Raw genomic sequence first — 144,179 nt, 5'->3', positions numbered from 1 at the left:
CTTGATAAGGATGACGAGACAAAATTCGCGATTGTGCTACACAGCGCATGTTAACAGCGACAGACTATAATTGTCTGTGGTGGCATCCACCCTAGTGTTCCAGCTACCACAACAAGCAACGGATAATTTTCTGGGAGAAGAATTATACTTTCCGTTTAAGAACAGTGTGACTGGACAAGCTTTGTTTGGAAGCTCTTGTAAACCCGTAAAGTTGTTTCCTTGTCGAAGGTTTATAAATTAATAATCGCCGCGAGTTCAGTGATCCACGCTGGGGCCGACGACCCATGAAATCACAACGGCTAGCCTGGCGCCTTCTCATAAAGAAAAGAACTAAATAATCCCCACCAGCAATCACTGGGCTCATCTCGGGTCCCGAACCCGAGACCTCGGGTGATGACAGTACAGTGGTGTGGATTTATTTTATAATAGTCACTCGTACATGGTACTAATGCAGCACCCAGCCCATTGCATTATGGTGCCTGAGTACGGCCCTGTGCACTTGTAGAATCTGCATGTTACGGTTATGACCCAAGATGCTGAATTAACAGTTCGTAGATGCTGTGGAGTGAACGTCTGCTGGGCGGTACGTGGATACAGAATGTTATAATGTTAAGTCTGTGACTTGATATATGGTGAACCCGGGATACAAGGCAGAAAACTTTAGGATTTAAAACACTGAATAATCAACATCACAAAACGCTAAAATAAATTAACATCGGTTTAGAGTACATGCGCGGGTATTAGGCATCTGAGACATCTCGCGAACAATGTAGTCCAGATTCTTACATTAATATTCGCCACCAAGACGATGTTACATAAGACACGGCATGTATCTGTGTTTAAGCACGGGCGAAGGCTCTCATGATCATGTTTATCACGTGTAAGGACGTGGCCTACAGCAAAGTCCCATAGAAATTAACTAAGAATATAGTAAGTTATATTAAGCATCTATACGTTTCGTCCGAAGACGGCTCAGTGCAGGCGAACGATGAAAAGTTTGCAAGTGCAGCTTCCTGCCTGAGAATGGGTGCGCACGCAGCCTGTTAACTACGTACCCAGGTAAAAAAGCTAAAAAAAAAAAAATCCTCGTGAACACACAGTTGTGAATGAAAGATTTAAGTTAAGCAGTGAGCTTTTTAAAACTGCGCTGAGGTTGGGGTCAGTCATGGGGCCGATTCAAAAGGATTCGAAAGACTTACATTATGGCGGTTACTAAGGAAAACACAATAAAGTTTGGTGACTACATTTTAAAAATTGATATTCACCTGGCACGGTGGCGGAACACATGGACACTTGATAGCCGCGCGGGCTGCTATCGACACATCGACCTTGCGATCGTTTTCCTCGCTGCACAAGGCTGCCCCAGGGTGTGTTCATGGCACACACACACACTACCAGGGCGGGTGTCGATGTAGCATAACGACATATGCAACATAGGAGCACCGACGCTCGGCATCAATACATATGGTATAGAAACAACTTTCAAAAGTATTGTCGTCAGCCGGGGTCTCGCGCTCGATTCCCGCAGTGAGTCTAAGGGGCTGGTTGTGGATTATGGTTTGATTTCCGGGAGGGCACCAGGTTAGCTGGTGCGTCTAACCATTTGTGTGGGTCGATCGGCCCCAGAGTGTTTCCCTAGACTCTGTGGCTTGGATTTAATAGTGTAATCTAGCTGCTAATGAAACATGATGACACTCCCTATTCAGCATAGATGGCTGGTGCCTAACTACGCAACAGAAACACTCATTTGCACTCGTGAACGTGGGTTACACGTTGACGTCGACCCAAGTGTCGAACCAGCTCGCACAGCCCGTTATGCCACGCCAACGCCTTCTCCTGCCTTGTGTTGCGTGTGCGCCGATGTGCAGTGCGGCTAGGGCAGGGGGGAAGATTCGCACGCTAGGGGAAGTTTACTGTAAAATACATAAGAAACATTCTTATTTGTAAATTGTTTATATTATTATTTGAAGGGTCGTGTTTTCTTTATTATAAATGGTAATGTATTTATTGACGAACATGGATTGTACACGACACTAGACTTGATTATTTCTTTGGACAGAAATGGATACAAGAGAATTACACGACACTATACTCTTGATTGTGTTATAAATATCTCTCCCTAGGGCAGTTCGTCGTAGGGGAGGTTTAGTAGTCACTTGGAGTCGGCCACATCTGTATATTAAAGATAACAGGCAGTAAACCTAATTCGCGTGTGCGAATTATTCACATTAAGGGGAGGTGGTTGAGGCCGGCAGAAGTTTGCTCGGCTGTGTTAACTAAAGCTCTGTCTCCTGGAGCCGGCCAGGTCCGGATAATGGCTGTCCTTAAGGCGGACCTTTTTTTTAATTGCTGCCAACTGGACAAGAAGTAAAACTTGGCTTTTCTTGTATTGAATTATATGCATTTTTTTTTAAAATGTAGATTTCATAAGTTTTTACGATAAGCCTGAATGAAATGTAATGTTGTAACAGGTTTTCTAAGTTTTCTTAAAGCAACACACACCAATTCTAATCTGGTTCCTTTATACTATAAGCCAAAATCAAATCCATTAATGCTCAATATGTGTCCCAGTGCATTCCAGTTAATCTAAGTATTTTGGAATCGACTTCTGGCAGTCTTTATTTTCAAATGTACAAAATTCAAAATAAACATAGCAAATATATTACATCAGAACCAATGAACAACGTATCAGGACCATTAGTTTTATATTTCAATGCTTTCTTGATACAGGAAAAAATATTTTCCAAGAATTCAAAAGTGTTTAGATTAGCTGGAAACAATAATTATTATAGCCATGCCTGTTGTTGGGAACGATCCATCTTCCTTCACGTGATTTTTGCATTTTAGTAGACTATTCAGGTGATAAATTAAAGTTAATATAATATTTAAATTAGCAATATATTTTCTTCAGTTGTTTGATTCTTCAGAGTAAACGTGGCAACAATTGATTGCATTATAATTTAAGTGCTTGCATGCATTCTTTCAAGAAAGTTACATTTGTGGCGGTTGAGAATCCACCTTTACAGAATGCTTTAAACCTTTGCATGCCAATTTGATGCTCATGATTGGACTAGTGTGCATGTACAACGGCCCATAAAACTAAAAACAGGAGCCAAGAATAGCTTATTGAAGCAGTATAGGTGGAAGAGGAAGAACTTGCTGTGGAATGGAGACGATAACCACTTATAGGGCCAAGAAAGTACAGATGATTCAGAACAACCGAATTTTATACAATTGTATGTTCCCCAACTTTAAGTAGGCATACAAATTACAGATTATAGCATTTAGAACTTTGTAAAATTTGAAGTGAATTAAATACAGCATATCAGCTGAAATCATTTGTTACAAGAACATCGCAAGTATCTTATGTAATTCACACATTAAAAAAATTTATGGGTACAGTTCTGTCAAACTTATTTTCTTTTAGAGATTTTAGAAATGGCAATCGAGGCAATATAACAGTATATTTTGACAGCAGTGCAATTTGTTCCGAAAACTTGTACTATTTGAGCCGGTTAAAGCCAAAGTGGTGTAAGTCACATTTTACCTGTTTTGAGATACATAAGGTTTTATAAGATTGGTTATTGTAAATTTTATGACCTAATGTACCATTTAAATATTATATATTTATGTCTATAATATATGGATGTAACTTTTCAGCCATTTTTAACTACAATGACGATTTTAATATCTGTTAAATAATGCATGGAAGTGACTTACACCACTTTGGTTTTTAATGATTACAGGAATACTTTTAAAGGTTATCAATGTGCATGACCTATCTGTTACTAAAACATCATAATAATTAGTGTATTATTGATGATTTAATAAGAAGCTATTTAGTAGGAATTATAATTTTTATAAATATAATTATCATATGCATTACCTAAGTTCTAAAGCCACTATTATTACACTAACGTAAAACTAACTTCGTCTTACAATCTTTGTTTACCAGATTGTCTTGCACCATTAGTCTTAAGATTTTATAATACACCTAAGAGAATTTCAAAGACAAGAATATTATTACAAAAAGACATAAAAACCTTCTAGCTGTTTAAACTATTTTTAAATCAATATTAACTATGACTATATTCAAGAACATAGCGATGATAAAAATATTAAAATGTTCCACTATGATGTTTACACTCTTAGTTTTCCATACTATAATTCCTCAATGATTTCCATTGGACCACTATCTTGGGAAATACCACATGTTTTCAAGTTCTTGAAGTAGTCGTGATAAATTGGTGGAATGTATGGAAGAAGATCCACCATGTCTTTCTTCTTCTCTGCGGTCACAGGTCGAGGACCTTTGTACAACTTATCCAATTGAATGTGTCCAATTGAAATAGGCCTTCCAACTTTTGCAGGTTTTAGGTTTATGGATTCAAAAGGGTAATCTTCATTTAGGGTTTCTTTGTAAAACAGAGTAAATGGCTCGTGTCGTGTGGAACGAATCCATTGCATTTTCAGCCAAGACAGAGGCTGCTTCCTTTCATTGATTTTCCTGTTTGTAACAGCTTGCTCAAGATTTTTTGTTGACATAAAATCTTCACTGGTCATGACTGTAACATGAAAGGGTTTATTTCTTCTTGCTTTTGCAATTGCTGTGTACCAGTCTTCTCGACTAAACATTGTACGAGTCTTAGCATAGACCTCTACAGAACCAAAATCTGAATCGTTTGGCAAGAATGAATGGCCACTCACCATAAATTTATGGTCGATGATATTGACATCATTATTGTCACTCTGGACGGCTTTCATGCACATTAATGCAAGTTTTATATTTCGGTTCTGACCGGTGCATGCATCACTGTACATAACCACATGGGTACTTTTTGCAGCCCTTGTATCAATGTGTTTTGTAACACAAGAGCCAATTTCCTGTGCACCTCGTGAAGCTGTTGTTTCATCCCATACATACATGAAACCCAAACCACTAGATAGCTCGTGACAGCCAAGAATGTAAACATACATATTCCTTTTGTAATAGGCAACTGAACATGTCAATGTTGGAAAAGGAAGGGCTTCTCCAAGTCAAAAGTAAACATATAGTAAAGAGAATCACGGTCACTTTTTTCTTTTTCACGCTTCATAGACTGCCGTGCTGCCTCTGCCTTCCGCAAATGAAGTTCATGTTCAGTGGTACTCGAGTACCACTTCCCCGTTTGTCTGCTCCAGGTTGTTCTCCAGTCTGCACTTTTTTCATAGCTCTGGTCATTCTGCCATCAGATATTTGGAAGGTGTCAAGAAAATACTTTTTAAAAATCTTGACACTGTTTCCACCAATTGGAATACTGGTTAATCGCTATCTTTGCCTGTCTTGAATTATCTCTAGGACGTCTTACCTTTGGCTTTTCTTGTTTGATTAACCCACACGGAAAAGCATTTTGGCAACTAAATACACCAATATTCCAGAAGTTTTCAAATGTTTTCTTACGATCTTCTTCATCTACCTTGTCAAAACACTTCATTCTACAGTGGGAATTTACATTACTGAAAATTTTCTCACTTACTTTTTTACCTTTTAAAGTTCTGTAAGCCTTACCAGAGTTTCTTTTCTTTCTCCGATACTCTTTCTTGCTTAGATAACATTTCCTCTTTCGTGTTCGTGGTGTCCTTCCTTTTTCACTTTCATCGTCTGTAATGTCCATGGCATCACCAAGAGCCTCTACGAGTGGTGTTGTTTCCTTACGTACATCTATAAAAAAATACACTTTATAAAATACACATTAACTTATTCCTCTCAACAAGATGCTTGAACAACGTTTTGTTTGTGTGCACGGCCGTAAGAGCGCTAGCGTGCTCACTGCTCAATGTTTGTTTACGATTCGTTGCCAAGGCTCATTTGTAATGGCGGCAATTTTTCTTTAGTGTTTTTGTTTAGGACTTTAGGTTATTTGCGTGCTACTTGCTTATCGCTTCATAGGTGGAAACTGGAAAATTCTGGCGTTTATTTATTCAATTATTTAGTGGCCATATTTTCATTGAGGTGCATTGTTAAATTGAGTATAAAATTATGTATTAAGTAAAATACAATGCCGCCATGTGTACGAAAATGCTAGCTTGTGACATGGGTAACCGAAGATTCACAGACATGGGACGACATTCTGTTCGGGTGGAGTCGTGCATCTTCGATTTTTTTTTGAAGTTCATCACGTATAGATAATAAATAAACAGACAACAGTTGGGTAAGCAAAAGATTTGTATTCTATCCATTGTTGTAGAATATTCATAAATTGTGTGAAGACTTAGTTATTATTACTTGAAGCAACTTCCAGGTAAGGAAATATGGTATTTCTGGTCAAGTTTGTGCCATTTATAGTTCCCGCAATAATTTAATTAAATTTTTTTGCGGCAATTAAAAGTTTTAAAAATAACATTTATAGTTTCTTTTTAAAGAGATAAAATTTAAATTAAGTTTCGGCACAGATAGCTGAATTATTCAGGTAAGTGAACCTGTGTTAAGTCACCGAACACATCATTATTAGCATTTTACTATTACAACGTATTTTATATAAAAGTTTAACTTAAGTAATTCAGTAAAAGTTCCATATCACATATGCCAGTTTATCCCGTGATCCTAATTGCATGATCCTGTAAATATTTATTCTATGGTATACAATGTGTGCTGTTTTAATTTAATAAGTATGTCGAAAGATCCTGGACATAACACAAACTTGTTATAAAAATTAATTATGATTGTAAGTTGAACACAATTTAAATTATCTTGTTTATTCAACTTAAGAGCATTATTTACTGATATATCAAAAGGTTGTATATGCAGATCTTTCCATGTACTAAAATAAAACAGCAAGCATCATGTACCATAGGATCAATATTTATAGGATTATGCCATCAGAATCAATGGATAAACTTGGATATGTGATACAGAACAATTACTAGTAATTAAATCTGACTAGCTACAATCATACTGCGATAAATATTTATGTTGAATCCATCATGTACCACCAAGTCCAAAATATGGGTAGCCTCTGATTCTGGTATCAGTGAATGAGCTCATTAAAGTGGGTAAATGTTAAGTTGTTGCTCAGTTAAACAATGTGATAATATTCTTTCATTAAAGTATTTTTAAAAATAGACCATAACAAGCAAAACTGCTTTGAAAATCACTATAACCACTTTCCCAGAACTAAGAGAGAGAAAATATAATTTTTTTTTTTGGAAAAATAATTATTTGACTATTGCAATAAGCAGTGACTTTTGACGTTATCCAAAAGATACTAACCTGGAGTGACAAAAATTTTGCAAATATAATCATGGCTGTATTGATAAATTAAATGCTACAGGTGGATGGCTGTACCTTCTGCTCCATTAATGCTGTGTAAAGCAGAGTGAATCAGAATTTTTAATTAAAAAGAAATTACATGTAATAGGCCCACCTTTGCAGGATAATAAACCAAATTACAATAATTATAAACTCTTCAATTAGCCTGTTAGGAATTATGCATTAGATGCTGATGGTTTGTCACAAGGGCCGGCACGTCCGTACAGGCGATCTAGGCAACCGCCTAGGGCGCCAAGTAGCTGGGGGCGGCACAGCACGACACATAACAGCTGATATAATATGTTTAATTATTATTGAAACTAGATGAAAATGGAATTTTGTAACAGTTTTGAATGTTTATATTGATATAAGTAATCATTTAAAGTCCACGGTGACCTGTTTATAATTTATAATTAGTAAAAAAGTAAAAAAAAAGCCTTTTTTACATTTGACTGTTGAAAAAATCTTAGGCTTACGTGATGTATTTTGAGGCAAGGAAAATTTTTTTTTTGGGATTTCTGCCAGGGGGGGGGAAGGGGTTTAAGGTTTTTTTCCTAGGGCGCCAATTTACCTTGTACCGGCCCTGCTTGTCACCATCAGCTCGCAATAAATAACATGCTGCCATCTATTTTCGTGTGAAAAAATATCATTGTAAGTCTTTGTTTTTGGCAAGAAGTAAAACTGCCTATTTGACACCTACTTGCAATGTTCGATAAACGCAGTGCCTGAAGTTCGTGCTTTGTGCAGGATACAATATTGCTTGCATCACACCTGAGATTGGCTGAAGTTAATTGCTGAAAAGTGTTAATGCTGGAATAATGTTGTTACTGCTTTTAAAATTAAATAAGTTTTCAGTTGTTAGTGTGAGAACCATAATTCACCACAAATGAATGTCATATTTTTTGTCGTAAATGAATTTTAAAGAATTATTTCGCAGAAATTGTTATGTTTGTGAAAGAATTAAATTATAATCATCCTAATATGTAGTGTTTGTAAATATTGTCATTCTTATTTCATAAAGTTGTCAATCACTTCGCTCTCTAATTTCACGTGAAACAATCAACCTTGGTCAATATACTGTAATCAAGTTTTCTTGTTGCAGGCATATGAAGAAATGAACATTAGCTTTCCCTAAACTCCAGTGGATGGCACATGTATATTGGCAAGGATTTTATCAATCTTATTTGTAACTGATTGCATTGAGTGTTGTTTAAGAACAATTAATGTACATTATAATGTAAAAAGATACCTCCTTAAAATAAAAATTGTTTCTCGAAATATTTTAATGTGTGATCTCCCAGTACTCCCTACTGTGATAATACTAATTATCTCAGAACACTGAAACTTTAGTTTAACTATTTTTCAGTGTTTATTTATATGTCTTTCAAGTGTAATTATCTTTAGGGTTTATTTATTTCTCTATGTTTAATGTTGTGCAAAGATATGTGACTAAGAGAAGGTGATTTTGTCTATGGATCGGCGGATCTTTTAAAAAATGGAAAGGAGTGTGGATTGTTAACGATATAAGTTTGAGAGAATAAAATGAAGAAGGAAGTTTTAGTGGCTGGTATCAGCTATATTCTCAGCTGATAGTTCACTGAATAAGTGAACTGTTGTGCCCCTGAGCCAGGGCGAATGCTATGGTAATATTTAATTACCGGGGCTACTTTTATCCGCTGAAATATAAGGTACCAAAAGTCTAATGTATTCAGTACTGAAGTTTTGTGTTCGGTGATCCCCTCCTATTAACTGTTTCGGCATAGTATTTTATTTCTCTGGTTTTCATTATGGCACAACATAATTATTTTGAATTTCGCCTAGTGGTCCCGATTTAAAGACTCTTGTGTACTCCGAAGTAACTGAGTTAGTTAATTTTTTTATTCACTTTAAATACTATTATTTATCACAAATGAACTTTTGATTTTGGTTGTGCCCAACGTAACTTTATAGATAAATTATATTTTATTTGATTTCTAATGAGTCATGGATAAGCAACCTAGTTTCTCAGTGTCGAAATAGGTAACCTTGGGCATAAGCCGCAATGGAAAATTACTTATAGTATAGTAAACATTTATGATTAATATAGTAATGTTAAAGTGTGGCGCCCATATAAACTTAATATAGTAACTATAATTCCTATCATTTAAGTAAATACAATTATAGAGTGACAACTCAAGGGGTTTCATTTTGCTTCGAAACACATAAGAGTTTACCCTATAATATTAGTATAAATTACAGACTGTCGACCGTACGTGGGGCCCGATATTTTGTCAAGTAATTTTTGCTGAGTATAATCATGAATACCAGAGGGAGGTGTCATAACCGAGGCAATACCGGATCTAGGGACAGCAGCATGTCCGAGGACAGAGACGAATCTGATCAGCCCAAGGAACACTTGGAAACTATCTCAGTTTTAGTTCCTACTCCTAGTGGCAATATTGACTTAAATAACTTGCTCCAGGGACTCATGGACAGGTTAGATGCCAACGCTGCTGAAATAAATGCCAGGTTAGATGCCAACGCTGCTGAAATGAATGCCAAATTAGACTCTAACACTACCAGGTTAGATGTCAACGCTGCTGAAACCAGTGCCAGGCTAGAGTCTTATACTGCACAACTGACTGGCATACAGCAAAGTATCCTCAGCTTTGAGAGTAATCTCAAGTTAGAGCTGCAGGAAGTTAGGGAGTCAGTATCAGTTGTAACCAACCGGATAACGATACTAGAGTTGAACACTGATCAGAAATTAGCCCAACTTCAGAGTCAATGCCAAGACACCACACAGAAGATACAGGAGGAGTTAGGCAGTGTGTCAGAACGCTTAGAACAAGTGGCCCAACAGGTTGCACAAAACCTCTGCAGTTTGGACAACACTAGTCAACAGGTGCACGAACAAATGGCACAAATTTCACACAAAACGGACGAACTAGGACACCAACTAGAACAGCGAGTAGGTAATCTGGAAAATCGCATGCTTACCCTCAGGTTGGACAACTTGATGGATAGACCCATCACTACCGCAGTTACGCCCATAGCTATCCCTAGTAACGTGCCAGAGACTGCTTCACCAGTTACTACACCACATGCAGCACATTCTAGCCTTTCTCCTGCACTTGACCAAGTGGCCATTATGCACCACCCGGCCAGACAGTGGTCAGAGGCCATGCCTCGTTTCGCAGGTGGGGAAAATGAAAACCCCATGCGGTTTTTAAAAAAATTTGAGGAGTATTCAGCCATGTTTAAGCTGAATGATGAGGAGAAATTAAAATGCCTGAATACTGCCCTCCGCGAACATGCGTATTACTGGTGGGAAGTAATACAAACTTCGACCCACACATACGCAGATTTCCAAACTCAATTCAAGCAGAAGTTCTGGAGTGTGCGAATACAGGGCCACTTAAGAGCCAGGCTGCATGGGGAAAAATTTGACTATAAAAAACATAAGTCTCTGGAAGCCTATCTCTCGAGCATGTTCGAACGTACCAGATATTTAGACCTACCTATGAATGACGAGGAATTTATTTCCATGTTTCTTGGACAACTACCCTACAAGTACCAGTTACAGCTAACTGGTAGGAATTTTTCGAATATTACCGAGTTTAGAGAACAGTTACTGGCATTCGCCAGGCTAGAGCAGCAGGGGCGGATTAATACCACTGAACCAGAAAAGGCACAAGCTCAGAAATCACCTCCGCTTTACCAACAGTGGCAGCGCGGCGGGGAACAGCCCAAAATACGAGTCAACACCGCCAAATGGAAGTTTCACCACACCGGTAAATGGAACAACCGGCAGAATCGAATACATAACTCGAACTTCTGGAGCGGGAAATGGAGTCATCCCGGTGGTGACGAGTACGAGCCGAGCCACCATGAACAACCCCGTAACAAGAGTTCGCAACATGAAGAACAGCGGCTTCCCAGGTACGAGTATCCAGAGCGACCAAGATCACCACGTCAAGGCTACCACGACCGATTGCCAAGATCACCGGAGCAGCAGCAACAGCTAGTGTTCCCTCCCAGTGGAGCTGAAACCGTCCAGTCAGCGAACACCACGACGAGTTTCCCCACTCACAACTTCCCCTCGTCCACGTCAAAGTACCAACACGGATACTTTGCGCGGCAATCACCAATCCCTCCCAACAGCAGCCAGATGCAGCAGCAGGCCAGCTCAGCATCAAACGCCGCCTTGGCTAGCACAGCCAATGTGACGGCGTTAAACTAGCAAGGATTAGTGGTGATACGCCCCGATCATTAGTCCAGGGACCAGACATGGGGGTAAATGATTACCAACAGTTAATCCTGTGGAGCGGCAGACCAGCGTACACCCCTCATGAAGCCATATGCCTGGTTCGGTCGGAGGCGATACCAAACCAATATTTACCCATCTGCGACGAGAATCCGGATCAGGATAAACTTCCTAGCAGGGAAGAAATTGAGGATTTAGTTAGAGCAAAGCTACACCTAGAAGCCAGGAATAGACAGAAGCGGAAAACCAGGCGCAAGCTACACCGTTTTAAGGTCGGTGACCTTGTGCTGTTAAGGACTGCGCCAACAAGCAACAAGTGGGCGAATGTAACGAAGAAGTTATTCCTACTCTACAGTGGACCCTACGAGATTCTCCAGGTACATCGGGAGAACTGTTACACCTTAAAGGAAGTGTCAACAGGTATCAATGTGGGAAACTACAACATTAATCATTTAAGGGCCTACCACGCACCAGCTGTGCAAGATATGTAAGATCAGAGTATACAAAATAGTTAGCTATATGTATACTGTACTGTTATTGTGCCTCGAATTATTAATAGGATTTGTGTGTAACTGTGAATTTATACCGGAAGGTTATGGTGTTAGTCAGCTGAGTTATTTTTTTTTTGTGTGAACTCAGTTGATTTCGGCTAGGTGAAGCGTAGTCTTCCTAGCATTTATGTGGTTCAGTACGAGAGTAAATGCTCTTGTCCTTAGGCAGAGACCTAGAGGATGTACTGTGCACCTGGTGTACTGTATGTACATGTTTATTGGCAGCACCTAATAGTTCGGTTCACACACACGAATTAAGTAATTTTAATGTACACTGTCAGTACAGGCTGTATATTGGTGCTAATGTATACCTAGGCAATGTTCTGTTGTAAACACAGACACCCTGACACACTGTGTGTAAACAAACAAGAAAGCACTGTAGAAATAGAAAATAATGGCTTACCTTGTTATGATCCAGGCTACAGCTTTTTTTTACCTACCTATTTCCTAGGCATTCCTCATTTCTAACACTTTTCAATCAGTAGTAAATCATGCTGACTAGGATTGTAATCCCACAGGATTACCCTATCTAAGTGGATATTTACTTCATCCACAACTTCCTAGATATCACACCTGAAGAAAGAATTAGCTATATAGCTGGCTAGAGAGATCACCTTCACTTCTCTTTAGATTAATTTTGACAAGAAAGAAAAATGCACATTAATCATTGAATTTCACTTGTTTACATCATACAGATAGCACTCAGTTTGGTAATTCACTGTCTATTTCTTGATGTGAAAAGATTCTTCAGTGATGAGTGTAGAATGTTATTATTTGTTAATTGACAAAATATTATTAAATATCTGTGAGGTAATTAATAACAATGCTAAAAAGCTAGTGATGTGAAAATGTGATTTAATGTTGTTTTATGGGAGACCAAATGAAACAATTATGATTACTAAATATAATCAGAAATAACTGTAAAATATTAGAATATGTGCATATCAATGTTAATGGCCAGGAATGTGCTATTCCTATATACCAGCAAGTCATTTATGAAGTTCTAGTAATCACTGTAAATATTTATTTAATATGTGCATATCAATGTTATTGTGTTTGAAGTTTAATTATGTGTTCCTGCACTGAAGTTTAGTTAATGTTTCTAAGAACAAGTTGATTGTAAATATAATATATATATATCATAATGAAACAAATGTTTATTGTTATAGGCAGAATTCCAGGAAATGTTATTATTTCTGCCATAAAATTAATGTACTAACATAATAATGTTTAATAATGAAGTTTAACAAACAACTATTTCAATTGATGGTATGATACCAATTGTAATAAAACAAAGCTTTCTTTGGCTGGGTTAAAAATAATTATTTTCAGCCAAAATAACTAAATGGCATTTGTGTAAATAGTTATCTATTGTTGTAGACAAGTAAAAATTATCACATTTATGTACACAGCATTTTATCATGAACATGGGAAAAAATACCCAGTCTCAACAATAGTCCACATCTGATTTCCACTATATTATGTAGTTGTATGCTTATTTTATTTAATATTTTTGGTTAATATGAGTTGTGTCAAATTATGTGTGTTTAATTTAAGATTTTAAATTTTTAATAAGTAGGCCTATTTTAAACCAAGGTTGCTTACCCATTATTTAAGGTTAGTTAGGGTAGCAAGTAAAGAAGAATTTTTACGTTCCGGTGTCTGCAGCGAATGGAGAATAAACTGTACGAGGTAGTTCACTTGGACGCTTAAAGTTAAAAAGCGCGGGTGTATTTAGAGGCTAATATATAACAGTTTAATGAGTGTTTATAGTGTACACGAGTGCGCGGACGAACTACGGACCGAGATGAATTCTTCTTGATCCTCGTCTACTGCATGAGGTAGTAGCATCAGCAGTGACAGCGTCCACCACATCTGTCAGGCTTTGGGCATGACGTCCCACCGCAGGCCTGGGGTGGAGCGGCCGAGAGGTATATCCAGGCATGGGTTGTCTGGAATGGCTGCCTCAGTCCTCGCTAGCCTGGATCACGATGTCAATGTGGTGACATCAGTGGTTGTCATTGGCTTGGACGGCGTCCCTGTCAACAGCGTCCAGCGACGGCGTGTATCTGCACATTGAGCGGTATTGCTTAGTACCCGCCACACAACACTTGTTGATAGCAGCCACGTAATTCCCTGCAGAATCAACTCCTACCTTGTAACCAGCGGCAGAACGAGTTTTCTTCTTTGTTCCCGAGACCTTCAGCGAGGTAATAGACACCTCGATTCACGACGCCGGGTGTTTGTTTACCAGACACTTGTTGATAGCAGCTGCCTGCTCCCAGGATGAAGAAATATGGTGTGAGCCGTTACGATTCTCAACTGTCACGAAACTCAGTGTTACCAACTTTTGGCAAATGTCAAGTTTCAGTGTTTGAATTTGAAATTATGGTACGACCTAAATTAAACCAAATTTAAGGTAAATTTGGTGTGAATTAGGGCCGAGAGCGGCATCTGTGATAATACTAATTATCTCAGAACACTGAAACTTTAGTTTAACTATTTTTCAGTGTTTATTTATATGTCTTTCAAGTGTAATTATCTTTAGGGTTTATTTATTTCTCTATGTTTAATGTTGTGCAAAGATATGTGACTAAGAGAAGGTGATTTTGTCTATGGATCGGCGGATCTTTTAAAAAATGGAAAGGAGTGTGGATTGTTAACGATATAAGTTTGAGAGAATAAAATGAAGAAGGAAGTTTTAGTGGCTGGTATCAGCTATATTCTCAGCTGATAGTTCACTGAATAAGTGAACTGTTGTGCCCCTGAGCCAGGGCGAATGCTATGGTAATATTTAATTACCGGGGCTACTTTTATCCGCTGAAATATAAGGTACCAAAAGTCTAATGTATTCAGTACTGAAGTTTTGTGTTCGGTGATCCCCTCCTATTAACTGTTTCGGCATAGTATTTTATTTCTCTGGTTTTCATTATGGCACAACATAATTATTTTGAATTTCGCCTAGTGGTCCCGATTTAAAGACTCTTGTGTACTCCGAAGTAACTGAGTTAGTTAATTTTTTTATTCACTTTAAATACTATTATTTATCACAAATGAACTTTTGATTTTGGTTGTGCCCAACGTAACTTTATAGATAAATTATATTTTATTTGATTTCTAATGAGTCATGGATAAGCAACCTAGTTTCTCAGTGTCGAAATAGGTAACCTTGGGCATAAGCCGCAATGGAAAATTACTTATAGTATAGTAAACATTTATGATTAATATAGTAATGTTAAAGTGTGGCGCCCATATAAACTTAATATAGTAACTATAATTCCTATCATTTAAGTAAATACAATTATAGAGTGACAACTCAAGGGGTTTCATTTTGCTTCGAAACACATAAGAGTTTACCCTATAATATTAGTATAAATTACAGACTGTCGACCGTACGTGGGGCCCGATATTTTGTCAAGTAATTTTTGCTGAGTATAATCATGAATACCAGAGGGAGGTGTCATAACCGAGGCAATACCGGATCTAGGGACAGCAGCATGTCCGAGGACAGAGACGAATCTGATCAGCCCAAGGAACACTTGGAAACTATCTCAGTTTTAGTTCCTACTCCTAGTGGCAATATTGACTTAAATAACTTGCTCCAGGGACTCATGGACAGGTTAGATGCCAACGCTGCTGAAATAAATGCCAGGTTAGATGCCAACGCTGCTGAAATGAATGCCAAATTAGACTCTAACACTACCAGGTTAGATGTCAACGCTGCTGAAACCAGTGCCAGGCTAGAGTCTTATACTGCACAACTGACTGGCATACAGCAAAGTATCCTCAGCTTTGAGAGTAATCTCAAGTTAGAGCTGCAGGAAGTTAGGGAGTCAGTATCAGTTGTAACCAACCGGATAACGATACTAGAGTTGAACACTGATCAGAAATTAGCCCAACTTCAGAGTCAATGCCAAGACACCACACAGAAGATACAGGAGGAGTTAGGCAGTGTGTCAGAACGCTTAGAACAAGTGGCCCAACAGGTTGCACAAAACCTCTGCAGTTTGGACAACACTAGTCAACAGGTGCACGAACAAATGGCACAAATTTCACACAAAACGGACGAACTAGGACACCAACTAGAACAGCGAGTAGGTAATCTGGAAAATCGCATGCTTACCCTCAGGTTGGACAACTTGATGGATAGACCCATCACTACCGCAGTTACGCCCATAGCTATCCCTAGTAACGTGCCAGAGACTGCTTCACCAGTTACTACACCACATGCAGCACATTCTAGCCTTTCTCCTGCACTTGACCAAGTGGCCATTATGCACCACCCGGCCAGACAGTGGTCAGAGGCCATGCCTCGTTTCGCAGGTGGGGAAAATGAAAACCCCATGCGGTTTTTAAAAAAATTTGAGGAGTATTCAGCCATGTTTAAGCTGAATGATGAGGAGAAATTAAAATGCCTGAATACTGCCCTCCGCGAACATGCGTATTACTGGTGGGAAGTAATACAAACTTCGACCCACACATACGCAGATTTCCAAACTCAATTCAAGCAGAAGTTCTGGAGTGTGCGAATACAGGGCCACTTAAGAGCCAGGCTGCATGGGGAAAAATTTGACTATAAAAAACATAAGTCTCTGGAAGCCTATCTCTCGAGCATGTTCGAACGTACCAGATATTTAGACCTACCTATGAATGACGAGGAATTTATTTCCATGTTTCTTGGACAACTACCCTACAAGTACCAGTTACAGCTAACTGGTAGGAATTTTTCGAATATTACCGAGTTTAGAGAACAGTTACTGGCATTCGCCAGGCTAGAGCAGCAGGGGCGGATTAATACCACTGAACCAGAAAAGGCACAAGCTCAGAAATCACCTCCGCTTTACCAACAGTGGCAGCGCGGCGGGGAACAGCCCAAAATACGAGTCAACACCGCCAAATGGAAGTTTCACCACACCGGTAAATGGAACAACCGGCAGAATCGAATACATAACTCGAACTTCTGGAGCGGGAAATGGAGTTATCCCGGTGGTGACGAGTACGAGCCGAGCCACCATGAACAACCCCGTAACAAGAGTTCGCAACATGAAGAACAGCGGCTTCCCAGGTACGAGTATCCAGAGCGACCAAGATCACCACGTCAAGGCTACCACGACCGATTGCCAAGATCACCGGAGCAGCAGCAACAGCTAGTGTTCCCTCCCAGTGGAGCTGAAACCGTCCAGTCAGCGAACACCACGACGAGTTTCCCCACTCACAACTTCCCCTCGTCCACGTCAAAGTACCAACACGGATACTTTGCGCGGCAATCACCAATCCCTCCCAACAGCAGCCAGATGCAGCAGCAGGCCAGCTCAGCATCAAACGCCGCCTTGGCTAGCACAGCCAATGTGACGGCGTTAAACTAGCAAGGATTAGTGGTGATACGCCCCGATCATTAGTCCAGGGACCAGACATGGGGGTAAATGATTACCAACAGTTAATCCTGTGGAGCGGCAGACCAGCGTACACCCCTCATGAAGCCATATGCCTGGTTCGGTCGGAGGCGATACCAAACCAATATTTACCCATCTGCGACGAGAATCCGGATCAGGATAAACTTCCTAGCAGGGAAGAAATTGAGGATTTAGTTAGAGCAAAGCTACACCTAGAAGCCAGGAATAGACAGAAGCGGAAAACCAGGCGCAAGCTACACCGTTTTAAGGTCGGTGACCTTGTGCTGTTAAGGACTGCGCCAACAAGCAACAAGTGGGCGAATGTAACGAAGAAGTTATTCCTACTCTACAGTGGACCCTACGAGATTCTCCAGGTACATCGGGAGAACTGTTACACCTTAAAGGAAGTGTCAACAGGTATCAATGTGGGAAACTACAACATTAATCATTTAAGGGCCTACCACGCACCAGCTGTGCAAGATATGTAAGATCAGAGTATACAAAATAGTTAGCTATATGTATACTGTACTGTTATTGTGCCTCGAATTATTAATAGGATTTGTGTGTAACTGTGAATTTATACCGGAAGGTTATGGTGTTAGTCAGCTGAGTTATTTTTTTTTTGTGTGAACTCAGTTGATTTCGGCTAGGTGAAGCGTAGTCTTCCTAGCATTTATGTGGTTCAGTACGAGAGTAAATGCTCTTGTCCTTAGGCAGAGACCTAGAGGATGTACTGTGAACCTGGTGTACTGTATGTACATGTTTATTGGCAGCACCTAATAGTTCGGTTCACACACACGAATTAAGTAATTTTAATGTACACTGTCAGTACAGGCTGTATATTGGTGCTAATGTATACCTAGGCAATGTTCTGTTGTAAACACAGACACCCTGACACACTGTGTGTAAACAAACAAGAAAGCACTGTAGAAATAGAAAATAATGGCTTACCTTGTTATGATCCAGGCTACAGCTTTTTTTTACCTACCTATTTCCTAGGCATTCCTCATTTCTAACACTTTTCAATCAGTAGTAAATCATGCTGACTAGGATTGTAATCCCACAGGATTACCCTATCTAAGTGGATATTTACTTCATCCACAACTTCCTAGATATCACACCTGAAGAAAGAATTAGCTATATAGCTGGCTAGAGAGATCACCTTCACTTCTCTTTAGATTAATTTTGACAAGAAAGAAAAATGCACATTAATCATTGAATTTCACTTGTTTACATCATACAGATAGCACTCAGTTTGGTAATTCACTGTCTATTTCTTGATGTGAAAAGATTCTTCAGTGATGAGTGTAGAATGTTATTATTTGTTAATTGACAAAATATTATTAAATATCTGTGAGGTAATTAATAACAATGCTAAAAAGCTAGTGATGTGAAAATGTGATTTAATGTTGTTTTATGGGAGACCAAATGAAACAATTATGATTACTAAATATAATCAGAAATAACTGTAAAATATTAGAATATGTGCATATCAATGTTAATGGCCAGGAATGTGCTATTCCTATATACCAGCAAGTCATTTATGAAGTTCTAGTAATCACTGTAAATATTTATTTAATATGTGCATATCAATGTTATTGTGTTTGAAGTTTAATTATGTGTTCCTGCACTGAAGTTTAGTTAATGTTTCTAAGAACAAGTTGATTGTAAATATAATATATATATCATAATGAAACAAATGTTTATTGTTATAGGCAGAATTCCAGGAAATGTTATTATTTCTGCCATAAAATTAATGTACTAACATAATAATGTTTAATAATGAAGTTTAACAAACAACTATTTCAATTGATGGTATGATACCAATTGTAATAAAACAAAGCTTTCTTTGGCTGGGTTAAAAATAATTATTTTCAGCCAAAATAACTAAATGGCATTTGTGTAAATAGTTATCTATTGTTGTAGACAAGTAAAAATTATCACATTTATGTACACAGCATTTTATCATGAACATGGGAAAAAATACCCAGTCTCAACAATAGTCCACATCTGATTTCCACTATATTATGTAGTTGTATGCTTATTTTATTTAATATTTTTGGTTAATATGAGTTGTGTCAAATTATGTGTGTTTAATTTAAGATTTTAAATTTTTAATAAGTAGGCCTATTTTAAACCAAGGTTGCTTACCCATTATTTAAGGTTAGTTAGGGTAGCAAGTAAAGAAGAATTTTTACGTTCCGGTGTCTGCAGCGAATGGAGAATAAACTGTACGAGGTAGTTCACTTGGACGCTTAAAGTTAAAAAGCGCGGGTGTATTTAGAGGCTAATATATAACAGTTTAATGAGTGTTTATAGTGTACACGAGTGCGCGGACGAACTACGGACCGAGATGAATTCTTCTTGATCCTCGTCTACTGCATGAGGTAGTAGCATCAGCAGTGACAGCGTCCACCACATCTGTCAGGCTTTGGGCATGACGTCCCACCGCAGGCCTGGGGTGGAGCGGCCGAGAGGTATATCCAGGCATGGGTTGTCTGGAATGGCTGCCTCAGTCCTCGCTAGCCTGGATCACGATGTCAATGTGGTGACATCAGTGGTTGTCATTGGCTTGGACGGCGTCCCTGTCAACAGCGTCCAGCGACGGCGTGTATCTGCACATTGAGCGGTATTGCTTAGTACCCGCCACACAACACTTGTTGATAGCAGCCACGTAATTCCCTGCAGAATCAACTCCTACCTTGTAACCAGCGGCAGAACGAGTTTTCTTCTTTGTTCCCGAGACCTTCAGCGAGGTAATAGACACCTCGATTCACGACGCCGGGTGTTTGTTTACCAGACACTTGTTGATAGCAGCTGCCTGCTCCCAGGATGAAGAAATATGGTGTGAGCCGTTACGATTCTCAACTGTCACGAAACTCAGTGTTACCAACTTTTGGCAAATGTCAAGTTTCAGTGTTTGAATTTGAAATTATGGTACGACCTAAATTAAACCAAATTTAAGGTAAATTTGGTGTGAATTAGGGCCGAGAGCGGCATCTGTGATAATACTAATTATCTCAGAACACTGAAACTTTAGTTTAACTATTTTTCAGTGTTTATTTATATGTCTTTCAAGTGTAATTATCTTTAGGGTTTATTTATTTCTCTATGTTTAATGTTGTGCAAAGATATGTGACTAAGAGAAGGTGATTTTGTCTATGGATCGGCGGATCTTTTAAAAAATGGAAAGGAGTGTGGATTGTTAACGATATAAGTTTGAGAGAATAAAATGAAGAAGGAAGTTTTAGTGGCTGGTATCAGCTATATTCTCAGCTGATAGTTCACTGAATAAGTGAACTGTTGTGCCCCTGAGCCAGGGCGAATGCTATGGTAATATTTAATTACCGGGGCTACTTTTATCCGCTGAAATATAAGGTACCAAAAGTCTAATGTATTCAGTACTGAAGTTTTGTGTTCGGTGATCCCCTCCTATTAACTGTTTCGGCATAGTATTTTATTTCTCTGGTTTTCATTATGGCACAACATAATTATTTTGAATTTCGCCTAGTGGTCCCGATTTAAAGACTCTTGTGTACTCCGAAGTAACTGAGTTAGTTAATTTTTTTATTCACTTTAAATACTATTATTTATCACAAATGAACTTTTGATTTTGGTTGTGCCCAACGTAACTTTATAGATAAATTATATTTTATTTGATTTCTAATGAGTCATGGATAAGCAACCTAGTTTCTCAGTGTCGAAATAGGTAACCTTGGGCATAAGCCGCAATGGAAAATTACTTATAGTATAGTAAACATTTATGATTAATATAGTAATGTTAAAGTGTGGCGCCCATATAAACTTAATATAGTAACTATAATTCCTATCATTTAAGTAAATACAATTATAGAGTGACAACTCAAGGGGTTTCATTTTGCTTCGAAACACATAAGAGTTTACCCTATAATATTAGTATAAATTACAGACTGTCGACCGTACGTGGGGCCCGATATTTTGTCAAGTAATTTTTGCTGAGTATAATCATGAATACCAGAGGGAGGTGTCATAACCGAGGCAATACCGGATCTAGGGACAGCAGCATGTCCGAGGACAGAGACGAATCTGATCAGCCCAAGGAACACTTGGAAACTATCTCAGTTTTAGTTCCTACTCCTAGTGGCAATATTGACTTAAATAACTTGCTCCAGGGACTCATGGACAGGTTAGATGCCAACGCTGCTGAAATAAATGCCAGGTTAGATGCCAACGCTGCTGAAATGAATGCCAAATTAGACTCTAACACTACCAGGTTAGATGTCAACGCTGCTGAAACCAGTGCCAGGCTAGAGTCTTATACTGCACAACTGACTGGCATACAGCAAAGTATCCTCAGCTTTGAGAGTAATCTCAAGTTAGAGCTGCAGGAAGTTAGGGAGTCAGTATCAGTTGTAACCAACCGGATAACGATACTAGAGTTGAACACTGATCAGAAATTAGCCCAACTTCAGAGTCAATGCCAAGACACCACACAGAAGATACAGGAGGAGTTAGGCAGTGTGTCAGAACGCTTAGAACAAGTGGCCCAACAGGTTGCACAAAACCTCTGCAGTTTGGACAACACTAGTCAACAGGTGCACGAACAAATGGCACAAATTTCACACAAAACGGACGAACTAGGACACCAACTAGAACAGCGAGTAGGTAATCTGGAAAATCGCATGCTTACCCTCAGGTTGGACAACTTGATGGATAGACCCATCACTACCGCAGTTACGCCCATAGCTATCCCTAGTAACGTGCCAGAGACTGCTTCACCAGTTACTACACCACATGCAGCACATTCTAGCCTTTCTCCTGCACTTGACCAAGTGGCCATTATGCACCACCCGGCCAGACAGTGGTCAGAGGCCATGCCTCGTTTCGCAGGTGGGGAAAATGAAAACCCCATGCGGTTTTTAAAAAAATTTGAGGAGTATTCAGCCATGTTTAAGCTGAATGATGAGGAGAAATTAAAATGCCTGAATACTGCCCTCCGCGAACATGCGTATTACTGGTGGGAAGTAATACAAACTTCGACCCACACATACGCAGATTTCCAAACTCAATTCAAGCAGAAGTTCTGGAGTGTGCGAATACAGGGCCACTTAAGAGCCAGGCTGCATGGGGAAAAATTTGACTATAAAAAACATAAGTCTCTGGAAGCCTATCTCTCGAGCATGTTCGAACGTACCAGATATTTAGACCTACCTATGAATGACGAGGAATTTATTTCCATGTTTCTTGGACAACTACCCTACAAGTACCAGTTACAGCTAACTGGTAGGAATTTTTCGAATATTACCGAGTTTAGAGAACAGTTACTGGCATTCGCCAGGCTAGAGCAGCAGGGGCGGATTAATACCACTGAACCAGAAAAGGCACAAGCTCAGAAATCACCTCCGCTTTACCAACAGTGGCAGCGCGGCGGGGAACAGCCCAAAATACGAGTCAACACCGCCAAATGGAAGTTTCACCACACCGGTAAATGGAACAACCGGCAGAATCGAATACATAACTCGAACTTCTGGAGCGGGAAATGGAGTCATCCCGGTGGTGACGAGTACGAGCCGAGCCACCATGAACAACCCCGTAACAAGAGTTCGCAACATGAAGAACAGCGGCTTCCCAGGTACGAGTATCCAGAGCGACCAAGATCACCACGTCAAGGCTACCACGACCGATTGCCAAGATCACCGGAGCAGCAGCAACAGCTAGTGTTCCCTCCCAGTGGAGCTGAAACCGTCCAGTCAGCGAACACCACGACGAGTTTCCCCACTCACAACTTCCCCTCGTCCACGTCAAAGTACCAACACGGATACTTTGCGCGGCAATCACCAATCCCTCCCAACAGCAGCCAGATGCAGCAGCAGGCCAGCTCAGCATCAAACGCCGCCTTGGCTAGCACAGCCAATGTGACGGCGTTAAACTAGCAAGGATTAGTGGTGATACGCCCCGATCATTAGTCCAGGGACCAGACATGGGGGTAAATGATTACCAACAGTTAATCCTGTGGAGCGGCAGACCAGCGTACACCCCTCATGAAGCCATATGCCTGGTTCGGTCGGAGGCGATACCAAACCAATATTTACCCATCTGCGACGAGAATCCGGATCAGGATAAACTTCCTAGCAGGGAAGAAATTGAGGATTTAGTTAGAGCAAAGCTACACCTAGAAGCCAGGAATAGACAGAAGCGGAAAACCAGGCGCAAGCTACACCGTTTTAAGGTCGGTGACCTTGTGCTGTTAAGGACTGCGCCAACAAGCAACAAGTGGGCGAATGTAACGAAGAAGTTATTCCTACTCTACAGTGGACCCTACGAGATTCTCCAGGTACATCGGGAGAACTGTTACACCTTAAAGGAAGTGTCAACAGGTATCAATGTGGGAAACTACAACATTAATCATTTAAGGGCCTACCACGCACCAGCTGTGCAAGATATGTAAGATCAGAGTATACAAAATAGTTAGCTATATGTATACTGTACTGTTATTGTGCCTCGAATTATTAATAGGATTTGTGTGTAACTGTGAATTTATACCGGAAGGTTATGGTGTTAGTCAGCTGAGTTATTTTTTTTTTGTGTGAACTCAGTTGATTTCGGCTAGGTGAAGCGTAGTCTTCCTAGCATTTATGTGGTTCAGTACGAGAGTAAATGCTCTTGTCCTTAGGCAGAGACCTAGAGGATGTACTGTGCACCTGGTGTACTGTATGTACATGTTTATTGGCAGCACCTAATAGTTCGGTTCACACACACGAATTAAGTAATTTTAATGTACACTGTCAGTACAGGCTGTATATTGGTGCTAATGTATACCTAGGCAATGTTCTGTTGTAAACACAGACACCCTGACACACTGTGTGTAAACAAACAAGAAAGCACTGTAGAAATAGAAAATAATGGCTTACCTTGTTATGATCCAGGCTACAGCTTTTTTTTACCTACCTATTTCCTAGGCATTCCTCATTTCTAACACTTTTCAATCAGTAGTAAATCATGCTGACTAGGATTGTAATCCCACAGGATTACCCTATCTAAGTGGATATTTACTTCATCCACAACTTCCTAGATATCACACCTGAAGAAAGAATTAGCTATATAGCTGGCTAGAGAGATCACCTTCACTTCTCTTTAGATTAATTTTGACAAGAAAGAAAAATGCACATTAATCATTGAATTTCACTTGTTTACATCATACAGATAGCACTCAGTTTGGTAATTCACTGTCTATTTCTTGATGTGAAAAGATTCTTCAGTGATGAGTGTAGAATGTTATTATTTGTTAATTGACAAAATATTATTAAATATCTGTGAGGTAATTAATAACAATGCTAAAAAGCTAGTGATGTGAAAATGTGATTTAATGTTGTTTTATGGGAGACCAAATGAAACAATTATGATTACTAAATATAATCAGAAATAACTGTAAAATATTAGAATATGTGCATATCAATGTTAATGGCCAGGAATGTGCTATTCCTATATACCAGCAAGTCATTTATGAAGTTCTAGTAATCACTGTAAATATTTATTTAATATGTGCATATCAATGTTATTGTGTTTGAAGTTTAATTATGTGTTCCTGCACTGAAGTTTAGTTAATGTTTCTAAGAACAAGTTGATTGTAAATATAATATATATATATCATAATGAAACAAATGTTTATTGTTATAGGCAGAATTCCAGGAAATGTTATTATTTCTGCCATAAAATTAATGTACTAACATAATAATGTTTAATAATGAAGTTTAACAAACAACTATTTCAATTGATGGTATGATACCAATTGTAATAAAACAAAGCTTTCTTTGGCTGGGTTAAAAATAATTATTTTCAGCCAAAATAACTAAATGGCATTTGTGTAAATAGTTATCTATTGTTGTAGACAAGTAAAAATTATCACATTTATGTACACAGCATTTTATCATGAACATGGGAAAAAATACCCAGTCTCAACAATAGTCCACATCTGATTTCCACTATATTATGTAGTTGTATGCTTATTTTATTTAATATTTTTGGTTAATATGAGTTGTGTCAAATTATGTGTGTTTAATTTAAGATTTTAAATTTTTAATAAGTAGGCCTATTTTAAACCAAGGTTGCTTACCCATTATTTAAGGTTAGTTAGGGTAGCAAGTAAAGAAGAATTTTTACGTTCCGGTGTCTGCAGCGAATGGAGAATAAACTGTACGAGGTAGTTCACTTGGACGCTTAAAGTTAAAAAGCGCGGGTGTATTTAGAGGCTAATATATAACAGTTTAATGAGTGTTTATAGTGTACACGAGTGCGCGGACGAACTACGGACCGAGATGAATTCTTCTTGATCCTCGTCTACTGCATGAGGTAGTAGCATCAGCAGTGACAGCGTCCACCACATCTGTCAGGCTTTGGGCATGACGTCCCACCGCAGGCCTGGGGTGGAGCGGCCGAGAGGTATATCCAGGCATGGGTTGTCTGGAATGGCTGCCTCAGTCCTCGCTAGCCTGGATCACGATGTCAATGTGGTGACATCAGTGGTTGTCATTGGCTTGGACGGCGTCCCTGTCAACAGCGTCCAGCGACGGCGTGTATCTGCACATTGAGCGGTATTGCTTAGTACCCGCCACACAACACTTGTTGATAGCAGCCACGTAATTCCCTGCAGAATCAACTCCTACCTTGTAACCAGCGGCAGAACGAGTTTTCTTCTTTGTTCCCGAGACCTTCAGCGAGGTAATAGACACCTCGATTCACGACGCCGGGTGTTTGTTTACCAGACACTTGTTGATAGCAGCTGCCTGCTCCCAGGATGAAGAAATATGGTGTGAGCCGTTACGATTCTCAACTGTCACGAAACTCAGTGTTACCAACTTTTGGCAAATGTCAAGTTTCAGTGTTTGAATTTGAAATTATGGTACGACCTAAATTAAACCAAATTTAAGGTAAATTTGGTGTGAATTAGGGCCGAGAGCGGCATCTGTGATAATACTAATTATCTCAGAACACTGAAACTTTAGTTTAACTATTTTTCAGTGTTTATTTATATGTCTTTCAAGTGTAATTATCTTTAGGGTTTATTTATTTCTCTATGTTTAATGTTGTGCAAAGATATGTGACTAAGAGAAGGTGATTTTGTCTATGGATCGGCGGATCTTTTAAAAAATGGAAAGGAGTGTGGATTGTTAACGATATAAGTTTGAGAGAATAAAATGAAGAAGGAAGTTTTAGTGGCTGGTATCAGCTATATTCTCAGCTGATAGTTCACTGAATAAGTGAACTGTTGTGCCCCTGAGCCAGGGCGAATGCTATGGTAATATTTAATTACCGGGGCTACTTTTATCCGCTGAAATATAAGGTACCAAAAGTCTAATGTATTCAGTACTGAAGTTTTGTGTTCGGTGATCCCCTCCTATTAACTGTTTCGGCATAGTATTTTATTTCTCTGGTTTTCATTATGGCACAACATAATTATTTTGAATTTCGCCTAGTGGTCCCGATTTAAAGACTCTTGTGTACTCCGAAGTAACTGAGTTAGTTAATTTTTTTATTCACTTTAAATACTATTATTTATCACAAATGAACTTTTGATTTTGGTTGTGCCCAACGTAACTTTATAGATAAATTATATTTTATTTGATTTCTAATGAGTCATGGATAAGCAACCTAGTTTCTCAGTGTCGAAATAGGTAACCTTGGGCATAAGCCGCAATGGAAAATTACTTATAGTATAGTAAACATTTATGATTAATATAGTAATGTTAAAGTGTGGCGCCCATATAAACTTAATATAGTAACTATAATTCCTATCATTTAAGTAAATACAATTATAGAGTGACAACTCAAGGGGTTTCATTTTGCTTCGAAACACATAAGAGTTTACCCTATAATATTAGTATAAATTACAGACTGTCGACCGTACGTGGGGCCCGATATTTTGTCAAGTAATTTTTGCTGAGTATAATCATGAATACCAGAGGGAGGTGTCATAACCGAGGCAATACCGGATCTAGGGACAGCAGCATGTCCGAGGACAGAGACGAATCTGATCAGCCCAAGGAACACTTGGAAACTATCTCAGTTTTAGTTCCTACTCCTAGTGGCAATATTGACTTAAATAACTTGCTCCAGGGACTCATGGACAGGTTAGATGCCAACGCTGCTGAAATAAATGCCAGGTTAGATGCCAACGCTGCTGAAATGAATGCCAAATTAGACTCTAACACTACCAGGTTAGATGTCAACGCTGCTGAAACCAGTGCCAGGCTAGAGTCTTATACTGCACAACTGACTGGCATACAGCAAAGTATCCTCAGCTTTGAGAGTAATCTCAAGTTAGAGCTGCAGGAAGTTAGGGAGTCAGTATCAGTTGTAACCAACCGGATAACGATACTAGAGTTGAACACTGATCAGAAATTAGCCCAACTTCAGAGTCAATGCCAAGACACCACACAGAAGATACAGGAGGAGTTAGGCAGTGTGTCAGAACGCTTAGAACAAGTGGCCCAACAGGTTGCACAAAACCTCTGCAGTTTGGACAACACTAGTCAACAGGTGCACGAACAAATGGCACAAATTTCACACAAAACGGACGAACTAGGACACCAACTAGAACAGCGAGTAGGTAATCTGGAAAATCGCATGCTTACCCTCAGGTTGGACAACTTGATGGATAGACCCATCACTACCGCAGTTACGCCCATAGCTATCCCTAGTAACGTGCCAGAGACTGCTTCACCAGTTACTACACCACATGCAGCACATTCTAGCCTTTCTCCTGCACTTGACCAAGTGGCCATTATGCACCACCCGGCCAGACAGTGGTCAGAGGCCATGCCTCGTTTCGCAGGTGGGGAAAATGAAAACCCCATGCGGTTTTTAAAAAAATTTGAGGAGTATTCAGCCATGTTTAAGCTGAATGATGAGGAGAAATTAAAATGCCTGAATACTGCCCTCCGCGAACATGCGTATTACTGGTGGGAAGTAATACAAACTTCGACCCACACATACGCAGATTTCCAAACTCAATTCAAGCAGAAGTTCTGGAGTGTGCGAATACAGGGCCACTTAAGAGCCAGGCTGCATGGGGAAAAATTTGACTATAAAAAACATAAGTCTCTGGAAGCCTATCTCTCGAGCATGTTCGAACGTACCAGATATTTAGACCTACCTATGAATGACGAGGAATTTATTTCCATGTTTCTTGGACAACTACCCTACAAGTACCAGTTACAGCTAACTGGTAGGAATTTTTCGAATATTACCGAGTTTAGAGAACAGTTACTGGCATTCGCCAGGCTAGAGCAGCAGGGGCGGATTAATACCACTGAACCAGAAAAGGCACAAGCTCAGAAATCACCTCCGCTTTACCAACAGTGGCAGCGCGGCGGGGAACAGCCCAAAATACGAGTCAACACCGCCAAATGGAAGTTTCACCACACCGGTAAATGGAACAACCGGCAGAATCGAATACATAACTCGAACTTCTGGAGCGGGAAATGGAGTCATCCCGGTGGTGACGAGTACGAGCCGAGCCACCATGAACAACCCCGTAACAAGAGTTCGCAACATGAAGAACAGCGGCTTCCCAGGTACGAGTATCCAGAGCGACCAAGATCACCACGTCAAGGCTACCACGACCGATTGCCAAGATCACCGGAGCAGCAGCAACAGCTAGTGTTCCCTCCCAGTGGAGCTGAAACCGTCCAGTCAGCGAACACCACGACGAGTTTCCCCACTCACAACTTCCCCTCGTCCACGTCAAAGTACCAACACGGATACTTTGCGCGGCAATCACCAATCCCTCCCAACAGCAGCCAGATGCAGCAGCAGGCCAGCTCAGCATCAAACGCCGCCTTGGCTAGCACAGCCAATGTGACGGCGTTAAACTAGCAAGGATTAGTGGTGATACGCCCCGATCATTAGTCCAGGGACCAGACATGGGGGTAAATGATTACCAACAGTTAATCCTGTGGAGCGGCAGACCAGCGTACACCCCTCATGAAGCCATATGCCTGGTTCGGTCGGAGGCGATACCAAACCAATATTTACCCATCTGCGACGAGAATCCGGATCAGGATAAACTTCCTAGCAGGGAAGAAATTGAGGATTTAGTTAGAGCAAAGCTACACCTAGAAGCCAGGAATAGACAGAAGCGGAAAACCAGGCGCAAGCTACACCGTTTTAAGGTCGGTGACCTTGTGCTGTTAAGGACTGCGCCAACAAGCAACAAGTGGGCGAATGTAACGAAGAAGTTATTCCTACTCTACAGTGGACCCTACGAGATTCTCCAGGTACATCGGGAGAACTGTTACACCTTAAAGGAAGTGTCAACAGGTATCAATGTGGGAAACTACAACATTAATCATTTAAGGGCCTACCACGCACCAGCTGTGCAAGATATGTAAGATCAGAGTATACAAAATAGTTAGCTATATGTATACTGTACTGTTATTGTGCCTCGAATTATTAATAGGATTTGTGTGTAACTGTGAATTTATACCGGAAGGTTATGGTGTTAGTCAGCTGAGTTATTTTTTTTTTGTGTGAACTCAGTTGATTTCGGCTAGGTGAAGCGTAGTCTTCCTAGCATTTATGTGGTTCAGTACGAGAGTAAATGCTCTTGTCCTTAGGCAGAGACCTAGAGGATGTACTGTGCACCTGGTGTACTGTATGTACATGTTTATTGGCAGCACCTAATAGTTCGGTTCACACACACGAATTAAGTAATTTTAATGTACACTGTCAGTACAGGCTGTATATTGGTGCTAATGTATACCTAGGCAATGTTCTGTTGTAAACACAGACACCCTGACACACTGTGTGTAAACAAACAAGAAAGCACTGTAGAAATAGAAAATAATGGCTTACCTTGTTATGATCCAGGCTACAGCTTTTTTTTACCTACCTATTTCCTAGGCATTCCTCATTTCTAACACTTTTCAATCAGTAGTAAATCATGCTGACTAGGATTGTAATCCCACAGGATTACCCTATCTAAGTGGATATTTACTTCATCCACAACTTCCTAGATATCACACCTGAAGAAAGAATTAGCTATATAGCTGGCTAGAGAGATCACCTTCACTTCTCTTTAGATTAATTTTGACAAGAAAGAAAAATGCACATTAATCATTGAATTTCACTTGTTTACATCATACAGATAGCACTCAGTTTGGTAATTCACTGTCTATTTCTTGATGTGAAAAGATTCTTCAGTGATGAGTGTAGAATGTTATTATTTGTTAATTGACAAAATATTATTAAATATCTGTGAGGTAATTAATAACAATGCTAAAAAGCTAGTGATGTGAAAATGTGATTTAATGTTGTTTTATGGGAGACCAAATGAAACAATTATGATTACTAAATATAATCAGAAATAACTGTAAAATATTAGAATATGTGCATATCAATGTTAATGGCCAGGAATGTGCTATTCCTATATACCAGCAAGTCATTTATGAAGTTCTAGTAATCACTGTAAATATTTATTTAATATGTGCATATCAATGTTATTGTGTTTGAAGTTTAATTATGTGTTCCTGCACTGAAGTTTAGTTAATGTTTCTAAGAACAAGTTGATTGTAAATATAATATATATATCATAATGAAACAAATGTTTATTGTTATAGGCAGAATTCCAGGAAATGTTATTATTTCTGCCATAAAATTAATGTACTAACATAATAATGTTTAATAATGAAGTTTAACAAACAACTATTTCAATTGATGGTATGATACCAATTGTAATAAAACAAAGCTTTCTTTGGCTGGGTTAAAAATAATTATTTTCAGCCAAAATAACTAAATGGCATTTGTGTAAATAGTTATCTATTGTTGTAGACAAGTAAAAATTATCACATTTATGTACACAGCATTTTATCATGAACATGGGAAAAAATACCCAGTCTCAACAATAGTCCACATCTGATTTCCACTATATTATGTAGTTGTATGCTTATTTTATTTAATATTTTTGGTTAATATGAGTTGTGTCAAATTATGTGTGTTTAATTTAAGATTTTAAATTTTTAATAAGTAGGCCTATTTTAAACCAAGGTTGCTTACCCATTATTTAAGGTTAGTTAGGGTAGCAAGTAAAGAAGAATTTTTACGTTCCGGTGTCTGCAGCGAATGGAGAATAAACTGTACGAGGTAGTTCACTTGGACGCTTAAAGTTAAAAAGCGCGGGTGTATTTAGAGGCTAATATATAACAGTTTAATGAGTGTTTATAGTGTACACGAGTGCGCGGACGAACTACGGACCGAGATGAATTCTTCTTGATCCTCGTCTACTGCATGAGGTAGTAGCATCAGCAGTGACAGCGTCCACCACATCTGTCAGGCTTTGGGCATGACGTCCCACCGCAGGCCTGGGGTGGAGCGGCCGAGAGGTATATCCAGGCATGGGTTGTCTGGAATGGCTGCCTCAGTCCTCGCTAGCCTGGATCACGATGTCAATGTGGTGACATCAGTGGTTGTCATTGGCTTGGACGGCGTCCCTGTCAACAGCGTCCAGCGACGGCGTGTATCTGCACATTGAGCGGTATTGCTTAGTACCCGCCACACAACACTTGTTGATAGCAGCCACGTAATTCCCTGCAGAATCAACTCCTACCTTGTAACCAGCGGCAGAACGAGTTTTCTTCTTTGTTCCCGAGACCTTCAGCGAGGTAATAGACACCTCGATTCACGACGCCGGGTGTTTGTTTACCAGACACTTGTTGATAGCAGCTGCCTGCTCCCAGGATGAAGAAATATGGTGTGAGCCGTTACGATTCTCAACTGTCACGAAACTCAGTGTTACCAACTTTTGGCAAATGTCAAGTTTCAGTGTTTGAATTTGAAATTATGGTACGACCTAAATTAAACCAAATTTAAGGTAAATTTGGTGTGAATTAGGGCCGAGAGCGGCATCTGTGATAATACTAATTATCTCAGAACACTGAAACTTTAGTTTATCTATTTTTCAGTGTTTATTTATATGTCTTTCAAGTGTAATTATCTTTAGGGTTTATTTATTTCTCTATGTTTAATGTTGTGCAAAGATATGTGACTAAGAGAAGGTGATTTTGTCTATGGATCGGCGGATCTTTTAAAAAATGGAAAGGAGTGTGGATTGTTAACGATATAAGTTTGAGAGAATAAAATGAAGAAGGAAGTTTTAGTGGCTGGTATCAGCTATATTCTCAGCTGATAGTTCACTGAATAAGTGAACTGTTGTGCCCCTGAGCCAGGGCGAATGCTATGGTAATATTTAATTACCGGGGCTACTTTTATCCGCTGAAATATAAGGTACCAAAAGTCTAATGTATTCAGTACTGAAGTTTTGTGTTCGGTGATCCCCTCCTATTAACTGTTTCGGCATAGTATTTTATTTCTCTGGTTTTCATTATGGCACAACATAATTATTTTGAATTTCGCCTAGTGGTCCCGATTTAAAGACTCTTGTGTACTCCGAAGTAACTGAGTTAGTTAATTTTTTAATTCACTTTAAATACTATTATTTATCACAAATGAACTTTTGATTTTGGTTGTGCCCAACATAACTTTATAGATAAATTATATTTTATTTGATTTCTAATGAGTCATGGATAAGCAACCTAGTTTCTCAGTGTCGAAATAGGTAACCTTGGGCATAAGCCTCAATGGAAAATTACTTATAGTATAGTAAACATTTATGATTTGACGCCGACCGCCAATGCTCCTCTGTTGCTATGCCTCATCAACGTCTCGCAAAAGCGTGTGCACCGAACGCGCCCGTGCGCGCAACAAAGTGCAGTTCGTGCGACGAGGCGAACGCCATACAACGAGTGCTACACCGGCGCAAGGATCCGGCCGGGTGTGGCATATCCTTCCGCCGCACTACAACAAATTGTTATAATTATGTTTTTCCACAGGATTTTATTAAACATTATTTTTTATTAATTAATAATTCAGTCTTTGCAAAACCATGTTTCACTGTGCGATTTGTCCAGAACCTGGCCGGTTCAGTTTCCCGCGAAATTCACACGTTTCCGCGGGATGGCTGGCGGGGGAGGGGGGTCACGCGCGGCGACACAGGCAGTGTCCTTCGAGAGCTCAACCAGGCCGGCAGCCTGCGCGCAACGCGGAACCTTCAACCTTTGCATTCACCGACATGTAGTTTTCCATAGTGTAATTTCTTTTCAACCTTTTGTACAGTTCCGCGGTCGGCCTAAATTTACCATGAGGTACTTAACTTAATTCAATCAGTGCTCCGAGATGAGTGTTTTACGTCATACGTAAGTACTGTGGGGAGAGTATGTGTTTTTACGTCGGCGCTTCACGCCCAACCTAGCCTACAGGCTACTTAGTTTTGGCCCGCACGGGGCAGCCAGCAGGCGACACGTGCCATCCAACTTAATAACGATTCAGTCCCTGGGACACACCTAGACACCACGTAGAGTCGCCGGAGACACGGGCCTACGTGTTGCTAGCCCAGTTTATCAAGTGTAATGTGTTAGTGGAATAGTTGTTCGCCTAAGTGTAATTCGTCATGTCAGGGCTTATGTATCACCGTCGTACGGCAGTGCGCCACCAAACTTAATAACGATTCAGTCCCTGGGACACACCTAGTCACCACGTAGAGTCGCCGGAGACACGGGCCTACGTGTTGCTAGCCCAGTTTAACCAGAGCTAGGTATTAGTGTAGTGTATTGTGCTTCAAAATATCGTGTGCCATGTCAGTGTCTTTTGTAACTTTCGCGTCACGTATACGAGTCTGCCCCTCACGCGCATAAGAATCGTGAGCCGCCACTGAGGAAGTGAGCTGCGCGTGTGACTAGTCGCGTCGGGCAAACCGTTACGGCCAGAACGGGCAGCACCATGTATTGGGCTGTGCTGTATTAAATTCACCAACTATCTGAAGAGGTTTTGTGTTATTATTCAGGCATCCCGAGTGGCCTCAACAGCTCGGGGGGCCCTACTGCGTTGACCCCTACCTCTAGCCACAAGGCCGAACCTTCCCTGAGAACACGAACCTAACAAAATCACGTCTATATAATCGGAGGTAGCGGGGACGGCGTCAAATTGGCGCCCGACTAGTGTGGCTTTCATTTTCTAAAAATTAATTTCCAAATTTTGTTTCAAATTTTTTCTCAAATTTTTCAAATTTTATACTTCAAATTAGTGTACCAGTAAAGGCTCGCGTAGGAAGTCGGGAATCGCGCGGAAACGGACGCGATGCGCAGACAGCCAAAGGAGCGGGCACCTGGCGATAGGCGTGCGTCAAGTTACACGCCAGACGCGCATCAAGTTACGCGCCAGGCGAGATAACGGCTGTGGGAGCGGAAGTCCGCGCGCCTCGCACATTGATCAGGTGGCGCAGCTGCGCAGCTGCTACGCGCCGAACATGAGCACGAACATGAGCCGTGACGGAGCGATAAGCATAGACATGGAAGGGGTATGCCACGCATGCCTCCTGCCAGGGTTGCCAATAAATCATGCGGCGGCAGGGATTTTCGCCACCTGTACCTGCCACACGGAGTTCGGAGGGCAGGAGCACAAAGACCCCGTAAAATTCCTACAGCGATACCGGGACAGGCTGGCTCGATATGCGGTACCCACGTACGCACCAGCGCGCCCCGTCTGGACGGACGGGCGCGGCACACACAGCCCGTCAGCGGCCCGCACCGGGTCGTCGGCGAGCCATACCGTACACCAGGTGGCCCCGGCGACACCGGCAGCACCTGTGGTACCCACGTACGCACCAGCACGCCCCGTCAGGACGGACGGGCGCGGCTCACCCGACTCGTCAGCGGCCTGCACCGGGTCGTCGGCGAGCTGTACCGTACACCAGGTGGCCCCGGCGACACCGGCAGCACCTGCGGTACCCACGTACGCACCAGCACGCCCCGTCAGGACGGACAGGCGCGGCTCACCCGACTCGTCAGCGGCCCGCACCGGGTCGTCGGCGAGCCGTACCGTACACCAGGTGGCCCCGGCGACACTGGCAGCACCTGCGGTACCCACGTACGCACCAGCACGCCCCGTCAGGACGGACGGGCGCGGCTCACCCGACTCGTCAGCGGCCCGCACCGGGTCGTCGGCGAGCCACACCGTACACCAGGTGGCCCCGGCTACACCGGCAGCACCTGCGGTACCCACGAACGCACCAGCATGCCCCGTCAGGACGGACGGGCGCCGCTCACCCGACTCGTCAGCGGCCTGCACCGGGTCGTCGGCGAGCCGCACCGGACACCAGGTGGCCCCGGCGACACCGGCAGCACCTGCGGTGTCCGCTGACACACCGGCACGCCCCGTCAGGACGGACGGGCGCCGCTCACCCGACTCGTTAGCGGCCCGCACCGGGTCGTCGGCGAGCCACACCATACACCAGGTGGCCCCGGCTACACCGGCAGCACCTGCGGTACCCACGTACGCACCAGCACGCCCCGTCAGGACGGACGGGCGCCGCTCACCCGACTCGTCAGCGGCCTGCACCGGGTCGTCGGCGAGCCGCACTGGACACCAGGTGGCCCCGGCGACACCGGCAGCACCTGCGGTGTCCGCTGACACACCGGCACACCCCGTCAGGACGGACGGGCGCCGCTCACCCGACTCGTCAGCGGCCCGCACCGGGTCGTCGGCGAGCAGCACCGGACACCAGGTGGCCCTGGCGACACCGGCAGCACCTGCGGACCGCCTGACGGCAGCGGCAGCGCCCCGGGAGCAGTGCGGTGAGTCGTTCCAATTAGGGCAGTTGGGACCTGGGGCGGGGCATTTACTCCGGATTCCCGTCCGGATGGATGGACAGCCAGTGCATGCCCTTGTCGACACGGCCGCCAGCCACACGTATGTGTAGGCTCAGTGCTCGAGCGTATGGGACATTGACTCAGGTGCGGAGGAGGTACAGTTAGCGACGCAGGGGGCGACAGCGCGTATTGTCGGTCGCGCGAACATCACCATCTCTATGAGGGACCATGTTAGTCACACAACAGCACTAGTAGTAGAGGGACTACGGGAGACGCTGATCCTAGGACTGCCTTGGCTGGCGCAGGAGGACGCCACTGTGGAGGTCAGGGAGGGGAGATTGCACGTTGGCCACCATGAGCGGCGCACAGTCTACAGCCTGGGCTATCGGCCACCCGCCGAGCAGGGGACACCTATCACGCTTGCAGACTTGAGGAATGGTGTGCCCGCTGCCCATGTAGAGCTCATAAACAATGTCTTGTCTCAACAGCCACAGGTGTTTGCGGCCACAGATATGCTCCGCCGTACCACAACCACGGAACACACCATCCCCACCCGACCTCACCAACCCCAGTTCGTAAAACCATACGGGTTCGGCCCCACTGAAAGGCATGTCATCCAGACCCAGATCACGGAAATGTTACGCGATGGAGTCATCGAACCCAGTGAGTCGCCATACAACTGCCAGATTGTCATGGCGAACAAGAAAGATGGCTTTATGCGTTTTTGTGTGAATTTCAAACCAGTCAATTCAGTAACCATACCCGCCCCACCACCGCTCATCAACATAACAGACGCTTTGGCAGGGCTGGGCGACGCCCGCATCTTCACGTCCCTGGACCTCAAGTCCGGGTACTGGCAGGTGCCCGTACGTCCAGAGGACCACCCGAAGACCGCGTTCACTGCCCCTGACGGCCGGCGTTTCCAGTTCTGTGCCATGCCGTTCGGGCTGATAGACGCCCCCGCGACCTTCCAGGCCATGATGGTGCGTGTGTTAGACGGGTACGCGGGCGAGTTCGCCGCCGCGTACTTGGATGACGTCATCATCTGGTCACGGTCGTGGGAGGACCACGCCCGGCACCTCGGCCTGGTTCTTGAGCGGCTGGCCAGACACGGCCTCACGTGCGCCCCCCAGAAATGCCACGTGGGGGCGGCTGAACTGGAGTACCTAGGGCACATGGTGGACGCGGAGGGTTGCCGCCCTCTGCCAAAGCATCTGAACCTTATTGAGTCCAAACCCGCCCCACGAACCCGCAAGCAGCTGCAGAAGTTGATGGGCCTTCTCAACTGGCTGCGCTCGTTCATTCCGCATTTTGCCAGCGTCACAGCCCCAATGACGGACTTGCTGTCACCCAAGCTCCGGTTTCAGTGGACCAGCGAAGCGGACGCCGCCCTGGATGCGGTGAAACGGCAGTTCCGCGAGTGCCACCAGCTCGCCCGTCTGCAGCCTGACCTTCCCCTGTTCCCTCAGACAGACGCCAGTCAGGAGGGGATGGGGGCCGTCCTATACCAGGTGGGGGACAAAGGCGTGCGCCGGGTGGTGGAGTACGCCAGCGCCAAGTTCGGCCAGCCCGAACCGCGGTACCATGTGAACGAGCAGGAGTACATGGCCGTCATTTGGGCTATGCGCCGCTACCGCCACCACCTGAAGGGCCGCCGGTTCACGCTGCGGACGGACAGCCAGTGTCTCCGCTGGCTGGACTCCGCCCAGGGCCGCAAGTCGAAGTTCACGAGGTGGGCGCTGATGCTCCAGAACTTCGACTTCGCGGTCGAGCACGTCCCTGGACGGGACAACCAGTTCGCCGACGAGTTGTCGCGCCATCCCGACCCACACAACACGTTTCAGGATGACCAGGACTGGGAGGGGCTGTTGCCGCCAGAGGGAGCCGCGCCACCGGTCACTCCGGGGAAGGCGCCCGCAACTTTATTTCACATCCCAAGGGCCCCCGATCATCCCGCCGTCATGCCTGTGGAGACCCTGAGTGAATTAGTGGAATTCGTGAAACAGGCTCAGCGGACAGACGACCCCACACAGGCCGAGGTGCGGTCATGTGGGGAGCAGGCTCACCCCTACCACAGGTGCATGGACAGGGTGTTGGAGACCCGGGTACCAGGGGACATGGACGCCTGGCGCCTTCATGTGCCGCTCGGTGCCCGCGAGCAGGTCATGGGCTTCCACCACACGCACGAGCTGGCGGGACACCCGGGTGCTCACCAAACACAGTTAGACATCCGTAAGACCTTCCATTGGCCGGGGGTGACGCGGGATGTACGGGACCTGGTGCGGCGCTGCCAGCAGTGCCAGCAGAGGAAGACGAGGCGGTCTGACGGGGTGGAGCAGCAGCGTCCCCGCCGGCCTCGCGACCCGTTTCACACCCTGGCCCTGGACATAATGGGGCCCTACCCGCGGACCACCCGGGGAAGGAGGTTCTTGGTCGTCATCACAGACATTTTCACCCGGTGGGTCGAGGCCTTCCCGGTGTCCAACGTGCGCGCCGGAACCATAGCCGCCCTGCTGGACCACGAGATATTCCCGCGGTATGGTTTCGCGCGCGTGCTGTTGACGGACAACGGCTGTCAGTTCAGCGGGAGGCACTGGAGAGCTGACTGTCGCCGTTGGGGTCTCGACCACCACACCACCCCCATTTACCATCCCCAGGCCAACCCCACTGAGAGGCGGAACCAGGAGGTCAAGGCGCAGCTGCGGCTGAGGTTGGGGGACGACCACTCCAAATGGGACGTCCACCTGCCGAAGCTGTTGTATTGCCTCCGGCGCCGCACCAACGCTGTCACCGGTCATTCCCCTGCCGAGCTCCTGTACGGGAAGAACTTGGCGTTGCCCGGGGAAAGCAGGGTGGCCGATGTCGCCATGGGCACGGTGGCGCGCCCCAATCATGAGAAGGGGAGGGAGCACGCCAGACAACGGCAGGCCCAATTCCTGGCGGCCCACACGCCCATGAGTAGTCACCCCCCAACCCCCATCCAGCCAGGTCAGCTGGTATATGTCAGGCAGCACCACTTGTCTTCCGGGGCGCGTAACTTTTGTGCGGGGTTGGCGCCCCGATGGTCGGAGCCGCGGGAGGTCCTGTGGAGGACGGGCCCCTCATCCTATCCGGTCCGGACGCCAAGGGGGCGGCCCGCTAAAGTGCACCGGGATGACCTGCGCGTAGTCGCGCACGGGGTCAGAGTTGGCCCAACGACCCCCTCTTCACCATCCCCCACACTCCAGGAAGCTACAGATACGCCGCGGGAAGGAGCAGCACCTGAACCCACCACCCGGGGGGACATGCACACGGGCGACACAGACGTGGGTAGCCCCGATCAGGCACATGAGTGCACCCAACCCGATCTCCGGGACACCCCGAGCAGGTCCCCGGTGCTGCTGGCCACAGTTCCGCACGTCCCCGAGGAGGTGGGGAATCCATTGGTCTGGTTTCCTGACGAGGAGGGGGAGGAGGTCTGTGAGGAGGAGGACGACGAGCCACTGTGGCCGCTGGACCTGAGCCTGGCGGACGCCACGTTCCGGGTGTCCGTGGACGAGCCCGAGGATGGGGAGGAGCCGGACAGTCGGGATAGGCGCCCAAACCCGCAGACGTCGGGCCCCGGTCAGGACGTGCTGCGTGGACGACAGCGAGCCGGTAGAGTTCGCACCTGTCCCCGCCGTGGAGGCGAGCTGCCCGACCACCCGACCGGACACGAGGGAACCTACCACACACTGCCCAGTGGAGATCCCTACCAGCACAGTCCCCACCACACGACCACAGAGGGCCCGCCGACCCCCGGCCTACCTGGCGGATTATGAGTGGTCCAGGTCCCCGTCGAGCTACTCCACCCGGGCGCGGCCCGTAAGGGGCGATCCAGGGGTGCCAACACTCGTGGCCGGACCCCTATCATTCCCCCCGCCCACGTCATCCATTCCACCACCCTGCCACACCCTGACCACGCTGACCCCCCCACCCACTTGTCACCATATTGAGCTAGAAGAGGCGCACGTCGCTGCCCAGTCCCAGGGGGGGATAGGACACGGGTCAGGGCATAACCCCTTAGCATTCATTGAGTGGGAGAGGTATTCAGGGCAGAATTTTTACATCACAACACACCATCCACTCCGCCGCGTAGTGTAGGGCTCGCAGTGCGGCGAACGTCAGTGAAGTGCTCAGCGTGTGAAGCGAGGCGTTGATGCACATAGCGGTCTCAGAGAAGGGGGGGCATTTGACGCCGACCGCCAATGCTCCTCTGTCGCTATGCCTCATCAACGTCTCGCAAAAGCGTGTGCACCGAACGCGCCCGTGCGCGCAGCAAAGTGCAGTTCGTGTGACGAGGCGAACGCCATACAACGAGTGCTACACCGGCGCAAGGATCCGGCCGGGTGTGGCATATCCTTCCGCCGCACTACAACAAATTGTTATAATTATGTTTTTCCACAGGATTTTATTAAACATTATTTTTTATTAATTAATAATTCAGTCTTTGCAAAACCATGTTTCACTGTGCGATTTGTCCCGAACCTGGCCGGTTCAGTTTCCCGCGAAATTCACACGTTTCCGCGGGAGGGCTGGCGGGGGAGGGGGGTCGCGCGCGGCGACACAGGCAGTGTCCTTCGAGAGCTCAACCAGGCTGGCAGCCTGCGCGCAACGCGGAACCTTCAACCTTTGCATTCACCGACATGTAGTTTTCCATAGTGTAATTTCTTTTCAACCTTTTGTACAGTTCCGCGGTCGGCCTAAATTTACCATGAGGTACTTAACTTAATTCAATCAGTGCTCCGAGATGAGTGTTTTACGTCATACGTAAGTACTGTGGGGAGAGTATGTGTTTTTACGTCGGCGCTTCACGCCCAACCTAGCCTACAGGCTACTTAGTTTTGGCCCGCACGGGGCAGCCAGCAGGCGACACGTGCCATCCAACTTAATAACAATTCAGTCCCTGGGACACACCTAGACACCACGTAGAGTCGCCGGAGACACGGGCCTACGTGTTGCTAGCCCAGTTTATCAAGTGTAATGTGTTAGTGGAATAGTTGTTCGCCTAAGTGTAATTCGTCATGTCAGGGCTTATGTATCACCGTCGTACGGCAGTGCGCCACCAAACTTAATAACGATTCAGTCCATGGGACACACCTAGTCACCACGTAGAGTCGCCGGAGACACGGGCCTACGTGTTGCTAGCCCAGTTTATCCAGAGCTAGGTATTAGTGTAGTGTATTGTGCTTCAAAATATCGTGTGCCATGTCAGTGTCTTTTGTAACTTTCGCGTCACGTATACGAGTCTGCCCCTCACGCTCATAAGAATCGTGAGCCGCCACTGAGGAAGTGAGCTGCGCGTGTGACTAGTCGCGTCGGGCAAACCGTTACGGCCAGAACGGGCAGCACCATGTATTGGGCTGTGCTGTATTAAATTCACCAACTATCTGAAGAGGTTTTGTGTTATTATTCAGGCATCCCGAGTGGCCTCAACAGCTTGGGGGGGCCCTACTGCGTTGACCCCTACCTCTAGCCACAAGGCCGAACCTTCCCTGAGAACACGAACCTAACAAAATCACGTCTATATAATCGGAGGTAGCGGGGACGGCGTCAGATTAATATAGTAATGTTAAAGTGTGGCGCCCATATAAACTTAATATAGTAACTATAATTCCTATCATATAAGTAAATACAATTATAGAGTGACAACTCAAGGGGTTTCATTTTGCTTCGAAACACATAAGAGTTTACCCTATAATATTAGTATAAATTACACTACTTTCAGTAGCATGAATGTCAAAATAACTCTGATGCTCTCAGTGAAAGAACCTTGTCACATATACGTAGGCTTAAGTTACAGAATTGTTTAAGGTGACTGATGCTATAAAGCAGATGAAGAAATGTGACAGTGAATAAATTTCTCTTAGGCAGAATCACTTTATTTTCATTTCATTGTGATAATTATATTCTGAACACATTTTCAATTTAGTTTACATAGAAACTAAACTGACATTTGTATAAATTTTTTCGCAGAGATTACTGCATATATTGAGATAATTTCTTCCAGAGAGGAATACACAAATATTACCATTCAAGCAGTTTATTCCTTTGTATGTAATACATATCACACTATATTATTCCACAAATACTGTCTATCAGGGGATGTATGTATAACTTCTCAGGGAAATGGATAGAGGTATGGTAAAAATTAGTGAAAATATATATTTTTTTCTGTATTGATCATTACTTAATTTATTGAATGTATCTCATTATGGTGTACAATATGTTTTGAAGTATAGTGCACTATACACAAAGAAATTATTGGAATTAATATAATTTATAAAAGTCGTAAACAATTCCGATTCTTTTACAAAACTGGGTCTACAGTGGAAATCCACAACTTTAGATGGTTTGAAAGAAAGCACCATAACAGCATTTAACATAATTTAATAATGGTCCTCTACCCTATTTTTTTATCATTTATCATAAAAATTAATAACTAAAAAATAAACAGATCTCACTTGATTAAGGTCATAAGTAAAATTATTTAAATATAATGAGTGGTTTATTTTCCATACATAAGTAAACAACTTTCTTACCTACCTTTCTTTGGCTTTGTTTTTTAAAGTTCTAGTAGCTCTTTAAATGTTTCAAATAAATTTAGTACAGTCTTATAATTTCCTTAAAGAGTATTGAATTAGTACTGATATTACTTTTAAATGATCAATCAACAACTGTAGTGACAATTACCACCTCCTCTTTTTTTCCTGCCAGGCAGATGGCTGGAGATTCTAGGTAGACTTAAAATAGCAGGTAAACATACATACATGGCCTTAAATATTTTTTGGCAGACCATATGATAGTTCGTAAGGGGAGGGGGCAGACCTTCAAAAATATCCAAAAAGTGCCAAAAATTACTCAAAATTTACAAAAATCCTCAAAAACATCTAATGTTATTCCTTTTCCTGAAAGATGGGGGGGGGGGGGGGACACAGCCCTCCCCTGCTCATAGGTATGGGCGCCCTTGCAGTGGCGAATCGAGGGGGAGGCCCAGAGCCCCCCCCCCCCAAAAAAAAAGGGGGAAAATAAATCGGTGAATTCACTACCTAGAAACACTGGCCACTGCAACGTGTAAAACTATTGAAGTAGATGTCTGGATGGTCGGTCAAGCTAAGCTACAATACACCCAAACAAAGAGCTGACACTTCCCTCCCCGCTCCCCTTACAATGACAGAGGGCTCAAGGTCGGGTATTCAGGCTGTAACCACCATTACTCTTGGCCATAAAACGCCTTCCTCGGCCGACCAGGGCGACACCCGTTTGGTCCTTACAACAATGCAGTTTGAAGCAGTCAAGTTCTAGCATTCTGTTTTTGACGGTAAACTAAATTCCAAGATACTGCATTTCAATTTGATTCTTCCAATTGGCAAGCAGTTTGCATGAGAGATTCGAAGGCCATTTAAATAATTATTAAATTGTTCACACAAACCAATTTTCTTACAAAAATATAGTATTTTCTACCAGTTATATATTCTGAATTGTGGCATGAAAAAGGCTTAAATAGCACATTTGGACCTTGAAATCTCTTTCTTTTTTTCCGGGGGAGGCCCCCCGGACCACCCGCTTAATAGGAAGGGTTGGGTGAATAACTAAATGTGCCCACCCCTCACTAAATAGAAATCCTAGCTACGCTACTGCGCCCTTGTATCACATTCTAGAAATGAGCCTCATAAATATTTTTAAATATATTTTAAAAATTATTATATTTTGTTTCAGAATTCACGTATCCGGATATGGTCTATTCACTTTCATTAAAAACGCAATTTTCAAATTGATCTGTTATCGCCGACATTGTTGAACTAAAAATCCGCGCTTTTCGCGCACGTCTGTTCGTATGTGTTCGTGCATCTTCGGAACTTTTTTTGGATTTTTTTTATATGTCGTCCCATGTCTGTGAATCTTAGGTTACCCTTGTGACATAGGTAGTTTTAGCATAAATAGCTACTTAGGTCATTCTTCCACCAATGTTTATACGGTTAGTACTGTGCACGGCCACAACAGCGCTGCAAATAGCGTTCTAGCTGTTATTCAGAGAGTGGCCTTTCTATCCCTCCCTCTCTTTTCTATGCCTTACACTCATTCAACATATAACTTCATGTCTGTAACACAACTAACAAAAAATAAATGTCTAAACATATTGTTGTAAAGCATAGTGGTGTAAGTCAGACATACACCACTTTGGCTGAAAACAATAATACTAATCCATGTCATGTAATATGTGTGCTGCCATCTGTGAGTTATTTTACAAAGCTATGACTTACACCATTTTTCCACAAACCATTTTTAGGTTGTAGGGTGCCTTCCTACATATAACTCAGAATAACAGAAAAAGTGACTTACTCCACTTTGGCTTTAACCGGCTCATTTATGTAGAAAATATTAAACTTTAAAACAAGAAAATAATCTTGTACATATTCGGGATATTAACACACATTAAAACTGTATGTTCAAATTTAAAATTAACTTTGAAAGTGGTTGTTTAAAGAGATATTTCGAAGCATAGTTGAAATACTAACTATATTACTTAATTACACAGTTTATTATTTTTTGGTACTAGACATTGCAGTAAAATTAGGCACATATCACGCAGATTTATATTCGAATCATCTCAGCGCACTTTTCCATATTCAGAACATCTCAGTTAAGCAGTCATGCCATGGGTGTTTAGGCAATCCTCTGAAAATTTCCATAAATGTTTTGGTCTTTGGTTGAGAGTAATTTTCTGAGGAAGGTTTTCTGTAAGTTGGGAATTTTAGTTAATCATGCCAATATTTTGTTGCTTTTGGTGTTGAACAATGTTATGATAAAAAAAGTGATATCTGTTTCAAACGCGAAAACATCCATACAAAAGTTGTTGTAAACATAATTTTTTATGCATGACTGAAATTAAAATCACAAAAATAACATTATTCAGTAACTCATGTTAGCGAATATTGCAGGAGCTTTACGTACAGCATCCCACACAACAAAGATTCAGACAAATGACAGAACTATATCATTATCTAACTGAGAGTTTGCCAAGTTTCTGAATTGTCACAGGAATGCGTCTGAAACCTGCATTGTCGTGTGATAGGTTGTCCACAACTGCTTATGTGCACGCTCCGAGTTGAAGTTCTGTTGGAATACATCAGCGGAGACTTCGCAGTGTACAAGCTTACTTCAACTATGGGGTCGACCTCAACGTTTTCCTCGCAGGGATGCAGATGGGAGCCTCGGGGCAAGAGGAGGCCTGGGCCTCAGTTTGCAGGGCAGGAGGACTGTAGCATGTCCCCGAGCAGGCGCTCGATGGGCATGTCCCCGACGGTCTTGCAGAAAAAGAGCTAATCCAATGTACACGGTGGACAGCAGCAGCAGCAGCAGCAGCTTGCTTCGGCCAAGGGGTCGACCCCAACGTGTTCTTCGCAGGGATGGAGACAGGAGCTTCGGGGCAAGAGGAGGCCTGGGCCTCAGTTTGCGGGGCAGGAGGACTGTAGCATGTCCCCGAGCAGGCACTCGATGGGCACGTCCCCGACGGTCTTGCAGAAGAAGAGCTAATCCAATGTACACGGCGGACAGCAGCAGCAGCTTGCTTCAGCCACGGGGTCGACCTCAACGTGTTCCTCGCAGGGATGCAGACGGGAGTCTCGGGGCAAGAGGAGGCCTGGGCCTCAGTTTGCGGGGCAGGAGGACTGCAGCATGTCCCCGAGCAGGCGCTCGATGGGCACGTCCCCGACGGTCTTGCGGAAGAAGAGCTCCTCCAGCGACTGGCGCCCCACGCCGTGCACGGCGGGCAGCAGAAGCAGCAGCTTGCCGAAGCGCGCCTTGTGGCGCGGCGCGCAGTACTCGTGCAGCATGACGTGTGTCTGGTCCTGCAGCAGCTCGACTCGAGCGGTGTCCCGCAGGCCGCGGCTCTCTGGAACCAGGCGAGGGTTTAAGCTTAGTAGGAGCAAATATTGTAATAGGGACAACTTGGGAGACAAGTGATGTTAACGAACTTGGCGGTGTGGAGTGTACATTAGTTTTAAGTGTGTAAAAACTAGTTACAGTAATGGAAACTAGTGGCATGGATTGTAAAATAGCTTGAAAGTAGTACAGTAAAGTGAATCGCACTTTGCCAATGCTAATTGGCCAGAGTTTCCCAAACTGTCCGATTACGATATTTGATAGCAGGCATGTTATTCTTAGCCCAAACGCACACAGTGAATTCAGGCTTATTGAGTTCTACTTTATATGACGGAGCGATAATAAAAATATTAATTTTTAATTTTCAATAGATTAGCATGATTCTTATTCGTAAACAGATTCTGTTGTTTTTGTTGTTTTTAAACGATCATGCCTAAGATCTGAAAGTGAGCAGATCGCATTTGTATGTTCGTGATATATATTAAACAGTCACATATCTAAAAAAAATATTAGGACTGAATATGGCTTAGTCTGTGACCTCTGAATATAATTTTGGGGTGATACGACACATATAATAGATCCGGTATGGTGTCAAAAAATTGAGAATTTTTCACATCTTAATGCCTTTTTAAAACCTATCTTTGTTAATTAATGGAAATATCTACTGTAATAAATTGTTTGGGGTAAAATGTCTGTACACACGACAATATTACGAAGAAGAAAATATTGGAAATGGCTATTTACATAATTTGATTTACGTTTTAAAAAATCTGGTCTCTTGAACAAATTTTGCTGAAACTGTGACGTCGTCCGACTGAAGGCCACCCTAAAGCCCGACCTGCAACCGCCAGTATTCACCCCGCTAACGGAACGCGCCCCTAGCCATGGCCCACCCGAGTCAGGCGAGCCACCAACAACTAAGGTAGAACCCGGCCTCCCCCAAATAAACAGACTTCAATCAACCACATTATAAAAACAAACACTAATTATTAAACTATGTTACGTAGTAATTTAAAGTCGGTTGACGGAAGTGCGACGTAGGAGTGCCCGGGCACTCACGTGTGTAACTACAGCAATACGCGTGTAAGTGTTCCCCTGGCGGCCTTCTGCCTGAATCAATCAACCAGACCTTATGACATAATTATTCAAACCTTGTGTTGCGTCATTAACCCCACCAGAGCAATCTGACAAGAGACGAACAGTCGCTGGTGTGACGTAAAACATTCAAACATAATAATTCTTAAATATAATAACTTTCAATTCATAGAAGGGACAAATGACCTTAATTCACCCTTTATAATTAATATAAGAATTTAGCATCATTAAATTCTCTTATTAACTTATCAGATCAGAAATTAACGTAATGAGGTCAACCCTGGCGCGAGGGCCACCGAGCCTCGGCCGGACGCCATGACATGACGCCAGTTCAACGCGACTCGTGGACCGGGTCGGACGCACGTCCCACGGAGAGACATCATCCTTTGTCCACACCGAGTTCACTTCTGGTAAATATAGTCATTCTCCAAACCCTTTTAATAATCTCTCCGTGTGTACCCGGTCCAGCTTTTCGGTCCAGGACCTAATCCGGCCGCATAAATATCACACCCCCCCCCTGCACCACACTTGGTCCGCGGGGTAGGTGCATTATCCGGTACGGGCCGACTCCCGAGGACAGAACTTTTGTTAATTCTCAGTCGCTCCGGCGCTGACACTCCCCGTAAGGGAACTCTTGAGCGAATTTAGCTGCGGTCCGCGCTCCACTGCCGTGGATGCGAGCACCGCCTCAATAAACAGATTTATGGGATTGGCCGCCTCCAATCACCCTCACCCCTCGTAGAGTAACCAGGCTCAGAAACGCCTAGGGACACGATAATACGGAATAATTAGTGACTTTGTAACATTTCTTTGTAACTTTGTGCAACGCACCCTCGTGTAACATTTTCTTTGTAACCTTGTGCAACGCACCCTCGTGTAACATTTTCTTTTGTAAACTTGTGCAATGCAACCTCGTGTAACAATTCTTTTGTAAACTTGTGCAACGCAACCTCGTGTAACAATTCTTTTGTAAACTTGTTCGACGCATCTCTCCACGTAACATTCGTAAACTTGTCTAATGCCACCTCGTGTAACATTCCTTTTGTAAACTTGTGCTACAGTAATTCAGTAACTCTCAGACTCAGTTGCGTGTAATTGTGTAATTTGTATCTTGTAACGTCAACCCTTGTACGACGTGGCGTGTAACCAGCAACGTTACACCAGAGCCACTGTCGACCGAATAAATGACGCACGTCATTTATTACCTCACTTCAGCGTACGCTTCTTTCAACCTGCTTTTCCCAACCCCCGCCGAGTAGGGAAGTCCTCAAACCCACGCAACACCGCCGACGGTCCTAGTGGGCCACGCAGGGCAATCGACCCCACGACCCAACTACAGACTAGCACCAGAACTAGTCTGGCGCCCACCCGGAATCATTACATTTGCAACAGCCACTCCCGCTAGGAACCGCACCGGGACTCGAGCCCGAGACCCCGGACGACGGCATTTGGCGCCCGCTGCGTGGGGCGAAGATAGAAAAATCAAGATTTTCCCCATGAAAAATCACAAGAACTTTCACGAAAAAACAGAAAATTTGAGCCATTATTAAATCATATTTTTTTTTTCCGGCCACACCAAGCCACAGCACGGACACGGGACGGCCATTTTGCACAGGCAAAAGTAATTAGGGTCAAGACAGGCCGGCGCGACGAAGCAAGCGGACAAAGGGGCTTCAACCACCCCCCACCCCACTCGGCATTCCAGCGCCAGCCGCGACGCAGAAGCCTACGTCACAGCCCGACCCCCCTCTCCACAGCGGCCATCATCGGCCTCCGCTTTGTGCGAGTGTCCGGGCGCCCTCGCCCGTTGCCTCGCACGCTCATCCGTACCCCCTCCCCAACACGGACAGTTCTCGACCTCCGCTTTGTGCGGCTGTCCGGGCGCTCTCGGCCGTCGCTGCGCACAACGATCTGCGCACCACCCCCGCCGCGGCCATTCTCGGCCTCTGCTTTGTGCGGCTGTCCGGGCACCTGCCCAGCCGGCGAGCGCGACCTCGCGCGCAGGCCCGCCCCGCGCACACAGAGCCACGAGCGAGAAGCACAGACCAACACCGCTAAACACGCACCATAACTAGCGCAACATGCAAACCCGGAACTCCGACGTTGTATGCGCCCAGTGCTTACTGCCCAGGGGGACAGACCTACTGACGGGGTCGAGACCATGGTACATGACCTGCCAATGCACCCCCCACAGTCAGGACCCACACGACCACTCATGGGTACAGCCATGGGACGGACAGTTCCCGGGGAAGAACCAAGCACCAACCGTAAAGACGGAAACAGTAACTAACACCACCGTGGTGAGCACTCGCCCGACCACCTGCACGACATGCACACACGCCACGAAAGAGGAACACCATGCGCAACAGCCACCGCCACCCGTCGACCCAAACCTCGTTACGTACAACCGCCCCCAAGGTTATCAGGGCAAGTTCACACTACCTGAATTCGGTGGCCTCACCCATGAGGACCCACGAACTTTCGTAGAAAACTGTGAAGTGCGATTGACCCGAGCAGGTATACCAGTAGACGAGTGGTCGGGACAGGCCAGCGGACAACTGCGAGGCACAGCCCACGAATGGTGGGACATATGGGGACGGTTCGGCATGCCGTGGACGGAGTTCGCCGGCGCACTAACCCGCCGATTCGACACTGAACAGGCATTAGTCGACTGCACCTCACAGTTCTATGGCGAGCGGCAGAAGGAATTCGTAGCACGGAAACTACGCCTCTTCGCACGCGTCAACCCGCACGCTCGACCCACGACAGCGCTACCCACTGTCACAGCGTTACTCCACACCGGCCTCCAGCCTTTCATGCGTTGTTGTCGCCCAGAGTCGGTTGAGGAATACGTGCAACAAGCAGCGGCCATCGAACAGAACCTGCGCGACCTCTGGCAACGGGGCACACCGAACACGAGCCGGGGACGCCTCAGCCAGGCATCACAACAGGGGGGAGCTGACAACCAGCCACCGATCCGGCGACGAGCCATCGAAAACACGCCCCAAACCAACGCCACACCCACCAGGTCGGCAACACAGGACGCCCAGGGACTACCACTGTGCCAGCGAGGTTGCCCAGACGGTACACGCCACTGGCGCAAGGATTGCCCATTACCACCTCCTCGCGCGAACAAACCGCCGGGAAACGCCAACCCGGGGGCGGAGCATTAGGAACACCGCTCCCGGTTGTCACGAGAAGGGAAAGACCCCCCCAACTGTACCAGCTGACCCACCCGCGGGACAGCCTCCTGCGCATCCCCGTAGAGGTTGACGGGCGAGCCGCGGCTGCTCTAGTCGACACAGGGGCGAGTCACGTATTTGTAGCCCCCCACCTGGTACTGCCCGGGAAACTCCAACATCAACAGACGGAATTGCAATTAGCCACGAACACCCGACCAGGCCTGACCGTAGGGCGAGCGACACTCCAGGTTAGGATAAGGGGCTACACCACCACCGTGACCGCTCTCGTCGTCGAGGACCTCCGCGAGGAGATAGTCCTGGGGCAGCCCTGGCTAGCAGAGCAGGACGCCGTAATTGAGACCAAGGCCACTCGGGTACACATCGGCACGCAAGAGCGGCTGGTAGTCTATGCCGTCGGGTCCCTACCCGCACGGGCTCACGAAACTGTCACACTTCACCAGGTACGTCACGACGTCCCACCCGAGTACCGCGCCGCCGTAGACCGGGTACTAGCAGAGTGACAGGAAATATTTACGGTGTCTGACCCCCTCAGACGAACTACGGTCACCGAGCACCACATCCCGACCACCCACAACAACCCGGTGTACGAGCCCCCCAGAGGATACGGTTTCCGGGAGCAACGTGCCATACGGGAACAGGTCGCGGAGATGCTCCGGGATGGTGTTATTGAACCGTCGAATAGTCGCTACAACGCCTGCATAGTACTCGCGCCGAAGAAGGACGGATCACTGCGTTTCTGCGTAGACTTCCGGCCACTGAACACTATCACAGTTAGCGCCCTGCCACCCCAGATCAGCGTGGAGAACGCGGTAGCAGGACTGGGACGAGCAACGGTGTTCAGTACCCTCGACCTTAAGTCAGGGTACTGGCAGGTTCCCATCCGGACCGAAGACCGCGAGAAGACCGCGTTCACCATCCCCAACGGCCGCAAATTCCAATTTAGAGCGATGCCATTCGGACTGAAATGCGCCCCCGCGACGTTCCAGGGGATGATGACGCGCGTACTTGAGGGTTACGTCGATCGCTTCGCACTAGCGTATCTCGACGACGTAATCGTATTCTCGGAGACCTGGGAGGAACACATCCGACACCTTACACTGGTCTTAGAACGCCTCGCTACCCACCACTTGACCGTCGCACACCACAAGTGCCACATCGGGACGCAGGAAGTTGAGTTTCTGGGGCACGTCGTGAGCGCCGCGGGTAACCGGCCGCAAGCGAGCCATCTCACGAAGATCGCTGAAGCCGAGGTACCGCGAACGCGGAAACAGTTACAGCGCTTCATCGGCCTGATCAACTGGCTCCGGTGCTACGTCCCTAACTTCTCAAGGACAATAGCCCCCCTGACGGACCTCCTGTCACCCCAGTCACGTTACCGGTGGAACGACCATGCCCAGCGCGCATTCGAAGAGGTCAAACTCGCCTTCACACAGTGTCACACGCTCACGCGTGTAAACCCAGAACGTCACCTCTACCTACAGACGGACACGAGTAACCTCGGGGTGGGCGCGGTACTATACCACGTAGGCCCGGACGGCGAGCGTGAGGTCACAGACTACGCTAGCGCAAAGCTCGGCTCGGCAGAGCGCCAATATCACAGCAACGAGCAGGAGTGCCTATCCGTAGTCTGGGCCATGAAAAAGTACCGGCCACACCTCGAGGGAAAGACCTTTACACTGCGGACAGATAACCGATGCCTGACGTGGCTACACACAATGCAGGGTAGGAAGGGCAAACTGATTCGGTGGGCCTTGTTTCTACAATCGTTTGATTTTGAGGTAGAGCATGTCCCCGGCACCGAAAATCAGCTGCCCGACCTGTTATCACGTGAACCCGACCAGAACACCGAACTGCGGGACGACGACGACTGGGACGCCATGCTACCCCCAGTCACGCCAAACCCACCCGAACACGGTGACACTACATGTAGCCGCCTCACGGCCGAAGCCCAGGCCGAGGAAGGACCGCCCAACACCGCCGCCGACCTGTATCGGCGCGTATGCCAGGCCCAGGAGACGTCAGCCGACGCTGACCGCCGACGTCGACAGATCCCAGCGGCCGAGCACGGTACCTGGCGTGTGCAGGACGGCGTAGTCACGACGCGGACCCCAGGCAACCACGGCGACTGGCGAACCTACGTCCCCACGGAGGCGCGAGAGGCCAAATTGCGGTTCCACCACGACCACGACCTCGCGGGGCACCCCGGGACGGACCAGACCCGCCGCGAAGTGGGCCGACACTACCACTGGCCAGGTCTGACCCACGACGTCCGTGAGTACGTACGCGAGTGCGAGGTCTGCCAGAGATGAAAGGCACGCCGACGGGACGGGGAAGAGCAACAACGGCCTAGGGAGCCCACCACAGCCTTCCAGACCATTGCACTGGACGTGATGGGCCCCTACCCCCGCACGCCCCGCGGGAACCGCTTCCTACTTGTCGTGACGGACTTGTTCACGCGGTGGACCGAAGCGTACCCGTGCAGCAACATCAGGACCACCACTCTACTTCACATCCTGACCAACGAGTTTATGTCACGTTGGGGCTACCCCCAGTCCATATTAACAGACAACGCCAGCCAGTTCCTGGGCCGTCAGTGGAAGGCCTGGTGCACCGACCACGAGGTCGAACACCACTCGACGCCAGCCTACCACCCGAGGGCAAACCCCACCGAACGACGGAACCAGGAGTTGAAGGCACAACTGCGCATACGACTGGGGGCGGACCACACTCAGTGGGATACCCACGTGCCAGACGCATTGTTCTGCGTCCGGAGACGCACCAACGCCGCCACCGGCCGCACACCGGCAGAGATGGTGCAGGGGCACAACCTGCCACTGCCAGGGGAATGGACCACACACGGACCACCCCACCCGGCGGAAGACACAGCCGACCGCGATCGGCGGCGCACCGCCGAACACGAAGAGGCTCGACGACGTCAGAGGCGATACGCCCAGGAAATAACACCCACGACCGAACACCCCCCGCCTGCGGTGCGGGTAGGCGACAAGGTGTTTGTCCGCGTGCACCCCCTCTCCAACGCGCCCCGCAACTATTGCGCTGGACTCGCCCCTAGGTGGAGCGGCTCCCACCCCGTACGCCGACGGCTCGGGAGGACCACTTTCCTAGTACGCACCGGCGGGAGACGGGACAGGAAGGTACACCGCGACGATCTGCGGCTGGCCCACCTACCCGGGGAGAACCCCCCCGACGAGGAGGTAGCACCCACACCGGACACCGAGGGAGCGCCTGAGGGGGACACGCCCGCCGAGACCACCCCGGCACGAAGCCCAACTGGTCAGAGCCGACCACGGACACTCGTGTACGAGGACACGACGGCCACACCGGCACCAGAGGTAGCCGACTAGCCCAGCGGGACACCTACCCGCGAAGACGAGCCCCAAGGACCCCTCATCGAGTGGCCTCCGGACACTGACGATCCCACGACTACACTGAGACCGCCAGAGGACGGCGTCGAGACACTCTCGATCACCGAGCTCCCGGACCCCCTCAGCACCCCGACAGAGGACGGCGAGGCTGAGACCATTCCCGTGGTGACGGAACCAGACGACGAGACCACTGACCTGGGGCCACCTGGCATCCCAGAGCGGGAGAGACGTCCGTACCACACTATGCCGCATTCAGCCCCGGATGACCTACAGCCAGACGCCGCCACATCGCCCCAGGAGCCCCCGGGCCCAGGAGACGCCCCAGGGAACCTCCCCCCGAGGAACCGCCGGCCACCCAGGTACCTGGACGACTACGTACGGGGGAAGGCGCCACAAGCCCCCGCCCACGTCCCACCACCTGGACTCTCGACGCGGGACGAACCAGGTCCAGAGCGCGGGCCCTACCAGCTGCCGGACCACCTCGGGCACTCGACGCGGGACGCACCAGGTCCAGAGCGCGGGCCCTACCAGCTGCCGGACCACGCCGACGAGCCAACACCCGGCTGTTCGACGTGGGACGACCTGGATCGAGTACGCAGGCCCTACCAGCTGCGGCCGCCGCGAGCACCACCTGGCTGGAGCTGCTGCCGTAGCTAGGGGCGCCCCCACGTAGCGGGGTCACTAGCGGCGCAAGGTCGGGCTTCTCGAGGGGGGGGGGGGGGCGTTTGACGTCGTCCGACCGAAGGCCACCCTAAAGCCCGACCTGCAACCGCCAGTATTCACCCCGCTAACGGAATGCGCCCCTAGCCATGGCCCACCCGAGTCAGGCGAGCCACCAACAACTAAGGTAGAACCCGGCCTCCCCCAAATAAACAGACTTCAATCAACCACGTTATAAAAACAAACACTAATTATTAAACTATGTTACGTAGTAATTTAAAGTCGGTTGACGGAAGTGCGACGTAGGAGTGCCCGGGCACTCACGTGTGTAACTACAGCAATACGCGTGTGAGTGTTCCCCTGGCGGCCTTCTGCCTGAATCAATCAACCAGACCTTATGACATAATTATTCAAACCTTGTGTTGCATCATTAACCCCACCAGAGCAATCTGACAAGAGACGAACAGTCGCTGGTGTGACGTAAAACATTCAAACATAATAATTCTTAAATATAATAACTTTCAATTCATAGAAGGGACAAATGACCTTAATTCACCCTTTATAATTAATATAAGAATTTAGCATCATTAAATTCTCTTATTAACTTATCAGATCAGAAATTAACGTAATGAGGTCAACCCTGGCGCGAGGGCCACCGAGCCTCGGCCGGACGCCATGACATGACGCCAGTTCAACGCGACTCGTGGACCGGGTCGGACGCACGTCCCACGGAGAGACATCATCCTTTGTCCACACCGAGTTCACTTCTGGTAAATATAGTCATTCTCCAAACCCTTTTAATAATCTCTCCGTGTGTACCCGGTCCAGCTTTTCGGTCCAGGACCTAATCCGGCCGCATAAATATCACACCCCCCTCCCCCTGCACCACACTTGGTCCGCGGGGTAGGTGCATTATCCGGTACGGGCCGACTCCCGAGGACAGAACTTTTGTTAATTCTCAGTCGCTCCGGCGCTGACACTCCCCGTAAGGGAACTCTTGAGCGAATTTAGCTGCGGTCCGCGCTCCACTGCCGTGGACGCGAGCACCGCCTCAATACGCAGATTTACGGGATTGGCCGCCTCCAATCACCCTCACCCCTCGTTGAGTAACCAGGCTCAGAAACGCCTAGGGACGCGATAATACGGAATAATTAGTGACTTTGTAACATTTCTTTGTAACTTTGTGCAACGCACCCTCGTGTAACATTTTCTTTGTAACCTTGTGCAACGCACCCTCGTGTAACATTTTCTTTTGTAAACTTGTGCAATGCAACCTCGTGTAACAATTCTTTTGTAAACTTGTGCAACGCAACCTCGTGTAACAATTCTTTTGTAAACTTGTTCGACGCATCTCTCCACGTAACATTCGTAAACTTGTCTAACGCCACCTCGTGTAACATTCCTTTTGTAAACTTGTGCTACAGTAATTCAGTAACTCTCAGACTCAGTTGCGTGTAATTGTGTAATTTGTATCTTGTAACGTCAACCCTTGTACGATGTGGCGTGTAACCAGCAACGTTACACCAGAGCCACTGTCGACCGAATAAATGACGCACGTCATTTATTACCTCATTTCAGCGTACGCTTCTTTCAACCTGTTATTCCCAACCCCCGCCGAGTAGGGAAGTCCTCAAACCCACGCAACACCGCCGACGGTCCTAGTGGGCCACGCAGGGCAATCGACCCCACGACCCAACTACCGACTAGCACCAGAACTAGTCTGGCGCCCACCCGGAATCATTACATTTGCAATAGCCACTCCCGCTAGGAACCGCACCGGGACTCGAGCCCGAGACCCCGGTCGACGGCAACTGTTTTGTGATTTCTGTGGCTATCTCAAAACATAATTGAAACGCGAAATCGATTTGACTTCATGTTGATTATTAGTCTAGTGTGAACACTTTAGTGTTAAAGTCTCATATATTTATTCATCATGAGTTCGTATCCTTCCTCTTTTGTTAAGAACATCTGTATAAAATTTTATACTGATATTTTACTTCAACTTTGATCCATAGTACTTGCACAGACATATGAGTCGCCTAGAATCAAAACTAAGTCCAATTTTGGTCAAAATGGAGTTGACACCTGACTCATATAGGTACTATCAGTATAAATGAACACAATAACGAAGTGTTTGAGTCTCTAAACCGTCCATAATGCATTTAAAGTGACGCGAAAAAAAATGACCTTAGGAACAAAACTTGCCTTGTCCATAGTGCAGTTGGAATCATAACCGGCTTTGTCCATGTAGTAACAAAACTTGCCATGTACACTACATAATAATGGCAAATACATGAAGAGAGAATCAAAAGAGGTCATGTCCATAGCTTTTTTTTGTAGCATAATGTTCTACAGTATAAAGTGTACAATATTACTGGTCTTACATGTTTTTACCAGAGGCTATATAGGTAACAAAACAGCAGTGTTTTATTGTATACTAGCTGCAATTTTGGAGGGAAAACAGCAAAAAAGTGAGGTTACATAAATGTAACATTGTCTCGTGCTGAACTGTTTTTGGATGTGATTAATTTCAAAGTAATAATTACGTAAAATGGATGCTGTTAACGTGAAAGCGACACCAGTACGTGGATGCAAAAGAAGTAGAAACGAAGAAAATTGGAAGGCAAATATAAATAAACGACAAAGGTAAGGAAAATATTACAACACACTCTCGAAAGATTTTATTGCTACTGAATTATGATTTTGATAGAGTATAATTCTTTTGCAAGACTGACTATGTCTGTACCTTTGGGTTTTACAACAAAAAAACATTTGTTTTTATAATTTTTTCATTTTGATTATTGTTGTAAACCAGTTATGTTTTGAGTACACAGTTGCATTCCTGATGATTATTACCTATTTATTGTTTATGTTACTGAACATTTATTAAATAGTATAGTAATAACAATTTTATAGCCATAATATGACATCTCAAACAAAGCTAAACGCAGTAGGTTTGTGTTTGTTACAGGAACACAAGCATAGTCCAGCCAAGGCCGATAGTGTGTGGACACAGGGGCGTAGGAACCGGGGGGGACAGGGGGGACGTGTCCCCCTGAACTTTTTGGATGGAGGAGACTGTCCCCCCCAACTTTCTAGACCGTGATATTTTTATTTTATAATATTATTCTGCCCAACTTTATTTGTAATTTCTTCACTCATCAAATTTTATTTTAAGGAAAAAATAATAATTTTAACATCGATGTATCCAATGGTTAGATACAAAAACTGCTTAAAAAGCGCTATTTTGCACTTTTAAAATCAAAATTTTCCTGTGGAGGACCCCCGGTAAGAGGGGAATGGGTTTACATGACATCAAAATCATTATTTGTCTCCCCTAACTTTATGAACACAGCTACGCCAATGCGTGGACATAATACTAAGGCATTTAAGTGCAGTACCTTAAGTAATCGTGATATCAAACACGTTCATGCAAAATTCTATTCTTGTGCCCAAAAGACTGTGCACGACAGTTTAATATTGAAGTACACAAATGCGACGATTCCTTCAAGACCAAGTTCAAGAAAAGACAAAAACAATCAACTGACAAGAGATTGTTCTATCAAATATTTTGTTAAAAGAGGTGTGAGTGCCCCAGGTACAAACGTGAAGGCTCTTATTCCCGTTTGTAGGATGACATTTTTGGGTATATAGAACTTGTCCAAATATCGAGTGCAACATGTTTGCAAAATACACCTAATAACTGGCTGTGCTCCGAAAGAAAACCGAGGAGGAGATCGCCAAGCAAAAAAGTTTGAAGCCAAAAAGTTTTAAATTAAACACTTTATGGAAAATTTGAAGGCGACCGAAACACACTATTGCCGAGGTAAAGATGCATCTCGAGTTTATTTACCATCTGATCTAAACGTTTATAAATTATGGAGAATGTATAACAGTTCAGTTCTCGTGAATCTAAGAGTGAAACAGTCATATTTCAGAGACTTTTGCAATAAAAATTTCAATATTGGGTTTGGTTCTCCGGCAACCGATGTTTGTTCGACGTGTATTCAGCTGCGCGAACAATTAAAGAGAGTGACAATAGTCCAGTCGTTATGTACTTTTAACCTTCGATTAAATGCCGAGTTAATGAAACTTGGGGTGGTGGTTCGGTATGGTACAGTAGTGCCCCACCCAATTTAACCAACAAAAAATCCTTGTGGAAACTTTTGGGGGGCTGAAAACCCCCAATTTTTTGGAACTTTTTTCAGTTTTTTGCCTATTTCGTTTTTCTTTTGCCTCATACAACTTAGACTATTCTATTCGATTTTGTAGAGCGTTAAATTTCCTACAATTTTCACTATTCAAACATCTTTTTGGACTTCATACTTCCCGAGATACAGGATTTCAAAAATGTGCGAAATATCCCAAATTGGAAAAATATGGCAAAAAACTGGTTTTTGCTGTATATGTTTCATATTACAACATATCCAATGGTATCATGGTACTTGAATCCAATTTCCTACGTTAAGCAACCTCCCTCACCCTTTATTACCCCCTCCCCCACACCGTGATGATAATGTTGTACAGATAATAAACGTGCCAAATTCACTCGATTTGTCTTTCACTGAGTAACCCCTCCCCCCATCAATGTTTTTTTTTTAAATTACATTTCTCTTACCTGAATTCATGCCTCAACATTTTTATGTTGTGTGAATAATACTCAACTAATAATATTTACATACGAACAGGTACCTATTTATTGGGAAATAATATGTAGTAAGAGTACTGCAATAGTACCTATCAATATTTTAATGTTACAAGGTGTTAAACCGCCCATGTTTGGCTCCGAAGGGATTTTGATCTTCTATGTAAATCTCTTCATGATCCTCTTGATCTTCTTCTTCTGGTGTGGGGGTGTCTTCAATTTCATCTTGAAGGTCCGCTTCAGGGGAGTTCTCACATGCGTGGCTGCAACAGTTTTTGCAAATGGTGGAACACAGCAGTCCTACTTTTTTGCAGCTGCAGGCTGCTGTGGTACACCCTTATTTGCATTTGCATGAAACGATGTGGAGGATGTTGTCTGGGGCGACATTTCGAGTAGTGGTGGTGGGGACGATACCTCTTCTTGTCAGTGTCCACCCCCAAACTGATGGAAGCAACTCGTTCCCCAGCCATGTCTGTACCTGCAGATAAGTCCGGAAAGCGTGGTGGGTGGCCGCGTCAGTGGTAGGGGGCAGCCTTGCCAACTGATATTTAGGTTTGGCCATAGATTTCGTAAAACTTTGGTACTTTAAAGTGTCCAGGGTTTCTGTGGTCAAGTCCCCCCTGAACAACTCTATGAGAAACCTCTCACCTGCCTCAGTAATTTGAGAGGCAGAGGCATCTGGCTCTTTAAATACTGCTGCTAGGGAATGTAGCGAAGTGTTTTTTTTTCATACAATTTGCAGATTTTTTTCTTTCCCTGTCCGAAAGGGGCCGATGTGGTGTCGCACCCACTTATTGCGTGGAGAAACAGAAGGTTTTTTGGATCGAATTTGCAGTAGGCGGGCGAATATAACAACGATGGGGCATTACCTCTGCCACTTTTTTGAAAGAAGACATTTTTATGGTAAGTGGAGGCAAGTGTTGTGAGCAATACGAGGAGATCCACATCCTCACCAATTATGGTGACACTGTCATATTCAGTCGCCTTCGACAGCGCCATGTGAACAATCATAACGTCAGCATCTTCAGTAGCCTGTTTGTCTTCAATGGCTTCTGTTGCCATTTTTGTCATTAGCATTTCGATTAGGTTTGTTTTGTTCACGTCGTTGGATAAAAATGCCTCCTGAGCCACAGTGACAGGGGTTGTGGCTGAAAAAACAAACTTAGTGGAGGTGTGCAGCAAAGCCCGGCGAACTCTTTCGGCTCCCGAAGGGAGACGCGTACCTATTCTAATTTTGTCGAGGTTCTGAGAATAGGAAGAGGGGTATTAGAAGGGGAAGGGCATAATCCCGTTATGTTAATGTTTCCTCCTTGACAACTACAATCCAGCGTGACCCATCAGAACTTAGTTCTTTAACAAGAAATAAAAAAGGATTGTTTCAAAAATAACTATTTGTATTTGGAGGAAGACAAGATATAAAACCTTTATTGGATTATTATTGATTAAAAAAAAGGTTAAAAGAGACGGTTATTATTAACTAGCTGAAGTACCAGCATTGCCCGGGCTAAACACATCGTAAGGAAGATTTTTTTAGTAAAATAGAGAATTACAAATACCACAATGCAATAACAGTTGCCATGGCGACGAAGAAAATTGAGTTGAATATATTTTTTTAAAAAGGTTTTTTTATATACTTACAGTTCCAATGATCTCCCCCCTTCCCCCTCAATTCACAATATCATCCAAAACATTCTCCTTATCACTATTAAATTTTGTATAACGTATATTTGACATAAACGGGAAGTTAAATGCTTAAGGCCCCCACGACTTCACCTACACCCCTCCTCCCCCCATTGTAACGTCAAAGGGACAATGCAAAAACTTAAATTCATTTAACAGGGTGGGTACTGGGGTACTGATAGCTAAGAACAGGGGGGGGGGGGGAGGTACTCAGCCAACGACAAATCGAGTCAATTTGGCACATTTTTTATCTGTACAACATTACCATCCTGAAGGGGTAAGGCCTAAAGGTATATGTACTTCACGAGGAAGGGGGGGGGGTTACAAAAGGTGGGGGAGGTTGCTTAACGTAGGAAATTGGATTCAAGTACCATGATACCATTGGATATGTTGTAATATGAAACATATACAGCAAAAACCAGTTTTTTTGCCATATTTTTCCAATTTGGGATATTTCGCACATTTTTGAAATCTTGTATCTTGAGAAGTATGAAGTCAAAAAAGATGTTTGAATAGTGAAAATTGTAGGAAATTTAACGCTCTACAAAATCGAATAGAATAGTCTAAGTCGTATGAGGCAAAATAAAAAAGTTATAGGCAAAAAACTGAAAAAAGTGCCAAAAAATTGGAGGTTTTCGGCCCCCCAAAAGTTTCCACAAGGATTTTTTGTTGGATAAATTGGGTGGGGCACTACTGTACCATACCAAACCACCACCCCAAGTTTCATTAACTCGGCATTTAATCTAAGGACCCACCCTTTTTGAACCTATAACTACTGAACTACAATCGCCACCAAGAAAACAAACATCATGGCAGAATTGAGAATACATAAACTTAAGGCCAAACCATTTTACGGCATTGTATGGAAGCCAGATGTTAAAGTTTTAATGTACTCATATGACTGCCAAAAAAAATTGGTTTTACCAAAAGTTCCAGACCAGGCAGCATATTATTCATTCCAGTTGTACTACTACAATTATACAATGTGTAAGGGTTTTTCAAAAGATAGCCAACCAAAGGAAGATGTTTTCATTTATGTTTGGAAAGAAAATGAAGCAGCTAAAGGGTCGAAAGAAATGGCCTCTGCAGTTTATGGTCGCCTTTTTCATACAGTGCACAGCCAGGAACAGGAAGAGCTAAGACTTGTTTCAGATGGCTGTGGCGGCCAGAATAAGAATACACCAGTTGTTGAAATGTTATACTGGCTGACACATGACGCTGCAAAACACATAAAAAAGATTCATGTGATATTTCCGATAGTCGGCCATTAGTATATCCCTCCAGATCGCGTGTTTGGATGTATGGAGAAAGTTTTGAGGAAACAAGACACCATCATACGCCCGGAAGACTATCGTGATATATTTAAATAATTCGGTTCCATCATTGAACATGGGAAAGACACAACTCTATTTGACTGGAAATCAAGCAAGAATGAAATATTTAAACTTACGATGTATTGGCATTTTCAATTTAACAAAGCTAAAAGGATGTTCATTATGAGATCTAAATCTGGGAGAGCTATTATCAGAGGCGAGGAACATTACCGAACCGATTTTGGCATGTATAAAGGCGTATGCAAGAAGGGTAAAACATGCAAAGGAATGACTAAAGTGCCTTTAGGATTTCCAAACGCAAGATTAAGCAAAGCTTAACTTACTGATGTCGATAATTTACTCAAGAAACATTTTGGTGGAGACTGGCAGGACAATGGTATGTTATTGTATTACAAAGACGTATTGAACACTCCTATTGAAGATGGTGTTGAGGAAGTTTGGAAGAATGGTGTGACCCTTATGGATTTATTACACAAGGCAGTGCTTAAGACATAGGTATTGCAGTGATTACTTATGTGAATCAGTGTAATCAGACACACATTATTAGTAAATTAATTTTACTATCAAGTGGCCAATTTTTTGTTTGTTTTTTAAGTGGTTTATTTTAACAGTACTCATTAAGAAATACCATTGTTCATTATGACTCATATAAAAGTGGTTTGCTTAATATAATATTTTTTTTACTTCTTCAGTAAACAGCGATTAAGCTACTTTGCTGTCATAAAGTTATAATCAAATATCGCTATGTCCATTTATTTTAGAAACATAACCAGCCATATCCAAGGTTCAATATCAAAACCAGATATGACCAAACAATTTTTTTTTATAATAGACGAATGATCGCTAATTTATGTATAAAATAGGTGTCTTTGTAATTTTTATTGATGCTTGAATCAATTTAATACCATTCCATACTTTATAACTATGTGATAATGTTCACAAACATTTTTTTGCGATTACTCAAAATCACTTAGAGTGGACATAGCCAGTTTTCATACTAGGTGACTCATATATTCACATTGTTAGCTTTGGAAGCATTATGTTTACGAACATTCTTACCACATCTGCAAATACTTCTAAGTTGCACAAGGTTACTGCGGTAATTATACTCCCCTTAAACTTAAACATTTCCACTTTAAGTTTTCTATAATAATCTCACTGGTGTGTATTGGGGGTTTGCACTGTAACTGTATAGATATCACAAATCATCTGTATAGATATCACAAATCATCCATTGTATTTTATCCTGCCCATAGAAAATATACTACCCACTTAAAACGATTTTTTTTTGTTTTCCTAACCTAACTAAACAAAGTGTATTTGGGAGGGGTCCGGGTTAGGGAGGGACCTAAGTGCGTCTCAGGCCGAAGCCTATACGCCTTGGTCATGCTGGGATTAGCCATGCAGGGAGAGGGTCGCATGCATCGTGTGCTAGGAGGGGATAGGCCAGCCATGGCAGCGATTGGCGCCATGACTAACTCCCCTCACTCTTAACTCTAGACTAAACTACTAGATAAGTTGGGCCCAGGTAAAACCTGCATAGCCACAGGGAAAAACCTGGGCACTTTCATGCGGGATGCCAAATTTCATGCATTAATTTCAAGCAGGTTAAATACGGGAAAAAGAAGGATGGTTCAGGAAGAAGAGGTGGTCAGAGCAGAAAGAGTCTACCATGCGGGGTTTGGGCGCTTGGACTTAATGTCCGCATTGTTTGTTGTTCTGCAGTTCTGGATCTTCTGACCAGGGACGCAAGCGCCCCTACTTATTACATTCCACTTAGTAGGTTGGAGCAGAAATAATAAAATAAAAAAAGGAGGGGGGAGTTTTGTTTACTGGGATAATTTTTCGGTACACTTAATAAATATGGTACACCATACGTGCCAGTATGGAATGCCTACCGTAACTATATGAGAAAAAAATCGTATGAATTATGGCGCACCTATTTGTTATGGCACACCATACTAGAACTATGTTTATTGGCTGCAGTAGGAGCCCGTTATTTCGTCTGCAGTGGGTTGCCGGAGATTAGGAAAGGATTCAGAGGAGCATAAGATCTGTTTCTGGAAGAGGGGAATGAAGCCTAAAGGGGAGGGGGAAATCACTGGAGTACACATACAAAATTCCTGGCCATTTGTTTACAATTTTTATCAGATGTACTTGTATTTGAGGTTAAAATACTAAAGGTTTATGCGATTTTGATGGAATTTAAGAAAACTTAATGTTGTTTAAATACGAATTACTTCAGAAAGTGTATTTTAAGATCAAAAATTGTGCGAGAGTCTATATGTCTACATATGGCAACAAAAAAAAAGTACTTAAATATATATTTTGATATTGTCCAGCCGTATAATATGAATGCATTTGATGCCAGCCGATAGTGCGCCTCTTAGTCGCACAGGCCGCGATGCCTCTCCGACGCCTCTCAAAGCCGTGTGCCACGAACACGCCCGCGCGTGCAACATGGTGCAACGAGTGTGACTGCACCGAACGACCCGCAGCTAGCACCACTACCGGCCACCTCGGCGGAAGCACTCCGCCGGGTGTGGCAATGTGCTTCCGCCGGACTATAATAGCATCAAGGGCACATGTTTTCTCTCACAGACATAAACTATGTAATGTATATTTCATCAAATGTTTTTATTTGTTAATTCCATTGTTCAACGTGCGAATAGGTCCTAAACTTGGCCGCGTCTGTTTCCCGCGCGCTGCGCTTCTGGCGCGCAATTGGCAGGCCTGCTGTAGCGCTGTGCTACACGAGTGAGTCAGTACCCACCGGGAGCTCGAAGAGGCTGGTCGTCTTCGCGCAACGTTGAGAGGCCACCTTCGCGCCAATTCAGCAACCGCATCTAGATCGTGAGTACAACACCACTGGCCGTGCATCACCGCGCATCACCGCGCATCACCGCGCATCACCGCGCAGGTCTTAGCAGCAACGTCCGCCACGTACTGTTCGCTCAAAACTCCCACCTCTCCATTGTAAGCGGGGTCATCGCCGAACAGCCGTACACGCGCAGAGCTCTCTAACCCCGAACAGTCGCGGCCAGGGGATGGATAGCACCATGTAGAGGTTGATGTGTAATAAAAACCACACTTCACGTAGCAGAGTGCATCATTTGTAGTATAAGGCGTCTTGGGTGGCCTAAACAGCCCAAGGATCACCTCTACGGACACGTCCCTGCCTCCCGCCACTTGGCCGAACCCAAACCCCGAGACCCATCCCGCAAGACTTGATAGCTTTGACGGGGAGGCAGCCGGAACGGTGTCAAAATGGCGCCCACCTAGTGTGGCAACATAACAACGCCGCAAACGCCATCCGAATCGCTGAAAATCCGGCAGAGTTACGCGTAGGGACAGCACAAAGGGGAGAGAAAGCGCGCGCAGACGTGCAGGCGCCGCGGAACGGGACGCGCCGGGGTAATCAGGCCACGCCACCCCCCTCCAGCACTAAGATCGTTCGCTCACTCCCTCCCGCATTCCACGGTTCCACCCCCCCCCTGCACGCGTACAGATCGTTCGCTCACCCCCTCCCGCCTAACCCCTCGAGTTAGAGTGGACTGCCACGACCGATCGCGCGCCGAGGACAAACGAGCGCGCCCGAAGATCACCGAGCCGTCACCAGCCGCGGCCGCGTAAACAACCGCGTGGCGCGTGCGTGCGGGCAAGACCGCTCGGTCGTAAGCGCAAGGGGGCGCACCCCCGGATCTGCCCGCGCCCGCCACCGACGCTTCATCCCGACGCTCGGGTCGGACAGCCGCGGATCGCGCATGGACAAGAGGCCGGACGTAGCCATTACCATGGAGAGCTATTGCGCCGGGTGCGGCAAGCCGCACACCACCAGCCACAGCACCGGTGAGTACCCCCACCTGTACTGCACATGCGAAACGGTACGCGTCAAGACGGAGGGGCAGCCCAGAACCCAAGCGGGTCCCCAGTGCGCCGCTGTCCACTGTCCCGGTTACCGAGGCGAGATAGCGAGATGCCAGCAGTGCGGAACAATTAAACACCGCGCATGCGCAGACGCGCTGGAATTCGTAAATTTCCGGGACGGACTTTTTCTGTGTGGGGGGTGCGAGCGACGCGCACGAGGGCACCCAGGGGGTCAGCTAGCTACCACGTCCCGCCCCCTCACCGGGCCTATTACCCTCCCGGAGTTCGCGGGCCTCAACCACGAGGATCCGCGCGTGTTTTTGCGAGCCTGCGAGGCGAGGCTCGTGCGGCACCAGATACCGCGGGAAGAGCGGGCGGAACGCGTGAGTGCGCAGCTGCGCAGCGAGGCGCGCGAGTGGTGGGCCCAGGCGGGCAGCTACGACGCAGACTGGGAAGACTTCGCCCGCCAGCTGGAGGCGCGCTTCAATGACACCCGAGCCCTGAACACATGTCGGAGTGAAATGTTCAGCCGTTGCCAAGGGGACGGGGAGGCGGTGGAGACGTTTGTTTATAACAAGCTCAGACTATACCGCCGCCTAACACCCGGGGGTCAAACTAGCGACATACTGCCCTTCATAGTGAAGCTAGTGTCCCCCGAACTTCGCCCATTCTTGCGCGAAGCAGTGACTCGTGGGCTGGATGTTTTTCTCGCACGAGCACGAGCCGTAGAGCATGACCTTCAATCAGCTCGCAGCGCCAAGGGCGTCGCGATGCCCCGGTCAGCCTCGTCCACCAAGGGGGCGGCGCGTGCAGAGGTCGAACGTGTCGTAGTGCCGTACACGGGCCCGCCGCCGCCGAGGGGCAACTACCGGCCCACCGACCCATCCCCGATGGGGGAGGGGATGCCCCTACCGGGCGCTCCTCACCGTGGCGCTGTACAGACGCGTCGCGACGACCACCGCGGGGGAACACAGGGCGCCCAGGACAGCCGGCCACCCCGCTGCCGCTACTGCGCGACAGAGCAGTACCACTGGCACACGGCGTGCCCGACCCGCGAGGCAGTCTGGCGAACGCGAGGGGGCGAGGTGAAGCTCCCGGGAAACTCCGTCTAGGGGGCGGTGACGCAGCTGGCCACCACCCCCCAATTAACAGCCCAGCTCCGCGGAAAAACTCACCCCGGCACCGCGGAACCACCCAGCTGCCACCCCGCCCACCTATCACAGCTGGAGAGGGTCCGCCTCACCTGGTCGCGGTGTCCGCGTCCCGCTCCAGGTCGCCGGCGAGCGACGCCGTCCACCTGGCATCGGCGCCGCCCCCGCACGCTGCTGCGGGGGCCACTCAGCTGCCGTCCCATCCACCTGGCGCGGGTGGGGGCGGCCCGCCTCACCTGGTCGCGATGTTCGCATCCCGCCCCAGGTCGCCTGCGAGCGACGCCGTCCACCTGACGTCGGCGCCGCCCTTACACACGCTGCTGCGGGGGCCACCCAGCTGCCGTCCCATCCACCTGGCGCGGGTGGGGGCGGCCCGCCTCACATGTTCGCGGCCTGCCCCAGGTCGCCGGCGAGCGACGCCGTCCACCTGGCGTCGGCGCCGCCCCCGCACGCTGCTGCGGGGGCCACCCAGCTGCCGTCCCATCCACCTAGCGCGGGTGGGGGCGGCCCGCCTCACCCGTTCGGGGCCTGCCCCAGGTCGCCGGCGAGCGACGCCGTCCACCTGGCGTCGGTGCCGCCCCCGCACGCTGCTGCGGGGGCCACCCAGCTGCCGTCCCATCCACCTAGCGCGGGTGGGGGCGGCCCGCCTCACATGTTCGCGGCCTGCCCCAGGTCACCGGCGAGCGACGCCGTCCACCTGGCGTCGGCGCCGCCCCCGCACACTGCTGCGGGGGCCACCCAGCTGCCGTCCCATCCACCTGGCGCGGTTGGGGGCGGCCCGCCTCACCTGGTCGCGATGTTCGCGTCCCGCCCCAGGTCGCCTGCGAGCGACGCCGTCCACCTGACGTCGGCGCCGCCCACACACGCTGCTGCGGGGGCCACCCAGCTGCCGTCCCATCCACCTAGCGCGGGTGGGGGCGGCCCGCCTCACCCGTTCGCGGCCAGCCCAAGGTCGCCGGCGAGCGACGCCGTCCACCTGGCGTCGGCGCCGCCCCCGCACGCTGCTGCGGGGGCCACCCAGCTGCCGTCCCATCCACCTGGCGCGGGTGGGGGCGGCCCGCCTCACATGTTCGCGGCCTGCCCCAGGTCGCCGGCGAGCGACGCCGTCCACCTGGCGTCGGCGCCGCCCCTGCACGCTGCTGCGGGGGCCACCCAGCTGCCGTCCCATCCACCTGGTGCGGGTGGGGTCGGCCCGCCTCACCCGTTCGCGGCCTGCCCCAGGTCGCCGGCGAGCGACTCCGTCCACCTGGCGTCGGCGCCGCCCCCGCACGCTGCTGCAGGGGCCACTCAGCTGCCGTCCCATCCACCTAGCGTGGGTGGGGGCGGCCCGCCTCACCTGGTCGCGATGTCAGCGGCCCGCACCAGGTCGCCGGCGAGCTACACCAGCCACCGGGTGCCCCCGTCGACCCCGACAGCACCTGCGGTGCCTCCTTATGCACCGGCGTACCCCGTCAGGACGGACGGGGATGACCAGCGCTACCCGTCAGTGGCCCGCACCAGGTCGCCGGCGAGCTACAACAGCCACCGGGTGCCCCCGGCGACCCCGACAGCACCTGCGGTGCCTCCTTATGCACCGGCGTACCACGTCAGGACGGACGGGGATGACCAGCGCCATCCGTCAGCGGCCCGCACCAGGTCGCCGGCGAGCTACACCAGCTACCGGGTGCCCCCGGCGACCACGGCAGCACCTGCGGTGCCTCCTAATGCACCGGCGTACCCTGTCACGACGGACGGGGATGACCAGCGCCACCCGTCAGCGGCCCGCACCAGGTCGTCGGCGAGCTACACCAGCCACCACGTGCCTCTGACGATGTCGGCAGCGCCCTTGGAGCAGTCGGGTGAGTCGCCCCACCTGGGACAGTTGGGACCTGAGGCTGGGTACCTACTTAGGATACCGGTGGCCATGAATGGGCAACCTGTGCATGCATTAGTGGACACGGCTGCCAGTCATTCCTACGTGTCAGCTCAACTCATACCTGAGGGGGACCTGATCCCGGAGCGTGAGAATGTACAATTAGTCACCGAGGGGTAGAAGGCACTTACGGTCGGCCGCACCCAAATCACCCTTGCCATTAGAGATCACACCAGTCAAACCACCGCCCTCGTGATGGATGGGCTCAGGGACCAGTTGATTTTAGGGTTGCCATGGTTAGCCCAGGAGGATGCTACAGTAGAAGTGCGGGCGGGGAGGGTGCACGTCGGCAAGCAGGAGAGGCGTACCGTATACGGCCTGGGTCGGCGGCTACCACCTCGGCGAGAGAACCCCATCACCCTAGATGAATTGCAAAATGGTGTACCACCCGAGCAGATAGACCTAATTAACCGGGTATTGGCACAACAACCGCAAGTGTTTGCTGCTACTGATATGCTACGACGCACCACGGTCGCTGAGCACGCCATTCCGACCAGGCCACATGAACCCCGGTTCGTCAAACCGTTCGGGTTCGGGCCCAAGGAGAACGAGGTCATCCAGACGCAGATCGCTGAGATGTTGCGCGATGGCGTCATTGAGCCAAGTGAGTCCCGTTACAATTGTTTGATTGTGATGGCCAGTAAGAAGGATGGCTCAATGCGCTTTTGTGTCAACTTCAAGCCAATTAACGCAGTCACCATACCTGCCCCCCCTCCCCTCATCAACATCACGGATGCCTTGGCGGGGCTGGGCGATGCATGCATCTTTACCTCGCTAGACCTAAAATCAGGATATTGGCAGGTGCCGGTACGCCCGGAGGACCGGCACAAAACAGCTTTCACCGCGCCTGATGGGAGGCGTTTCCAGTTCTGCGCCATGCCGTTCGGGCTGATGGACGCCCCTGCGACCTTCCAGGCCATGATGGTCCGCGTCTTGGATGGCTACGCCGGCGAGTTTGCTGCAGCGTACCTAGACGACGTGATCATCTGGTCGCGGTCGTGGGAGGACCACGCACGCCACCTAGGCCTGGTCCTTGAGCGGCTGGCCAGACATGGACTCACATGCGCCCCCCACAAATGCCACGTGGGTGCGCGAGAGATTGAGTACCTGGGGCACCTCGTGGATGTCGAAGGCTGTCGGCCGCTGCCCAAACACCTGAACCTCATTGAATCCAAACCTGCACCCAGCACCTGTAAGCAGCTACAAAAACTCCTAGGTCTCTTGAACTGGCTAAGATCCTTTGTACCCCACTTTGCCAGCATAGTTGCCCCTATGACCAACCTATTGTCACCGAAGACCCGGTTTCGGTGGACAGAGGAGGCAGATCATGCACTGGCCACCGTCAAGCACGAGTTCCGGGAGTGCCACCGACTCGCCCGCTTGAGGCCCGACTCCCCGCTATACTTGCAGACAGATGCAAGCCAAGAGGGGATGGGGGCCGTCCTATACCAGGTAGGGGAAAACGAGGAACGCCGGATAGTGGAGTACGCGAGCGCCAAGTTCGGCCAGCCCGAGCGGCGGTACCATGTGAACGAACAGGAGTGCATGGCCGTCGTTTGGGCGATGCGGCGGTACCGACACCACCTGGAGGGCCGGCGTTTCACGTTGAGGACAGACAGTCAGTGTCTAAGCTGGCTGGATTCCGCCCAAGGCCGCAAGTCGAAGTTCACGCGGTGGGCACTCATGCTCCAGAGCTTCGACTTCGCGGTCGAGCATGTGAAGGGGCAGGACAACCAGCTCGCTGACGAGCTGTCACGTCACCCCGACCCTAGGTCCACTTTCCAGGACGACCACAGCTGGGAGGGGCTACTACCCCCACCAGGTACCCTACCTGTCGCCACCGGGGAGGAGGCACCAGCGGTGTTGTGCGCCGTGACCACGCCCCCGGACATTGCCCCAATCCAGGTGTTCGAGACCCTCACTGCCCTAGTGGCGGCCGTGCAGCATGCCCAGCTGACGGACGAGGCCACTCAGACCGAAGTGCAGGCGGGTGAGGGAACAGTCCACCCCTACCAACGGGTAGTAGACGGAGTGCTACAGACACGGGTGCCTGGCGACATGGAGGCATGGCGTCTCTACGTACCCGGGTGCGCACGAGCTGGCGTACTACATTTTCACCACGACCATGACTTGGCTGGCCACCCCGGGGCAGACCAGACGCAGACGGACATCCGCAAAACATTTCATTGGCCAGGCATCACCCGCGATGTTAGGGGTTATGTGCGACAGTGTCAGCGCTGCCAACAGCGGAAGGCGCGGCGGATGGACGGAGTGGAGCAACAGCGCCCCCGTCGACCCCGTGACCCCTTCCACACACTGGCACTCGACATCATGGGGCCATATCCCCGGACCACTCGGGGCAAAAGATTTTTAGTGGTCATCACGGACATCTTCACAAGGTGGGTTGAGGCCTTCCCAGTGTCCAATGTACGAGCTGGGACCATAGCAGCTCTACTGGACCAGGAAATTTTCCCGCGCTACGGCTTCGTGAGGGTTCTACTGACAGACAATGGGTGTCAATTCACTGGGAAGCGCTGGCGAGCTGACTGTCGTCGGTGGGGCCTAGACCACCACACCACCCCTGTCTATCACCCCCAGGCCAATCCGACCGAGCGTCGGAACCAAGAACTAAAAGCACAGTTAAGATTGCGCCTGGAAGACGACCATTCTAAGTGGGATGTACATATACCCAAGTTACTGTATTGTCTTAGGCGCCGTACGAATGCCGTCACAGGCCACAGCCCGGCCGAGCTGCTGTATGGACAGAACCTCGCCCTACCAGGGGAGTGCCGGGTGGCAGCGGCCATCACGGACACACTAATCCGTCCGGAGATTGAGGAAGGGAGGGAACAGGCCAGGCAACAGCAAAACCAATTCCTATCGGAGCACACACCACAGACCAGTCACCCCCCAACGCCCCTACAACCTGGACAGTGGGTGTACGTGAGGCAGCACCATCTGTCATCGGTCGCTCGCAATTTCTGTGCGGGGCTGGCCCCCAAGTGGTCGGAGCCAAGGGAAGTGCTCTGGAAATCCGGACCCACGTCATACGCGGTCCGTACCCCCCGGGGACGGCCTGCCAAGGTCCACAGGGATGACCTGCGGTTGGTAGCACCCGGGGTAATGGAAGGCGTGTCACCAGGGCCCAACTCGAGGGTGCCTCAATCAGAGGGCCAGCAGGTAACGAACCAGCAGGTTCTGCCAAAGGGCACCGCCCCACCATCTGATGATAACATGGGACTTGAGCCGATACATATTGCCCCCCCCCGAACTGGAAACTCCAACTGCCCGTACACTGAGCCCTCCGATCGACACCGCGGGTGGCACCCATCAGGACTCCCCGATATGGCAACAGAATGACGAGGAGGAGACAGAGGAATGGGATGAGCCATCATGGATGCTGAACATGAGCTTGGTAGATGCCAACCCCCAGATGTCTGTCGATGAGTCAGGTGATGAGTCAGAAGGGGGGGAGGAAGGAACTGACATTGGGGGAAGGTACCCATCACGCACGCGGCGGGCTCCAGTCCAGACGTGCTGTCTAGACGAACATGAGTCCATGGATATCACGCCCCTGGACGAGCCCGGGAAATACATAATTGAGGATGTCACCCCCCCGGACGAGCCTGAGAGAGACCAAGCTAGCCATGCCTACACCCTGGCCGAACATGGGACATACATAATTGAGGATGTCACCCCCCCGGACGAGCCTGAGAGAGACCAATTTAGCCATGCCTACACCCTGACCGAACCTGGGACATACATAATTGAGGATGTCACCCCTCCGGACGAGCCTGAGAGAGACCAAGCTAGCCATGCCTACACCCTGGCCGAACATGGGACATACATAATTGAGGATGTCACCCCCCCGGACGAGCCTGAGAGAGACCAAGCTAGCCAGGCCTACACCCTGGCCGAGCCCGGGAGATACATTATTGAGGATATCACTCCCCTGGACGAGACTGAGGACAATACCTCGGACAAGTTCTTGCCCCTGAAGGGGTGCCTCCCGCCGAACATCACACCCGAGCAAGCGGCAGCCCCCTCCCCTCCACGGCGGCCACAGAGGACCCGCAGGGCTCCGGTTCACCTTGCTGAGTACGAATGGACCAATCATCAGGGCCAGGCCAGGGACCCTACAGTGCCACCACAGTGCAACTCAATGGAGCTTATCCACATCAAAACATCACTGCCCCTACTGAGGGGGAACGAGCATAGTGAGGGAGGCACACAGTCATTTTCTTGTTTGAAGAGAGATGCTCAGGGCCTAGAATCTCACCCCAGGCATAGTACACCACCCCAGTGCCGCGCTTCGAGTGCATCACTCCCGTGCGATCATTGAGAGGCGTCGGTGCACATAGCGGCCTCAGATAGAGGGGGGCATTTGACGCCAGCCGATAGTGCGCCTCTTAGTCGCACAGGCCGCGATGCCTCTCCGACGCCTCTCAAAGCCGTGTGCCACGAACACGCCCGCGCGTGCAACATGGTGCAACGAGTGTGAGTGCACCGAACGACCCGCAGCTAGCACCACTACCGGCCACCTCGGCGGAAGCACTCCGCCGGGTGTGGCAATGTGCTTCCGCCGGACTATAATAGCATCAAGGGCACATGTTTTCTCTCACAGACATAAACTATGTAATGTATATTTCATCAAATGTTTTTATTTGTTAATTCCATTGTTCAACGTGCGAATAGGTCCTAAACTTGGCCGCGTCTGTTTCCCGCGCGCTGCGCTTCTGGCGCGCAATTGGCAGGCCTGCTGTAGCGCTGTGCTACACGAGTGAGTCAGTACCCACCGGGAGCTCGAAGAGGCTGGTCGTCTTCGCGCAACGTTGAGAGGCCACCTTCGCGCCAATTCAGCAACCGCATCTAGATCGTGAGTACAACACCACTGGCCGTGCATCACCGCGCATCACCGCGCATCACCGCGCATCACCGCGCAGGTCTTAGCAGCAACGTCCGCCACGTACTGTTCGCTCAAAACTCCCCCCTCTCCATTGTAAGTGGGGTCATCGCCGAACAGCCGTACACGCGCAGAGCTCTCTAACCCCGAACAGTCGCGGCCAGGGGATGGATAGCACCATGTAGAGGTTGATGTGTAATAAAAACCACACTTCACGTAGCAGAGTGCATCATTTGTAGTATAAGGCGTCTTGGGTGGCCTAAACAGCCCAAGGATCACCTCTACGGACACGTCCCTGCCTCCCGCCACTTGGCCGAACCCAAACCCCGAGACCCATCCCGCAAGACTTGATAGCTTTGACGGGGAGGCAGCCGGAACGGTGTCACATTTATACACACATAGAAGAGATCGAGCAGAACCTCAAATGACTGGGAAAATATATTTACACAAATAATTATATCAATAATATATTTTAAGTTTAATGTTCAGTTTGATCTAGTCTTTGTTTCATTTCAACTCGTATTAATATTATGAAGGTTCATATCAGACTGTTTACATAAACAAACATATTAACCGGTAATAATTTGATCTAAATTTATTCCGAGCAGCTAAACTACAATCGTTAATCAAAACAAGCTAGAACAGCTGATACAAATATAAACAAATGTCCACCATATTAGTACTATCAGAATGTGAAAATCCGAAGGAAAAAATGAGAGAAAAACAGCTTTACTTATAGTTGTTAATGCTTCATCTTGATACTTTCATAATCTCTGTGGGTCGCCATCTTGTTTTTGACTGCTATAGGCTGCCATCTTAGTTCCGAAGCTTGGAGGTAAGTGTCGCTGATAAATTTTATTTTGTACAGAAAACATGAGTTTAGTGGCTCGGGATCGACCCGAGAGATGCCAGTATGTTAACATTAACAGACAGAGACCTTAGCCACTAGGCTACAAGATCAGTTCAAAAATAAAGAATTAAATAAAAAATATATACTTTGAAAGTATATCTCAGGATAGCTACAGTACTAATCATGAGCTTATCAGGGGTGGGGTAGAGGCAGGGGAGGATCTTCCCTGGAATAAAGAAGCCCTTCACTGAGGGGGCCTTACTTTCACCTGCAAATGCGTGACTGTGAAACGGGTTTGATGTCCAAACTATGTCTTATGGAAAACTGTATATTTTAAAGTTGTCTGCTTATTGCATTCATGTAGGACAAAATATGGGTGTATACAAGATACAAACACCCTATCCAGAGATGAAGTGGCGGTTAGCCCCCCGTGCAAAACTCTCAGGCAGATTTCCCCCCGCTCCCCGCTAATCTTGCAGATTTGTGCTCTTGGTACTAGTGGGGTTAGTTTACCAGATGGTGCCATCTTTAATTCGTGGTGTTGTTGCCAGAGGGCATCTACATTAAAATTTCTAAAAGTATCAGATAGATAGCGACACTGTTTGGCGACTATCTTTAGTTTCAATGTCATCTGCTAGAGAGCACTAGTGTCGCTCCACCCCCTATTTTGGATAGAGAAGTGTAGGTACAGTGCACCTAAGGATGCATTCCATATACGGCATAGAGTGGACAAGAAAATCTTCCAATGTGCTACATCTCCTGCCATCTTTGATTCAGTACCCCACCATCTTGGGTGGAGAAGTGTAGACATAGTGCAGACAATACATCCATTCCATATTGTGCATTAGATGCACGAAAGAGACGCATAAGAAAGTTCCTAGATTATATCTTGTATTATTGTCCTGCATCTTAAAATGAATAATTAAAGTTATAGTGTTATGTATGCATACAAGGACAGTGCTAGCTCAAATAAGGATATGCCTATTATATAAGCATTCTATGCACGATATGGAATAGATCATAGGTGCACCTACTGTAGATGAAAAAATGGCCTCCCAATGCAGCCGATAAACACATTTCTTGTATGGTGTGCCATACCAACAATATGTACCATAATTCGTACAAAATTTCTCAGTTACAGTATGCATACAATATATTTGATATGGTTTATCATAATTATTATGTTATTATGCATACAGAAAAAAATAATCCCAGAACCCCATGTTACCCCTATACAACTTGATATTAGATAGAGTGAACAATACTACTTTTGTATCCTGCTCATAGTACAACAGTGTTATATATATAATTATATATATATATATATAGAGAGAGAGAGAGAGAGAGAGAGCTAAAGAACAAGGAAAATTTTTGCAATAGGTGCCTTAAAAGACAGGAATAGTTTTGGAACAGCATTTACTATTTTAATCCTGTTTTTAATTTACTATGGATAATTTGGGAACCTCTTATCACACCACCTATTGAACTATTCAATAAACAAACAAAAAAATGAATCATATTGCACAACATGTTTAGTCTCTGTTTCTTAATGCACTTATCCTCAAATGATTTAACTGTTAAGATTTCAACTATCAGTAGTTTTCCGTTTCACATCATCGTTTCCCTTGTAGCTAAAATAGGCATACTCTTCGCATTGTAGTCAAGCTTTTCAAATTCATATAAATATATCATTGCATTCTTCACACAATCAATTTATGATATGTTAGTTATGGTTATCCTCAAACGTTACCAAAATTATCTAACTTTACACAGCGAAACACACAAATGTGTATAGAATGCATGAAACTATTTAACTTACTACAATTATTAGTGCTACCACAATTTTTAAAGTAAGGACTCAAGTCAGTTGAGAACTGCCGTTTCATAAACTAACCAGAAATTCACTAGGCCAGTAAACTCTATCCCGTGCTGCAGGTCAAAAACATTTCATGAATACAACATGCCCAGACTCGGGATCTTATTTGTAATCTAATTTCATCAGAATTAAACGTGAGCTGTGTGTTTTTCTCTACAGTTGATTACACTGATGACTTGTATGCGTTGTCATTCACCTGCTTTGAAGAGAACGAGCGCCTTCAGACAGGCGTACTCCGTGTGGTCGACCCGCAGCAACCCGAGCCTGCAGACCGCGTCTTTCAGCCTCCGGGCGTCTTCCTCCAGCACCGCGTGCCTCGACGCAGGAGCGACTGCGTTGTGCACCAGCGCGTCTGCAGTGCAACGCGCCCGACATGGTAAACACCGAACTCCTTTCGGAGCCTCGTGGACATGCACATGCGACGAAGTTTGAAATGTGATTGTTAGCACTCGGCGTAGGTTACGCACTGTGAGCTATGTAAGGTATATAAATGAATATGAGACCACATACAACATTAAATGACTTGCAAGCAGAGGAGACTCGAATGTCATCACTGAGGGGATGACAAAATGACAAAATGAACATAATTGAGCTCAAGACATTTCCCCCCCCCAAAAAAATATATTTTTTTAAATATTAGCTTAGCTTAGCTCTCGGTTTACGGCATTTGGTTGGAGTAATTTCATGGAAATGGAACAGAAGTCGACGAATGGAAATGTTAACACAAATATCGCGGTCTGTCATGTATCAACATAAACCCGCATATAGTCACTTTCGTAAATATTATGGTACATACCAAATGTATTGGTGTGCCAAATGAAACTTCATGATAGTGGAACTACCCTGGAATATATTTGATTAAATAAAATAGTAATGGTAAAATGTAATCAGAAAATTAAAAATATGTAAGAGAACTTGCATTTCACTGTTGATAATTCATAGTCTCCTTCCCAAAAATCATTTGTCCCGATAGCTAGACTGCTTAAGGGATTTCTCCCCCTTTTGTTTTGTTAACCCAGCCCTCTTAGCGTGAGCCATACCAGCCTGGGGCCCCCACAGGCGTGGATACGGAATACGCCGTATACGCGAAACAGGAGGTGTTAGAGATACAGCTATATCCAGAGGCTGAGGCTACCCATCCCAGCTTAGACACCACCTTCACCCCCTGCCTCATTCAGCTAACCAGTCAATTGGCTGCGTCCTAAGCCCTTAGACATTATCAGCATTGCTGGCACCTACCCCATTCTACCACATCACACTGGGACCCCTCAATCACCCAGTGAACCCGTGGTCCGGTGGAGGTTCTATCCAAATCTCTCCTAGCTTTCCAGGCTAGTACCGGAGCTGTGTCGTCGCTCACCACGTCGACTCCGCATAGGGCTAGAAAACCCTTGGAGTCTGCTCCAAGCGATCGGAGCACCACTACCAAGTACGAGTCCTACCCAATCAGAATCCTGGGCCTAGAGGAAATCTCAATGGGGCATCATGGATTCTTACCATACTACTACCACCAACTTGGCATCTATACGGCATGAGACCGTTCGCCAACAAGCTAGCCCACCGCCACTCTTCAGAATCACTCCACTGGATGTCCCCGTCTCTTCGGACTACCTTCCGACCTGCCGTACCTCGGCACGACAGGTTTACAGCCGGTTAAGAGACCGGAAAAATTCATGGATCGAATGATCTCTACGTTAGCCTTCACAATCCTGTGCTTACTCTGGCAATGCCACCTGTTCATTGGCTGCAAACTTTTAAGTCGTCTCGACTGGGTAGCCATGATTCAATACTTTCATGATTAAGGTTTTTTTTTTAATTGGCCTACAGTCCTCCAGATTAAAAGTTAACCAATGGCAGAAGCAGCACAAAGGTATAATTATAATACGACCTAAGGAGTGTACAGAAAACATATGTGGTTCCTCGGTGCTAAAGAAATAGACTTTTTACCAGGAAATATTATATGTGTAGAAGAATACAAAACACACGGGACTCCAGGTCTGTACGATTTGCTGTTTCGCAGGGCACCTAATGTCTATTCCCATGAAGATATGTAAGAGTACAAAAAAACTTACAGTACTAACTCATGCACAGTTTCGCGATAACGATCACGACATGGCCATACATAAAGACAATCATGAAAAAAATTGACATTAACACCAATCTCTTCAGTGAACTTGTAATAAATCCATGGTGAAGGTTTAAAAATGTTATAAAGTGTTCTGAACTTTGACTATGTGAATTGGGACGACCCAAACGAATTGGTCATCAGGTTAAGACTTTTAATTGCTTTGCTTAGTGCAGAAAACTATTCCCACATCAACGAAATTGTCTCCATACCCAAAGAACTTAGGGAATCTGGCTACATTCTTTGAGTCGAACCGGAATCTCATGTGAACTTCATGCTCCTGCAAGATAAAATACCTTTGGCCCAAAGTCGTAGTGCGTGAACCTGTTGAAATGATACCATATTCCCGAATGAATAAAGGTTTCAAGTACCTACATGTTGACAGTCATCGATGTGTATAGCAATTTCGCTTGGGCCAGACCTGTGAAATCGAAGAATGCACTCGACATAACCAAGATCATGAAAGACATTTTGCGTGATGGACATGTACTTTTGCACCTAAAACGGATCTTGGCATAGAATTCTACAATGTGAACTTCAAGGCTTTGATGAGGAAGTTTGTCATCAAACACTACTCTACATTTAGTAATGTCAAAGCCTTCGTTGTCGAAAGGTTTACCAGAACTTTGAGCACCAAGATGAGGCGACAGTTTACTGCTAACGGAAATTACAAGTGGCTGATTATCTTGCCGAAACAAATTAGCAAATACAATTCCACCGCACATTCTACACGAAAACAAAGCCTTAATATGTGGAGGATGATAACTTGCTTCGAACAGGGTTTTCCAAAACGAAGAAGAAAGGTCCACGGAAGCTTAAAGCTAACGTCGGTGACATGGTGCGGATTTACACGCAGAAATACGTTTTAGAGAAAGGTTTTACTTCGAATTGGTGTTCCGAACTTTTCCGTGTGACCCATGTTTTCGAATCGAAGCCCAGGACCTACTACCTAGAAGATTTGTACCACAAGCCTATACGTGGCGGCTTCTATGCCGAAGAGATTCAGCCTACCATATATTCCGATACATTCTTGGTAGAGAAGATTCTCAACCGAAGAAATGGTCGATCGTACGTCAAGTTGTGGGGCTTCCCACCTCGCTTAAATTCGTGGGTAGCAGATGCAGAACTCGAGAAATGCTATTAATTTTTTGTTTCTTGTAACTGCAGAAATTATGTAATGCATTTTTTATTTGTAATTTTGTGTTTTTATTTCTCAAACTGTCATTTTTGTTTGGTAACTTTAATTCAATTATCTTTTTATATCAGTAAAGGATTTATTAAAGCACTGTAATTGATCGACTCAGTCATTATTTTAATAAGTAATTTTTTTGATGAAATTTAAAATTTTCTCCGAATTTATAGATTAATAATTATAGAATTTTAAGATGGTGGCAAATACTAAAATACTAGCTCTCATTTTTTTTACAACTTGTTCAATGAATAATTTCATGTTGTTAAATATAAACCTTCTGATTCTGTACAAAATCTTACCTTAGACTTAAAATTCGTTTTAATATTATTTATTTCATTAGCATTATGTGAAGAGAAGTTTTTCCAAACTAAAATTAATGAAGAGTTATCTGAGATCCACTATTATTCAAGCTCGGCTTTCTGACTTACCAATCTTGTGAATTGAATTAAAGTAGGGAAATTAATTGATTTCGATCGTGTGATTTTTCCAAATCGTAGAAAACAAATTTTGGTGAAAAACATTTTACGTATTAATATGCTTACAATTTTAAATAAATAAACAAGAAAACAACAGATGCAACTATACGTGTGTCTTCTTACTCATTTAAATAATTTAAATTTCCGCTACAGGTACCACCTGACCTTGCTACACCTCTTAACCTATGTCATTCTTCAAAATGAAATTTTAATAACAAAATGATATAATAAATATTAATTCAAGAAAACTATAATATGGATGCCGCGAAATCAAAGTAGAATTGAAATTTCTTCCCAAAAAACGAACACACATATTTCGTGACTTCGCATAGTTTACATCCATTAATTTTAATTAAGTGATTTATACCACTTGTACTATTTATCTAAAGCTGTAAAAACTGTTTCGTCAATGAGTAAGACATGGGCTACTGGTTAAAATAATACAAAAACTATATAATATTAATCTCAATAGAAAAGTAATATTTTATTTTGATTTAATACAATTTCTTGGACATATGCCGTTACGGTTTTGCACTGTTGGTTTTGAAAAAACTTCCAGAACGAAAATTAAGAAATATAAATGAAAACATAAATCCACATAGAACAAGCTAAAATCAGCTATGCCAAACAGACAAACCCCACGATGTATGCATGGCTAATTTAGGTTTGCTCTCTGTGGGTTTATGTTTTCATTTTTATTTCTTAATTTATTTATTGAATGTATTCCATGACAAATAGTGAAAAACTGCAATGGCGTATGACCAACAAATTATATAAAATAAAAATCCTCCATTGCATGTATAATTTCAAGAACGTAAAGTAGTATTTTAACATAACAAATATTTTGGGGAATTTATAAATAACAAAAAAACCTACTTCTTGTACACTCCAACATATACGACTTTGTGTCTATATAGTAAACAAATTACTAAGATTTATAGGTAATCAAAACAATGTTTATTTTTTGCCCCAAGTGTAATGTTTTTATACAGATGTCTATATTTCACAGTTTGCTATGCCACCAACATAAATCACGTACCTAAAAATGCTATAGTCTTTACGTGAGATGAAAATTATTCGTAAATAAAAACGAGAATTTGTAGCAATTAAAATATACCTTCGTCCACTGGCAAGGACCACTGCGCAGCGCTGAGGACGAACAACTCACTCCAGGCTTCCTCCAGCAGCACGGCTTGGTCGCGGAACGATAACTGAAACACATGAGCCATCGTATTCGTTATATCGTCGTTTCTGCATAGTTTACCTCAAATGAAAAGGTTACATGCATACGAGTCATCGTATAAGTTATCTCGACGTTTCTGCATAGTTAAATTCAACTGAAACCTCACATGCGTACGAGCCATCGTATTCGTTATATCGACGTTTCTGCATAGTTTACCTCAAATGAAAGGTTACATGCTTACGAGTCATCGTTTAAGTTATCTCGACGTTTCTGCATAGTTTACCTCAACTGAAAAAGATATATGCACGCGAGTCATAAAATTCGTTATCTCGACGTTTCTGCATAGTTGTGTTTCTTCTGTTTAGTACATCTTTGATATGAGTATTAAAGATGTACTAAACAGAAGAAACACACCAACATTAACAGACATTCACCACTTTTTGTTTATTATGAATGGCAGCCAGGGCTGGCAAGTTAGAAGAAAATGGATGATGGGTCGAAGGGTGGGGAAAAGGTAAAGGAGAAAAAAAGGGGGGGGGGGGGTGAAGGGTTCCCTGATTCCAGGCACCAGGGAACCGAGCTAAGATACTCGATAGTTTTTAACACATGAGTTTACACTGATAGAATAGGAAATTATTTGTATATTGACAATAGAATACATTGAAAACCTTTCCAATTGTGCCACACGCTCAGATCACACTACAGCTATGGCCACGGTCACAATGGAAGTATTTAATATACTTACATATATAATTTATTTGTGAATTTGAAACGTTGTGCATTAAGTAATAAGGTGAGGAGGGGGGGGACCAAATCCCCCTCCCCCGGGCAAATAGTTTCTATTGAAAGTTCTGATTGCAGCTGCACATGTCTCGTGGATTTTAAGTTCAAGTTCATAATCGAAATCATGCGATAATTAAGGCGCTAGTTGATATTAAGAGCTAGCCACCCACCAGCACAAACAGTATGTGTTTATAGACAGGGATCGCAGGTAGCTGTGGAACATACCACTAGAGCCAACGTTAGAAAGTGAAACAAAGTTAAAGAAAACCCTAGTTGGTAATGAAGTATTATGTTTTGGAATTGATTTCACATACTGTCAAATTAATTTTCTCTTTACCGTGATTGAAATAATGGTTTACATTTACTCATGGATTTATATATTTTGAAGGAAGCCTCACATCATTTCACTAGTTTCGATGTTTCTTACATCAGAGTATCAGAAGAACGGAAAATGTGGAAATAAATTCCGTATTTTTCAAACAAAATACATTCTGAATAGACTACGGATTTTGTGCCAAATCTACAATTAAGCTTCTGTCTTAGCATATGCTCGGTTCTACATGCCATATGATTATTTCATTTTCTTGTTATTACTGTTATTTGGGGCTTTTTCCCCTATCACAATAACTCGCTTGCATTTTATGTTCCGTCTCAAGTTTTCTCAACGGATATTTCTTAAATATTATTTATAGAGGTAAAAAGACGCGTAAATATTCGTAAACATGATCTTTTATGTGACCACTTACAGGACGAAACAACGTTTAGTAAATATCAGTTAAGATAAACACAAATTTTAACAAAAAAAAACCGACTTAAAAACTATTCCAAAACAAATTAATATGCACTAAAAAGTAAAAAAAAAATATTGCGTATTTTTCTACAACTTAATAATCAACTTACTTTTTCTACTCATCAATATGTAGGTACGATCTATGTGTTTACCACGCAAGAAGGTAGGTAGGTACCTACCCACTTCAAATCTAACTCAACACATACCTATCAATATCAAACAATGATCAAAATATTTTTTAGAGTTCTCCTAAGTAAAATGAAATGAAAAATATTAGACTACTTAAAAGTCAATCAAATTATTACGATAATATAATGTAGTTACAATTTTGTTTTTTTGGGAGTCGGTGTCAGTCAAGGTAGGTTTGTGACTACATACATATTTGTAGTTGTAGTTGTAGTTTGTAGATGTGCTTGTATCCAGGGGCGCAACAACTAAATTTCCAAGGGGGGGGGGCAATATACCTTTTTATAAAGAATCATCGATCCCCCCTATTGAAGCGGGGGGTCGGGGGGTCCTCCCCCGGGAAAATTTGTATTTCAAGGTGGAAAATGGTGCTATTTAAGCAGTTTTACTATCTAAAAATTGATTACACAGCACTTTCTTTGCCCCCCTTTGCCCCCACTACAAGGTTTCAGAGGGGGGGGGGATACCCTTGCCCCCCCCCCTGTTGTTGCGCCCCTGCTTGTGTCGCACGCGCGACTTGCCATGGCGAGAGGCGGGAGGGCAGCGGTCAAGTGAACACACCGGGCACGAGCCGCGCCAGATACGAGTCACTTGATTACGAACCGTTTCAGATTTTTTTCTCGTTCTATATCCACACCGTCCTTCTAACGGTAATTCCTTGTGTTTGATATTGGCTATATTTTCGTATCACCGCTTGCTACATTGTGTCTCAGCATAATGTCGTATTACAGTTCGTTTGTTTGGTTTAATTATGTATTGGTATTTATGTCGTTTCAAGGTCGCAGATATTGTCACAGTACATTGTCGCATAAAAGTTAATATGTAAATGCGTTTTAATTAGGTATTGGTATTCTGTCACAGTACTCACAGTATGTTGTCGTTCGTATAAAAGTTAATTTGTAAAAAAAATATTTCTTAAAGTATTTTCGTATTATTATTGCTAGGTATATTATAGAGTTTCCTTGGCTGACACCGACTCCAAAAATAACAATAATTGTAACTACATTACATTATCGTAATAATTTGATTGACTTTTAAGTAGTCTAATATTTTTCATTTCATTTTACTTAGGAGAACTCTAAAAAATATTTTGATCAATGTTTGTTATTCATAGGTATGAGTTGAGGTATGTGGGTAAGTACCTACCTTCTTGCGTGATAAACACATAGATCGTACCTATATATTGATGAGTAGAAAAATTAAGTTGATTATTAAGTTGTAGAAGAATACGCAATTATTATTTTTTACTTTTTAGTGTATATTAATTTGTTTTGGAATAGTTTTTTTTTGAAGTCGGTTGTTTTGTTAAAATTTGTGATTATTTATTTTATTTTTAGTGAATCTGAAGTACACTAAATAATTTGTCTGAATATGGGTAGACCTACTAAACGTGCTGCTCATATGAGACAGCGCCGTTTAAATGAAACAAACGAAGTCAGGGAGAAACGCCTATCTCAACAGAGGAAATCTGCCTCGAGGACAATTTCAAAAGAGACTTGCGAAGATAGCAAAAATAGACTTTCGAAAATGTGGCTTTATATGAAAAAAAAAAATTTTAACTTGGGAAAATATCGAAAAAACGTAGTCACCGTCTCGGCTTGATCATCATCGCCGTATCAGAAGGACTAGTGAATGGAGCTATGGGTATAATAAAAAAAAATCAAATGGCCGGCCTTGAGGAGAGATCAACTGGAGGATGGAGAGCTACCAGAAGCCGTGTACGTTAAATTTGATGACGAATCTATTGGGCTTAGGCTAAAAGATAGTAATGGTTGCATACCCATACCTCCATCTAGTACTACGTTAGATGTGGAGCGCCGTATGCTGCCTCTAATATTAAGCTGGGCGGTTACAGTCCGTAAACTACAGGCTACCACCCTCGAAAGAGCTGTAATCGACCTTGGTAAAACAAAACTTTGCAAAAGGGCAAATATATGTTGCACTAAGTCGTGTCAAAAGTTTGGAAGTCATAGCTTTATCAGATTTGGACGCCAACAAATTATTAAATAAGACCACACGACGATAGATCGTTGACGGAAATAACGAGACTACGAAATCTGTCTTCCGACAATGAAGGTCACTCATAATACACCTTAAGTAATGCAATTAGAAAGCTTGCGTCATGTTGCAATGCAGCAACGAACGTATGCGCATTGCAAATTGATTACAGACAGTTATAAATTCTGCCACAGATCGCACCCTTACTGTAAGCTGTTAAGGAGTGCCATTGGTCATCATATTCGACTACGACAATTACTTGACTTTAACGACGTTATGGTAGGATAGCCTATAAAATATTCGGCCGAGTATCGTTAATTTTCTCCTAAGAATTGAAGAGTTACGTTACTTTGTCATGGATCTGAAGCGTTAGGATCGCCGCTTCGTTCAAACACCGCGCGTCTGCGCGGGCGGCGGCTCGTCGTCCCCTCCTTCCTTCCCTCTCCTACTGTATGCCTTCTTGCTTCTCCCCTCTCCTCCTCCTTTCGGCGCATGCGCGCTGCGCGGCACATATGTTATAAAAACAGACGTTTTCGATTTATTCGGTCTTGTTCTTCGTATATCAACTAGCTCGTCTGATCTCGTTTAGTCTCTTTTGAGAGCTCGAGTAATTGTTAGCCAGCATGTAGTCAGTCAGTTAGACTTTAACTTTGTACGACGTGCGCGACCTCGGGGGAAAGAAAATGTAAGTTGGAGTAAGGCGGTGGCCCTTGCCATAATGTAAACGTTTGTTGAATTTTGTGTGTTTTGTCTAAATTCCCTTTCGATCGCCACCTGGAAAATTTCTTTTGGATTTCATGTAACTTAACTTCACCTTGTTTGTAACTGTTCTCCCCTGAGTTGTCGACGTACGTAAAACGTAACGTAAATATTCCTTTTTTAGATAATGTAACTTACTTTTGTAACGCACGTAATGCGCATTAGGCAGTGGGTTTTCCCTGCATTTTGACCATGTTTTGTACCACGTTGCGCCGGCGTAAAATCTCACCTTTTTTGTAGCCTTGATAATGGCTCGTTTACTTTTGCTGTGTGTGTTAAACTCAAAACAAACCATTTTGGTTTGTTTGTTACGTAATGATTACCTTGTTATTTATTTTTGTTAAGTTTTATTAAAACTTTATTATTGTTTCAAACTTGTTGTGTTACAAATACCCGTTCGCAATCCTTGCCATGCTATGGCGTCCCACCCCGTCCTTATGCCTGTAGGCATTACAGATTCCATAATCAGAACCTTACCAAACTCTCATCAAACTACCCTTGAAGTACATCCTTTCCAATTAAAAAAGAATCATCGAAATCGGTTGGCGTGATATTGAGTTATTCGTCCATTTGTCACGCACATACTTAATGCAAATTTAAGACTTATATTGTTTTCTCATGGATGCCAATGTCAGAACTAGACCAAATTGAAATGGGACCACACGGGAAGCACCAGCTTTCAAATAAAAAAAGAATCATCAAAATATGTTCACCCAATCGATAGTTCTGAGATAACAAACATAAAAAAATACAGTCGAATTGAGAACCTGCTCCCTTTTTTGAAGTCGGTTAAAAAAATCTGTTACTCATTCCTTCAATTTACGTTATTACGGGCGACCAATAGAAGCCGGTTATATGACCGCTGTGGTAGCCTTGTTTGTTACTTTTTAAATGCGTGAAAAATTGTTTTAAGTACAAGATATATAGTGTTGTATCGTTACTTAGTGGTATGTTATATATATGTGTGTGTGTGTGTTGGTGTGTGTGTGTGTTGGTGTGTGTGTAAATCATAAGTTTGTTTTGTTCTCAGAACTTAAGTTTTACCAATTAAATTTTTTTTTTTTACTGTGAAGTTCAATCTCATTGGGTGCCGTTTGTCATGATTCCGTGCATTTTGGAAGCTGCAAACGGGTATTGAAATGTAAATATATCTCGCGGGTCCGGAGTCGTTTCCTTTTTTACGTTTCCGTGTCATTGTAGACCGGACTTAAACCACTTACGTACCGACTGCCACTAAAGAAGCTGAGTTTAACCCCTCGCCGAACACAGATATCATCTCTTCGCCACGAGCACGTGACTTGCTGTAGTGCAAGACTCCCCTGCACCCAGCACTGCAACATTCAACATCTTCGGTCGTCAGTTTCGGGTATTTATGGTTGGATACGCTCTGAGGGGAAATAGAAACCTGAAAACGTAAGATTGGTTTCAAGATTTTTTTTTGTCAAAATTTTTTTAAAATCTTTATTTTATATTATATTATTTTATAGGGCCTATTATATTATATTATATTATTTTATATTATATTATTTTATATTATTTTATATTCTAATGCGGTCGTCTGGCTTCTCTCCATCCAGGAATAGTGCCATACTCGCACAGGAAATCAAGGAAAAAACCCTCCGGATTTTCTCCAGAAGGTTTAAGTTTCATTGTTGAATATGAGTTGTGGTGGCACAAGTGGGGGAAGGGGGGGGGACTCCATATGGAGCTGTGAGCCAGATTTCCTTATAGCTCAACGCCAATTCGAACTTTGAAAAAATTAATGAAACTTTACAAGCTACTGAATTTTACTTATATTTAAGACATTTTTAGTATTATATTTTCTTTATTTAAAATAAATTAATCTCTTGTATTGTTACTGCTTTTAAATATGAGAAATATTTTTTTTTATTAATTTTTATCACGCGTTGCACGTGTTTAGTCTTTGCAAAATGAAGAAGGCAACATGGCGGTGAAAGTGATCGGTATGCTGGCTGCAAGGAATTTTTTCAGAGATGTGAATGTGAAATATGCGTGAATTTTATTTGTACTCAGTATGTTATATTACAACACAGAAGACTAAGCAACATCGATATGCCTTTTTTTCACTGTATCATTGTTATCAGCTAAATAAAATGTCACGAAAACCTAAAAAAAATAATAAATAAAAATAAAGCTAATAATAATCTCTAGTTTCCTCATAAAGCTTTATAGAAATGTTGACTATTTATTGTACACATACATAGATTTATATCATTTAGACATAGTTATTAAATAACACACGTAATTTGTTGATTTGCAACCAGTTTGTTATAAATTAAAAGCGTGGCAAAACCAGTTTAATTTTGCGATCTTGTAGCACAATTATGAAGAAAAAACGCAAAGATTCAAAATCATTGAGTGTGCACTCTGTACTAGTAGTTTTTGTACTCTATGAATGGTGGTGGTTGGTTGTTCTCACAAGATTGTCATCATGGCGTCAACGGAGGATGATATTTTGGCGACTGTCGTATCGCGTTGGATTGCGTTTGCAAGAAAAGGCACAAAAAGCACACAAGCAAGGTTTATTCTCGAAAATTTAAGTCATGCCTAAAAATAGCACTGTAAAACATCGTTGAAAATGATAAACAAATAAATTCAACGACACTTTCACAACACACACTTGAAAAATCCTGGAGCCCAACTTTCGTAAACGCAATATCCGTCGCATCTGACTGCTAGTTCCTGCCTCAGGAACATCAGTAGGGAAAATACTACACCACAAAATTTTTCAAGGAGAGTTATTAACAAACTTGTAATACATTGTAACTTACTATCTACCTACCTTTCGTGGTATGTAGAAAATTAGTAGTAGAAAAAGAGTGTCAGCTACAAGTCTATTAGCTACAATTATCAATAAACTAGAGTTTTTAGGCAGGCTACAAGTAAATAACTTGTAAACTTGTTGACATCCACTTGTTATTGAAAGTTTACTAGAGCGCTTTTGTGAAACACGTGTATCTGCATGTTTGAACGAACTTGTAAAATGTTACTTTTTAGTTACAAACTGTTACTTTTGTGAAATGGGCCGGTAGGGAAGAGGAGGGTTGGGAGCTAATCACAAAAACTTCGCCAGCTAACAACATTATCCTTAACTTTCATCTCCTCTTACTCACACTATCCGTAACTTTATTGGTATTCTCTAAGAACTGTTGTTAAGGTCCGAGTACTTGGCAAAATCCCATTTTGGCATCCTTAACACTTAACTTTTGTATCAATACCTCCATGGCCCCATGGGTTTTAAAAATATTCAAGTTATTAAAGAATTAATACTTAACTTTCTTTATTTTTTATAACTTTTTCTTTTTTCGGTAATAATTAAGGCGTTTTCTAAGACGAATAAATTATACGATTGTTTTTAAACGCTGAAGTCAAATAAAAATAATAAAAATCATTTTTGGAATGTAAGTACGTAGGTTATAAGCAAAACCTAATTTTTCTTTTGCGAAAACATCAAAGGTTTCTTTAAAGTTTATAAGCAAAATTTTACAGTTATACTGCGAAGTATGACTTATTATATAATATATTATATTAATATTATAAAAAATAAAATAATTATTTTTTAAAATACTTATAAAACCGTTCAAACATAACACATACATTTATTATATAAACGAAATTTCTCATATATTATTAAAAATTTAACACAGATGAGCAATGATAGAATTTAGTTACAATAATAAACGGGATGAGTTAAAACTTGATTTAAAGCTTTATTTTAAAAATTGCAGCTTCTATGAACAATATAATTAATTGCTGAGGAATGCTTCGGTAACATTTGCTTATCTTTTTCATTCATCAGTCCGCCATTTATGAAGCCTAGAGAATCGCTGTGAAAATATTCAAGGTCAGAAGCATCGCTAGGCGCTACTGTCGCGCCTGTGCCGCAGGCTGGCTACAGAGAGTCTTTCACCGCCCTCTGGCCAATCACAGCGCGTGTCTGCCACGCACAAGGCTTAGATAGCCAAAAAAAAAAAAAATCTCCCGCATTCACTGCGGACCAGCGAACGCACTCCAACCTTTTGCCGAATCACCACTCCCCACCCCCTTTTTATGCCATCGGGTGAGGCATCATTTTGTGCCGTTAATTAGTAAATTCGACACGATATATTTTAAATTTTTATTATGATTTTAAATTTTTTGTGTGGAAATTTTATTTGCTCTACTATAGTGTAATTTTAATTTGTTAGTCTGGTGTACTCCTCTGAGTTAAACTTTGTCTCAGTGCCCTGAAGCCCCTTTCCCATCGGCGTATCGGATATTTTGCTGGCCTAATCCCTGACTGGCAGACAGCGTACCTTTTCCCCCGCCTTCAGTCACGCCTCAAGCCTGTAATATCATTTCTCTTCGTGACCCTAACTGCATAGACAAGCCTGTAGCCTGCAGGCGACCAGTTCTCAGAGACGAGCTGAGATTGGCCTTTTTCATCACGTATTAGTGTTATGTTCGCTCCTCTGCAGCCACGACAAGGCGTAGATTCTCAGCGCCGTTGCACTTTTACCCTCCCCCCCATTTCTCCATTCCAAGTAAGACCAATGACTGGTCGTAACCCCCTGGGCACCAGTGACCGTTCCCAAGGTCTCTTCAAAAAAACATGCGCACTAAAACTGAGCACAAGCGCTGCCTAGCGACCAAGTCGCGAACTTCTCCGCTTGCCTACCCTCTAGGGCGCCAGAGAGCAGCACCTGCGCTCCCTTGAGTTATATGGACGCCGTGCGCGAGTCGATTGTTTTCAACTCAGACCCCTCCGACAGAGTTCGCTACTGTCGCCCAGTGAGGCCAACTTCAAGACTCCTGCTAGAGTTTTTTTCTCGCCCGCTTTCGGGCAAGTTCGGAATCTTTCGGCGGCCCAGACCCCCTTCCACCTGTTAGAGCCGGCGGGCACTTTTAATTACGAGATGCGGTTTGCCGCGACACAGATCATCTCGCGTCGCGCCTGCAGACAGATCTCCAGCGATTATCGGCGAATCGGCAGACTTCATCCGACCGCTAACGACTATGTAGTCGCTTTGTATAAGGGATGCTATCCCTCAAGTCAATTCTAGTAGATTAGTCTGTCTGCATAGTTTAGTTATTTGCCTTAGAAATTTTTTCTCTTTTATATTTAATCATGAAGAAATCATCCGCGTCCTGCCGCGCAATTCGCGAGCTCCAGACCCTGGCTGACTCCACGACTACAGCGTGCTGGGCAACTCCCCTGTTTTGGTGAGTGATAATTCGCGACCCCCCCCCCCCCTCTTTTTTTCCTTAAATTTTTTTGGGCATTTTCTGCCCCATAGACTGCCTGTATACAAGTTCTAATCAGTTTTGATTTGGACTGTTGCAGACAGGGTCGATGATGGGGAGAGATTGATTGCTCCCATCTCGTGGCCCCCCCCCCTTTCTGTTCCATGGGTCACATTAGAAGAAACGTTTCGACTACCCGACGTGATCGTTTGAAGACCCCGGGTGGTAATGTAAATTCAAAATTTCCCCTTCACCTAGCTACGAACTATCTTAAGCGTATGACCAACCCACCAGCGACCAGTGTTTTTCTCAAGAAAATGTAGAACGAATAGAAATAACTATCAATGTAATCATCGGATCCATCCAACTTTGAGTGTGAAACTTATAATGCAAATGTTTATATGTCAAACTAAGAATGTAAATTGTTTTAAAGATTCGCGGGCCGGCCCCCTTTTTCGCTTTTCTGTTTGTTAATCTTTGAAACTTGTTTTGTATGTAAAATAATGGAAACAAGATAATTCATTAGGGCAAATAAAACAGGGAAACTATAGATCAAGTTTATCGTGTAGTTTTTATTTATTGATTTTAACGATCCACACCAACTTCCTCCTTGCTTGTTACAGGAAGTTCCTAAATTTTGTTTGTTCCCCACCTCGTGTCGCCTCTGGTAAATCAATTTATTTAACTAATTTTTTTTCCAGCAAGTTTCCAAGGCTCATTTTAATTAATTCAAAATAATTCAATTTTGAGGCACGAGGGGTGTTACAACTTGGTAGCAGAGCATGGTTCCCTTGATCTATAGGCATACTTGAATAATATAAGCATATCTAAAATAAAAATAAAAGTACAAAAAATTTTTTTTAAATTAATTTTTGATAATAGCAATTTTGTAATAATATTGTAAACTGATCGCTGGTGCACCCCGTAGTTGTATTGAGTAAAAAAAAAAATTTAAAATTTATCTTGAGTTAAATTCCCGTGTGGACTTAGGCTAGCGCGTAGCGCGCGAGGCGTCTTTCAGCAAGCCACAGCTGTTGTCCCTGCCGCGGCGCAGACACAGACACCCCTCCCCCGTCCCTACAGGCTGCTTATCTCTCACGGCGCACGTCCGTGGCTTCATGTTCAGTTCAGCACCCTGTGCGCCTCGGTACGACCTTCGTAGGGGTGTCCAACCGTAATCTCACCTGGACCCTTACTTTCCCAGTAGCGCGAGACGAATGTCCGCGACGTATATATTTTTTGTTTTTGTCCAATTAATCCTGGACCATAGCAAATTTTTACGTGAGCAACTGTTCCGCTCACATCCTTTTCCCGACAGCCACATGGGAGCTGTCATGTTTGTTTTCCTCCACACCCCCCCCCCCCCCCCCCCCTCCTTCTTCGGGCGGCCTCTGCCGCCCGCTTATCTTCGAGGGGTGACCACAGCTGACGTCTTTGTCGTGACGCCGGGCTTGGTTTATCTCCGCCCGCCGTAGTTACTTTATGACTGAGAGTCAAATAAGTTATAGTTTTCCACTGTTGTCCCGCAGTAGTCAGCTAAATGTGTTTAAATTTAATTATTAAGTTTACATATGAACAAATAACTATAAGTTAAGAGTACTTTTTTTAGGCTACTAACACCATTACTAATAAACACGCACATAATATTTAAATATAGATTTTAATTTACATATCAAGGGTTCCCCCCCATCATAATAATGATTTCAAACTATACTGAAAGACATTTGCCTTATAAGAATTTCACGTCTTACATTATTAAAGTAATAATACTTGAAAACATAATATAGTGATAAAATAATAATAATATAATCAAGCATATTAAAATACGTATTTCCCGAAATTAAGTACCTACGAGGTGACTAGCCTCATTGTAATGTTTATAGTAATCACCGAGAGTGGTGAAATCCTTTCAACCTCCAACGAGAGGTCCACTAAATTAATTTGGGTACGTTTAAGCATCCCGTCTCTAGGCTAGCACACTCTATGTAATTTAAGATACTTTAATTTTTAATTTTTCCATATGTAAGTTCAGTCTTGAACCAGCTGCTTGCCGTAAATTGTTTTATTTTTTTTAACTTAGTAATACTTCTCTGACAGTTCTTTTTTAAGCTTCATGAATTTTGTTCGACGATTTTATCTATTTAATTTTTGATTAGGTTCAATTTTTTAATAATCATAATTCGTAAATTAAGCAAGAATAATGTTTGTAGTTTGTTTTAAATTGATTTAGCGTTAAAACCTTTATGTGATTATTTCTTTATTTCTCTTGCACGTAAATGTGATGTACAGCGACGTACATAGATTCTGAGCACAGAAGCTGTCACATCTAGCCATTTTTTTGTTTCCTTTGCATTCTACCCCCAAAGCTGTATTTCTTTTACATCGCTATCGATGATATGGTTTATTTAATTAAGAGCTACGTGACTTCCAGACGGCAAACTGGTTTCTTTTCTGTGTTTTTTTTTAAAAATAGGAGCTAGGTCAAGCTAGCCAACGAGCAGCGCAAAAGAAGGGTCCTACGAGCCAACGAGCCGAGACTCGGTCCTCTAGGTGGAAAATCCTATGACCATAGAGTGTTACTGGGTTAGATCCCCAGCACTCACCTTTGGACGGCCTATGTTCAAACCCCCTCTCCGGCAGTGTGAAACCTATCAGCAGTCATGGAAGATCTAACCGCTCCATGATAATTTATAACCCTTTTGATTGATAATTGTTGGTTTATTGCATTTTACCTTTCTTTAAATAATTTAAATTTGAGTGCGAAGAGTCGTTAATTTATTGTTTTGTTTGCAGAAAACTTTTAAATAATAAATATTAGTTAGTTATATTGAACATCAGAGTTGTATGCGCTAAAATTTCTAAATTTGTCGAATATTTAATTTTTTTAAAATTCATTCATTCATACGGATTGTTGATCTTTTAGGGTTCCAACCCCAATAATTTAAAAACCCGCCAAGGGAATCTTACCCTTAGGCCCTGTGTCACTCTGGGACTGAGGATCTGTTTTACCTTCGGGGAAGCAGCAAATTTGACCGTCTTCTCCATGGCCTGACTGTGCAGGGCTAAGTCCCAATGCCTTCGGCCGTTTATGGAAAGACAATTGTACAGGGGTTCTATTCCCAAATATATTTTGTAAGTTACGGGTTACCATACCCATTTACAGGGGTTACAATTCCCATCAGTCACTGAGTGCTCAAGGACGCATTTCCCTTGTTTCGGCCTCAGTACTTTTCGGCCCGCCTCACAGCGCCCATCTTTAGAGTTTTGTCACGTGACACCATTCCCAACATCTGAGATCAACTTTCCTCATTACTTCATTCATCGTTAAGTGTTAATTAATTAATTATAATATACCTTCGATTTGATCAAGATATTTTTTTTATATGTAAGTAGTTTACTACAGTAGATCCTGGTACAGGGTAAGTTTCTGGAACCCAGGTTTTTGGTGGCTCAAGTGGGCCACCCTGACTCCGTCTTTCAGGGGGGAAGTATGTGCCGTTAATTAGTAAATTCGACACGATATATTTTAAATTTTTATTATGATTTTAAATTTTTTGTGTGGAAATTTTATTTGCTCTACTATAGTGTAATTTTAATTTGTTAGTCTGGTGTACTCCTCTGAGTTAAACTTTGTCTCAGTGCCCTGAAGCCCCTTTCCCATCGGCGTATCGGATATTTTGCTGGCCTAATCCCTGACTGGCAGACAGCGTACCTTTTCCCCCGCCTTCAGTCACGCCTCAAGCCTGTAATATCATTTCTCTTCGTGACCCTAACTGCATAGACAAGCCTGTAGCCTGCAGGCGACCAGTTCTCAGAGACGAGCTGAGATTGGCCTTTTTCATCACGTATTAGTGTTATGTTCGCTCCTCTGCAGCCACGACGAGGCGTAGATTCTCAGCGCCGTTGCACTTTTACCCTCCCCCCCATTTCTCCGTTCCAAAAAAGACCAATGACCGGTCGTAACCCCCTGGGCACCAGTGACCGTTCCCAAGGTCTCTTCAAAAAAACGTGCGCTCTAAAACTGAGCACAAGCGCTGCCTAGCGACCAAGTCGCGAACTTCTCCGCTTGCCTACCCTCTAGGGCGCCAGAGAGCAGCACCTGCGCTCCCTTGAGTTATATGGACGCCGTGCGCGAGTCGATTGTTTTCAACTCAGACCCCTCCGACAGAGTTCGCTACTGTCGCCCAGTGAGGCCAACTTCAAGACTCCTGCTAGAGTTTTTTTCTCGCCCGCTTTCGGGCAAGTTCGGAATCTTTCGGCGGCCCAGACCCCCTTCCACCTGTTAGAGCCGGCGGGCACTTTTAATTACGAGACGCGGTTTGCCGCGACACAGATCATCTCGCGTCGCGCCTGCAGACAGATCTCCAGCGATTATCGGCGAATCGGCAGACTTCATCCGACCGCTAACGACTATGTAGTCGCTTTGTATAAGGGATGCTATCCCTCAAGTCAATTCTAGTAGATTAGTCTGTCTGCATAGTTTAGTTATTTGCCTTAGAAATTTTTTCTCTTTTATATTTAATCATGAAGAAATCATCCACGTCCTGCCGTGCAATTCGCGAGCTCCAGACCCTGGCTGACTCCGCGACTACAGCGTGCTGGGCAACTCCCCTGTTTTGGTGAGTGATAATTCGCGACCCCCCCCCCCCCCCTCTTTTTTTCCTTAAATTTTTTTGGGCATTTTCTGCCCCATAGACTGCCTGTATACAAGTTCTGATTTGGACTGTTGCAGACAGGGTCGATGATGGGGAGAGATTGATTGCTCCCATCTCGTGGCCCCCCCCCCCCCCCTTTCTGTTCCATGGGTCACATTAGAAGAAACGTTTCGACTACCCGACGTGATCGTTTGAAGACCCCGGGTGGTAATGTAAATTCAAAATTTCCCCTTCACCTAGCTACGAACTATCTTAAGCGGATGACCAACCCACCAGCGACCAGTGTTTTTCTCAAGAAAATGTAGAACGAATAGAAATAACTATCAATGTAATCATCGGATCCATCCAACTTTGAGTGTGAAACTTATAATGCAAATGTTTATATGTCAAACTAAGAATGTAAATTGTTTTAAAGATTCGCGGGCCGGCCCCCTTTTTCGCTTTTCTGTTTGTTAATCTTTGAAACTTGTTTTGTATGTAAAATAATGGAAACAAGATAATTCATTAGGGCAAATAAAACAGGGAAACTCAAGATCAAGTTAATCGTGTAGTTTTTATTTATTGATTTTAACGATCCACACCAACTTCCTCCTTGCTTGTTACAGGAAGTTCCTAAATTTTGTTTGTTCCCCACCTCGTGTCGCCTCTGGTAAATCAATTTATTTAACTAATTTTTTTTCCAGCAAGTTTCCAAGGCTCCTTTTATTTAATTCAAAATAATTCAATTTTGAGGCACGAGGGGTGTTACAATTTTAACTATAGGCAGCGGGTTTCCTCCGGTGCGTTCGCTAGTTTCTGCCGCCTGCGGCTTTTAGCTTACAAGGCCGTAGGGGCTGGAATTCTCTTTGCCCCTGCGGTCCAGATCACATCGTATTGACACACCTCGTAATTTCCCTCCTCTTCGATAAGGAGTGGGGGGAGAGGGGGAGAGGAGAAGGTTATGTTACTGGCAGTTTTGAACGCTAACAGAACGCGTATAGGTAGGGGCATGCAGATTTCGCGAAAAGATCTTAACACTTTTTAGACTGGAACAAGGTACACCCCGCGCCTGTGGTTTTCTTCCTTGTGATTGGCGGCCGTCTGCGAGAGAAGTCGTTGCCTTATTTGACCGAGCCACTCAGGGCGCGTTTGCTTCCGCACTGAATCACTGTGATTGGTGTTGTTACAATCGATATGTACATATACCTGGAAGAAACTCACCCAATCACGAAACACAGACGATGCTACAGTTTTTTGACTTTCATCTGGTCCCGAAATCTTTTTCGCGAAATCGGCATGCCCCTACGTAGAGACCGGAAAAATTCCCGAATTCATTTCGCGATAGGCTAAAATACAAATAGTTATACCTCAGTGCTACCTCTGCTATTGGCTCAAAACTCACCTGAATGACTCTGGGCCAATTAGAAACACCAAACCAAAGCTTTCTCGAATCACAGGCTGCTACGTTGGGACGTCTCACAAGACAGCAGCCAATGAGTGGGTGGCATTTGACCGAGTGTACGTATAACTATGGAGTTCATCCTACAGGGCAATGAACCCGCGAACTTTTCCGGTCCCTACCCCTACGGTATAGGCCTTGGTCTGGCCAGTTCTTCCTTGTGACCAAAAAAGGGCCCGCGATCAGCGTGGAGGGGGGACAAGATGGCGGGTCGAGGCGCGCGCACCTGCAGGAAGGACGGCACGCTCCGGGCCCACTTGACGGCCAGGAACAGCAGCTTGGCCGCCGACTCGTACACGTTGTCCGCGGGCGACGCCAGACACGTCAGGTCCAGAGGCCGCAGCGGGCACTGCCTGCCGCCGGGCCGGAGCTGCTCGAAGCTGCCGTGTCGCTCTGCGGGTCAGAGGTCAGGGACGTGAGCTTCGATCCTGGACCAGGGGGGTTTCAGTTTACTGCACTGAACCAACATGGCGGCCCTTTGTTTACAGCTGTACCCGTATCGGAGGTTAAAATGTCAACTCTTATCATTACATTTGCATTATGAAGATATATTTTTTTTAAATATATATATATTAACCAGTAATATTTTGATCTAATTTTCTTCCGAACAGCTTAACTACAGTCTTTAATAAAAGCTGGCTTGAACAACTGATAAAAATATAAACAAACGTCCTCCAAACTGGTATGTGAAAATAAGGAAAAAATGGGGGGGGGGGGGGGGGGGGACGGTTTCACGTCTGACGGCTGTATCCTTTCCTAATATCTGTCTGCAATCAACCAGAAACTGTCACAGAGCGAGGAGGGAGATATGTGACTCTTACAATGTTTTTTCTGTTGGGTGGGCCCATATATACTTGCAAAAAAATCTTGGACGTAATGTTCAAATCCTATGTGAGAGGTTTGTAATGTTAATTTAATTACGAAATTAATGATTGTTAATAACAAATTTAAACTGTGCGAGAAACACTTCATGCTGTTTTGTAATAAATAAACAATTTCTAAATAATGCGCTTGTTTAACATTATTATATAATAAAATTATAATGTTATTCAAAATATAAAAATGTTTCCAATGACGGGATATGAACTATCTTCCTTGAAATTAACATGCGCGCGATCTACCGCTCTGCCACTGAGACCGTTGCATGTTGCAAGGAGAACATGCATTATACTCATTTTAATGCTACTCTTCGTAGTTATTTCAAAACTTGAGATTACTTTTTACTATGATTATTTTAGTTTACCAAATATATTCCAGGGTAGTTTCTTTACATATTATAATGTGGCGTTGGATACACAGATACGTTTGGTATGTACCCTTGAGTTTACGAAATGACTATGCACGGGTTTACGAGTATGTTGTTACACGTGTGTCCGTCATATTTATGTCACATTTCCGTTCATCGACTTCCGTTTTATTTTCACGAAATTACTCATACCAAATACCGCGTACCGAGAGCTAAGATGTTTAAATATTAGTAATTTTTGAAGTTATACTTCTTTATGCGCGTTATGAAAAAATGATGACAGTGAATTTTTACGATACGCGCGCACCATGAATCTAAATTTTCACAGGATGAGAAAAATGCTACATACAAATAAAAATGATATGTGTGCTTTTAGACCTTATACTTCAGTGATGGATACTGAATACTGATCCATATTATTAAATACTTTTATTTATTGTGAATATTAGTGATAGAAATTGTTTTTTATAAACTTTGTCAAGTGTATTTATATAAGTGAGGTTACGTTCTCGTATGTATAACGTTATCAGGTTGCTTGGAAGTTAGCATTTTCGCTGGAAGGGAGTGTCTGTGGAAGGTTTATTGGTATCCTGGCCGTTTCCATGGGAGTGTTAAGTTATGTTCCCGTATTTGCATAGTAAAGTTGAAAAAAATACATTAATTTTTATTAAATAATTAAAATTAATAATTTAGAATAAACATTCAGCATATAGATTATTATTGTTAATTAAAATTGAGCTCGTTTATTTTACTAAATTCAATAATTAATTCTATACACGTGTACATATATATTAAAATAGAATAATAAGAATTTATTTAAACATTTATTTTTTGAATTTATACTTTACCAACAGTATTTATAATATCACTCCAGTACTTTTATTATTATATTTCTGTTAATTATTTGTATGCAAAATTAATGTTGGTTTTTATTACGCCAAGTAAGTATAACTTCTAACGGGTGTACAAAGTGGCGTAGCCAGGATTTGTGTATGACGGGTGTTAAGAAGCATGTCGCCCCCCCCCCCCCCCCGTAATAAAGCAGGGGGTCCGGGGGTCCTCCCCCGGGAAAATTTGGATTTTAAGGTGTAAAATAGTGCTATTTTAGCAGTTTTCGGTACTTAAATTTAAATATTGTAATGGTAAAATTTTTATTAATTTTAATATGAAATTTGTTTAAGTGATGAACAATAAATAAATTAAAGATTTGGTACTAAAGGGGGGCGGGGGGTTGAACCCCTAAAAAAAACCCTGGCTACGCCCCTGGGCATGGGCGTAGATCCCGGGGGGGCCAGGGGGGCCCGGGCCCCCCCTGGAATTCATGGGCCCCTCCTTGGGGGGGGGGCCCACTTCGTGATTTTAAAGTTAATGGTGTACACAACATATATATCAGATTATTATTTACAACGATGACAGACACTTTGACATGCTTTACATTCGAGTTCCGTAGTTATTTTCCCCTACCCCTTCTGCGAAAGTCATGGTATGGAGTTTTCCAGTGAGAACTTTGAAACCCTTAATTCCTAGAAACCGTTCATTCCAAAGGACGAAGCTAGGGTAGGGTTCCGTTAGCATTTCCTCCCCATTGTTACCCACACTACCTTGTCCTCTGAAACGACAGTATTATAGGTTTCAGGTAGTCTGTTTTTAAAGTGGTTTTGCTCTCGTGTGCGCCAGTCTTCTGCTTTCTTGGCAAACATCAACATGGATAATTTCGTGACGCGGAAGAAACGGAAAACAGAATCTGATTCTCACCTGGTAAGCTTGATTGTTTTATAAGTAGTGACTATTATTTAGGTAATATGTTTTATTTAAGTGATTATGTAACGTTATTTTTTCCAGTAAATAAACAACTTAATACTTTAACAGTAATTATAGCAGAATTTAGTTTATTTACGAACTGAAACTTATATACCATTTTCTGGAATTTTTTTAGCTCATCTCCATTCTTTAAGGCTAGCTGCTCTGTACGTTACATGTGAATATACAGGGAATAATGTTTTTTCCTCGTCAATATGGAATTTAAAATCACTCCCCTTTTATTATCAAACGATAATTTTCACAATTCATGGCCGATAATCACTTTATAACATTTGTTATTTGATAACTGTAACACTGCACGAGTAAACAGAAGTAAGATTGAGAAAGAAGTATTTAAACGTTACACATCCGTATTTAAGTTAATAAGGAAGCAAACGCGTCTCTTTAATAACTAATCAAGCGGTATATTTTAACTAAATAATATTCACTGCCAAAATACTGATTATACTAAAAATAAGCCGAGAAATGTATGTGGTTCAATTAGCTGTAGAATAAATTTCATAGTTATATCTCCGAGATTTTTCATTTGTGTCATTAATTTTTTTTCTTTTTTACCTGGTTGATGCCTTTTCTAAGTAAAATAGTCTTTAAGGGTTTTAATATGATTCGTTCATTTGATGTTTATCCGTTTATTAGCTTTGGAGCTTTGGGTTTTTAGGGCGCATCAAAAACTGTGAACAAAGAATTTCACGAACAGCATTTGAATCGCAGTAATTATGTGATGTGGCATAAAAAAAACCGACAAAGTGCGAGTCGAACTCGCACACGAAGGGTTCTGTACCATTATCTATAAAAACGGCAAAAAAATCATGTCTGTTGTATGGGATTGGTAGCCCCACTTAAATATTTATTTTATTCTGTTTTAGAATTTCTTGTTATAGCGGCAACAGAAATACATCATTTGTGAAATTTTATTCTGTTTTCACGTTTGTTGTATGGGAGCCCCCTTAAATATTTGTTTTATTTTAATTTAATCATTTATTTTAAAGTGAATATATAACTAAATATTATGTGAATATTTCAAGCGTCTACCTGTTGCCGTTTTCAATATCGAGCAAAAACGAACAAAAAAATCACGTTGGTTGCATGGGAGCCTCCTTAAATATTTATTTTACTATGTTTTTAGTATTTGTGTCTAACTATCACTGTTCATGAGATACAGCCTGGTGGCAGACGGACAGACAGACTGACGGACAGCGTTATATTCACGTATATTATTTTAATATATTTTTTCATGGATATTTTATGTATTTAGGTTAGCAAATTATTCAAACATGTTTGAGAGATCATTTCTTATAGTCATTAATTAATAATTACTAAAACATATGTTGCTCTGATTTATTGTTAATATCACTTACGTAAAAATTAAGTGTATAACATACGAGCTTATCATCCAGAGAAGACTTGTTTCGGTTGACCTCTAGCGCAAAATTTTTAAACCACAGAATTCACGGGGCCCCCCTGGAAATCCTATAGATTTGCGCCCATGCCCCTGGGTGTACATAAATACACGCACCCATTTTTTTTTGTAGTATTACAAACTATTTCTGGGTAACTGGTTTCCAAAAGAATATTTTGTAGAAGTTCCAAAAAAATAAATAAATGTGTGTGCGGAAAAAGGTCGGAGCTCGATGGAGCACCTCGGGGGTCGGCGGGGGCGGGGCTGGAGTCGCGGCGGCGGCGGAGCAGGCCCGCCTCCTCGGAGCTGGTGACCTCGTCCTCGGCGGCGGGGGACGCCGCCCCCGGCCGCAGCTGCGGGGCCGCCAGGTGCGCGGCGCACGCGGGTTGCAGCTGCAGATGCAGGCCTGCAACACGAGCGCACACGCGCACACGCGCGCGCGTACAGTTACGGTGCAACGTCTTTGTTGTTCGGCACATTCCGTAGTCCGGCACGCAACCGAGACGCTCGGGTTTTCCCGGGTGAAGCTCCGGCTGTCGACCTTGGCGGCCAGGTCGGCGTTCTTAGTTCGCTCGGAGTTGTTCTTTGCTGTCTGTTTTCATTTCAGTGCAGTGTTTCCTGTCATCTAGCGGGTTACAACTCACTTTTCACGGGTACATTACCGTAATGATTTTTATTGAAGACGAACTCTGAATTACGGACGTAACGTGTTATCACAAAATTTTGTTTTAAATAGTTACGCACATTAGTACGTAGTATATGTTTGTCGGTTCAGGGCTTAGGTTCTGTGTGTAGAGGCGGAGACACTGTCCGCCATCTTGGATTGTGACGTCACGGCGACCATCTTGGTGTCAAATTCCTCAAAATTCCTCCAAAATTACTTAAAATTACTCAAAATTTCTAAAAAGTCCCTATTTTGAGGGGAAAATCCCAGTTTTCCGAGAAAATTTCCCATTTTATTCCTCAAAAAATAAAAACAAATTGAAATTATAAATGCCTCAAACTACATTGGCCTGTGAAAGTACCAAAATTCCAAAAAAACTGATTAAGACTCCTAAATGCAAGCCGTCCTAAGCCGCCTAGGTCATGACCTTGACTGCAAACTTGAAATTATTAAATTTTTTACCAAAAATTCCGAAAAAATAAAAAAAAAGCTTAACTGAAATCTTTTGTTTTCGAATCCATCTCAGTCCTCGGTTCTATTCCCGGCGAGAGTAAACATTTAATTTATTGATAAAAAATTTTAAAAATTTTTAATTACAATTTAAATAAAATTTTAATAAAAATATTGCTTACGACACATCCGCCATCTTGGATTATGATGTCATATCCGCCATATTGATAATCCATCATTTATTATTATCATTAAATATCAGAAAAAATAAAAAATAAATAAAAATTATTAAATACAATTTTAATAAAATTTTAATTTTAAAACACACTTACGTCATAGAGACCTCGACTCGAATTCGGCGTGAGCAAAAAAAAAAAAATGGCTATGGATCCTTCCTCTACGGAAGCCACCGCTAATGCCAAGGTACATATGTATAGGTATCGTCAGCTAGTATGACGTCACGTCCGCCATCTTGTTTTCGTTTGCTGGAGGCCACCATCTTGGATCCGACATATTGTTTTCGTATGCTAGATGGCGCTACCACCGTGTTATTTTAATTTCTACCCGCTTGAGCTTAAAATATGAGGAATGTTATTATAATTATGAACACTTGCTTGACTTTTACCTACTATTAGATAATACCAGGGCCGGTGCAAGGTAAATTGGCGCCCTAGGCGAAAAACCTTAATGCCCCCCCCCCCCCCTCCAACCCCAGGACACTACAAAAAAAAATTTCCTTGCCTCAAAATACAACACGTAAGCCTAAGATTTTGTCAACAATCAAATGTAAACAGGCTTGTGTTTTTTTTTTACTTTTTTACTTATTACAAATCACGAACAGGTCACCGTGGACTTTAAAATAATTACTTATATCAATATAAACATTCCAAACTGTTACAAAAATCCATTTTCATCTAGTTTCAATGATCGTTAAACATTTTATATGAGCTGTTGTGTGTCGTGCTGCGCCGCCCCCAGCTACTTGGCGCCCCAGGCGGTTGCCTGGTTCGCCTATATGGACGCGCCGGCCCTGATAACACCAAGTAAATATCTGTTCAGCAAATGTTGACTACTGATTGAAGAGCGCGAGAGAGCACAACTGACAGCAGGATGGCGCAGCTGAAACTCACCCAGCGAGGCACCGAACACCGCCGCCGGGTGCAGCAGCGGGTGGTGCAGGTAGGCGGGCACGTCCAGGAAGTGCGGAGCCGGGGGCGGCGGCGGCGGCGGGAACAGCAGCGAGGGCGCGAGGCGGCGCCCCGCCGCCGGGTAGCCGTGCTGGTGCTGGGGGCGGTGCGGCGGCCCGGGCTGCCCGCGAGGCGCGCGCTCGTGCTGCACTGCTGTTTGCACACCACACACGGCGTCTCTGCCCGTCCGTCAAGGTCGCGTGCTCCACACACGGCGTGACCGCTCGTCGGTCTAGGTCGCGTGCTCCACACACGGCGTGACCGCTCGTCGGTCTAGGTCGCGTACTCCACACACGGCGTCACCGCTCGTCCGTCTAGGTCGCGTACTCCACACACGGCGTCACCGCTCGTCCGTCTAGGTCGCGTACTCAACACACAGCATCCTCGCTCGTCCGTCTAGGTCACATACGCAACACACAGCATCCTCGCTCGTCCGTCTAGGTCACATACTCAACATACAGCCCGTCCGTAAAGGTTGCGTACTCAACATACAGCATACTCGCTCGTCCATTAAGGTTGCGTACTCAACACACAGCATCCTCGCTCGTCCTTTAGGATGCGTACTCAACACACAGAAAACTCGTTCATCCGTCAAGGTCGCGTACTCAACACACAGCATCCTCGCTCGTCCGTTTAGGTCACATACGCAACACACAGCATCCTCGTTCGTCCGTCTAGGTCACATACTCAACACGCAGCGTCCTCGTTCGTCCGTCAAGGTTGCGTACTCCACCCATGTCTTCGTCCGTTTTTCAAGGTTGCGTACTCAACACTTATTGTCCTTGCCATTCCGTCAAGGTCACGTACTCAACACAAGCCGTGCTTGCCCGTCCGTCAAGGTCGCGCTAGATACCTAATATGTGCCCCTGATTTTAGACAGCTGTTTGAAACTATGCTTAGTGTTGAGTGTTTATTTCTACATTTTATATCAGTTGTTGGCGAAAACGGTGGGATATAGGGTAATATAACAAGGCGACTTTCTCATTTCTTTTGATGTATAGATTAATAATCAGCCTTTAAAAAACCACATTATGCCCCCGCATCACATAAATTTATGGGAAAGAAGGACGTTCCACTAAATTATTTCCATTAAATAATTTTACTTCAGCGACAAGATTTGCAATGTGCGTAGAACTTTCGTACGGTTTGCGTTTTATCATAAATATTTTCTTTATCATTAAAAAAAGCACCGGTTAGCTGCAAATTCAAAGGCATATACGAGTCTTGGGAAGCACTTATATTTTAAATTTATTTAGACGTGAAGAACCTGCAGCCGAAGTTTGTCGGTCGAATTCAGACTCACCTTGTACACAGTCACACCATATACTTAGCTAAGATATCACCACTTATGTCACTCATGGGGTTCGTACAAGCCATGAAATTATTAGCGCAGATGTCTCTTTGTGTGAAGTGGGGCTGGTGTTTATTTAGTACCACAGATGAGGGTTTGATGTGCGTGAAGTAGTGTTTGGGGGGGGGGGAGGGTTGCATAAGGGGAGGGAGTGAGAGCCGCAATATAAACAAAGGCGGGTAGCCACAGTATCAACAAAAAAATTATTGCAGGCGTACCCGATATTTTTTAATTCGACTAGAAGATCTTATGGAAAACAGAAGAAAAAATACAGTCGTGTACATTTAGCTTCATTTGTTTACAAAAAAATATATATATATTTTAAAAATATTTAGTGATCAAAATTAATATGACTGGAGAGATTGATTAGATATAGATACGAGATACTATACGTATAAAATAATAACCGCTTGTGCAAATTGAAGAGTGTTCGGGAGAAATATGAATTACTAACTGGTATTTCAGTACTCTTAACAACCTACACAAAACAAGAATTCAAATTTTCTTATTTCTTAAATGTTCCTTTTTCCATTTTGCCCGTATTGTAATTCCACTTAACGCCTGCAATTAGGTATTAGAACGACGTTTACTATAAACACTTCTTCAAATTACGTTTTTTAAAATTTACGATTCTTTAGGTGGTTGCTGAAATCTCTACAATTATGGAAAGGAAATTGACACAAGAATGTTAAACTTCCAGGGAATTGGCCACACCTTCTCAACCCATGGAAATAATTAACTGAATTAAACCATTATTCAAACACAGACTAAAAGAATATAAACTTTTTTTTATCTCCCGTTCTTATCCCACAATAAAATATATAATTTCAAATATATGCTGGAATTTAAAGCATGTCCCTTGCAACTATTCAACACTGTATGCAATTGCCAATTGTTGTTTATCGATTATGCTGTAATTTTTTTAAAAACTGTGCGAGCTATACGTCTCATTGCTGACAGAGAAATCATTAGAGACCGAACCACAAATCACGATCCAGGGATATGGGACAGAGAACAGATAATACATGTAGCATTTGCCCGAGTGATCTCGAAGAACAACATATAACTGAAACCAGGATGGCCTGTCTAGAAATGTATCCGAGCGCGGGATCTGTAAAATGTTTGCTGCCAGTTCTGAGTTATGTGTTTAGTAGTTTTAAGTTGCACTTTAAAAAGCCACGGATGTTCTAGTTTGTGTGTTTTTAAGTCGTTATAATTATAAGTGTTGTCGTTTATAAGTAATATTTTTTTAGGCACTGTGCATTTTTAATTTATGGCAGTTACAAGTTGTGTGTTTATAAATTATGAGAGTTCTTAGTTGTAAGGTTTAGCGTTGTGCGTTCTAAAGTAAACGTGATTCTATTACAGGACTGTTATAAGTAAATGTGGCACACGTTAAGTGATGGACATTTCTAAGCTGTGATTACGTTGTGATGGTTCTAGCTTGCGATCGATTATATAAGCGACGATCGTTCTTACTTACGCTGTTTCTAAGTTACGTGTAATTTTTTTTTTTTTATTTTTTTTCGAGAATTACAAGTGTCGACGGTTCTAGGCTCGCTTCAGACGCACCGACGGTGTCTAGGCTACAGGAGAGGTGCGCGGTGGCAGAGCTAAGTGATTGATTGGTCCGCGAGGAAGGAGCGGCTATCTGCAGGAGCACGGCCGAGAGAGAGAGAGAGAGAGAGAGAGAGAGAGAGAGAGAGAGAGAGAGAGAGAGAGAGCACAAAGTGTCGGGTGAGCAGGAGCTGGCGCGGGAGGGTGCGAGGGGCAATGAAGAGCCATTGTGACATGGGAAAACTGCCTTCTGGTGTTGACACCCCTCGCTCCAGCCCCGACCGGGGGGAGAGACACTTGTTTGTCGAAGTGGCCGTGATGTCTGCGCCGGCACGATGATGAGGGGAACCGGGGGAAGAGGTGCAAAGAGAGCGACTGCAAGTGACGTGGGACCTTGTCACCCGTCTCGGAGGGAGCTGGTAGCTTCGCTCGCGCGCAGTCTCCGAGCACCGCCGAGCTTTCTTAGCGCGAGCACACATTCAACTGCAATCTCCTCCTCTAATTGAAGACGTGCCTTTAGAAGTGAAACTTCCTTGCTGAGGGGGCTACGAAAATTCCGATCGCATGAGCAGAATAGTTAGTTACGTGGTGGGATAACCGGTAGAGGAAGAGTGCATCAGCGGCCACGCCACTCCAACGCACGAGATAACGGTCGAATGGGCAGACGACAAAGAGAAAGGGGGGATATGTACGTAGCGGAGCATGCTATAAGCTAGTTGTAACGGCCTGAAGGGGAGACGGCAGGGGAGAGATGGAAATGACGCAGCAGTGATGCTACGGAATTCTCGTAACGCTGCTTGTGTTTGTCTAATCCTCAGTTTTCGCAACGGCTAACTATTGACGCTATCACATATCTTTTATTTTATTTAAAGTATCTACAATTTATTGATTCGTGGAGAAAATAGTTATTGATTTGTGTAATTAACTTTACAATTTACATTCCTTTTATTGTGAATAGTGTAATTGAAAACGTAAAGGTTATGTTTAGAATTAAGAGGTTAACTTTATAAGTGTAAGTTATTTTTGGTATGTGAACACTGTAATTTGAAATGTTAAAAGAACGTACAGACTTGTGAAATAGACTTTATAGGTAAGTGTAATTTATGCTCGATTAGAGTGTTTTATTTTTAGTTTGAGATCATACCCGCATCCTTACTATTCTCAAATATTATATCTCGTTTAATAAAAAATACTAATAATTTATCTTTATCTATACCTAATAAGCAAGAAGATTCACTTCTGTCACGCGTGGATTCCACTTTATTTATAAAGTGCTCGTATAAGCGAAAATTAAAAGAAAGAAAAACACGTGAGCGATTACTTCAGTACTTGCCAGAGATGTGTAACATAAAACCTCGATAACGAGCAAATTCATGTGTGGTCATGTTGCAAATACACTTATAATAGATAACTCGGATACGAAATGTAACATAGAATTCTTTAAAATAATGTCTATATAATACACACAAATTATGTTTTCAATTACATTTCTTGACACGAATCATACGGTAGTTTCCGCACTCGCCTCTAGAATTCGTTGCCGGAGCAGCTACGTCGATTATCGAATCATTCAATTTACAAAACAAAATTTTGAACTATATAATGAAACAGCTCAGATCAAAGTGAACACGACTTGAAAAATTGCTAAACCCCGGCATTGGATGTGATTTTAGACAAGGAGTTTTATTAAAATACTATCCATATTGTTAAAAATCATCACACAGTTTCCCTTTGGCTTTGTGAGATTTGGTTTACGCCATTCGCCACAGATGGCAACACCGTGGTTACTCATTTCCGCTCCAACATCCGTTCCATTCACGAAGTTACTTCTACTAAATGCCGTATACCGAGAGCAAATGTTTTAATAATAATTCATACAGTCGTTAAGTGCTACTAGTGTTGTAGTTAACTATATTTCTGCTAAGATCAGGATAACTTGAAATGGGAAAATAAATTTATTCCTACTAGGTATGTATCAAGATCACTCGCAGAAAATAAAAACCTGTAACTCAGCATTCTTTAAAAATAAAAAAAAATAAAAAAGCTGACTTAATTTATAGACAGGTTACATAATTATCATCTGTTATTTTGGAAACAAGGCAAAGGAAACACAAAATGCCCACTTGGGAAGAAAACGAATCATATTGATTGAAGTAGTGATATTCACACGTAGTTTTCCTAAGCTCTAAATTAAGACTGATGCTTGAAGAACGGGCGTGGCGTGGTGAAGTGAATAAGGTGTAGCAGTAGCAGCGACGGAACGTGTTCACGCCGCGTTGATTTGCATATACATGTAGGGCCTACCTCTGTTCTCGATATTCTTCAAGTGTCGAATAGTTTTGTACGCGCCGACTGTCTTTGGCATTTGTTTGGTAACAGACTGTATTCTGCAAGTTGCGTTCTGTAGGGGAAAGTGGGGAAATACCGCACACTTAAGGAAAAAGTGCTATAAATTGAAATTTATTATTTATTTTAAAATATGTTGATTAATTATACGAACCTAGATCTATACATTTTGCATCTCTATAATATAACCTGCCAAAAACTAATTAGTTTATTTACATTTTACAACAAAACAAAATGATGCAATTGTGCGGTATTCCCCACCCCATGGGGAAATACCGCACACACCATGGGGCAATGTCGCACACCATATTATTATATACAAGCACCACATCATAAACTTACTACCGACTATGTAGCATAAATTACATACTCCATTTAAACTTTGTATTACATTTAAAACTTTGGGAACAATATAAAACTAAGACATGTATATCAGGCCAGAAAATTTCACATTAGAATTATTTCTACATAATAAGTAATTATTATTTTTTTATGTTTTCCTCTCACAGTCCACCAAATCAATTAGCTTTGCAAAAGTCACACACAAAATTTTCTGCTGTGTCAGATGCGCTACAGTCAGCATGTACCCATCCCGAACAAAAAACACATCTGAACCACAACTCCTTATTTCTGCCAAACTCCCTACAAAACATGCACGTGTCACTTGAATTAGGTGTAGGCGTAGTTGCACATTGGTTAAATAATTGGTCAAGATTGTCAATATCATTGTCATCGCATAAATGTGCAAAAGAATCTGCATCACTTGCTTCATCGGAACTGGCAGTGTCAAAAAGTTTCTTCTTTGGACCAAATTTGCTTATTTTCTTACTTTTCTTTACTTTCTTGTAAAGCTTCAATTTCTTATTGCTGGTGCTCATGCGCCTGTCAGGATTCGCTTCTCTTTTCTTAGCTTTTAGGTTTTTTTTAATGTTCTTTGCTTGTTTTTTCTTCATAGCTTCTTCAAGCACAACTTTAGTTGGAGTTGCAGTGAAAATTACCGAATGCTGCCTAGACCGATGCCTAGGTGTTGCCTCTGAAGGTCCAGCTGTAGGTCTAAGACAAGGAATGGGATTTACATCAGAAAATCTAATGGAAATTGTAGCAGTAGATAAAGCCTTTTCAGTAGGCCTAATGACAGTTTTCTGGTAACATTCAGCGTTTTCACTCGATTCATTCACAACATTTTCTTCCTGAATGTTTTCGTTGTCACTGACTGTAGGCCTAACCGTATGATCATGACTATTCTCGACTTCACTTCTCTCTGCGACATCATCAGAAACAGTTACAAGGTCAGATGTACGCCTGGAACTTATCTGAGTGGTAGGGAATGAAAAATCATCCTTTGAGAATTTATCAAGATTCATGGGATAAATTCCTGCAGCAGAGAATCTAGAAACTCCTTTCTCAATAGTTGCAACCCTCATAAATGCTTTGTTGAACAACATTGCAACATCGTCTGCCCTTATCCTTTTAAATGCATTTCCCTTAATAAACAAGTCGAACTCTCGGTTGTAGGCATTTTTTAAGGGACCAAAGAATGTTAAGTCCAGTGGTTGGAGACGATGTGAGGTGTGAGGAGGAATCGTTATCATAACAATACCATGATCTCGACAAAAATTGAATGCATTTAATGTCTTGTGAGAGTTATGGTTATCGGTGATCAACAGCACTGGGTCTTCTTTTGTTGGCTTCGCATGTGCTTCAAAATGCTCCAGCCATTTAATGAAAAGATCTTCGTTGATCCAACCATTCTTAGAGCAGTCATATATTGCCCCTTCAGGACCTCCCTTCTTCAAAGTTGGACTCATCCTCACTCTTGGAAAAACAAACATCGGTGGTATGTATGACCCACTTGCACTCATAGCCATGCAGACAGTTATGTTTTTGCCTCTTTCCAGGCTTGTTAGTGATCCAATTTGTTTTTGGCCTTTGGGCGCCAAAATTTTATTTGGAGTCTGAACAACAGATATTCCTGTCTCATCCATATTGAATATTCTTGACCCCTGAAATCTGTGTTTCGTCATCACTGTTTCAAGGTTTGAAGAAAACTCTTTTACAGCAGCTTCACTGAACCCAATAACTCTATTCAAACTTGTTGCTTCTGGCTTGCGAAGGCTGACTTGTGGATTTCGCTTAAGAAACCCTCGAAGCCAGTCTTTTCCAGCTGTTCGAGAACTTGCATTAAAATTATTCCGGATAGAATTTTTCTCAGTGAATTCGAAAGCAATTCGGCGAAAATCTACAGGCGTGATTCCATGAAACATTCTAGCCATCGTTATTATATGATTGGTTAGTTCCTTTTCTTGCGCTGCAGAGAAGACGGAGTTTCTACCTAAGCTAGCTTCGTGTGAGCGTCCAGATTTGCACCGATCTTTCAGAGTGGATACAGGAATCCCAAAAGATCTTGCTACTTCCCTAAGCCCTCGACCCATTGCCATGGCATTCAATGCTTCCTTCATACTCTCTGCAGTCCATTTCGCTCTATTTGTGGTTCTCACTCTCTTCCTCGCCATCTGTAAAAACAGTTTTAAAAGAATACTTGTAGGAGTTATATCCACTATGTAACATTGTATCGTAACATACAACTGCATGAAAACAAATCCTTACAGTTGGCCTAAAAGAGCCGACCAAATTGGCTTATAAGACCATGCCAGGTAGTTTTATAAGGGTCTTGACAATATTTATACACCAAATTATTCAAAAAATTTGCTACATAAACATATGAAAAATAAGTAAAAATATTGTTCATGTATTGTATTTTATTATTCACCTTTATTGACAGGCAACACAAAGTTGCTTAAAAATAATGTTTTGCACCTACACATGATTTCTGTTAGTCTATTTTAAATAAATGACTGTAAGAAAATTTTAACGGAATTCTTTATGATAAATTAGTTTTCTATCTGGAAAAATATATTTAAAATTATATTTAGTCATAAACAACAACACAGGGGCAATACCGCACAGTGTACGCTATTACCCACCCTACTTGTGCGGTATTACCCCACGATGTGTTCCGCCATTTTAGCTCCTCTAAACAAGAAACAAAGTTCGTTATTCAAACGATGAATTTAGCAAACTACCGTAAAAAAATGCCGAATCCAACCAGTTATATGAATTAAACTTAAATTGAATATAAATAGTACTTACCTCTTAAATAAGAAACAACAAAATAAGAAGGAAATGTTAAAAAAACTTTCGGAGCAGGTCGCGACACTCATACGGCTACTACAAAAATAGTCTCTTACTACTTAGTTCACCCACTCTCCCGCTAGAGCGTGCCACGTACAAGGCGGCGCTCAGCCTACAGTTAACACAAAAAAGGGGCTGTGCGGTATTGCCCACCTGTGCGGTATTTCACCACTTTCCCCTAAGTACGAGCGACCAACATGGCGGAGGAACATTCGGCTTGCAAGCGCTCGCATTATAAACAAATGAACTAACTGTTAAAAAAGAAACATTAATTTGGGGGTAAGAGGGGAGAGCACATCGAGGGACACCGCAGGTCACGTTCTACGCTCGCGAAACATCCGAGACCGGATGCCACAGGAAATCGGACGCCGATAGCCGTAAGAAGCGAGTGACGTCACCACTACATCACCTTGGCAGCACTCACTATCATCATGCTGTTGCAGCCCAGAAACTTCAACTCCTGCAACTTATAATTAGTCCGAGAACTGCGTAGTGTAGAACTCTTGCGCTCTGGTGTTAGTGTTTTATGGGGTTTTGAAAAGACAAATTGGTCTTATATATTATACTAAATAATTAAAAAGCGTGTTTAATGTTATAACATATCGTAAGTGTTATATTCACAGTCAGTACAATTATGAGTTGAAGACCTTATACCGATGAGTTCGTAGACACAGTGGCGGACACAGGTTTTTGTTTTTTCGAGAAAGGGATTTGTGTGTTAAAAAAAATAACTTCAACAAGGCATTTGGATGCATAAATTCCTATGTTATTTGGAGAAACAGGTGTTCTAACAGCTCACCAGCTCACACATCGTATCAGCCAACATAACATACTGCTTCAACAAGCTATCGCGTATTTTTTTCATAACTTTTTACCATAACATAACAGCCATTGCGTCTGCCACTTTTAAAGCATGGTCAGTCAAAAACCCATTCTCTGATAAAATGTTCTGATTTTGACAAGCCTCCTATACATTTGAAGGGAAGTGACGGACACCACAAGTCTCTATTTGCTCTCATGCATTAAGTAATGCAGTTAAAGCATTCTGCGACACAGTTCCGAAGAAGCAGCAGGCGATGATCGACAACGTACCGTCCTTCTTCATGTTGACCTGAAGGCACTTGTTGAAGCGGCACGCCTGGCACTGGTTCCTCCTCGTGACGTCCACCACGCAGCGCCCGCTCTCCTTGCACACGTAGTCCAGGTTCCTGCACAGTGACAGTGCGCCTGTGTGACGACCCTGGGGAGTTGGTGTGTCCCATGGAGGTAACAAGACAGGGAGTTGGTGTGTCCCATGGAGGTAACAAGACAGGGAGTTGGTGTGTCCCATGGAGGTAACAAGACAGGGAGTTGGTGTGTCCCATGGAGGTAACAAGACAGGGATTTGGTGTGTCCCATGGAGGTAACAAGACAGGGAGTTGGTGTGTCCCATGGAGGTAACAAGACAAGGATTTGGTGTGTCCCATGGAGGTAACAAGACAGGGAGTTGGTGTGTCCCATGGAGGTAACAAGACAGGGAGTTGGTGTGTCCCATGGAGGTAACAAGACAGGGAGTTGGTGTGTCCCATGGAGGTAACAATACAGGGAGTTGGTGTGTCCCATGGAGGTAACAAGACAGGGAGTTAGTGTGTCCCATGGAGGTAACAAGACAGGGAGTTTGTGAGTCCCATGGAGGTAACAAGACAGGGAGTTGGTGTGTCCCATGGAGGTAACAAGACAGGGAGTTGGTGTGTCCCATGGAGGTAACAAGACAGGGATTTGGTGTGTCCCATGGAGGTAACAAGACAGAGAGTTGGTGTGTCCCATGGAGGTAACAAGACAGGGATTTGGTGTGTCCCATGGAGGTAACAAGACAGGGAGTTGGTGTGTCCCATGGAGGTAACAAGACAGGGATTTGGTGTGTCCCATGGAGGTAACAAGACAGGGAGTTGGTGTGTCCCATGGAGGTAACAAGACAGGGATTTGGTGTGTCCCATGGAGGTAACAAGACAGGGAGTTGGTGTGTCCCATGGAGGTAACAAGACAGGGATTTGGTGTGTCCCATGGAGGTAACAAGACAGGGAGTTGGTGTGTCCCATGGAGGTAACAAGACAGGGATTTGGTGTGTCCCATGGAGGTAACAAGACAGGGAGTTGGTGTGTCCCATGGAGGTAACAAGACAGGGAGTTGGTGTGTCCCATGGAGGTAACAAGACAAGGAGTTGGTGTGTCCCATGGAGGTAACAGGACAATGAGTTGGCGTGTCTTATGGAGGTAACAAGACAGGGAGTTGGTGACTCCCATGGAGGTAAAGACAGGGAGTTGGTGTGTCCCATGGAGGTAACAAAACAGGGAGTTGGTGTGTCCCATGGAGGTAACAAGACAGGGAGTTGGTGTGTTCCATGGAGGTAACAAGACAGGGAGTTGGTGTGTCCCATGGAGGTAACAAGGCAGGGAGTTTGTGTGTCCCATTGAGGTAACAAGTTAGGGAGTTGGTGTGTCCATGGAGGTACCTAACAAGTTAAGGAATTGGTGTGTCTTATTTCCGCAGCCCCCCTCCCCCCCTTCAGAGAATCCCATAAGTTTGCGCCTCTGCATGTATACATAAGTACATAAATAAATACACGAATACATGCATACATATTGATCAATCATCATAAATGTATGTACGTATGCTGCAGCTGTCCGGAATATGCTGCGTACGTCAGCGCCCTCCACCCGAGGTTCGGAAGCAGCCTCACTGTTCGCCCGGGAACAACCCTGCTCACCGCCGGATGCTCCTCTTGAAGAAGCCGCGGCAGCCGTCGCAGCTGGGGACGCCGTAGTGCTTGCCCGACGACTTGTCGCCGCACACGCGGCACAGCGCCTCGCCCTTGGCCGGGCCGGCGTCCATGGGCGCCCCCGGTGCCCTTCGTCCTCCGCGTCGTCAGCGGCCGCACTCGGTCCCCGACGAGACTGCACCGCAACACACGTCGATACACAAGTGCACGTTACACCAACATGCATTTAGCACCAAATTACAATAAAAAAATGGTTGTCTGTAAAGTCGGTTTACGGACGATAGTTTAACGTGACAACGTCATAACAAAACATTGATGAAATCGGTGCAAGTGTACAATGAGAATAACGGGACACAGCGTAACGGGAAAATGTGCGTAACGGGACACTTTTTCGTGCGTGCAGCCGGTGTTCATCGATTTATTAGACGTTGTCACGTCAAAAGAAGTCATGAAATCAATGATCAATCTGACATGGATTAATTAAAATTACATGGTAAAGTTTATTGAATATAATTTTTGACGTGACAACGTCTAATAAATCGATGAACGCCGGCTGCACGCACGTAAAAGGATGACTCATTGTCCCGTTACACACATTGTCCCGTTACGCTTTGTCCCGTTACGCTTTGTCCCGTTACGTTTTGTCCTGTTACACTCATTGTACGCTTGCGCCGCATCTATCTCTCTTCCACTCTATTGGAACAACCATCGATTTGACTTTTTCGAGGCACATTAAACTTCAAACACTCCCATTCGTTTCCTACTTTTTCTATCATCGTCCTATCCTTAACAGAATAACATAGATTGGAAGAAGTTAAATAACAAACATGTATAAAAGTTATAGTTAAAATAATCTCTTCGTTAAAGTAATAAACATATTTGAATTAATGAGTGCAAATAAAAGAAAATTTATCAATTAAATTGTAGATTTCATTTCACTCCTTCTTTATATCCATACAAAATTGTGATAATTCAATAAAGATGATTCATTTAAAGTATGCAATCATTTCATCAATGTTTTGTTATGACGTTGTCAGGTTAAACTATCGTCCGTAAACCGACTTTACAGACAACCAATTTTTTTTTAGCATATGAACTTAATGCACCTAAAAAAATTAAATTTAGTTGTTTGAACTTGCATCACGTTTTTACATTAATGATGTTGGCAAATTTTTCAAAAAACACAAAAAATTGACGATTTATATTTACTTTTCTGAGTAGTTATGCTCTAAATATGCTTATTAATAATGCTTTTATTGTGTAAGTACATGTGCTTGTCTAAATGAAAATATTTTGATTAAATGAGTAGGCATACTATGAAATATAATAATGTCATATTTGTGGAATAATGTGAATAAATGACCTATGTTTTATGCATAAGGGCAATGTACAAAATTAAAAAGAGTAATATATATATTCCAGCGACTAGAATTGAATTTCGCCCCTTCAGGTTACGAATCGCGCGATCTATCGCTGTGCTAGTAAGCTTCTTTGGGAAGTTACGAAGAGAAAACAAATTATAATTATTGAAATCCCAGTTTTCTCAGGTATTTTAAAACTTGTGATTACTCTTTTATAATTATATTAATATCAATAATATTCCATGGTAATTTCACTATCATAAAGTTTCATTCGGCTCACCAATACGTTTGGCATGTCCCCTAATGTTGACGAAAGGGACTATGTACGGATTTATAAAATGTTAGGGTGGGTCCGCCATCTTTGCGACGCATTTCCGTTCGTCGACTTCCGTTCTACTGCACACGAGATGCCGTGTGCCAGGCAGTGGCGTATCCAGGATTTGTGTATGGGGGGGTGTTAAGAAGCATGGACCCCCCCGTATTAAAGCGGGGGGGTCCGGGGGTCCTCTCCCGGGAAAATGTTGGATTTTAAGGTGTAAAATAGCGCTATTTTTTAGCAGTTTTCGGTTCTTAAATTTAAATATTGAAAAGGTAAAATTTTTATTAATTTTAATATGAAATTTGTTTGAGTGATGACTAAGAAATTTAATTAAAGATTTGGTGCTAAGTGAGGGGGGGGGGGTTCAACACCTAACACCCCCCCCCCCCCCCCCGGCTACGCCCCGTGTGCCGGGGGCCGAGACGGCGCGGCTTGTGCCCTTGCTGCCCGGAGCGGGTCGAGGGGAGGACCCGCCGGCAGTCAGAGAGCGGGCCGGGCCTAGGGCGACGTTGCTACGCGACCTCGCGCGCGGTCGCCGCGGACCCCGCCCGCCGCATTGGCCGGTCGGCGCGGCCATGGCGCGGTCGCCGATCAATGGGGAGGCCGCGCGCCACCTGTCCCTAGCTGTCCCGAGCTGTCCCGAGCTGTCCCGTCGAGGCCCCGCCAGGGCCGGTGCGTCCGCACAGGCGAACTAGGCAACCGGGGGCGGCGCAGCACGACACATGACAGCTGATATAATATGTTTAACGATTATTGAAACTAGATGAAAATGGATTTTTGTAACACTTCGGAATGTTTATATTGATATAAAGTAATTATTTAAAGTCCACGGTGACCTGTTTATGATTTGTAATAAGTAAAAAAAGTAAAAAAAAACACAAGCCTGCTTACATTTTACTGTTGACAAAATCTTAGGCTTACGTGATGTATTTTGAGGCAAGGAAATTTTTTTTGTGGTGTCCGGCCCGTGGGGGGGGGGGGGGGGGCTTTAAGGTTTTTCGCCTAGGACGCCAATTTACCTTGCACCGGCCCTGGGCCCCACCAGCGATTCCTGACAACATCGTGTGTGCCTACACGCATGTGCATTCATCGTCGTGGTAAAACAATATAGTAAATTAAAATTATTTAGTTCAGAAAAAAAAAGACCATTAAAAATTAATATATAACTTTTCCACCAATCCTCCTTCCTCCACACGCGACTTCGGATGTTTCGTTACTAATACATTAATAATGGCACTCAGACAAATTATTACTTTACTCTCCATAATTTTGTTACGTATGTAACGGATTTTATAGATTTCGTGTGCAAGTAACTGGGTGTGCACCGAGTGTTGTCTCCTGAAGGTGCGCTGCTTGCCCCCTGGTGGCGGTCCACCCGCACACTCTACAATCGCCACGCGGGCCCGTCGCCACTTTATGAAGTTGTCTGCCTGGGCCGCCCCGTGACGTTATTCCCACGTGTCCAAGTGTCGATTACAGTAGAGACTATTCTGGAGAGAAAAGCGAGTTTAAACGGGGGACCCTGGCAACACACAGCTATAAGTAGGCATACAGATCTCGACGAGCAGATCACTGCACACAGCACCTGACTGCAAGAAGCTGCCTTCACACCGTACCGGCCGCCGCCCGAACGAGAAACTGCGACGTCAAGCTGCCTACCAGAGAGGCGTTGGAGACTCCATTGGACTCAGTCGTCGTCGTCATCTGGTAAGACACCGGTTTTTGTCTAACTGCAAGGATTTGGCCAATCTCCGCCGAGGACGAGTTGCATCAGCAGGAGTGCATACACCGGAGTGTATATTGCAGTACTTTTTAGACATTGATAAACTTCTTAGCAACTAAGAAGCCAAGGAAACTGCTATAATAGGAGCTGCTATTGCTGAAGGAATTCAACGAGAAAAAGGAATTTGAGCACTTTTAGCTGTAGCAGCAATAACAATTAAAAATCCCAATTAATTTAACATCAAAATTAAATGAATAAAAATCTTTATATATACATACACACATATATATAATTGTAAGCGAACTAAGGGATTGCTACAGGACTCTGTTCGCAACGAGTAATGTCTGGTTTAAGTGAACTTCAAGTGAGGACTTTTAAGGCAGTTGTGTATGTACGTAATATCGGCAGGCATGAGGCGTGGGCGGCTGATATAACTGACTATTCATAGTGCAAGTAAGAAACGAACTGAATGTCCAAGGAGCTGTGTTCGCTGGGACGTGGAACACGAGCACAACAGATGCATAGGAATTCACTGGAGGCTGTGCAGCTGCGAGTTCTACTCGTCGTCCTTAAGATTGTGGAGCGAGTCTGCAGCCGAGGCGCAGCACGAGAGTCTGGGGGCGCAGCGACGAGTGGGAACAAGCCAGCGAGTACGTCCCGGAGCGAGTGCCCGCGGACAGCGAGTGCTCCACTCGCTGTGCGGAACCATCCGCGCGGCTGTACAGCAGTGACGTCGAAACAGAAGGCGAGTGACTTTTGCTTAAAACACCCTGTTGCGAGCGGGTTTTAAGACAGTATTGCCAAAGAGAAAACCTGGAATGAGCAGGAAATAATTTTTTTAGAAGTGATGTTGTAAAATTTTAATTTGTAATTGCATTTGTAGAGACTGTGAAACTGAAAACAATAATTCTGAACGTTAAATTTTATTTTTTTATAAATTCTGCGTAGTAAAATAATTTAGTAAAAATTTTCAAATGTCAAGGGTTGTCTCAGTGGAAGTTCAGATGAACAGTACAGTAATTTAAATGAATGTTCAGCAATGTGTTGCAAAGTAATTTTGAAAACAATAATCTTATTTACGTTTTCAAAAGAAATATTGTTCTCGTAATATTTAAAGCTGAGGTTTTTTAAAAAAATTGTATTTAATTTTATATTTGCAGGTTAACAATTAAGTGTAATTTTGTGTTCACAGAACGTGATTGCGTTGATGAGTGCGACTGTACTTCAAAACCTAGTATTCAAGCCAGAGAACATGATGAAAGTTGATTTTTGTTTCAAAAAAATGTTAGAACATAAAAATATTTCTCTCGCTCGTTATTAAAAACTACTGTCTAGTGTTATATCTTCGGGAGTACAGCATCGTGAAAGAATTTTATCAAATTTCGCGTGCTTTTAATAATAGCAGTAGTAGGTATAATTTGCGGGTTCTATCGCACTTGATAAATTTCAAGAAATGTCAACCAAATCTCACGAATTTTAAATTAAAAGTGTTTCTTTCACATTCATTACAAGTTTTCTACATCATATTTAATTCAAAATTCATGAATTCTCAATTAAATTTCAAGAATTTTCAATCAAAATTTCACTTTTTTAACACCTAAAATAATTTAAAAAACTGTTTACTCAAAACGTTTGTCTAAAAATGTCAAAAAATGACTTCAAAATCAAGAATCTCAGTGAATTTCTCAAAGTCAACTAATTTTCAAAAGTGAGCTAGCAAGTTAAAAACAATAAAATAAAGTTATGAGTGAGACCATTTGACCGACAACATCATTTTCGAGATATAAATTCCATTTATTAAAATTTCTTGGACATACACCATGGTAGTTTTGCAATGTTTGTCCTGGGAAAAAATTCAAGAACGCAAATTAACAAATAAAAATGAAAACATAAACCCACAGAAAACAAGCCTAAAACAGCTATGTCAAACATAAAAACCCAGCGATGTACTTAAACAGGTATTATGCACAACACAACGACGACAACTCAGACGAATGAACACATTCAAACTTAAATATCAGACAGTACAAGAATTCTGTGGAAGGAATTTAGTCATGAAAAAAATAATAACATCACAGACGAACACAGTGGGCTAACAACGACGAGACAGTTTCAACAAGAACAGTAAATGTAGCGATACAACAAACCCTGGACAACGCAGAAACCTATTGCATGAATCATTTAAAGAACAAATCTAAATTCCAATTGTCTTTCGGAAATATTTCAGTTCTTCAATTTTTAACTACTATATTTGTTACGTCTCAACAATCAAACATTGAAGCATTAAAATTCCTGTTCAATATCATATTTACTATTTTTTTTTTAATTCCTACAATAACAAGATCAAGCATGTCAAATTGTATGTTATTGAATTGATATTTTATGTCAAAACTAAATGTAATAGAACCAGAAGGTACTTATTTGTCTAAAATTGCCAATTATTACATCTTAAAGGTATTTCTGTATTTTTCTTTGACTACATTACCTGTATTTGATTCGTATTCAACGACAGGCCACATAATTTCTAAGTTTAAAAAAAAATCACCTAGCTCTGCTTTTACTCTATCCACTGTTATATCTGTATTTTTAAAACATACACAAATTAAAAATTGTTATAAGATGAATTACGAAAAGAAAGTAATTAAATGACCACCTTTTCAGTAAATTTCTGCGTTATCTCTGATAAAATCAAACATATCTTAGTGGATAAACCATTTCATTTGTTCTATCACTATGAACAGATTTTACAAGATATTTACTACCAACATCAGTTATTTCTAAATCATTTTGTTCACTTGGATATTTTAGTAAACCATTAATTTTTGTTGAAGTAAAACCTGGGTTATCAACAGCTTAAAATAAAATTACATACCCAAGTTTCGAGATTTATATTCTAGACAACGGAAAAAATAGAGCGAACAACAATATTATATAATTTTTCACAATATCCAACTTTACCAATTTATCTTAATCTAAATTGTTCACAAATTTGTCATCATTTGGAAAAGAAAATCCATCTTCCGTAGGAATATCAAACTCAGTTTTATTTTGTAAACATTTAGAGTTTCTCTTATTTTATCTGTAAGAGGAATCGAATGTTTTTAAAAATTTTCGATAGTTTTTTAACTCATTTAACTTATATGATAAAAATTTTTTTTAAATGATAATTTTAAATCATGAATGAAAAATTTAGTATATAAATGGAGGACCGCTTAAGTAAAATTCCTCGACTTAAATCACTCATTGACAAATTTAGAAATTACTAGCTGACCCGGCAAACGTTCTTTTGCCATATAAATTATTTCTAGGGAATTTCTAGCTGCAGTACCCGGCGTTGCCCGGGCTGAACACAGGGTGAAGGGTACCTTTTTCGAAATCAGATGTACTTAGTAATTGTCTTCTTAATTTGAATGTCAAGTGTGCAAAATAATTTATATCACTTTCAGATCCCGACAGACGTTCTGCCAGTGTATAGTTATTTACCTGTATATATCTAAAAATTTGTGGTCTGTATGTAGTCTATAGACTCTATAAAGCACTATAGAAAAAAGGTTAAAAAAAAAAGAGATTACTAATATTGAAAAGATTCCATTATCTAGCTAATGCTCGACATGCATTGCAATGCCTCATTCAGTTTTGTTTTGTAATATGTTTGAAGTAGTTACACATATACAAATCATCTATCCATCTCTCTAAATATATATTTATCTCTATCTGCATCTTTATATATCTATGTATCTCTCTATCACTATTTATCTCTTTATATCTACATATTTACATATATACCTCACACTATCTCTATCTCTTCTATATATAAATCTCTATATAGCTCTATACATATATATAACCCATTTCATTCTCTATACCTCGCTCTATCTCAACTTATCTCTCTGTCTCTCTCTATATCACTATATATATATATATATATATATCACACTATCTCTGACTCTCTTTTATATTTAAATAAATTGTGTAATGCGTGCGCACTTATACAACAAAATCAGACGAAGTGCCACTATATAATATGAAATAAACACATTTTTTTAAACGATTTGTGCTCCAACTATTGCAAAATAGTTACACCGTCTCAGAAACCTTCACAGGCATGCGCATAACAACTCACCAAAATTTCATCGCCATTGGATGAATGGTATAGGAACGCATACGGCACAAACAAACGAAAATTAAAGACATGAAAAACGCATCAAACGATGGTTCGTTTAAAATTCAAAGCAACTAACTCTATCTATTGATGAATTTAAGAACAAAACTGTTATGAGCGCCTTTATTTTGCTAGTCGCTGCGAGCTCCACTCAGCGGGCTGGTCTCACCAAGGAGAAAAATATGAATTTGCCAGACCGATCGTGTGGCAGACATAGAGAAATGACACTCACTCACTATTTGTATGTCTATGACCTATGAGATTTTCTGTTATAAAATGAAATAATAACTTTTTCACTCCCTTAGGGATGGAATTTCATATTAATATGTGGTCTATGTGTTAATCCAGGTAATGAGCTCGCTGTAGGCGGGGAAGGTTGATCAAGTGTTAATTGATCAGCTATAGACCGGGGTTGAAAATATAAAATTCTATTAAAAATTAGGGGTTGGTGATAGAAGGGTGAAAATTTAGGGTTGTATGTATTTTTTAATGCCACATTATAAAAAAAATAAAATAAAAAAACTTTGTCCAAAAATTAAAAAAAAAATGTTTGGGGTGGACATCCCTTATCACTTAGGGGTATCAAAAATAGATAGTAGCCGATTCTCAGACGTACTGAATATGCATACAAAATTTCATAAAAATCGGTCAAGCCGTTTCGGAGTATGTTAACTAACACTGTGACACGAGAATTCTGGATAATTCTCTCTCTCTCTCTCTCTCTCTCTCTCTCTCTCTCTCTCTCTCGCTCTCTCTCTATAAATGTATATATATGTGTGTGTGTAAATATAAATTTATTAACTTCTATAATTGTGCAGAACTTTCTTCCAGATTGAAACATAAAACATAACGATGGAAATCTCAGCTGAGTTCATTAATCAGTGAAATCTGACCAAGAGGGTAGAAATGAAGATTTTTTTAAAATTAAAAAATCAAGTTAATCCCTTAGTATGAAAAAAATATTGCATCCGTTAATAGTATTATACTTCCAAAGAACTGTACCATAAACTTTTGTTCAAAAATATTTTTTGATAAGATCAATAATTAACTCAAGAGGTGGAAAATATGGGTTTGAGGACAAAAAAAATCATAACCTCTTTAGTAGTTACAAGATAAAATCCGTATGTAGTATTTCAAATATTCTAAATATTATCTAAAACAATTGTTGGAAACAATTTTTAAATGACTATCCATTACCACATGGGGTGGAGAAAAATAGGGATTTGAGGACAAAACATATTCACAACTCCTTTAGTAAGAACTGTATCAAATAATTTCCAAGGTATTGTAAACATTCTTAATATAATATAAAACTTTGGTCTAAAATTATTATTAATATCTTTAACTCGTACTGTTCGGGGTGACCAAAATTAATTTAATTGTGGCCTTAGTAAATACATAATCGAATTTATTAAATTTTTTAAATAACTTATAAATATTACAAATATATTTTTTGCAACTTTTTTGATAGCTGCAAGCCTTAGCGAAAAGGGCAAGAAAATGTATTTAGTTCTTAGCTTATGGGAATAATTAGTTACGTAACTTAGTTATTTTCATTGGAATTTTTACTAGCGACACAGCACAGAACCTACATAGTAGCCCAACATAAACTGATAGCATGTTATTGTTATAGGGAATATTATAAACATTCTACGAAAATGCTGGATACAACGAATGGAAACCATTCGAAACATTTGACACTATTTAAAAAAAAATCGAGAAAATATAGGATGCTTATTATAAAAATTCTACGAAAATGCTGGATACATTGAATGGGAACCTTTCGAAACATTTGACACTGTTTAAAAAAAAAAATCGAGAAAATATAGGATGCTTAGTACACGAATCTCTAGAATATTCCAGAAGTTTATAGAATTAAAAAAAAAAACTTCGCAATCTACCTGCGCCTCTAGACTGAGACGAAAGCTACATTCGTTTTCTTGCAGAAGTGACAGTACGCGAGTCAACTTCATTTTTTGATACGTTATACGTGTAGTCCTGCTAATATATTGTTACGATTGGGGTAAACGGGTTCGTAAGGCTACCCCAGTTAATTTTACACACTTTTATTTGCCAGTAATATTTACATTACTAATTAAATCACCACTCTTAACGTCTGATCACAAATCACTAAGTAACTGTCACTGGAGCTAGGTTCAACAGTGGTTCGCCCCTGTTGAACCTGTCCACACACAGTCTCACGTCATTCAGTGGCATTCGCACGGTCCTGTCGCTCCGCGTCGCACCGCTCGCTAATGTCGGAGGGTGGGGGGGGGGGGGGGGGAGGGGGAAGCGTTTCTCGTCCTCCTCGCCTAACTCGCACTTCACTCAACTCGCCTGTTGGAACTCCCGTGGAGACCGGCGTCACCGCTTTTATACCAGTTGGCCGTCTTTCTCGAACGGACTGGAAATATTGTGACGTGACACATCATCCCGGACCGACACGACGCTCGAAGCATCCAGAACAACTTCGGAGTCACGTCACTCCACGCGGCGGCCTCAGCAAGCCCGCAGAATTCTCATGCCATTAAGGGGTGGATGGAGGAAGGAGCGGGGGCAGGAGGGTGGTGAGGTCGGGCTGCTCTAATCCCTCAAGGTATGCCCGCGTGACGTCAGTGGCCGGGTGGGCCCCCGAGGCCAGACTACCGCTGGAAGGGACGCTCAGGTACCTAAAACATGTTGCGGCCTTGCCTCCCAGTTCGCAACACTATACATATGGAAGTCACACTATTTTTTTCCCTTTGAGCATATGCCAATCCCAACATTTTGAGCTTACAACGATACCATTACTTGATTTTAGAACTGCAAAGGCATAACTCGACGGTTTTACATGTTTTCCTTGTCACTCATGCAGAACTCGCAATGATTGTCCCATACCCCTCATTTCATTTCATCCTTAGCTAATATATTAACTAAAATCATTTACTAATTAATCTAATGATGTTTGTAAAGAGAGTGTATTCAATAACAAATACTTGGAATATAACTTCCCTGTAAATTAAATTATCGCCACTGTATCCTCATGTGCTCGGCCGGGAACATGTGCCAGTGCCTCCAGGAACTATTACGTTCCCATAACTCGCTATGTGTAGTTTCAATATAAGATTGCGACCCCCGTCACTTTGTTCGTTGGCTACACGACGACGGGCGCGAAGTATGCGATTTCAATATTGAGGGTGACTCACGGTCCAGTAAAAAGTAGAATAGCTGCAGGTTCGAGTGAAGAAACCTATTCCATAGTCAATGACGCAGGTGCCTTTTTTTTAATGAATTTTTTAATATTAAATTCAAGATGATGATGATGTCAATGCGGTCGTCCACACTTCTTGGCGCCGACTCACACCCAGTGCTCGTGGGAACTATTATGCACTGGGCTACACCCACCAACACTAGATATTTAAGCCATTACTGATCAATATTAAATACATATGAACCAGGTGAGTTTGTAATGAAGTATAGTCCATTGTACGAAGGTGCCTGGGATGTGAACGCAAGGTAAGTCCATCAACTAGTAGGTATTCATGGAGTAGAAGTATATTTTGCGACTTTGTGGTAATATTTACGTGATATAATGATCTGATGAATCGGCGGAAATCGGTATTGAAGAGAAGGGTATAAGGTGAAAGCGACCTTGAAGTCATTTGCTTGACTTTTTGGCCATTTTTGAGTACCATTTTTGTTATGGTAACATTGTCAGTCAGATGAATGGAAACATGTTCAGGTATGAGCAATAAGCACGACTTGACTTTTACAGCTACCGTAGCCGTTCGTGCGCTTTAACATTTATTCGCTACAAGTTGAAACTATAAAATGTCTCGCAACATTTCCTTTTCTTTGACATATTTTTAAAAAGAGTTGAGACTTTTTATCTTTGGAAGATGTCAATTCTCTCCTTGAATAGGTACTGAATGATAATGAATTGATTTCAAATTTATTTTGTGAAAAAAAAAAAAAAATATATATATATATATTTGATTTCAACAAAGTGTCCAATGAAAAATTACCATTGGCAAACTCTGTGCCATGTTGTGTACATAAAACTAAGATTATCGTGTGCGTCCCTATATTATCGCACAAGTCCAGTATTATCGCACCAGAATAGAGGGGATTTGGTTGCTAAGGAACGTTGCTAAGTGACGTCACGGTGGTGAATCGAAGAAGCTGCCGCTTCCAGTTAACCGTATGCAGCTAGCTGTAGTCAGTAAAACGCAACCAGTTGGCGTTTAGACGTGTTGGTTAAACAAATGAAAAACGGTGTTTGTTTACATTTTTCGTTGGTTAGAATTCGTTGCTTTGCCTATGTGGCTGCAGTGACTGTAAACATTTTTATTAAATCACATCTTTGAAAATAAATGGGAGGTTAAGAATATGTGGTAATTTATTTTGCGACCATTGCGTCTGAACAGTAAACAAATATGGAATTGAAGGTATGTATTTTGATGGGTTTATTTGGCTCAAGATGGGTTGAGCTGATAAAAGTATTTTATCGTAAAAGTGTTTGATATTTTCATTAGTGCATTGTTAAAATATGGGTAATTTCCTAGAGTATGCGCTCTTAAAAAATAAATAAAATTTTTGAATATTAGAATTTTTTGAGTCGTAGTTCCAAGAAATGCTGTTTGGTAATAAATGATTCTAACTTAACCTGACGTAAACAACGTCCGCAGCTATTTATATTATTTTTAATGTATCAAACGTAATCTAATAAACCGATTAAATGATTTTGCGACATTTTAAATAACCTTTTCAAACAAACTGTTCAAATGGTAAACTACCGGTAAACTTCTTGAAATATCGCAGTGCCGTTTTACAGAATCATCCAATGGTCTATAACGTGATGTTGTGGCGTCGCCCACGTCATTCCCACTCCTACACAGGGCCGGCGCGTCCATATAGGCGAACTAGGCAACCGCATAGGGCGCCAAGTAGCTGGGGGCGGCGCAGCACGACACATAACAGCTGATATCATATGTTTAACGATTATTGAAACTAGATGAAAATGGATTTTTGTAACAGTTTGGAATGTTTATATTGACATAAGTAATTATTTAAAGTCCACAGTGACCTGTTTATGATTTGTAATAAGTAAAAAAAAAAACACAAGCCTGCTTACATTTGATTGTTGACAAAATCTTAGGCTTACGTGATGTATTTTGAGGCAAGGAAAAAATTTTTTGGGGTGTCCGATCGTGGGGGGGGGGGGGGGGGGGGGCAATTAAGGTTTTTCGTCTAGGGCGCCAATTTACCTTGCACCGGTCCTGCTCCTACATTCTTACGGGACAAGCTCGGGAATATGGGGGTTTTGGTTGGGGATCTATAAACTCTCTATTTTTCACATGTTACATTTTTTTTTAAATATACTTTTACTAGACTATAATCACTCCCTCTCTAGTCTATTTTGTGATACTGATGTTTCGTTATCAAAGCAATCATGTCTGTAAACTTTGAAGGTGGTATCGTGAAATATAACACCGTTCCCTATTTATTAGAAACTGTATGATACTGAAAAATAAAAGTTGCTGTAAAAGTAATTACTTATGAGGAATAAATAGACTAGACTGGGTGGGATTGTATTCTACTTAGCAATACCAATGAATATCTTGAAAAGTATTACTTTAGAAAAAAAGTTACAGTAAAAGTGGTGAATTATGAGGAATAAAATACTGGTATCGCAAAATAGACTACACCGGATGGGACTGCACTGTATTCTACTTCACATACCAATGTAATATTATGTTGAACAAAATCTTACTTTCAAAAAATTGAACACTGGTATCACAAATTAGACTAAGTATATTGTACCTACTTCATGATCCAGTGAAAATATTATGGCTTAATGTCTTAGTTTCACCAAATGAAATACTGGTATCGCTAAACAACCTAGACCTGGTAGAATTTAAGTCTACTTTATGATAAACTAAACCTATACTTTGCCTAAATAAAATACCTGAAAATTACTGCAACTACATTCTCTTGCCAAAATTCATGAATTTCCCCGTTTATAGCATAAGAACTTACAGGTTATAATTGCTTCAGCACAGCTTTTGACTTCATGAATGTCCCTACCATATCGCTATACAAACATCAATATCCTTACCATATATAAATTTTTTTTGCTGACCTACCCTCACCAAAACTTTTGCTTTGTTTTTTTACCTCAGTGGTTGCAAAACTAACCTAACACAACTCGGCTCTCACCTAACACATCAAACAAAATGAACATAAAACAATTACCTACACATCATAACATTTTAAAGCCATAAAAACCCACTTTTTTTCCTTGGTTTTATTCACTTTATAAAAATGTAAATTTTTTAAAAATAATATATTCTTCCTCGTATCACGATCGCTTCAGGACTCATACTGTCAGTTATCTTTATTTTTTACTGTGCTGTTGTTGCCAACATTACATATTAAATTTTCCTTTGTTACTCAATTCAATGTGTCATCATTGGTATTGCAACTTCCATGACTTTATACATTTCTCTTATTTTATTTACAATCAATAGAAAACCAGTAGCAATCGTAAAATTTAACTTGACCCACAGACGCTAATCTAAAAAATTACCATTTTGAATTTGCTAGAGCCTAATTTTCCTCGATTGCAATGCTCTTTACAACTATCGAGTTTTACAGAATCCAGTTGGAATAAAAAAAAAACAATTTTGTAAGAATTCATACATTTTATTTATTTTTGAGTAGGGTGTATTGTAAATGATGCTGACCTGATCTGACCACACTGTCACTTTAGTTATGGTCACCTAGACCTGCAAAACCCTCCCCTGTATGAAAATAAATACATAGCCTATCATAATTTTAATGGGATTTTATTACTATGATTACTTTTTTTTGAATTATGTATGTAATAGATCTAATATAACAAACCTAATACTAACTTATGATTCATAGATATGCAAATCTTCCTGAAAGAAAATATTACTAGGCCCTACAAAAAATATTCTTTGCAATAATTTAGCAATATTTAAATTTTAACATTTTAATAGGTTCGATTAGTTTGGCTTAGCTTAGCTTTATTCAAAATAATGTAAAATAGTGGGGACAGTTGGTTAGGTTAGCTATATTTAGAATACTGTTATACCTTGTGAATGGTAGGTTAGTTTAGGTAGGTACCTACATTATTATATATAAAATATTCATAACCTATTAAAATACGTGCGACGTTGACTCAAGTGTCGCCCTAATTTCCGCAGTCCGTTATGTTGTGCCAACACCTTCTCCTGTCCGTGGCAGAGGCGTGTAGTGTAGTGCGAACAAAGTGCAGTGTCAGTGCAAGGTGCAACGCGACGATCGTCCGCGAGCCGGAAGTGCAATAGCCGCCCGCGCTGCTATTCTGTGAGAGTTATGGAATCAGTGTATTTTCCCCTCCTGGGACCAATTAGTTACGTGAAACTATTAATTATATTATATTTAAAATACATTTTATAAACCATCCTTCCTGTAATGTTTGATAAATCATTTTGTTTAATTCTTGTTCACCGCGCGACAAGGCCGCAGTTCGAGCCCAGACCGTCTGCCGCGCTCCGCACGGTTTTCGCGCGCGAAGTTCCGGCGGGGAGAGGGCAGTTCTCGCGACGAGGCTCTCGGGGTTGGACGCGCCGCACAACACGAGGCCATCGTCCCTCAATCATTGAGGATCCGTCATTAACTTTCGGTCCATTCGAACTCGTTCGCATTGTCGTTGAAATCCGCCCCGAATTTCGGTGATATCAAGTCTGCTGTGTAACAGAGTAGTGAAAGAGTTCACCGCGTCCGCGTGATCAGTGCGAGGGAGCGAAACTGTAAATATTCAGTGTCGTAGTGTATCTCTATGCGTAACCCATGTCGACCACTGATTGGTCAGTAATTGTACTGTGTGATACGTGTTGTGTAGGCTAGTCTGTAAACACATTTTAGTTCGTGCTCATGTAAACCAGGCGTCCCGCACCAGGAATACTATTGTCGTGTACCGGATCACCGATTGGTCAGGAAATGTACAGTGTGACTCGCGTTGTGTAGGCCAGATTGCAAACAACTGTGCGTTCGGAATCAACCAGAAAATGACCACTAATGTGTTAGAGCCGTGCCCATGCACTCGCAGACGGAAAGGGCTAGGATTGTGACAGCGCCATATACTAAGGGGAAGGTGTAATTAAATCAGAACAAAGTTAACTCATAAACTCTTCATTTCGTCGCCACTGTCTCCCGCCACATGGCCAGGAACCTGTTCAGAGCTAGTCGGACCTAACAAACCATACAGGAGATAGTTCAGATGACAACACGTGGTAATTCAGGACTATTCTAGATCCCAGTTCCATAACAATACTAATGATGTTACCAAGATGGCATGGCTTATGTTAATACCACACCTATGTTTTTACGCGACAAGCACGGTAATACGTGGGGAACAATGAGCACACTAGTTTTCCACGTACTTCATTTTTATAATATTATGCTTTTTCTGTGGGCTATTGTAAACTAGACTATAATCTCCCCCCTGTCTAGTCTATATTAGGACTAGTCTACTTCACGATACTGTGAAAAATTTATTGCGAAAATTCTGAATTTGAAAAAATGAAATACAGGTATCAAAAACCAAACTAGACTGGGTAGAATTTTAGTCTTCATGGCGATACCCAAAACCCAAAACCTGTAATATATCAAAATGAACTACGCGAAAAATACTGCTTCTATAGTACTCTGGCCAAAACCCCTATACCGTACCGACCTCTATTGCACCATACACTGGTCTGTCCAGAATATATTTAAGTAGTATTTATAATGTTGCTAACCTAACCTAATCAACCTTTCACTTTGTTTTCATTAACTAATATGGTACATAATGTATTAAATTTCAAATTTTACCTAACCCGTAGATCAACACTTTAATTAGACATGTACACGCTTAATTTTTCCACACAATTGATTGTACATATCCAACTTACCTCTTTTTGGAAGTAAAATCAAATCAATTCCGATATAGTTTATTTCAATTTACACATATTTTATGTACTGCACTAACTCACAAAACAAGGAACAAGTGTAATTTTCCCAGATTATGGGCGAACATGTGAGCGAGCCTATCAGTACCTGCCAGTGATGTGTAACGAACAAATTCATGTGTGCTCATGTTGCAAATACACTTATAATATGAAGCTAACTACTCCCAAACAAAGAAAATACCACACATCAACATTGTCAACTCCATTGCTACCATAACATGAAATCATACTCTATTCCAACCTCATTGGCTTACCCCTATGAGGTCATTCATTTCCCATACTTTATTCTTTGACTTGTAATAAGATTCCACACTTGCTGGAATCGAGATTTAGAATTGACCCAGTAATTCTGCAGAAGAGCGACTTCTGGGAAGCAAGATAAAAAATAACTTATTTTAAAGGTTGTATATGTAAGGTAAGCAACATTGAGTATCCATTAAGTATTAATCAGGTATTAAATACAGATTAATATTGTAGCTGGCCTTACATAACCAACCTTAAAATTAAGTAAGTGTTTGCCGTATTTCTCTAAAACTGTTCCTCTGCAGAATTACAAAATAACAAAATATTGTTTTTATTAATGTAGCTTATCTAACCAACTACCCTTTTACATTGCAACAATCAGCAACTTGAGTGAAAACCTAGCATTTGAAACATGTATTAATCAATTGAAACAATCATAAATACTATGAAATATGAAGAAACATTAAACAACTTACCTTTACAAGGATTTAACTCATTAACTTTTACATTTTATATGACAGTTATATACTGTATTCAAAAAGATAATAATTATATATTTTTTTATAAATATGCTACTGGATTATTATTATTATTATTATTATTATTATTATTATTATTATTATTATTATTATTATTATACCTCAGGTTATGAAATAATATGATTATTGGTTTCTCCATTTACATAATAAATCCATTTTCAGATATTTTTTTACCCCAATGTGCTGCTATAGTAACAAGAAAAAATAACACAACCAATGGTAATGTAAAATAACCATAAAAAGACACAAAAATTGATTTAAAAAAGTTTTTTAATACCTATTTATCAATGCCTAGCATTGCTCATGCAAGACATTAACATTTATGGGGGTGGGGGGGGGGGGTGGCATACCATGAACTTGATAAGTATGTAAAATCATAAAATCACAAAAAAAAAAATGTTCTTTAAATTATTATAAAATGCCCATTGCCTACCACCTACCCTTTCACAATTGTCAAAAGCGGAAATGAATTTTAAAATGTTGTAACATGTCCGGTCGGTCCAACTAGATAATGAACTCAAACGGTACTGTTGCAGTTCAATACAAACACTTTAAAATTTAGTACTGCATGCAGGAGGCAAACAGTTAAGAATTTTGGGTTTAGTTCTTTCACTTGAATTTAGAATGGGGTGTCCATGAAAGAAAATATATCTGAAAGTTATAGAATTTTATTCTGCCCAAACGAAATGGCTGAAATACATTACCATTGTTGTGCACGGAAACACCAAACATAAATTTTGTTTCGTGAACCCAAAAAATTTGCTGTCAAATGACACCACAAATAAATGAATTATATTGGTAGAAAAACTGTCTGTACTTTAGTCCCTTGGTTACAGAATAACTGAGTAGCTTCTACTGCCTAAGCTCAAAATCCTTAGGAGGGGCTGCATGCCAAAAACCAGCAGTCAAAACAAATTTCAAGTGCCAAAACAAATTTCCAATTGTTATAGCTGAACTAAGGTTGGATTATGGCCTTGCTGGGACCAGCAAGTGTTAACATATCTCCATACTACATCAATTCATTATGTATTTGCAAGTCATAGAGCAACACAACATTTTGACATAACAGCAGAGCAAAGAACCGGAAATACTTGCCTTTCTTCTAATAATTAATTACAAAACCTTTTTTCATGACAGATAGCTTTTTCAGCAAATCACAAAGTTTGGTACGAGACATAAAATTTCCATCATTCCCTACAACAAAGTCTTTTACAACTGCATAGTTCACGCTGATTGACTGTCAAAATTAATGTCCTCAGGAAATTACATTACTGCACACCTTGTGCGACCAACTACTCTTTTTCCTATACTTTTGTAAGAACAACTGTCTTAATCATCTAAAATGTCCCATGATGTTTTAGTAATACATTTAAACATAAAAATTAGGTACTGAAAAAAAGTAAAAGACAGTGACATAAAATGCTATAAAATATATACAAACATTCACATGTTAACAAGTCAATAATCTAAAAAAATACAAAACTATTAATCCAAGTTTACAACAATATAAAAACTAATTACCTCTGTCTTAAAATTACAAATTAATGAAAATAAACAAAACCAAAGATTATCAGAGTAATTTCTCATAACTTAAATATGTACAATAATAAATCTGCATTCATTTAGCAATTATTATAACTTAATAACAGTGTTGTAGCTTTCTATGACAGGAGAGATCTGAAATGTTATAATGTCTATGTCAATACCATTTATATTCTACTCTAACAGTTCTTATTCACATGGAGTTAGGAATTCCCAGGAGATGGAATACTGTGACGTAGTTGAAGTCACCTTTTAACTTTGGGATTGCCATATTGTTCTGCCTAAAACAGCGGAAATGTGCTTGATAACGTCTAATAATGGTCAGTAAGTATGAATTATTATCTCCATCGTTAAAATGATCACTTTCTTAAAATAAAAATATTAAAAAATCTGTTTCCACACTGCAAACACTACACTTCAGCCAATGTTTTGGGCCTTTAACCAATATGGCGCAACAATGAGCTGCAGAAAAAAAGTCTTCACGCAGCTACCATGTAATCATGCAGTTGTAGCCACACCCCTTTATTCATACATATCACTTTCGAAAACACCATCAGCTAACAAAAACAATAAACTGCATGAAATAAACAATAGATAAAATATTCTAAACACTTAAAATATTGCACGTGCTTTAAAAGCACCTAATTATGAAATAAAGACCCTTTGTAATCTGAAATCATAAGACTCTCCTACCCAATGAAAGAGTTTGGATTCCAAAAAATACTCTTTTATTTTGAGCTTGATATGTGCTTGCCTGTGTGTGCCCATCACCCTGCGTGTGCTCATCCTTGTGTTGATGGTAATGTAAAATAATTTTAAAGTACCCAATTAAAACCATTTTTAGTCACTGAATCCTTAGCATGGCTCATGAATGCACTAACATTTGTCGGGAAAAAAGATAGCGCACCATGAACTCTTTTAACTAGGCTATTCAAATATTTATGCAGTACCACATAAATTTACAAAGCCAACACTACCCAAAATCAGTTTAAACTGCATCATTATATATTGCGCGTTCACTTCTTTAACTAAATTATCAGTATGACCAGTCATAGATTAAAAAAAAAAACATAAAACTTAAGATTCAAAATATTTAGAAATATCTTCAACTAAAGATAGTTTTGATAAATGTTTGGCAACTTTGCACACATCAATAAAAAAATTAATGGTCAGTAATAAAATTAGTAAGAAATAGTAAAAGTGATTATTATATGAATCACAGTGCAGACGTTGTGGTTAAGCTTCATATTCATATACAGTTATCAATATGTCTGGAGTACGATGGTACAATTAAATATTCTAGTGGAAAATAGATATAGTGTTAATTGTTGATTCAGGACAGAAACAAAAATATTTAGTGCATAGTTTACTTTTTCTTGAAAAAGTGGCAAATACAGCAGTTACTATGGTGGAGTTACAACTAGGTCTGATGTCGTTTTCACATCTTAATGTCTATGAGGTTTTTTGCATAAATATTCCACTTACAATTTTTTCCTAATTTCCTATTTTTAATTTTTTTATTTAGGTATTTTCACTGAGCTATGCTGAGGGGTTAGTATGCCTACTTATCTACTATCCCTGCAAACTCAGATATAAAATAACTGTGTATTAAACTCTCAAACAACATTTTTATTCATGTAGGTTTATTTTTGATGTAAATATATTTCAATTAATATCTAAAAAAAAATTGTGCGTGGTGTCCCTCCGCGCGGAAGAAGTGAAATGTGGAAATGAAAATAGGAAGGGGTAGAAATTGATTTTTAGTGAAATCATATTGTATCAAATCAAACTAAAAAACAAGTCAATGAAATAATGAATACTTATTATAAATTAAAATAGAACAATAAAATAGAACAACCAGTATGTATTTCAGCTAATTTCACGACGCTCACACTGTTAACTTCGCTGCATAGCAAGAATACCACGCGCATGTGCTTGGAATATTGGACGTTACTCGTTGCCTACGCTCGTGCTGGCCTGTAACAGGTATACTACGCGCATGCGTTCGAGTGCCACGCATTCACTCTCGCTCCGTCTCTTTCTATTCCCCCTCCCCAGGAGCGTTAAACGTTTTACGCAACAGTGCCCCCCCTCCATGGTAGCGTTAAACGTTTAACGCAACCTTGTTGGAAGTCGCATTAGAAGTTTCACTTCAAACTAGTACTACATTAAACTAGTACTACTTCCAAATAAATCCAGTCAACATACATGAGTCAGCAGAATTGAGTGACCACAAGAAAACTTAATCGACCGTAGGTGGGTGGGGGTGTACTTAACGAAATTGTGCTCTACTGTGCTAGGGTGTTGTGGCGGTACCCAAAAAACCATGCTTTGGGCCGTGCGGTAAGTTGCAATCTGTTCATCCTACATCACACATATTATCCAACCACTAAATAGCGAGTTGCACAGTGTGCACTGATAATCTTAGAATTAGAACATCAACAATAAAATAACTAACTTTTTTTACTCTAGAGTATTTTTATTATGCATTCTATGTAGGTTATTATTTTCTAATACTGTTTACTTATTTGTGTATGATCTTTATAATACAGTAAAGAAAGTTTTTTCCTAATTTTAATCGTTATGATTTAGTCAAATTCTAATTCAGATTTCTTCCTGTTTACCTATATTTTTACAGTTCTAATTAAATTATGGTAAATTAAACTTCAGCTTATTGGAAATAAGTGGTATAAATAAAGTAATTTTATCATCAACTACAATTTATACTGTTGTCATTTTCCCTAGAGACATTAGAATATTACGATTTTTTTTTACTTAAATAACATTTAACGTACCATTTCCACTATCACTGTTATTACTGTAATTGTCTTTTGTTAATATTAATGATGGGTGAAAAAAAATTCTAATATTAGTACCAATTTGTTACTAACTACTTAGGTATATAATTGAAATACATAAAATAATTATTTTATATTGGATTTTGTGTAATATATTATTATTTTGAGTTTTGTTTTATATTTTGGTGCAAAATAGTGAAGTATTTATATCTATGTCCTTTAATTGAAGTTTTGGTAAACAAAACATTTCTCTGTTTGATTAACTCACTCAGTAATTTTACATAGATAAAATCTTTACTTTACAATAGTTTTAAGGTTGCTTACACTTAAACTTGTTACATTTTTTATGGTTTGGCTGTGTTGTAATAAGATTGTAGTAGATAGTATTAGATAATGTTGTCCAGTTTAAGTTTATGGTGGAAAAATATTTTGTGTTATTGAAATTAAGTCTAACAAGAAAATCCTACAGTTATAAAAAAAAAAGAATTAACATAGTGAACCTGAAAACCAAATAAAAGCACTTTACTTTCTAGCACTTATTGTGTTTCATAGTAAATAGTGTTTAAATGGCTACAAGTTTTGAGCAGTATTGATCACAGGTGATTTGTGTTATTTTTTTCAGGAGTGGGAACACATGGAACATCCATTAGCTCCACTCACAGCTCTCCAGAACGATGCTTTATTTGATCTCTCAGAAGAACTGAACAGGCCACCAATGATACGTAACTTAGCAACCGGAGGCTCTTTGGACATGACCGATAGTTCGCAACCTCGAGACAAGGAATTGTCGAAGGAACTGTCAGATAAGGAACAGGCAGTTCAGCAGATCGGGAACAAAATAAAAACTAAGGCGCAGTTCCTTTCGTGGCTTGATACTGTCGAGAAAGAGTTATTGGAAGAAGATTATTGGGAGTACTCGGATTACATGGCCCAGTTAGACGAACACAGGCAGGAGTGTGGGAAACTGTTAACCGAGGTAGAAGCTGCATTGGCGAAACTGAACGAACTCACGGAGCAGTACAGGGTGGTTTCCGACAGCACCAGAGCTGTTCATGACTTCAGTCAGCAGCTTCTCACGGATCAGACAAAACTACAAGAGACGTATGAAGAAGTCAGTAATCGCTTGAAATATTTCACAGCCATAGAAACTTTGTCTAAGAGATTATCATCTCCTGCTCTGTCGGTGTCCAGTGAATCTTTCTTCAGCATACTGGATCAGTTGGATGAGTGCATGGGTTACATAGAGAAACATGGGTCGTGGAGAGAATCATCTGTTTACATGGTAAAGTATCGTCACTGCTTGTCGCGTGCGGTGTCCTTGGTGCAAACGTACATCACAGACACGTTCCACAATGCAACTCAGCAGGTGCTCTCCCAACCAATTTCTCCTGAGGACAGAGAGACTGCCCTCACGCTTTGCTATGGGAAGTTCCAGGCGTCCGCGCCTCGTGTCAAAGCAGTCATCACACACATAGAGGAGCGAGCAGACAAGAGACAAGAGTACGAGCTGCTGCTCGCGGACTGTCATCAGTCGTACTTTACTCAGAGAGAGAAGTTGCTGAGCACCAGCATGGTGTCTGCCATCACGGAACTGGCCCAAGGGAACCACGGAGATCACTGCTCATTGGTCCGCAGTGGCTGTGCGTTCCTGGTGCACATCTGCCAAGACGAGCATCAGTTGTTCTACCAGTTCTTCGGGCAGCCAACACCGTTGCTGACTTCCTACCTGGAGAGTTTATGCACGTCCTTGTACGATGTTCTAAGGCCTTTCATCATCCACATCAACCACTTGGAGACATTGGCCGAAGTGTGCAGCATACTTAGGTTAGAAATGTTGGAGGAACACGTCCACAACAATCCTGATCAACTGGAGGCTTTTGGTCACGTGGTGTGGCAGTTGTTGCAAGACGTGCAAGAGCGCCTAGTGTACAGAGCTCATTGCTACTTCGAGACTGACATTCTGCATTATCACCCGGTCTCGGGAGACCTTGCGTACCCTGAGAAGCTGGAGATGATGGAAAGCATTGCACAGTCTATGCCAGAGCAGGGGAGCGATAACCAATCCCTACGTCGCTCGGAGTCACGTTCTTCAGTGATGTCGCTTGGCTCGACAACGTCACAGGAAGTGGCAAACATCAATAGTGGGAGCAGCAGCATTTCGGAGCCACAGCACTCACGAGTTTTCAGTTCTCCGGCAGATTTGCATGGCATGTGGTATCCTACAGTGCGCCGCACGTTAGTGTGTCTCTCTCGTTTGTATCGCTCTGTAGATCAGCATATTTTCCAGGGTTTGTCACAAGAAGCCCTAAGTATGTGCATTCAAAGTATAGCATCGGCAGCAGGTGCAATCAGTGACCGGAAAACTCCTCTAGATGGAGAACTGTTTCAAATTAAGCACCTCCTGATCCTTCGAGAACAGATTGCCCCTTTTCAAGTGGACTTCACAATAAAGGAAATGAGTCTAGACTTCACGAAAATGAAAACTGCGGCATTTGGTCTCATTCATAAACGTAAGAATCTGTTTTCTCTGGGCACAAACAATGCCTTGCTAGAATTTCTTCTTGAAGGTACCCCACAAGTTAAAGAGAGATTGGTTGATTCTCGTAAAGAAGTGGACAAGCAACTGAAATCTTCTTGTGAGGCCTTCATCAATTATGCCTCAAACATGTTGGCCTCTCCTATACTCATTTTCCTGCAAAAGGCTCAGACTTTCTTCTCTCATGCTGCAGACATTCAACCCAACACAATAACTTTAGCGCAGCAACCTTTTGCCAGCCCTCAGTCAGTTGCTGCTATAGTTCAAGACACCCAACGTCTTATCAAGTCCAAGTTACCAGTCATTCAGCGAAGGATGCAGTTGTACTTGGCCAATCGCGAGACAGAGTTCATTTTATTCCGGCCCATCAGGAATAATGTAGCTGCAAGCTTTATGCAGCTGCAGCAGGTCTTGTCTAATGGTAGCTATTCCAGTGATGATCTTCTAGTGATTGGATGCCCCTCGCCAGAGCAAGTGACGATTCTCTTGTCGTCTGCATCGCTTATAGGCGAATGACAAGCGTGGAAAAGATCTCTGCTCTGCAAAAAGTAAATTATTGTTTGATAGGAATGAATAGATTGCCACATTTGAATTTTTTTTCACGAACATTTGACATTGTTTTAGTGCCTCAAAAATAAAACTTTGATAAAGCTTTGGGCTTTTCTTTATAAAGTTGTACATTCCTTATTGGGTGATGTGTTAATGCATGTAAACCTTATATGTAAGGTCATGTTTTGGTTATGGTGTGGTATTAGTAACTTTAAGGCTAGTTAACGATTGAATAATTTAGAATTAGCAGTAAGAATTAGTCTTGTCTTTAACGACAATGATGAAACGTTAAACTCGTATGAACAGCAATATTTTAAGGGCAAGGATTATTCTTACTGTTAATTCTGAAGTACTCAATCGTAAATTAGCCTTTAACCTGTTTGATTCTTTAGTATATTGCAGTTTAAGCTGTTTGTGTAAAGGCTTTGCGTAAGTGCAATTACTCAAGAAAATGTATATTTCCATGTATCCTAGAGTGTAATTTTCATTGCAATGTACATAGAACCGAATGTTCATATATAATCATAAAAGTAACACTTATTCAGTGTGTGAATTGTATATTGCATTCAAAATTATAATTTTAATAGAGAACATTTCTATTCATTTTAATGACACTACTTATTATGGTCCAAAAAAATAAATGTTACTGAAATAAGTTTGTAAGCTAGGTGAAAATTGACTACATTTTTCCTATGTTATATTAAATCTGTGAGGGGTTTTTACAATAATTATTTTTATCAAATTGATGAACACAATTGAAGTCTTAGATGTGCATAGACTGTACAGTTACACATTTTATCATTAATAAATTTATAAAAAAATTTGGTACTAGCTGCTCCTAGCTAAATTTCTAGTCACTCTACTGTGTTTAATAGCATGATTCTACTATAACATTTTGGTGCATATTTAGGATGTAAGAATAATATATTAAGATGGAATTGGATTTCTCTAAATACAAATATGTAAAATTGTTGTTTGATTTAGTTTGGCTATGATAAGTACTCTTGGTATTAAAACACTGGTTTTCTGCTATATAAGTTCTCCTAATTTATTTTTGATGTCTTGGCTGAAAGATAATTTAAAATAAGTTAGTTAATTTTAATAAGTATGTTGGTATTATGTAAAAATAAAACTTGACTTTTTGCACTTAAAATGTATTGTTCAAAGGAGAACTATAAACAAAGGAAATAAAGTTTTTAAATCTTTACTGGCAAACTTTTTCAGTTTTTGAATATTATTAATTGTGAATCATCCTGTTTTAATATAATTACATTATCTGAGAACTTTGTGCTTTTGCCATCTAAAGCAGTTTCTCATTGCATCCTCAAAACAGTACTGTAAACATATTTGTAGAATAAAAGTCATTTTGAAGTGTGAATGCCTTTTTTTAAAAAAAAACAATAACATTTATTTGCATCGGAAATGTTGATTTATTGTAATTGTCTTCACGTTTTAAAAACTCCTTCACTACTGCAAATATTATTCTAATTCATTATGTACAAATTTTTCATTCTAAACTAATTTGCAAGGTCAAGTCAGGTATTCTTATTATATGTCGCCTTATTTCAATATTGGTACACCTGCGATTGTGTTGATTTTGAGATGTTTAATATAAATCAATTGTAAATTCAGTGGTGGGACACCTGAAATATTTCAGTCAATGACTTTTTTCAAGAAATTAATTTTTCTTTCAAATGACTCATATGAATCTGAAAGTGTGGATAAATTACAATTTTTTTTTTAATGTGGAGTTGTATGCTTATTGAAATACGACCTTCATAAATTAAAATTTTCCACAAAATTGATGTGTGTTAGTGTGTATTTGTGCTTCCACCATAGTGTACAGGGTTTTGCATCACATGGTTGTACACAGCAAGGCATAATGCGACACAACCTTGGGTGACAAACTGATGCTTACAAGATAGAGTCTTGCCGTGGTGCTGATGGGACCCACGATCCTCTCCAGATTAGAAGTCACCGAGGACATGTGAGCAGTGGTGGATACTTAATGGGGGGCGCAGGGGATGCTTAAAATGTCTTTTAGCCCCTCGAGTGTTTTCTGTATCCGCCACTGCCTGTTGGAGGCTGTGCTCCAGAAAAAGTCTTTCCCAACATTTCAGGCAAGCCTCAAACCATAATAATTATGGCATGGAAAATACCAATAAGGATACATTTTGAACTTTTTTTTACATAGTTCTTGTTGAATAATTTTATTAAAGTGCAAACAAAAGCACTTAAACATTAATAAATTTTATTTCATAAATAATTTTTTTTCTCAGCTAAAATATGTTTAATATAAAATTAAAAGGTATAAAATATCATATGGATCTCTTACTGATGCTCTTAAAGAGCATTCGTGAAAGTACTTGCTTAATTTTTACACAAGGTTGGTGTCACTTCTCTTACAAGAAATGTCTAGTGCATAGTTTCCTAAACTGAAGAAATCCTTAGCCCTCTTGACTGTCAATAACTTTACCTTTACTTTAATGAACTCTTTGGAAAAAATTTTGACAATCAAATGGGCCAGAGTTCTTCAGTTTAGGAACCTTCTGTAACAACTCTGGTTAGTGCCCTCCCCACTTTCTAAATAAAGTTATTTATGATTTATTATGTTTTATATGATTTAATAACTAGCTTTTTATCCTTTTGAGAAGTATTTGGGCATGTGCAACATGTTTAATGATAATGATTTACATGAGGTAATGTTGTAAAATATTTCTGAATTTGTTTACTTCCATTTATCTGTTTAGAGTTGTTTTTACAATTTTTTTACTGGTTGGTTTAGTTTTATGTGAGTTCACGTAATTTACTTGTGTATTTTTTTTATGGTTTCTTATTTTTAAGCTGGCTGATGTAATAGTTTGCCAGTTACGTGAGCATTGAATAGAGACAGAGTACTTGTGCATTGGAAAGATGTGATTTGGTTGAAATGTTGATATTTGGAGGCGTATTTTTATGTTTGGTTAGAAATTAAGTCACATGGGCACCTTTGTCTTTCTCGGAAGAGAGGGCGCCCATGGAGTCAGTCAGCATCTGTGCGAGGTATTGAGAAGTAGCATGTCGGGCGGTGCCTTAGAATTAATATATTGATGTTGTGGAAGAGAGAATTTTTCAGCTACGCCAAACTTAAATCCTTTTTCACATTTTGAATTAGAATTTTTTGATCACAGTCGGTAACATCCCACAACGTAAAAGAGTAACTTTGTCATTGTTCCAAGGCTTTCGGCTTGTACTGTGAATTGCAAGTAACCACTCGATTTTCTTGCGAACAGTATGTAATTTTTCCATTTTTGGTACCTACCAATGTACAGTAAATCTGTTTTCAGTCAGTGATGTAGATTTTGTGCAAACAATTTGTATTTTCAACATTTATTTGTTTTCATGGTCGGAATATGGTAGCCATGGTGATATGTGAATTTTTGTGAAGGATAAATAGAAGTGTTAAAAATCAGTCTGTGTCAGAGTCATTAACAGTAACATATATATATTTTTTGGAACTTAAATTTTTTTCTCAACCCCCAATTAATTTCTTCAAGTGTTCATGTATGTACACTCCAGACCAGCAGTTCTTAAAATATGTTCCGTGGGACCCTGGGGTTCTGTGGCAGGGTCGTAACAGTTCCATGAGTCAAGACGATTGTCACATAAAGCAGGCACAATTATTATTGTCAAATAACTTTCTTTGAAAGAGTTAGGGTTCCGCCAAAAGAAAAGTTAATCTTAGGGTTCCCTGGCCAAAAAAAAAAAAAATTTGGAACAGCTGTTGAACTAGCCAGAGGTCTGAAGTGTAACACTATGCAACATTTCTTGGAAGAGAAGTGATACCAAGCCTGTGTGAAAAATAAAGCAAGTACTTCCACGAATGTTAGTTGTTCTTTAAAAAGTCTACACATTCATGAGTACAGATTGTATGTCTTAGTTTAATTTTACCTTTGAAAACATAATATTTACTAATTCATACTTATAAACTGTATATTTACTTTGTCAT

At 42.8% G+C, this 144,179-nt stretch overlaps 2 protein-coding genes across 2 annotated transcripts in view; one reads left to right on the top strand and one right to left on the bottom strand.

Moving 5' to 3' along the window:
* Positions 1-45,823: 45,823 nt before the first annotated feature.
* LOC134532248 (nuclear receptor subfamily 2 group E member 1-like) lies at positions 45,824-115,533 on the bottom strand. The gene is made up of 8 exons (XM_063368670.1): positions 115,409-115,533; positions 113,755-113,870; positions 104,160-104,369; positions 102,157-102,321; positions 97,676-97,842; positions 81,531-81,624; positions 76,817-76,972; positions 45,824-46,068 (listed from the first exon to the last, which is right to left on the bottom strand). Exons 1-8 carry the CDS (start codon positions 115,531-115,533, stop codon positions 45,824-45,826), a joined length of 1,278 nt encoding a protein of 425 aa, XP_063224740.1.
* An 11,668-nt stretch (positions 115,534-127,201) lies between these two features.
* Positions 127,202-144,179, top strand: part of LOC134531749 (conserved oligomeric Golgi complex subunit 3) — an 18,141-nt gene continuing 1,163 nt past the window's right edge. Inside the window, exons 1-2 of the mRNA XM_063367623.1 lie at positions 127,202-127,412; positions 137,729-144,179. The exon at positions 137,729-144,179 is cut by the window's right edge and continues 1,163 nt beyond it. Of these exons, the coding sequence (XP_063223693.1) occupies positions 127,401-127,412; positions 137,729-140,158 (2,442 nt within the window). The 5' untranslated portion in view covers positions 127,202-127,400 and the 3' untranslated portion in view covers positions 140,159-144,179. The remainder of the gene's footprint in view (positions 127,413-137,728) is intronic.

This window comes from Bacillus rossius, chromosome 5, assembly GCF_032445375.1.
Source record: "Bacillus rossius redtenbacheri isolate Brsri chromosome 5, Brsri_v3, whole genome shotgun sequence".
NCBI lineage: Eukaryota > Metazoa > Arthropoda > Insecta > Phasmatodea > Bacillidae > Bacillus > Bacillus rossius.
This window is presented reverse-complemented; position numbering and strand designations above follow the sequence as displayed.

Excerpts from the sequence above, each read along its gene's own strand:
- LOC134532248 (XM_063368670.1), bottom strand. The coding sequence starts at position 115,533 with ATGGACGCCGGCCCGGCCAAGGGCGAGGCGCTGTGCCGCGTGTGCGGC. Across the intron at positions 102,322-104,159 it reads GGTGTTCGGTGCCTCGCTGG|GCCTGCATCTGCAGCTGCAA; the intron begins GTGAGTTTCAGC and ends CTCGTGTTGCAG. Across the intron at positions 76,973-81,530 it reads GTCCTTGCCAGTGGACGAAG|ACGCGCTGGTGCACAACGCA; the intron begins GTATATTTTAAT and ends GTTGCACTGCAG.